We start from the raw sequence: 144,179 nt of genomic DNA, 5'->3' as shown, positions 1-144,179 counted from the left end.
GAATAAAACTACACAACCACCAGAATGTCTCACAATAGAATAACACTACACAACCACCAGAATGTCTAAAATTCAAAGTGGCAGAACACATTGAGGTTTTAATGAAGATATGGATCATATGTTGCTGTGAAGAGTGTAAATTGATATAATCACTTTGGAAAATGGTAGTCTTCACTAAAGCTGAAAAGAAACACGACTCCTAGATATATACACCTAACAGAAATGCATGCAAATATTCACCAAAAGATATACAAAAGAGTGTTCATAGCAGCACTACTCACAATAGCTAAAATACAAATCAACACAAACTTCTATCAACAGTAGAATAGATAAATAGGTTATGGCGTATCATACAATGGAATACTGTACTATATAGTGATGAGAATGAACAAAGAATAGTGGTTATCACTACAGAGGGGTTAATGATTAGAATGGTGCACGAGCGGCTTATGGGTGCCTTTGGTAGTTTCTTGATGTAGTTAATGGGTCCATTCAAAAACTTTGTGAAAAAGCAAAGTTTACAGATATACACCTATAATTTGTGCACTTTATTATAGTTCAATAAACATTTTACTTTTTTAAAAAGTTTGTGGGATAGCTATATGGGAAGAGTCAACAAATTTCTGGGACTGACCCAGTGCTTTCTGGTTCCAAAGATCCTAAAACACCTCAGTAAATTAAATTATATTAAATTATAAGATTGTTTTAACTCTTTACTTGGGGAATGGACACCACTCGACTAGATGAGGAAAGGCTGGATTTTCTAGATTAGAACTTTCATCCTGGAAAGTCATTGCAGAATGAGGCTGCACCTAAACTATCTGGTCAGCTGACTCACAAAGCATTACACAAGATATCAACTGGGTTATAAGTGAGTTAAGTGCTTTGGGCAAGACAAAACTGAAGGGGCAGGAGACACACTGGGAAATTTGAGTTTATGACCTAGAATGGGAGAGGATATGTAGATTTTGCTGGGTTTCTTGACATGTGTGTTCTTGTGTGTTGTAGAATCCTACCGGCTCTTTCCTGAGTAAAGTTACTCCTTAGGTGGAAATTAGAAAATAAAGATAGCTTTTAAATGTTTTAAATAGAAAAACTACATTTTGTTAAACATTATCCTTAAAAGTCCTTTAAAATGGTGAAACATTGGAGACCCATGTGCCTTCTCTAAATCTAACAAAGTCTTTTTTTTTTCTAGTATTGGAACATATTGTTCTTTCTTTGACTGAGAACCTGATGAATGCACTGGCTATTATGTAGGGGATTATGGTATCTAAAAATTCATAACTTTAAATATTAGAATAATACTATCAAGGCAAGAGGCCCGGAGAAACTGTGTTAGAAGGAAGGAACAGGAGATTAATGGTTCACATAAGACACTCACTCTGGAATAATCTCCAGCTCATTGTATATGGTTTAACTCATATTAACTGAATGTGCATAATATGAGATTCTACAATATTTGAACACGGAGTAAAATCCTCTTCTCAAGAACATCCTGAGAGTTTTTCAAGCTAGGTGGGAATACATTATTATTGGAAAAATTATCTGTTCTTTCTCTTAAGCACAATTATTCTAATTCTCTATAATGTTTTTTCATTTGGTTTGGGAGATACTAGTGCTAAGTGTGACCTTGGCAAGATACTTTACTTCATAACCTGTATAGTACAGATAACAGTCCTGTTTCAGAGGATTGCTATAGCTTAAAAGGGCACCTAGCAAAGAGTAAGTTCAATGTAAGTATTTATTACATAAATAAGTAAATAAAACTGCTGATCCCTCTGCTAAGAATACTTTAAACATGTAACTTGAGAATAGGACATTCACAGTAAAAATTTAAAAACTTTTTACCTCCTCTATATTAATGTCTCCTTACTACTTTATGTCATAATAAATCCAATACAATAAGATTTCTTTCCTACCACTCTACTCTTCATCCACATTTGAGCAAATGTCTTAAGCTGCTTTAGCATTCCCCTCTGAAGAACAGGCCTTAGCACAGCTCTAAGAAATTCATCTGGTCCAAGCCCTCAGGCTTGGGACAAAGGCCTTTTCCCAGATTCACCACAATGGAGTGTCCTGCTGAATTAATTGTCCCTGTGAGTCATCTCTGCATGGAACCATGAGACAATAGTCACCTTATTTGTAAAGCACCACCTACCAGGCCCTTCAAAGTACTGAGAAAAATCCATAATAAATAATAAAACACACAGAGTAGGCCAAAATTAGCTCTCAACAATATACATTTCCTGCTGATCTGAATAACAAAGGAGGGAAGAAAGCATCTTATAGTATATACCAATACCACATTATTATAGAAATTTCATTAAAAAATTGTATGTACTAAGTTTCACCAAAATTGATGACTTACATTTTATAAATGCAAAGCAAATAGAATTATTCTAAAATAATTTAATGGCTAGATGGTATTCTATAGGTGCTTATGACTGTTTTCTTTTCCCTTTTATTTTGTTTATTCTGTGTTTGTGCTTTGGACTGAATTGTGTCCCCACATACATACACAAATTCATATGTTGAATCCCTAACTCCCAATGTGATAGTATTAGGAATGGGGCCTTTGGGAATTAGGTTTAGATAGAGTCATGAGGGTGTGGCTCTTATGATGGGATTAGTGCCGTTATAAGAAGAGACACCAAAGAGCTTTCACTCCCTCTCTCTCTCTCTCTCCCCCATGTGAAGAGAAGATTCAAGGCAGCCATTTGCAAACCAGGAAGAGAATCCTCACCAGAACGTGACAGTGATGGCACTCTAATCTTGGATTTCTAGCCTCCAGAACTGTGATAAAATACACGTCTGTTATTTAAGCCCCCCAGTCTATGGTATTTTGTATGGCAGCCAGAGCTGACTACGACACCATGTATTTCTATATTATAGTGTTTCAAAACATTCCCCTTTGAGTCTCAACTCTTTTGTTTCGTGGTTTTAGGACCATGAACAAGTCATCTTAACTTCCTTTAAATTCAATTTTTTTATCTGTTTAACACTGAGAATGTTTGTTCTGCCTTCCCCACAGACTTTTCAGAAGGAAATGAAGTATAAGAAAATGCTTATGAAAACTGAATAGAATGTTTTCTAAAGCTATTTCCAACTCAGAACTAATGCAAATAGGAATAATGTTAAAATAATTTGACTTTAAAAATTTCATTGACATTTGTAGCATTTATTAAATTATGTATTTATATAATTTTAATTGGTATTTTATATGTAATCCAAATAACCCTAGAGTACATCCATTGCAGATCCTGAGAAGGGTCACTTTCACAATTTACCTCCAAGCTGTTGGACCATTTGTTCAATCTGCCATGTGGCAGGACCATAGCTCTCCCTCCTGCATGTTTCTAGGAGAGCTGAAAGGGAGTCCTCATCAACTCTTCCTGCCACAGTTTTACTCTGTTTGTACTGCCTGTCTAAACCTCTGGCAACGTAATATGGTTGCGGATGTCATACCAAGGTCACTGTCATGTGCTGAATTGCATTCCTCCCAAATTCATGTTGAAGTCCTAACCCTTGGTATCTCAGAATGTGACTGTTTGAAGAGAGGGCCTTTAAAGAGCTAATTAAGCTAAAATGAAGTCATATGGGTGGGCCCTAATCCAATATGACTGGTGTCCTTATAAGAAGTAGAGAGTAGGACACAGACACTGCATACAGATAGAAGAAAGACCATGTAAAGACACAAGGAGAAGACGGTCATCTGCAAGCCAAGGAGAAAACAAACCTACCCACACCTTGATCATGGACATCCATGAGAAATAAACTTTGGCTGTTTAAGCCAACCAGTCTGTGTTTTTGTTGTTGTTGTTGTATGGCAGTCCTAGCAGACTAACATGGTCACCCTCAGTGTGGTCCTGACCCAAGCTTGGTCTCAAGTGTTTTTCTGCAATTTTCCTTCCCCACTTCTGCTGATCTAAACCCCCACCTTCTGTAGCACACTGTCTGATCTCTCTCCAACCCTCTGTTCCTAATGCCTAGCTCTTGCAGAGGGCCTCTAAGAACACAATTCCCTCTTTTCAACACCTAGCACACTCCATAGGATACATAAAGGCTTTCAATAGGCAGTCACAGGGGATTGGAGTCAGTGACCTCACAAAGAGCAGCTTCACAATTTATCCTGAATTACAGCTGCTTCTTAACCCTCAGAGGCTGTAAAGCTTGATCAGGCTCCTTAGACCCAGGTGTAAGATTTTTCTTTCGGAGTTTCCTTTGCCCTCCCTTGCAATCGGTTTTCTGTCTACTCAGTCTCTTTCACTGGACATGTCTGTAGACAGCTGGATCTCTTTCATGGCCAGGATCCAAGTTTGTTCACATAAATCTCCTGAACCCCCATGAAAATCAGGGATAAGACTGGGTATCTATTTCAGGGTCTTCAAACATTCTGATATTTAAGATTGTTTGTCCAGACAATCCTGAAAACCTCTGGGGTAGATTCCTCATAAGGCTCTAGGAGAGACCCAGCTCTGTCTCAGCTAAGAAACCCTATCAGATAAATATTCCATACAAGAATTTTATTGTCACAAGAATTTTACACAGAGAGAGAATAAATATGAGAGAGAGAGAGAGAGAGAGAGAATAAATATATCTAGAAAATATCTCTACTAGGAGAGCTTAAAATTTCATAGAATTATATTTTTATGTCTTTTGTGTTTGTGTGCATGAAGGTCTGGTCATAGGAAAGATTATGAAAAGAATATATTGGTGCTTAATGTTATTTGAAGAGAACTAACCTTGTGAAAACAGAAAATTCACCTCACAAGTTCTAATTTACACTGTTACAGCAGCACCTTATAAACCTTTTAAAATGTATCTAACATCTCCCAATAAAAATCTCACAGGGAACAAACATACTGTTCAAAAAAACTATATTTTTAAAATAATTCAAAACATTCTTTGTAATAAGAGCTCATTCCACAGTTTCATGTTAAAATTCTAAGCACCCACAGAATTTAAGGGAAGAGCAGACTTAAGACCTGAACTCCACAGAGATGCACCCAGAGCAGCGATGGTTTTACAGCTGCTATAATAGGATCCAGTCTTCTGGGGATGCAGGATCCATAGCCGTCTGCTCATCAGAAGGGAGTCTTGTGCACAGAGGTTAACTTCTCTACCCCAGTCTTTATGAATTAATTCTACATCAGCATAAAACTTCCTTTTTCATTTCTTTTATTGGCAGCATCACTCTAATGCATAGTCGGCTGAGGATGGCAAGAAGCCAAAATATTAGTGAAAAGAAAGAAAACTGAGGCCGCCAGGTTCTTTATATTCACAAACACAAAATTTTCCTTACAAACAATGATACAGAAGAAAAATTGCCAATATGCACATGAATGAGATTGGGATGGAGGGAAGGAAAGGAGAGGAAAAGGAAGAGGAGAGGAGACTTTCCCTATGAATGTCTGACCCAATTTCTTGGGGAAATTTTAATGTAGTCAGTACAATATACCCCACTGTTACCAGAGGCTATATATATATACCAACTGCCTTGAGGGGTATTATCAGACCATGCAAATGTCCAAAGTCAGCTCTTCCTCTAGCCTTTCTCTTCCTCCTTAACATATCCTGTTTCTAGAAGTTAGATTATAAATTCACACATGAAAGTTCACATGCTTCAAAAAGTAATATGTACTCTTCTAGTTTTTTACCCTTAGCATGTCAATTAATAGTGCATTTAGGGCTTCCCTGGTGGCGCAGTGGTTGAGAGTCCGCCTGCCGATGCAGGGGACACTGGTTCGTGCCCCGGTCCGGGAAGATCCCATATGCTGCAGAGCGGCTAGGCCCATGAGCCATGGCCGCTGAGCCTGCGCATCCGGAGCCTGTGCTCCACAACGGGAGAGGCCACAACAGTGAGAGGCTCGCGTACCACACAAAAAAATTAAATTAAATTAAAAAATAAAAATGCATTTAGGAGATCAACTAATTGTCATTGGACAAGGTGACAGCACTTACTCTGACATCCAAGCTACAATATAGATCTATTATTAAAGTATGTGTTAACCAAAACACAGAGCTACAGAGAAAGGGAGCTGATACACATAAGGCTTGAGTTGTCAGAAGCTTATCACCGACCTGTATGGGTTGTTAGTGGCAGGTCCCAGTCCAGAAAGTACCTAAAAAAAAAAAAAGATTAAGGACCAATAAACCCAAAATAAGAAGGGGGAAAGGGATAGAGAAGGAGAGTGTGGGTGCACATAAGCATACACATGTGTGTGAGGCATGGAGAGACAGAGCGGGGAAATCCATGTCTGTGCCTACAACAAAGGCAATGAACATAAAATGAGGAGCTGGATGTGAAAGACAAATGTCTGTTTTGCAGAGGGGTAGCCCTGATTCTTACTTTCAAAAATAATTTATTATGTGCATCTGTCACAGATATTCCGGGAAAAAGCCCTAAGCCATAATTTTCACAGAGTAATATTCCAATGGTAGGAGATCTTCATGAAAACTAAAAGAGCATCAGGTTAATCAATGAGAGGAATAAGGAATTTTACATATTTTTTAAAAAGATGGTTCCTCTCGTTAAATTTTCTGTACTCGAAGCTGCAGCATGAATTTGTCCTTGTTATTAGAATACATTACAGCTCATCTCTTCCTAGGAGAACTGTATTGCTGTCCACTGTGCTTAGCGGGGGTAAACTGGGAACAGCTTATCAGATTATATAGTATTACAAACTGCACTCTGCTCTCATCTGATTGCTTTTCAATCAGAACCTCGCATCTTTTGCCAGATATAAATTATCTTATATAAAAGAGCTTTGGAATACAAAGCCAATGAGATTTTTCTTTTCTGGAGGTAATGCAATCCCTGTTTGATTATGAAACCCAAACTTGCTCACTGTAGTCTGCATGGAAAAGTGTATGCCATGTTTCTGTAATACAAATGACACAAGTACAAAATATATGACCCTCCTACTAAACAGCAAAATAATCTAATGTAGTTCCACCCTAAATTGGAAAAATATGCCATAGTGTACTTTTTAACTATTCCAAATCATAGTGTAATTACAAACATAGTTTCTAACTCAATTCCCAAGAGTGATGGAGAAAATATAATATTGGTGTGTGTATGGGTACATGGAAGGGGAATTGTGCTGGGGAGAGAAAGGAAGAGGGAATGGACAATGGACAACAGAAAATAAAACTTTGCTTCCCTAATCTCCAAGCTGTGGCTGGGAAATATCTCCAAGAGTTTTGAAACTGATTCAGTAGTCAAGTAGCCTGGGTTCAAAATCAGCTCTAGGACTAATTTACTCTGAGGTCTCTGGAAAAATAACTTCACATCTTTAAGACTCAAGATTCTCAGCCATAAAAAATAATAAATGGCTGGATTTTGTTATATCCAGGAATTTTATTATTATTTTCAGATAAACTGAGTATATTGTGTACAAGGCACAATTGTGATCTCTACTTGTTTGCCATATTTTTAAACACTGGCTAAAATGTAAATTTAAATAGAAAGGACAAATTTAATAAAATCAGATGCCTCAAATCATTTTTGAGAAGCATCAGTTTCCTTATTCAACAACTACTCATTGAGTGCCTACCATGTGCCAAGCACAGTACAGGACACTAAATTGTAAATAAATGAGTAAACGGGTGGTCAGATAAACAGCAAGTGGGAAAGAAGGGAGGCAGGCAGGCAGCTAGTTGCTTAATTGAATTCTCAGGCCTATAACAAATCACAGCACGGAGAGAAAGTGAGCACTGCATTCATTAGAACAGAGCTTCCCCAAATAAGTATAGCACTGATCAAATATGCTGTAATATGATTTTAGGTGATATACAAAGGAATCATTTTATATTAATAATTATAATATTTATAATAGCCATTAAAATAAAAGGTATTTTATATATTATTGATTATATTATTATATAATCTATTATATACATTATTGATTAAGATAAGGTAACATAAAATAAGTGAGTTGAATTAAGGTCAATTTTAAAAATTACTACATAATACTATAACTGTTAGGTGTAGAAAGCAAAAATCATGAAGATGGCATTAAAATGACTGAACATGAAAAAATATGAGGACAAGATAAACCTCTGATATTTTTCTGCCATTCTCTTGAATTCATAGTCCCTCTTATGATTCTATGATATTTTAATTATCAGACTAGAGAAGAGCAGCTCATCTCTGGACAAAGGGATTAAAAATCACACACACACACACACACACACACACACACACACACACACACACACACACACACCATAGGCCAGTGTCCTCTCAACAGATGGACTCTCAAACAGTTATCAAAGTGTGGACAGCGGAGAACCCTAAGAACTTCGTGGGGGCAAAATGGTGCTAAAATAAGGGATATAATAAAGACCACCCCCATTTATTGAACATCTTCTCTGCGCTATGCTTTGTACTTAACATTATTTCTAATCTTTATAATGACGCTGAGAGCTACGGTTTGGGTTTTCTTGTTTTCCAACTTTACCTATAAGAAAACTGAGAGTGATAGATTTTAAGATGTTTTCTTTATTTTTAAATTTTTTTTGTGGTATGCGGGCCTCTCACTGTCGTGGCCTCTCCCATTGCGGAGCACAGGCTGCGGACGCACAGGCTCAGCGGCCATGGTTCAAGGGCCCAGCTGCTCCGCGGCATGTGGGATCCTCCCGGACCGGGGCACGAACCCGTGTCTCCTGCATCGGTAGGCGGATTCTCAACCACTGCGCCACCAGGGAAGCCCTTAAGATGTTTTCTTAAGATAGCATTGAGGACACAGGCATAAATGAATTGAGCTCTTATAACATTGTTAATAAAATAACTTTTAGTTTCTATAGGTGGTATACTTTACTACTTTAAATCAACTGTTTATAAAGAACAACATTTCTGTCTAAAATTTGTGTCTATGAAATAAAGCCAACTTATCAGAGGATATAGAAACATAAGAGCATTTGGCGTTTACAAATGTGAATGGAAGAATGCATGTTCTACTAAAGAGAATATTCTCCCCAGAAATATTTGAGAGGAAAACAGGAAGCTGGAGCAATGAGGCACTGATTTTAGATAACTGGGAAAAGTCCAAGCTCCTGCTTGATCTATCAGGCTCTAGACCATGAAGGACATCTATTCACTAGGGTGCCTCAAGCTCAGAAATGACTCCTGAGAGCTCTGTTTTGGATTTCAGGCTGCTTGTCTATTTTACTTATACTTCTAAAATTACTTGGAACACATGTACTTAATCTAGCAAAAATAATCCTTTAAGCATAACACAAATAGAATTATTGATAATCTGGTCTATAATACCAGATGATCTTAACCTTAGTAATAGCAGGTAGGAGAGAAAATAGGACAGAAAAAGTGGTTAAGATTTTCTTTAGATTAATTTTAGACTTTGTTAGAAAACAAAGCTTATGCATTGTCTTATGTGTGTGAAAAAAATTTAGGGTAACTTCCATAAGACAAATGGAGCATGTAACTTTCAAATAGCTGAAGGAAGTTTTTCTAAAAGGTGTAAATAAAACACAATTAATCCACAAAAGGCAGACAGAGAAATAAGAAGGAAAAAAGAAAACAGAAACATAAAATAAGATGACATTAATAAGTCCAAGATGAAAGGACTCAATTCCTTAGATAAAGGGACAGAGACCACATGGGGAAGCCCACGTAGACTGGAACTGAGTCTCCACCAGCCTTTAATCAACATCAACTGGCAGACACGTGAGTGAACAGCCCTGCATATGTTTCTAGCATTTAGCCTTTGAGTCTTCCAGACACCATGAGCAGACACAACCATGTCCACTGTGCCCTATCCAAATTCCTGACCCATTTGTATAATAAATGATGTTTAATGCCCCTAAATTTGGGGGGAAAATGTATCATGTAGCCATAGTAATGAAATACACACACACATACATAAAGAGAAAGTACTAATGATAAAGCAAATGGGTTCAAATATAAAGTATTAATGAAGCCTGGTAAAGGGCATATGGGAGTGATTTTTACTGTTTTTGTGACTTTCTAGAAATCTGAATTTATATCAAAATTTAAAGATACTGAGAGAGAAAAAGAGACAGAGAAAGAGAGACAAGAGAGACATACAGAGAAGTAGAAGGTATAGATAATAGAAAGAAAAGATGTAGCCTGTGTCTGGAATTTTTTTTTAATGTAGAAGATACAGGTGCAGGAAGGACAACATAGGCAAGATAAATAAAAGGAAATCCGCTTGACATATTAGAGTGAAACAGCAGAATACTAAAGACAAAAAAAAAAAAAAAAAATCTTAAAAGCCAGAAAGAAAAGCAATTACACAGAAAGGAATGACAATTAAACTGACAGGAGGTTTCTAAACAGAAGCAGTGGAAGTAAGAGATAATGAAATTGTATCTTCAAAGTGTTGTGGGGGAAAAAGACAAAATACTTAGCTAGACATTTGTACCCAGTTTAAGAATGAGGGAGAGAACTTCCCTGGTTGCATGGTGGTTAAGAATCCGCCTGCCAGTGCAGGGGACACGGGTTCGATCCCTGGTCTGGGAAGATCCCACATGCTGCGGAGCAACTGGGCCTGGGAGCCACAACTACAGAGCCGCGCCACACAGCTACTGAAGCCTGCATGCTCTAGGGCCCGCGTGCCACAAATACTGAGCCCGCGTGCTGCAACTACGGAAGCCCATGCGCCTGGAGCCCATGCTCTCAACAAGAGAAGCCACCACGAGAAGCCTGCACACCGCAACAGAGAGTAGCTCCTGCTCACCGCAACTAGAGAAAGCCCGCACGCAGCAACGAAGACCCAATGCAGCCATAAATAAATAAATAAATAAATAAATAAATAACATTTGGGTTCCCTGTGTTTATTAAAAAAAAAAGAATGAGAGAGAAATTAAGTATACCCTTACTAAAGAAAATTCTAAAAGATGTACTTCCAGAAGAAAAATGTCCCCAGAAGAAGGTATGAAAGGAATGGTGAACAGAGAAAGTGCTGAGCATGTAGAAGACTGTGGCGGCCATGGTGAAGAACTATACAGCATCCCTTTCAGAAAAGGGCTGGTTGCTCCAACAGCTGGATAGCTGTCAGCAGACATCCTTCATCTATCAGTCCCTCCAGGGAGGGCCACAATCAGAGAGAAGCACCTTACTCAAGGACAAAGGGCAGCCCACATCTGATGGTTGGTCAAGGCAGGGATATAGAGGCTTAGCCATTTTGGACAAACTTGGGACAATCCTGGCAGGTTGTTTAACTCCCAGTGGGGTCATCCAGAGCTGTCTTTAGAGCTGCACTGTGGCTCAACTGCCCCCTCTTGTCCTTCCTGCTTCCTTTCCCTCCTGCTCCTGCAGGTGTTGATCCTGAGGGCACTCGCTAATAAGGACCCTTCACTCTAAGGGAAGAAGGAGGAAAGGAGGGGTGAAAGAAAGGGAGGGAGGGGGAGAGAGAGAGAGAAAGAGAGGAAAAGAAAGAAAGGAAGGAAGAAAGGAAGGGAGGGAGGGGAAGGAAGGAAGGGAGGGAGGGAGGGAGGGAGGAAGAAAGGGAGAAAGGGAGGGTGGGAGGGAGGGAGGAAGAAAGAAAGAAACAGAGAGGAAGGAAGAAAGAAATAGAGAGGAAGAAAGGAAGGGAGGGAGGGAAAGAAGAAGGAAGGAAGGAAACAGAAATCATATTTAGAAGTGAATGAAAAATAAGAGCACTGCATATCAAAATCTGTGAGATGTAAGCCAAAGTAATAATATGAGGAAGATACTTAGCCTCACTTGTACTTTTTGGAAATCAAGAAAATGTGGACATATATACACTACCAAATGTAAAATAGATAGCTAGTGGGAAGCAGCCCGCATAGCACAGGGACATCAGCTCGGTGCTTTGTAACCACCTAGAGGGGTGGGGTAGGGAGGGTGGGAGGGAGACGTAAGAGGGAGGAGATATGGGGATATATGTATATGTATAGCTGATTCTCTTTGTTATAAAGCAGAAACTAACACACCATTGTAAAGCAATTATACTCCAATAAAGATGTTTAAAAAAAATAAGAAAAATGTGAATTAAGATTAAAACTCCAATAGCTACTAACAAGAAGTTCCAACAAAAGTAAAAAATGAATTAATAAAGATAAAAATAGAAATAAAAATAATACTTTCACCATTATAACCAAAAGCCACCTTTTTAAAAAGGTGAATAAAATAAAATTTTAAAATCTTTGTAGTTATGATCAAAATAATGGCATAAATGCAAAAGGAAATATAACTACAGATATAGAAAATATACTTAAAATAGTAATAAAATACTTTGTAAATACTTTGTAAAATACTTTGTACCATCACTTTATTGTAATCAGTTTGATCTATGCTTGAATAATTGTTTGAATGAATACACATTGTGAAAATTATTCCAACCCAATGAAGAAATTCTGAATAGGCTAATAATCCTAGAATAAAGTATAAAAGTGGTCAAATGTCTCACTTAAGAAGGATAACATTCAGATAGTTTTACCAAATCTTCAATAAATAATTACTATATATAAGTTTCCCTTTCCAGAGCATAAAATAAATAGATTTTTAAAGCACTTTTTGAGACATTCTACAAAGGAATCATTACTGTGATGCTAAGATTGAACAAGATCAAAAATGGAAAGCTAACTTAAGGACCTCGGTGCAATGTGATAAATTATTAGGAAATTAAATCCAAAAGTGTAGATTAAAATAAAATCTATCTTGACCATTTGGGTTTTATCCCAGAAATGCTAGGGTGGTTCAACTTAACAAGTCTATTGTTATAATTCATTATATTATCATATTATAGGGTCCAAAATGTAATCATGAATCATGTAATCATGTCAAGAAAAGGTCTAATAAAATTTCTTGTAAAAACTCTTAGTAAAATGTAAATTGAAAGTCCTTAACAAGGTGAAGTGTATATAATATATACATACATATATATGAAACTGGAAATGGAAATGTAATTATAATCATTACAAGCATTCTAATTAAAGTCAAGAATAAAGCAAGAATGTCATCTAGCAATCCTGCTTTATAGACTGTACTGGAAACTGTCAATGCAATAGTTTAAAACAAAAAAAGACACTGTGAAAAAGAGACAAACATCGTTATTTATGGAGGAAATAACTGATTCTCAGAAGGTCAACTGAGAAATAATTAGCACTAATAAGAGTTCTGTAGGGGGCCAATACAAGATCAAAATACAAACACTAATAATAGATCTCTAATATACCAGCAATGATCAATTATAAAATAACACAGAAAAGTTGATTCTACTAACAAGACAAAATAAGATACCTAAAAAGATTCTAATAAGAAATATAAAGACATATCACATCACTTCTATATTTACCTCTTTATTCCATCTAAAATTTATTTTTTAGTATGATATGAAGTTAACATCTAACTTTTCTTTACAATTGGATATCCAGTTGCATCAAAAACATAAATGGATTGATATGTGCAAAATTGTTAAATGGAAAGACTCATGATGTCTTAAATGTGTAATGTCTCGCCAAATCAATGTAACAATTGACACAATAGCAATTGACCCAAAGAGAAAGATTAACATATTTGAATATAAAAATATGTAACCTCTGTCCAAAACAGGACACAAAAATTTTTTACATAAAGAAAATAAAGTATTTACTATAAATAAAATGCAAAATTAAAATCTAAGTATTCCTACAAATCAATTCAGATTCCTACAAATCAAATCAAAAAGAATTCCTACAAATCAATAAGTAAAAGACAAAAATACTCAATATATAAAGGGACAAAGAGAGGACCAAGCAATTCTTAGAGGAAAAAACATAAAAGATAAATAGAAATTAAGTTTCTGAATCTCACCAGTAATCAGAAAAATATAAATTAAAACAATACAGAAATAAAAATTTTCACCCAACCAATTGACATAAAATAAAATATTAATATGATTTGGCTTTGAGAAGAGTGTTGGGAATAGACATGCTTTGTCAAAATACAAACATGTAACGGCTTTTTGGAGGTGATGTTAGCTGCATCTATCAATGCTAAATACATGCATACCTTCTGATACAGTGATTCAAATTTTAGGCATCTATTCTAGAAAAAATAGCCATGAATGTGCTCTATTCCTGTATCAGTTGTAACAGTGAAAAACAAGAAACGTCCTAAAGGGTCACCAATAATGCAAAAATTAAATCATAGTAATACCATGAATTGCTTCGCAGCAATTAAAAAGAACGAAGGAAGATCTATACACACTTGTATTTGTGATCTTCAAAATACTTTTAAGTGAAAAAAGCAGTCAACAGAATACTTACAAATGGATCCTACACATAACTTCCCAAAACAATATATTTGTCCATATGCATGCAAATATGTGTAAATGAATAGAAAATAGAATGAAAAAATGTATACCACACTGTTAACAGTGTTTACTTCTGGGGAAGAAAATGGGATTTGAGCAGGGGGAAAAAATCCTTAACCCCTTAATTCCTTTTCTCATATTGTTGAAAAATTCAACTATGGGAATTTATTTATTCATTGTTCAAGTTTATTTTTAAAAAAAGCTTTTTAACTATGTAATACTTGATTTGTGTCTTATTTAGCATATTTAATAGGTACATTTCCCTTTGAGTAACTTCTTCAGCTCAAATGATTTCTTTGAACCATAAAATGTACTTCCAAGTAAAGAATACAAGCAAACCCATCTGATTTTTTTTTCTTTTTTTGGCATTCTTTCACAATGCTAACCCACAAATTAAATTTACTGACTTGAATATCAATCTAATGCTGTGTTTCATAAAGCAAAGAGATAAGTATAGAATATGGAGCTATTAAATTACAACAGAACCTCAGTTTGATTAAAGATTTGAAAATACTAGTTCTACAATTTCAGTAGTGTGACTGCTATACTGAATTTCCTCGCCCCCCCCCCCCCACTGCTGCATTGGGTCTTCGTTGCTGGCTTTCCCTAGTTGGGGCGAGCAGGAGCTACTCTTCGTATCGGTGTGTAGGCTTCTCACTGCGGTGGCTCCTGTTGTTGCAGAGCACTGGCTCTAGGAGTGTGGGCTTCAGTACTTGTGGTGTACAGGCTCAGTAGTTATGGGTCGTGGGCTCTAGAGCGCAGGCTCAGTCGTTGTGGCACACAGGCTTGGTTGCTCCATGGCATGTGGGATCTTCCCGGACCAGGGCTCGAACCCGTGTGTCCCCTGCATTGGCATGCACGTTCTTAACCACTGTGCCACCAGGGAAGCCCCTATACTGACTTTTGAACATCTTAGTAATCAGTACTTTATAATAGAAGAGGCTCAGCATTTAAGGTCAGAAGATCTTAATTGTAAGAGTTTGATTACATTAGCTTTCTTTATGTTCTTACCAACTGTACTTCCTAATTGTATTAATTTGGGTAAGTTATTCAATATTTCTTATGTTCATTCATTTTATTCTATAAAGTGGGAAGAATAACACTAATATCTCTCGTAACACACTTGATTTGAGGACTAAATGAGGTCCCATGGTCATCTGTAAAGCACTACTACAAATCTATTACTATATAGTAGTATTTCTTCCAGGTGAAATGGTGTGCAAAGACCAAAACAAAAACACAAAGACCTTTCACTACAGATAGATTATAATCTTTCTAAAATGCAACACTTGTGCTGCTCCTTGTAATACTAGATAAAAGAAAGAGTCATCCTGTCTGGTTTTGCTTCTATTACTACTTGCTAATGTGTAAAAAAGTGTTATACACAACGCACATTATTTAGTATTCTTTCTAAATGAGATCTGTTATACTTAAAGAGAATTCAGAGAATTTACAAGATCTCCTTAAAATTACCCTTTCAGTAGTGTACCACATCACAACACAAGGGGGCAGTATTTCTTTTTTAAAAATCCCTTTGTCAAATGCATAATGTATGTAATTCACTGAGGTGGTGCCACGGAACATCTTTTAATAATATGTCAAGATTAAAACAATTTAGCATCCATGTCAACTGTAACTCACAGCCACTGGGAAAAAAAATCATAGTACTGGGACTTCCCTGGTGGTGCAGTGGTTAAGAATCCACCTGCCAATGCAGGGGGACACTGGTTTGAGCTCTGGTCCAAGAAGATCCCACATGCCACGGAGCAACTAAGCTCGTGCACCACAACTACTGAGCCTGCGCTCTAGAGCCCGAGAGCCACAACTACTGAGCCCATGTGCCACAACTACTGAAGCCCACGTGCCTAGAGCTCGTGGTCCGCAACAAGAGAAGCCACCGCAATGAGAAGCCTGCACACTGCAATGAAGAGTAGCCCCTGCTCGCCGCAACTAGAGAAAGTCTGCGCGCAGCAACAGACCCAGCATAGCCCAAAATAAATAAATAAATTTATTTTTAAAAGAAATCATAGTACTACATTTACGGAAATACTTGAATAATTCCTAAAACAAAAAGTTCGTGGGTTAACACAGATGTAGACATGAAGTGTCTGCCAACCAGAGTAGGAAGAACAGATGTGTAGTTCTAGTCCCAGCCACTCAAGCTGCCTTTATTCTAAAAGCAGATCAGGGAGCACATTGCTATTTTAGCAGCAGCAGCAATTAGTAAGTGCAAAAGAAACAAAATCAAGTGTTACTTATCACCCTAATATGGTCCATTTGGGAAATATCAAGTAAACTAAATGGCTTTTTCCCTGGAAACACATAGCAAGAATTATTCCAAAGAATTCTCTACCCCATGCTTAAAGAATTGACTGATATGAACTTCAGTTTAATATATACAAGTAGCAAAGATATATAGTCCAGGGCTTCTTTTTATGGTGGGGTCTAATGGCTTTTTATTCATGGGTCAAGTCATAGGTCAATAGGAATAACATTCCTAATGTGTTGAAAAAGTAAAACATAACACTACAGCATGGGCTGAAATGATTCTAAATATAGGTCAAATGGCAGAGGAGACCAGCCTCCTCAAGGCCAGTGGTGTTATTAACATCTGTGGAGTACTCACAGGCCAGGCTATCTTAAACTTCATTTAGTTCATTTAATCTTCTCATCAAGACTGTAAGATAGGTAATGGTACTTAGGTTAAATAAATAGCAAGGGGTGGGCTGGAGCAAAAATTAAACCTAGAAGGTCTAACTCCAGAGCCTGTGCACTTAATCTGCATAATACACTGCTTTGCACAAGGCTGAGTTCTGAACTAGCATTCAGGCTGCCTGAATTTCAGTCTTCCACTGACACCACACCTGTGATCTGGGCCTCCACCACTAACCACCACCACTAACCACCCGCTACCTGTCACCTCCATAAATAAAGGAACTAGACTAGGTAATGTACAAGGCTTTTCTTTGGCTCATAATTCATGACAACATTATGAAAGCAGCTATTAAGTTGATGCAAAATGTAGGATCTTGTATTTTTGGTGCCTGCCTTCTGGGATCACTGATAGCAGCAAAGAAAATTTGTTTTTCTAATTCCTCAGTCAAAGGCATATGATGTTACCAGTTTACTTGTTTAAATAAACTTATGGCTATCTCTTATCTACTCTTTATCTGTAAACAGGTTTTGACACAGAGGGCTATATATGAACACTGTATATCTATAATTAAATGAGGACTGGGGGGTACTCACATCAAGAATGTAAAAAGGGCACCAAATATAGAACTTCTGGGCAGTAAATATGAACTTCACCTACTATACTTCACAACTCTGACCTTACCTGGCTCCAGTCCTTCCACTGGGATTTAAACAACGTGACAGCTTTGAGAAGCTAAGCATAACATAACAGAAATCACATGAGCTTTAAAGATTTTCTGACTACAATTGCTGAACTTTTCATTAAAATTCCCAGAAATGTAATGCAAAACACGGAGATCCTATTAGGTAACCTTAAAATCATTTTAAGAGGTCTCTAGATATTCTAATAGAATATCAATTCAGCATTCAATTATACTGTTTCACAATCATCATAAATATTAAAATTGTTTCTTAAAAGCATAATTTCAAACTGGTCATTTTTATAAATTGAAGGAAATACGTCTTTTAAAGCATTTTTCAACTGTGAGTATCTTAAGTCCTTTGAGATTTTCAAATATGAAGTCAATTTATTTCTGCTATATTCTTGTTCAGGCTGATGTTGCCAGAGGCTTATTGGAAAAAAATATTATTTTCAAATATAAAAAATTTAGAGCTCAAGTGAATATCAAAACTGCTAAATTTTCAGATTTGAAAAAAAATGCCAAAAGCTAAAAAATCCAGAGAGTAGTTTTCTAATAAAATTTAAAATCTTTAGTATTCAGTACTTTATTTATTAAACAGCAATATCATCCTTGGAGACTTTATGATTCCTGATTCATGAATTAATTTTGTCTTTTTCCCCCATGATGTGCATGCTGTGGAGACAACTATAAATTTGGGGGAATAAGCATCATTAAAGCTGAATAATACTCCTTTTCTATCTTCTTAATAATTCATTTGTTCGGACTTCCCTGGTGGTGCAGTGGTTAAGAATCCGCCTGCCAATGCAGGGGACACGGGTTCGAGCCCTGGCCTGGGAAGATTCCACATGCCGCAGAGCAACTAAGCCTGCGCACCACAACTACTGAGCCTGTGCTCTAGAGACTGCAAGCCACAACTACTGAGCCCATGTGCCACAACTACTGAGGCCTGTGTGCCTAGAGCCTGTGCTCCACAACAAGAAAAGCCACAACAATGAGAAGCCTGCCCACCGCAACAAAGAGTAGCCCCTGCTCACCACAACTATAGAAAACCTGCACAGCAACGAAGACCCAAAGCAGCCAAAAATTAATTAATTCTTTTTAAAAATTCATTTCTTGTTGTCTGGTACCCACACAAATCAGGAACTCAGTTCCTGACAGTTCTAAGGACTAAAAACATTCTTTCAGAGGCTTTGCATTGCTGATAGAAATTTTGCCATTCAGCTTACGTTGTATTTTCCTACCTGGAAGTAAAGAAGTTGGCATGGTATCTATAACATAAAAACTGAAGGAACTTTGTATCATTACCATTATAATCTTGTGATAATCCTACAAATGTTAGGGATAGTGAACATAATTCTAAGTATCTTAAAGACTTACATATGAATCAATGTATTTTTAAGAGTAATAGAGAACAAAAATAATAGTCAAAACTTTCATAGAATTCTTCTTTGAAATCCACTCAAGTCTAATAATTCTCAAAAGGCACATTAGATCAGACCAAAAAGCTTCTTCCAGAGTTGTAAACTAAACTAAAAAACAGGATTTCAGACAGTAATAACATAATGAGCAAACCAGCTCTATTTGTGCCAGAATTAATTGAAAAAGTTGTTTGGATTGATTCTTGATTTAAGCTACATTTAAACAAAGAAAGCAAAACTATATCTAGTCAAGAGTACTCAACTTTAACAAACTTCAAAAGCCATTTTGAATTTTATTACCTTATTCTCAATCTGTAGATTATTGCTATATTTTTTCTTAAGCTGCCATGTTTAAGAGGAGAAGAGGAAACTACCATTTATTATGTTCCAGTAAAGTGTCTTTAGAAACTGAATTATCTTATTTAACCCTTGTAATTTCTCTGGAAAGAATACATTATTTTCCAGAGAGTGCAGCCAAGGACCTTCAGATTTGAAAATAATGATGCTATGCTATTTATCAATATGCTCAAAAGACTGACCTGGGAGCAACAATCTTTCCACAGCATAATTCTAATCTCTTTATGTAGAAAAATGGTTGAACTAAGTGATTAATTTGGACTTTAGAAGCCACAGGATTGGCCCTCAAGAGTTGGCCGTTCAACAAATGTGTATTGAGGACTCACAGAGGCCTTGGCTGGGAACTGAGTCCCTGATTTTAAAGGGCTGAAAACTTAGGACTTGTATAGAGAGTTACTTAAGAGCTAAGCACTAACTTAGGTTTCCATAAAAATCTGCTCTCGTTCTCTTTCTAACCCAAACTTCTCCCGAGTGCCTTGTTAATATAGGTAACTAGAACAAATCCCAGCGATGCTTCTGGTCTTCGATGACATCTACTAGATCTCTTACATACCAATATGAAGGGCCCTCTTTTTGAGCATGGTGCTATGCTTTAATGATTGCAGCAGCTCTTGGACCTCTTCCCCAGTTACAGGATAGCAGGATCCAGTTATATGAAACCTAGCCTAGCCTTTCTGGACTAACTGCAAGAAGGCATAAGAAGGCTTATGCTGCTGCTGGTACTACACAATGTGGAGATTACATGTAATGGTGACTCTACGGTACCATTTGAGGGATACCAGAATAGGTCCCTTTCCAGTTCCCAAAGAACTCCTTGATTTGCTTTTAACAGTGCTTGCAACTGCAGTCAGTCATTCCTTCACCAGATCGGGAACAGAGAGACCCAATACATGGAAGATGTGTGCCTACTCGTTTCCCCTGTGTAAGAGCAGGCATCAATTGTTAATCACAACATCTCTTCAGCACCTTGGGGTGCTTCCCAAAACAGCATTATGATCCATCTCACGGGCTCACGGGCACATCCTTCTTTTAGACACTGTTTCTAGGTGCCACCTACCTAGCAGTACGGGCTGAAAAAGCCCTCTTAAAATCCAAATATCTAAATTCAAAAGGGAATTGCCATGGAAGATTCCAATAGATTCTGTTGCCAATTAGAGTAAGAGGTCTTTGTTCCAGCTGACCCTGGACCAGCACATACAATAAGCAGAGACCTGAAATGCACTCCCAGACCAGGTCTACTGCCTTCCTCAGGCATCTAGAACTCCAATCTAACTTACTCCTAATTCAGGAGCTTGATGTGAAGACTGGTCCTGGGGCAACTGGGGGTGGGGGGCGACAGTCAACCTGAGAACAAATTCCAGTGAGCACAATGGAAGTCAGCACAAGGAGCATCAGACCCCACTTGTAAAAGGCAAAGAAAGAAATCTCCTTTGCTACAGAAATTAGGCAATGAATTATAAACAGTCCCCACTCCCATTCCACCCTATCCTCTAGGCAAGAAAACCTTTAATCCATCAATATAAAAATGTTAAAATTGTAAAATTTCTTCTTTACTTTGTTTAGGACCAAAATTTTGATTAGAAAGCCATGAGACTTTTGCAGAACCACTTGCAATTCCCCCTAATAGAAATCTCCACATAAGGAAAGGCAAACAAAAATTAGCATATGAAAATCTGCAGTAAATGAAAATCCAAATTTGCCATTTTGATCACCTCTCCTAATCTTTCCTCCATATTCTCTGCTCCAGCAACATTGTACTCCTTGTTGTGCTTTGAAAATAACAGGACTTCCCTGGTGCAGTGGTTAAGAATCCGCCTGCCAATGCAGAGGACATGGGTTCAAGCCCTGGTCCGGGAAGATCCCACATGCAGTGGAGCAACTAAGCCCATGCGCCACAACTACTAAGCCTGCTTTCTAGAGCCTGCGAGCCACAACTACTGAGCCTGCATGCTACAACTACTGAAGCCCGCGCACATAGAGCCCATGCTCCGCAACAAGAGAATCCACTGCAATGAGAAGCCTGCGCACTGAAACAAAAAGTAGCCCCTGCTCGCTGCAACTAGAGAGAGCCCGTGCAAAGCAACGAAAACCCAACACAGCCAAAGATAAATAAATAAATAAATGTATCAAAAAAAAAAAAGAAAGAAAGAAAAGAACAGAAACCCTCCTGCTAGGGGCCTTTGCACTCTGGGTGTTCCTCTGCAAGCCAGCTCTCTCTCCAGATATCCACATGGCCCACTGCCTCACCTCCTTTCTGCCTTTGCTCAAATATATCACCTTCTCAAAGAAGCTATTTAAAATTGTAATCTATTTGCCAATTGCATCCCCACCTGGCACCCACAATTTCCCCTTACCCTGCTCTATTTTTTCATGGTATTTATCATGTTATATTAAACTATAAGATTTATTTGTTTACAATTGTGCAGGAAATTGTTCACATAGAACATCTGATGTTGGTCTTTAAAAGGGCCTGCTTAGGGGGCTGGTCTTTGGCTGGGCCTGGGAAGTTGGATTTTAGAATGTTCCTTATTTTACTTACTGATAAGTTTGGTTGCCTAGGCTACAGGCAAACCTCAGAGACATTTCGAGTTCAGTTCCAGACCACAGCAATAAAGTAAGTATCACAAAAAATTGAGTCATAAGAATATTTTGGTTTCCCAGTGCATGTAAAAGTTATATGTACACTATATTGTAGTCTACTAAGTGTGCAATAGCATTATGTCTAAAGAAAAGTACATACTTTAAAAATTTCTTATTGTTAAAAATGCTAACTAACCATTATCTAAGTCTTCAGCAAGTTATAATCTTTTTGCAATAAAAGCATCAAAGATTACTGACCACAGATCTCCATAATAAATATAATAATGAAAAAGTCTGAAATAGTGGATGATTACCAAAATGCAACACAGAGACATGAACTGAACAAATACTGTTGGGAAAATGAGGCTAATAGACTTGTTCCACACAAGGTTGCCACAAACCTTCAATTTGTAAAACACAATATCTGCAAAGAGCAATAAAGTGAAGCACAATGAAACAAGGTCTGCCTATATTTGTGAAAACAGCATGATTTACAATGAAACACCTTCTTTCCTTCTGGGAGTCTGGAATTTTGGCAACATGCAGCTGGTTTCATAGGCAGAGAATGCCTACGTGACTGGCCCCTAATAAAAACTCTGGACTCTAAGTCTCAAGCAGGCTTCCTGGGCAGAAACAATGTCATTGCACATGTGTTGTTTCATTTGATCACTGGAAGAAGAAGCAAGTTTTCTGTGACATACCAACCCCCGGGTGAGAGAATTTTGGAAGGCTGTGCCTGGATCCCTCCAGACTTTGCCTGATGAGTCTTTCCCCCTACAGAGGGGGGAAAGAGCTGTGAGCACAACTACCTCTGAGTCCAGTGAGTCTTCCCAGCAAGTCACCAATCATGTGAATGATCATGTGACCTTCAAAAAACTATGTTCACTGTTGATCATATTTCCTCTCCCACTAGAATATAAGCTCCCCAAGGCCAGGGATTTAAAAATCCCTTCAGCTCATTGATATGTCGTATATCAATATAAGACCTCTTTAGCCCACTAATACATTCCCAGTGCCTAGAACAATGTCTGCCACATAATGGGCATTCAGTAAGTACTTGTTGAATGAATGAGGGATAAAGCAAATGTGGTCCTATGAAACAGATTTTTAAAATAACTAAAATATCAATTTATATTGTCAAAGATCTTTAAGAGAATATCGCATCTATAAAGAGAGAACACTCTGCTTGCTATCAGGAAAAACTGCTTTTCTACGAAAGTAGAGAGCTGAATTACAAACATTATGTGGACAGCAAACAGCAGACCGCATACTGCAGAAATATCACAATGTGAATAACAGCTCAAGAAATTTTCCTCAAACTCAGAAGAAAAGGATACGGAGGTAAACATAGTAAGTGAAAATGAATTTAAATGTCAACAGTCAAAATTATAAACACTCAAGGAGGAGAAATCAAGTTACCTACACTACACACAGGAGGCTTGCAATAAGTAATTGTTGAATGAATTGAATGAAATAGAAATCATATTGGTATCAATATAACCTCTTCAAATATAAAAATAATTGAAGCATTTTAGGAAAAAGATAGTGACATAATAATTCAACAGACAGTGAGAGATCATATTTAAGGGCAACAAAAAGACATTCCCAGATATCCCTTAATACAGAAAATATAACAAATATGAACTTTTCCTAAAACGTTCACTCAAGGAAATAATCCTGGTGACTAAAATCAAACAAATAACAAATTCAAGCAGCAAAATAACCAGCACCATATGAAATCATAAAATTTAAAAATAAGCCTTTCTATTAAATTAAGAATCAAGATAGGGATTTAGCTATCACAACTTTATTTAATAGAGTTTTGGTCAGGCTTTCCTTTAACTTTGTGGGTTCTGGGACAAGAGACAAAATGAGGCCCATGTACCATATGACTTAAATAATTAGAAGTTAAAAATCAAGCTATTAATGGACATATATACAGTACCAAATGTAAAATAGATAGCTAGTGGGAAGCACCTGCATAGCACAGGGAGATCAGCTCGGTGCTTTATGACCACCTAGAGGGGTGGGATAAGGGAGGGTGGAGGGAGATGCAAGAGGGAGGAGATATGGGGATATATGTTTATGTATAGCTGATTCACTTTGTTATAAAGCAGAAACTAACGCACCATTGTAAAGCATTTATACTCCAATAAAGATGTTTTTTAAAAAATCAAGCTATTAGAACATGAAGTCAGTATATAAAAACCTGTTGCTTTCCCATAATCATAACAAACTACCAGAAAGAGAAATTAAGAAAACAATCCCATTTACAATTGCATCAAAAAGAATAAAATACCTAGGAATAAATTTAACCAAGGAGGTGAAAGAGCTATACTCTGAAAACTATGAGACATTGTTGCAAGAAACTGAAGGAAGCAAATAAATGGAAAGACATATCATGCTCATGGATTGCAAGAATATTGTTAAGATGCACATACTACCCAAAGCAATATACAGATTCAATGCAATCCCTATCAAAATTCTAATTCTAATTCTATTTCACAGAAATAGAACAAATAATCCTAAAATTTGTATGAAACCACACAAGATCCCAAATAGCCAAAGCAATCTTGAGAAAGAAAAACAAATCAAAAGCATCACACTCCCTGATTTCAAACTGTATTAGAAAGCTGAAGTAATCAAAACAGCAAGGTATAAGCATAAAAACAGACACATACATCAATGGAACAGAATAGAGAACCCAGAAATAAACCCACCCATATATAATCAATTAATTCATGACAATAAAGAAGCCAAGCATATACAATGGAGAAAGGACAGTCTCTTCACTAATGGTGTTAGGAAAAACTGGACAGCCAAATGCAAAAGAATGAAACTGGACCACTATCCTATACCATACACGAAAATTAACTCAAAATGGATTAAAGACTTGAATGTTAAGGACCTGAAATCATAAACTTCTAGAAGAAAATACAGGCTGTAAGCTCCTTGACATCAGTCTTGGCAATGATTTTTTTGGATTTGACACCAAAAGCAAAGGCAAAAATGTAAACTAGTGGGACTACATCAAACTAAAATGCCTTCTTCATGTTAAGGAAACCGTTAACAAAATGAAAAGGCAATCTACTGAATAGGAGAAAAAAATTGCAAATCATGTATCTTATAAGGGGTTAATATCTAAAATATATAAAGAATTCCTAAAAACTGAATAGCAAAAACAAACAATGCCATTAAAAAGTGGGCAGAGAGATCTTAATAGACATTTTCCCAAAGAAGACCTATAGATGGTCAACAGGTACATGAAAACATGCTCAGCATCGCTAATCATCAGAGAAATGCAAATCAAAACCACAATGATATAGCACCTCACACCTGTTAGAATAGCTATTATCAAACAGACAAGAAATAACAAGCGTTGGCAAGGATGTGGAGATATGGGCACACTTGTACACTGTTGGTGGGAATGTAAATTGGTGCAGCCACCATGGAAAACAGTATGGAGGTTCCTCAAAAAATTAAAAATGGAACTACCATATGATCCAGCAATTCTACTTCTGAGTATTTATCTGAAGAAAATTAAAACACTAACTTGAAAAGATATATGCACCTCCATGTTCATTGCAGCATTGTTTACAATAGCCAAGATATGGAAACAACTTAAGTGTCCATCGGTGGATGAATGGATACAGAAAATGCATTGTATATATGTGTATATATATATATATATATATATATATATATATATATATATATATATATATATACAATGGTGTATATACATTCAGCCTTAAAAAAGAAATCTTGCCATCTGTGACAGCATGGATAGACCTTCAGGGCATTATGCTAAGTGAAATAAGTCAGACAGAAAAAAGACAAATACCATATGATCTCACTTATATATGGAATCAAAAAAAAGCAAAAAAAAAAAAACCAAGCTCATACATACAGAGAACAGACTGGTGGTTGCCAGAGGCAGGGGGTGGGACAAATGAGAAAAGAGGGTCAAAAGGCACAAAATTCCATTTATAAAATAAATAAGTCACAGATATGTAATGGACAGCATGGTGACTATAGTTAAGAATACTGTATTGCATATTTCAAAGTTACTAAGAGAGTAGATCTTAAAACTTATCACAAACAAACAATTTTTTTGTAACTATTGTGAACTAAGAATGCTGCCTGCCATATCAGTAAACAAAGGCAGACATCCAGCCACCACATTACAGCTGCCCTCACCTCCAGCGGTGAGCCCTGAGGGAACTCAGGACAGAAACAAAGAATGTCGCCATCTAGCAGTCAACTGCTGCAGCCACCGCTCCCCCTTATCCTGAGGAGACTCTGGATAAGAAAACATAGGATACGGCCCCAGGTAGCTAAGGTGCATATCAAAGGAATGATTTCAGTGAACCTAGATTCTCACATCTTCCCATACACGGAAAAGCGCTAAATTCCCTAACTTCAGATATCAGATTTTCTTTTATTAACAGTAATCTTTTGAGGTCCCAGCTACCTGTTTGGTGTTTTTTTTTGGCAAAAACTCCTATATCCTGGCTTCTCCCCCACCCCTTCCTCTTCAAAGCAGTCTCTCAGAATTATCTGAGATGCCGTGTCCCGGGCTTAACTTCTCAGTTTTGTCCACTGAATAACAAACGTAACTCTCAACTTTTAGGTTGTGCCTTTTTTTTTTCTGTCAACACTATATATGGTGACAATGATAACTAGACCTATTGTGGTGATCATTTCCCAATGTATAAAAATATAAAATAGGGCTTCCCTGGTGGCGCAGTGGTTGAGAGTCCACCTGCCGATGCAGGGGACACGGGTTTGTGCCCCGGTCCGGGAAGATCCCACATGCGTGCAGAGCGGCTGGGCCCATGAGCCATGGCCGCTGAGCCTGCGCTTCCAGAGCCTGTGCTCCGCAACGGAGAGGCCACAACAGTGAAAGGCCCGCGTACCGCAGAAAAAAAATTTAAAAAAATATATATATATAAAATCATTATGTCATACATCTGAAACTAATATGTTATACGTCAATGATATCTCAATAAAAACATTTTTAATTAAAAAATAAAAATCAGGCTAAAAAATTGTTAATTAAAATTTGTTCTATCCCGTAACTTGACACAGGTGTGTGAGGTTACTGTCTTAGGGTGCTTCTGATAGGGACAGAGTAAAGGGACAAAGTAGGTGATTAAATAGTTAATCCCACTAAGGGATCATAAGTAAAGAAAAAAGTATTGGAGACCCCTGTAAGTTAATGACCACTCAAGAAAGCAGTTTTGCTTAACCACAAAACCAAGAAGGCTTGCTTAGCAATAAAATCATGCAACAGAAACATGAGACATGTGCCAAAACAATAAAACAATGGTGGAATAAGACCTACATCCTGCACAGTGAGCTAAGTAAGTTAATGATTCCTAGGACATGCTCCTCTATGCACACTAAAAACAAAAATATAAGGAAAAGGTGACTTTATACTGAAACCTAATATGATTTACCGTACTTTAGTATATGTTACTGCCTTTTTCCTCATTTCCATTGTGCCATGACAGTCCCAGTTTGACCATGCACGGACAAGAAAACTCCCCTGCCCAATGTGGAGGAGGAACTGATGATGGAAGCTTGACATCTACCCAAGAATGAGGAAGAAGGTGGTCTTCTCCTACTCCCCACTTTTCCTTTGATTATAAAACTGTAGTCCACTATGTTCTTGGGGCAGCACCCTCTTGCCTTCCCTCTTGTAAACCTCACAAGCATCTTTTTCTAATAAATCACTTCTTATCTATCACTCTGCCTCTCACTGAATTCTTTCTGTGCTGAGACATAAAGAACCAGAGCTCCTCAGAGCCCTCCTAGATGCACTTCTGCGGTTTCACTTCCCACACAGCATTAGAGTCCATGTATTGAAGGAGACACACAGGTGCATCCATAATCTAGAATCTGTTTCTTGGTTCCACCCATCCACTTACCAGCCCTGATTTCAAAAAAATTTTAAACTAGGTAAAGCAATGATTTTATATGACTTAAAAGTCATCAAAATATCAAAGACAGCTAGATTTTTATATTAGTGCACCTATCTTCGTATTCTGTTGATGGGATGGAGACATATGAGTAGAAAATAAAAATGTACACAATTTATAAATCATTATAGATTTATTCCATAAATCCTTTCTCTTAGTCCATTTCAAAGAAATCACAAATTATATTGTTATGGTCAAGACTTTCACATAATTTGTATTCTATTGATAGTAACACAAAGTGGACAACCTTCCTTGACTCACTGTAAATTTCAGATAATGTTTTTTACAATTTCAATTTTGAGAAACTTCATTTTTCCATGACAGTAGCAACTGGAAATGTAAATAAAAATCTTAAACCAATGTTTGGATTCAGAAATGTCCATACAGTCCCTATATTATGTTCAAATATTATAATGGGTTGCATATTATAAATTATCATTACAGAAAATATTACAAAATATTTATTTTCATGTCAGTTTATGATACTTATATTGCAATTTTCACCATCATTAAAACACCAGATCCATAGAGTAATGTAAAGAATTGTATTGGTTTTCACATATTATATTCATATTTACATATATACAAAATTTAGAATAATAAGAATTGTTTAATACTGCAAAATATTCCTCAGCTGCCAAGTGTATCTGTGGCAAAGGTTGTGCTAATCTATAAGCACCTCCAGAACTGTGAGTTAGAACATGAAGAAAAGCAAGAAAACAGATGCTTACAAAATCCTATTCTAGCCATGCTATATGACAGAAAGGATTTTTTTGAGTTAGTGAATATGTCTTTTCTATGACCCAAGCACTTACATGGTTCAAAGACTCCTTGCATTTCAAAACAGAGCCCATCACCAATGTCGGCAGAGGCACAATCCACAAACATTCACACTGGCACAATCTCCAAAATATTTTATTGGTTTTTGTTTCAAGGACATTGGGCAAGAGTTGGGGAGAAGCATTTCTTTTGGATCCTGAACAGTGTTAGTCAGAAAAATGGATGTTTAAGGTTACAGGCTGTACTATATCAGGATTGAGTATACAATCTCAAATGGCAGTGACACTCATAAGCTCTTTAATAAATTTATTTTTGTATTTTCCTGAGATATGTGGAGCCCTATAAAGTATGAATTTCAATCAGAGGGCATCCTTGTCAGTGCTAACCAATGTATCCAGTCTTAAAAACATATAAGTTGTAAATATTGGAAAGAAGAAAGTGTAACTCTGAATGTCTTCACCTGACTGTCTATAAAATACAATTGTACTGGTGAAAAGGCTATGGGAACTAATTATATCAATAACCTGTCCAGTTATAAACATGTTTTGAAAAGCACTACATAAATACTAACATCAACAAAAAATAAGAAAAAGACATGCCACTAAGACAATGAAAAGCTGTTAAGACAATGAAACCTCCCTAAACACATGTGAATAATATGAAGAGACTTATGTGAACAAAACTATAAAACACCACTAAAAGAGGATCTAAATAAATGGAGAGATAAACCATGATCTTAAATAGTGTATTAGATCATTATATTTTCAACTTGGTTAAGCTAGAGCTATGTTCCCAGATGCCTCATCTCTGTACGGTCCTGAGTTAGAATTGGCCAAAGGAAATACCTGAATGGGAATTGGGAGGTAGAAGTGAAGCAGCAGCTATTGCTAATAATGGTTATTTGCAGTGACAGATACAGAGGTTTAATGAGTTCCAGCTTGTCCTCCCTCTCTTTTGTTCCATGTCCAGCACTTCTTTCTGACTGCTGTCCATGCTAACCAACATCGGTTCCAGCCCATTACCAGACACCATCAAATTCTCCCCTCCCTGGACGTACATGTTGCCCCTTCCACCAAGAGGTGGAATTTGTTTCTCCTCCCCTTGAAACTAGGCTAGACTTCTGACTTGACTTGACTAATAGAATGCAGTGGAAGTGAAACTGTGCAGTGCTGAGCCCAGATTTTAAGACACCTGTGGCTTCCACCTTTGTACTCTTAGAAGCATGCTACCATGCTGGAAGGAAGTCCAAGCTATCTACCTGGAGAAAAGTGACCTGGAGAAGACCTGAAGCATCCAAGCAACAGTGAGCACTAAGTTTCCAAACATGTGAGAGACCTTCTCAGACTTTCTAGCCCAGTTGCAGCAGATCTCCTAGTTGAATAGGACAACATAAGCAACCTCAACCTATACTACATGGTGCAGAAGAACTGCCCAACTCAACCTAATTGACCTACCAAATTGTGAGAAATAACTTATTGTTCCTGGTTCAAAGCACTAAGTTTTATGGTGGCTTGTTGCACAGCAATAGGTAACTGAGACAGAGGGGGAAACTTACACTGCAAAGATGACAGTGTTATTCTTTTCTCCTCACCTCCTTTGGGCCTTAATAAAAGCATCTTAAGGTCATCTTTATGAATATTCAGTGATAATAGCCAATAATTTTTTTAAAACTAAAATAATGAGGGAACACTTGCCCTACCAAACATTGAAGCATCCCTAAACTTTAGTAATCAGAAAAGAATAGCAGCTATCATTTACTGAAGGTTTCCACTGTCTTAGGCATTGTTCAAAGTATTGTCATGACAAATAAATAATGCTATTATACTTCATGCTTCCAGATGAAAATCTGAAAGTAATTTTCTAAGCTTTTATAGTAATATTTATAGGGCATTAATGCTAAACCAGAATAACAGGAAAGATACACAATAAAGCTACACATGTATTAAGTTAGGCCAGGTCAGACTGTCGAGGTCATTAAGATGAATTACGTATATAAAAACTTTAGGCCTGTCCATGCGTTGTATTGAATAAATAATCATTGGAATTGAAAAGCCTTCAGCCTTCTGAAAATTCTCCTAAGGGATCTGAGACAACCATGACTCTCACCTAAGGGAAAAAGGTCAGGAGAAAAGAACGTATACTCCATGATTTCAGGCACTCTGTCGTCTTGCTCTGTACAACCGTGTGTAGCAGGGAAAGAATCATCAGGGGAGGGTCAAGTAAGGTCTCTGCTTAGCACATAAACTTTGCTTTGGGAGGAAAACCCATTACTTGGGGCAAAGAGCAGATCTCCTTCATTTACAAATTAAAGCTCAAAAAAAACAAACAAACCTTTGAGATCAAAGAGTAATACCTTCATTTCACAGATGAAGGAACTGACACCCAGTGGCAAATATGATTTGCTCAGGGTCATGTATTGGTGCCAGAGCTGTTTTCCAGACCCTAAGTCCTACTCTACTCCAGAGTAATTCTTTCCCTGTATCCTTTCCACACCAAACCCACTTGAGAAGCACCCTCTTCAGCTCCAATCCCTTCACTTTGATGAACTGATAGCAACTCAAAGAAGGAAGAGAGCCAAGGCAGTGTCTGTCTTGTTCCCCTGTGTCTCAGCAGCTGGCACCATCCCTCACCACAGAGCACACTCAAGGAGCATTGATCAAGGGAAGAAAGGGAAATGCATACTAGCCAACAGTTATCTCCACTTCTCCTTGGCAAAGGCAAGCTACAGTATTTATAAAAGTAATTTTGTTGAATATATCAATCATCTAGCAGCATACAAGTAGTGATTTTTACCTACGTTTATGAGCTCTAAGACAAAATAATCTTATCCTTTGAAACCAAAGATTTATTTTTCCAGCATAATTGTGTTTTGCTTTCATAATGAATATAGTCATTAAATAGGAAGAGTTGATTCTTTTCATTTATCACCAAGAGGGCAAGATGTTTACTTATAATTAATGATCAGGATGCTCTAAGGTGGGCAGCCTGCACTTTGCCTGAAGTACCATTTCATCCGCAGGAATGCGACCCTCAGTTCATGAAGCCACAATAAAACCACATGTTTTTTAATTTAAAGACAATTGTTCACCAAAGGCTATGCCAGGATAAAATTGAAAGTCAGAAGAGATCAGAATGTATGACTGATGAAAGAGTGCTTCAGGATCATGGGTTTTTACAACATCCTAAACAAAGAAAATTCTCCCTGAAGCCTTCAGACTGGTTGAAATACATACAATGTCATAATATTTTCTTCTTCAAATAACTCTTAAACTAAAGAATTCATTGTATGCTGCTCATGTTTTTAGAAATTGTTCTGTCCTCATCATCCTAGTGTCCTTCCAGTAGAGAGTCATGGATATTCCCTCACCTCCTCAGCATTCTTGGCAGAGATCATCCACCAGTATTTCTCCTCAGTGGCATTTGTACAAATTGTCTGGGAAGATTCTTTGTTATTCAGGAATTTCCCATCAACTGCTGTCCATTAGATACCTACAGCATCTCCAGTCATAGAAACAACTAAAAACATACTTATTTTTCTCAATTTAGTCCACCAGGTTACACCTGGGTTTCCCCTGCCAGCACACCACGGTCTGGGGGCTCTCTCAATGCAGTCAGTTGGGGCCAACATAGGGCTCACCTCATTTATTCCTGTTTCTCAGGGATTAGTGTCCTGCATCATCTGATGTCTTGAAAACCATTGTTTCATATATTTTGTCCAGATTTTTATTTGTTTCAGGCAAAGCAAAAGTCAGCACTCAGTTTTTTTTAAGCTTAATGTGGAGGTGAATATGATTCTAAATCATATTGGAGCTTTTTAAGCTTAATGTGGAGGTGAATATGATACTTTTTTTTTTTTAACAAGATCCAAATTTTGATGCGGATAAGAAAGAAAGGCGACCTGAGGGAGTGTCTGAGGGGAAGACAGCACTGGTGGAAACCAAGAACAGGAAGGCATCAGACATTAATCTACTCTACCTTTCAATGTTTCCTAGGGATGGCCTGGGGAAAAGATTTCAAGGAACTCTAGACTCTAGGGCTATGTCTAGGCTTATATTTATGGTTCAGCATTTATAACAATAAAAAGGCAACTCCTCACTCTGGCCTATGATAACACAACCTGGCCTATGATACACAAATAAGAAGCTTACATAAAGTCACTTTCCTTATGACTGGTGTTCTGTAAGCTGTCCCTAGGTCTACACTTGCTGATGGGCAGCTCTTTGCAAGGCATGTGTACTCCAACACAGTTAAGGCCATCAGCTCCCACAATAGACAGAATCTTATAGGCACCCCTGTGTTCTACATCCTGATCCTTACCATCCCCTCCACCAATCCTCCTCAGTCTCATTCAGGTCACAGAGCACATAATAGCTATCTGACTGACCAAAATCAATCCCTGAAGGATGTCTGTCATTCTAACCTACACAGTCTTTTACATCTCTTGAAGAATGATGCAGCCACGTTGATGAGTTTGGGCAAACCTAACAATTTTTAAAAAGATATTCTTTTGCAGTGAGCAGAGAAGACACTTACTGAAAGTTTTTAATTCTTGAGAGCAATTTCCCAGTAATGAGAAACATAGTATTATTTGCATGTCCAGTGATGTTTTCTTTATAAAGGTACCAGGACCCTGACCTAAACACGTGGTACATTAGATGGTAAACCTTTGGTAAAATAATAGTCACCAGTTCATTCCAATGAGATGTGAGTCTTCTCCAGTGCCTGCCCATGGTTAAAATGAACCAATCCTTATCTCTTTATTTGAATAAGAACTAGATTTCTGTCATCTGAATGTTAATCCATGCAAACCTCACAGATGTTATTTGAATGAATGGAAACCATCAGTGTGGCTCCGTTTAAACAGCATGTTGCTTGTACAGAGCAGGACTGAAATGTGGCAGGTGTGGATATGCCAGATGACACACTGAGTCCGACTGTGCTCAGAGGGATGAGTCTGATGATGCAAAGCATTTAGAGGGAGAAAAAAATACCAAAGAATAATAGATATGTTCTCCTAAAAGCACAGCCTCAATTACTGACTTAGAAGAGAAAAAATAAAGTTATGGTTAAGAACTGGGTTGATACGGAAAGTCCGCTAGGAAACAACATAATATAATGAGATCTAATCTGCTGTTCACCCAAGGAGAATGTCAGTGCTTAAGATATCATTTCTATACGAAGGGGCTTTCTGTGTGGTCTTGCATATAAACGGTTAATGCTACTGCCATACCGTCTACATACTTCAGTCCAAGTTCATGTCCAGAATAAAATGTACAGGCACAGTTAACTCTTCACATTCTTAGCCATGCCCAACTACAGTCTCTGATAGTGTTTACCCACAAATTTGAGTTCAGAAATTCCTAAAACAGTTATAACCAGGGCATGAAGTACATAAAGAATCTCCTTGATGATTGTAAATTTAGTTTGATGCTAAAGGTATGGTGTTTGGCAAACCACAGGACCCTCCAAGTAGCATATACTCTCCAAATCCCTACTGGGTTAGCTAGTCCAAGCTACAAGATGTGCCGCAATTTCTCACTCAGTACTCTACTCTGCTATTAGGGCTGTTTTGTTTAATAAGGATTGTGATCCTGGTTATTTGAAACTGCTCATTTATGGAGACATTGAGCCCTGTCCCCTGTAGTCTCAGCTGCAATCTGGAGTCTGATTTGGAATAATGTGATGTTCTGGAGAATTTGTTATGATGCCTCCCTAGCTTTGCATGTCAGCATTGCCTAAATTCTCTTACTTCTATCTACCATCTTCCAGACTGGGCCACCTTCGGGCCAAAGTTGACTCTGGGCATTATTGCTGATAATCCAACTTGAAGGCAAACCTGAGAGAAAAGATCCCTATCACTATGTCCACAGAACTCTGGATAACACATGGATGAGTTTCTGACAATCTATGAACCCTCAACATTAATTTTATTACAGATAGTTTTGGATATATGCAAATGAATTTTCTTCCAAGTTTCAAAGGATCCATAGCCCAGAAGAAGCTTAAGATCCACCATCCAGAAAAGAGGTCCATTCTTCCTGTTCTGGTCCCTCATAGTTTTAGTTTCTTGCTTCTCCCTACCGATAAGCACCACTGAAATCCTGAAAAGTACAATGAATGAGCCAGACAGAATTATAACTACTTCAGAGCAGGTTTTACAGGTCAACTATGGCATTCCAAAATGTCCTCTTTACTCCAATTTTTTATTCACATTTCCCAGTTGTGATTAAGAAAAATTAGCAACTTCTATTACTTAATGATACAATATTCTAAGACAGCTCCTTAATGGATATTTAACTGATTTTCATCCAATCAAAATATTCATTCAAATTGCACAGGATGCCAGTGGAGGGTATCAGTTTCCAAGAATATTCTCTGCCACAAGTTTTATGTTTCTTTTCTTTCGCTTTACTGTTCCTACTGTTTTGATTAAGCTATGATAGTTTAAAGGGGTAAAATCCAAACAATCACAGCTGACATTGAAGAACTTAAACGCATGCTAATTAGCTTCTTTATTTGAATAGCCATTCTCATACTGAGTTTGTGATATTCCGAAATAAAAGCTCTCCTATCAAATCACAATTCATGGCTTGTCTCATTTTTTACTGATTTCTTTTTTTTTCCTGCCACGTTTTTTATTACAGTAAAATACACATAACTAAAATTAACTATCTTGACCATTTTTCAGTTCTTACTGGTTTCTATAGGATATCATTCACAGGTACAAAAAAAACACACTATTTTCCATTAGATTTCATTTTCACCTCAAATAATAAAGCTGTTGATTTATTTTTATCTGACATTTTTCTTCAGTCTGTGTCCAGCTCTCCCCCACTCCTCCCTGGAGATGAAGTTAACACAGTTCCCTGCTTGGTTGATTCTGCAGGGAAATTACCAAGAAAGAAGAAAAATTCTTCTTTTTAACCCCTTCTAAGTTCTTTTTTTTTCCTTTCAGTTTTTGATTCTTTATAGCCAGAGAGTCAAAGTATCCACAGAATCTACCAGTAAAATCCAGCAGCAAAATAAAACAGACTGCACTGCTAGTAATGAGGCTGAGGTTTAAAATTCCTTACAATAATACTTTTCTGTTTCATCAAAAATTATAGGCAATGCATTAAGGTAAGACATATGTATTTGAAATCCTAATTAATAAACATTGCCTTTTCATTTAAATTAAATTTAAAACTACAACTTTCAACAAATGAATTTCTTCTCAATTGAGCTATTTTTGCTAGAGAAAAAAAATACAAAGGTCAGGGGTATGTGGTTGCGTGTATCAGAATGTTGCTCTCTATTTTGTTATTAGTGATTTTTCAAAAGAATAATAAATATATACACATACATTTATACTCCTGTATACTCCTGTTCAGCATTTTGGCATGAACACTGTCAGTACAGAGCAAAACGGAGGCTTCTGTGTGAGACAAGGTAAACAGTGGTGGGGAATGCAAGTCTATGGGGCTAGCTTTAGAAATGAAGCTTTAAAAAAATTAAAAACAAAACAAATAAAACACAGAGCTTCACAGCAACCCCTTCCCCTTCTCCCCAAGATCTGGCCATAAAAGACCTCACCCTAAAAAAAAAAAAAAAAAAAAAAAAAAAAAATACCTCACCCTACATAAGTCCTGGGAAGAAGTAAGAACATACCTCCCCATACTCCATTTCCAGCTACGGAATTGTAATCAGGATCGTAAATGTCTTCAAGATTGGGCAACTACGTAAATAACTGAAGCTGTTGTGTATTTAGTAACGGAGTGGTGGAAACAGAGGCACACTAAAGACTCCACACCTGAAAGCCTTCAAATTTAAGGAAAAAAAGTGAAACACCATGTTGGTCAACGAAAATACATCAACAGAGTAAACTCAGCTGTGGTTCCATCAGTTGTTTCCCTAAGGTTTCTCTTCACAACTGCCAAATCCCAGTTTCTGATGCAGCTCTCATGGCCTGGGGAGGGGCTCCAACAGAATATAGCCTGATGGGGATTTGGGGAACTGGAGTCAGGGGTTCCTGGGAGTGAGGATAAATAAGGCCACCATCTTGGCCAACGCCCAGTGAACAAAGAGTATCACCTGCCATATCAGTAAACAAAGGATGTTGCAGCCATCAAGCCATTAGTCATTGCAGCCACCCTGACTATGTATGCACCCGGAGGGGATTCAGGATGGAGAAAAACAGGATACTGGCCCTACAAAGGGTACGTATCAAAGGAATGAATTCAATGAGCCCAGACTCCTGCATCTTCCCATATATAGATAGAAAAGCACTAAATTCATTAACTTGAGAGGTCTCTTTTCCTTTAAGTAACAGTAATCTTTTGATGTTCCCACTAACTGGGTTTTTTTGCAAAAACTCCTATATATGGCTCCTCCCTTACCTCTTCAGAGCAGTCCCTCAGAGCTATCTGAGAGGCACAGGGCCTAAGTCCTCAGCAAGTCTGACAAATGAAACATAATTCTCAACTTTTAGGTTGTGCTTTTTTTTTTTCCAGTCAACAGCCTTGTCACCACCTTCCTTACCTCCTAAAAGCCTCAAGAATCAGCCAAGCTACTTCTATTTTATTACCACATCTTTTATGTCTGTCTAGGGCTCTTCTCTGGACAGATGAGAAACATAGTGATTTTACAGCATTTACCCTATTCTCTTGGCCTTAAGCAAGTATGGACCTATTTTTGTGGTTTTTCTCACAGTTCTACTTTAAAGACAAAATGTTATTTAAAGATAAAATGTGACTTTCACAATGTATATCAAATCACCCTGAGGTACACTTTAAATGTCCTACAATTTTAGCATTTATACATCAATAAAACTGAAAAAAAATGAATGAATAAAAATGTGACTTAAAAGACTGATTACTGGGCTTTCCTGGCGGCGCAGTGGTTGAGAATCCGCCTGCCGATTCAGGGAACACGGGTTTGTGCCCCGGTCCGGGAAGATCCCACATGCCGCGGAGCAGCTGGGCCCGTGAGCCATGGCCGCTGAGCCTGCGCGTCCGGAGCCTGTGCTCCCCAACGGGAGAGGCCACAACAGTGAGAGGCCCGCGTACCGCAAAAAAAAAAAAAAAAAAAAAAAAAAAATTGATTACTATGTATCTAGTTTTTTAATTAATCCTTCTGCTTCAATTCTGGTAGAAAAGATAGGTACCACCTCACACGGGTCAGAATGGCCATCATTAAAAAGTCTAAAAATAACAAATGCTGGAGAGGGTGTGGTGAAAAGGGTACCCTCCTACACTGTTGGTGGGAATGTAAATTGGTGCAGCCACTACAGAAAACAGTATGGAGGTTCCTCAAAAAAATAAAAATAGAGTTGCCACATGATCCAGCAATCCCACTCCTGGGCATATGTCCAGACAAAACTCTAATTTGAAAAGATGCATGCACCCCGATGTTCACTGCAGCACTATTCACAGTAGCCAAGATATGGAAGCAACCTAGATGTCCATCGACAGATGAATGGATAAAGAAGATGTGCCATATATATATGTGTGTGTATATATATCATATATATAATATGTATATATTATATATATTTTTATATTATATATATATGAAATGGAATCTACTCAGCCATAAAAAAGAATGAAATAGTGCCATTTGTGGCAACATGGATGGACCTAGAGATTATCATACTAAGTGAAGTAAATCAGAAAGAGAAAGAAAATACCATATGATGTCACTTATATGTGGAATCGAAAATATGACACAAATGAACTTATCTACAAAACAGAAACAGATTCACAGACATAGAGAACAGACTTGTTGTTGCCAAGGGGTGGGAGGCAGGAGATGGACTGGGAGTTTAGGACTCGCAGATGCAAACTATTATATATAGAATGGATAAACAAGGTCCTACTGTATAGCACAGGGAACTATATTCAATATCCTGTGATAAACCATAATGGAAAAGAATATGAAAAAGAATGTGTGTGTGTATGTATATATATCTGAATCACTTTGCTGTACAGTAAAAATTAACACAACACTGTAAAGCAACTATACTTCAATAAAATACATTTTAAAAAGAAAAGATAAAGATGACATAAGTGATACGGCAGGTTTATGTAGTAAAATTTGCCTTGTGTTCAGAAGAATCCTGAAGCATTTCATAAGAGTACATGGGGCACATTCTCTTAGTAGGAAGCTGAACAGGGAAAGGGGTATGTTTGGGGAAATGGTGGAAAATATTCAAACAATCTGAGATTAGCTCTGAGGCTGAGAGAGGACAAGGGTAGAAAAGAGAACAGCAGCTGCCTCCGTGGCTTATAGCCTTATTCTCCCCACCTCTCTTCAACCTTTACCCTCCTGTTTCTGTAGAATCTATATTAAAAGATAGTGAGAGAATAAGCAGTGGATGAGACAGTTTTGAGGAAAGAAGAGGAAAAGAAACACACAAGGGTGAGAAGATCCTAGGCTGAAGTAGATAGAAGGAAGGGTGCAGCCTGAGGCCGGGGAACTACGTTTGTGTGGCCATTCTGATGAATGGGAGATCCATCATCTGTTTGGGCCAAATGTCAGCCAAGCAAGTCTTTCATGGTCTCTCACCTGTATTCATGGTTGGTGCTCTGTAAACATCATAGCAGTGATGTGAACTAAGCATTTCCAAAGAAATATCAATGGGTAGCCACTATTAAACCGACAGTTTCATCCTACTTCCTGCCTTAATAGCATAATTTCAGTGTAATATGATACTAAACTCAAACAACTGAGAAAAATATTTTAAATATTCACTTGGTTTCAAATACAAGGCTGTGTGTGTGTGTGATTTCTGGCTGGTTTATGTTACTGAAGTCAAGAAGAAAACTTTTCTATATTCTTCAAAAAAAACCAATTAAATAATGAAATTAACTGAAAGGCAAAAACTCTGTTAACCAATGAACAAATGAATCCAGAAAAAAGAAGAGAAAGGGAGGGCAGAAGTTGGTCTCTAGTATTCATTTTTGTAAAACTAACCAAAACATATTAACTGGAACCTGTGACTTTCACTGTTTCAATAGGGAAAAAAGAAGTCAACATCTCAAATTGACAATTTTGTTTGGAAGCCTCTCTTAGCAATTTTTAACTTGGTTGGTACAAATGTTTTCTGCCGATTAAAATTGTGCAATATTCTCACAGATTAAAATATTCTCAGCAATTACATCTTCTTGGAAAAAAAATTTTTTTTCTGTTGGGAAATGTTCCCAAGATTTCTTTCTTTTAACCGGAATCAGACTAACTTCATAAATTATGGTAGGGAAATTCCCTTAGCCACAACCTTTTAAGAGAATAAATAAAGCATAAAATAATAAACTGTTAAGTAGTCGCCATGGTGTAGTGGAAAGAGAACTAGTCCAGTCAGGAAGGCTGAGCTCTGCCATTTTTGAGACCTCAGGCAAGTCTCTTAACCTGGCTGAGACTCAATTTTCTCAAATGTAACATAAGACTACTACGATTTGCTGAAATCATAATATGGGGAAAATATATCACCCCCAAATTGCTGTTTCAACTTCTGAAACAACTTTCTCCTCTCAGTTTCTATGGCAATAGAGATATGGCCTTGCAGAGGCCTCCCTTGATGTCTTCTAAGTCTAAGAAGGGGAAGACCTTCTCTGGATCAGTGCTAAAACCAGATCCTCCAGTATTCAATATTGTCATCATTGTGGGGAAGGGCTGGGAGGGAAGAGAGGGTTGAGAGAGGGAAAAGGGTATGATTTTTAAAGGGAATCAAAGTTCTTTCTCTCCATTTGATCTTTACAAGGAGAAACAAAGGGATTACAAATCAAGCCAGAGGAATCATGTCTCTACTCCTCCTGGAAGAACAAAATCAAGAGAGACAATAGGAAGCTTGGGAGTGGGAGATGGAGGAAAGCTCAGGCCTAAATCCATCCTTCACCTTAATCTAGCATAAAAATAAGCCCTCAGATCTTGCATATGGGGAAACAGGAATGAAGTACGAGGAGGTGCAGGGGTTGAAGATTTGCCATGACTTGTTCTTGATGTTCTAAGCATGGTCCCAAGTGACTCAAAGGGCATTTGAGATTTTGAGATTGAAGCTTTGGCTCTAATTTGCTCAGTAAAAAGGTTCAAGCTTTGAAGTCACGCAAGATCTGGAATTGGCTCCCTTCTTTCTTCCTTCCTTCCTCACTTCTTCTTCCAAAACATACACACACATAATACTATATTTCCACATACACTTCCTGTGATAATCTTGAACTCCTTCAGTCTTAATGTAAGTTAGGACTTCGGGGGCAATGCCCAGGAGCCTGGTCTTTCATTCCTTGGGGCCTCTAGATGCGGGACAACCTGATCTAACAAGAGTTTGGGGCTTTAGGAATACAGCTCTAAGGATTATTTTTACCTCCATGATCAATACCACCTCTTTTTACCTCCATGATCAATACCACCTCTTTACCTCCATGATCAAAACAACCCCAAAAGGATACCCTTCTAGAATTGTTGCTTCAGTTGGGGCACTAAAAGTGTTTGTAAAAAATTATTAAGTTTCTAAAGGCTTATTTCTCAAACCAAGGAGTCCTGTGAGGGTTCCATAGAATCTCTGCATTCCCAAGCACTGATTCTGAATAACTCTGGGAATTGTATGGGAGGTACAGGGAGTGCTCATTTGGATCATTAAAAGTGATAAATGCCCACCATTACTTGCTGTAATGGGTTGATGCAATCTGAGAAAGTAATCCCAAAATAATAAATGGTGTTATTTAAAAATTAATTAGCTAATACATAACATTTTGAAAGTTTTCTTTGGCACCCTCCAAATATCATTTACTCTGCACTCTGTCTCTTTATGAAGCCCCCTCAGCACTCAAATTCCCCTTAGTGTCTCCCGGTGGGCTGGGTACTTCCATGTGGTATACTCCTCTGACTGGCCCATCCCACGCAGGACTTCATTAACTAGGTCCTTACTTCATACTAGCTTCTAATCAAAACTTAACTTGTCATATAGTCTACTCGTACTATACTCTTCTTTTTTTAGCTTTAAAAACTGTTTATTACCAAGAAGTTAAAGTCCATTAGGCATTATTAGTCATTGGTTCTATTACATTATTAAATATTAATATATTAGGAATAAGTTCATAAGATCCACAGTAATTTTTCCACAAAACCTTTTGCCATAATTAGTGACAAAGCAATCTTCAGCAATATCCCCACTTCGAATGGCTCGAAGCTTTTGGCTTCATGGCACAATGCCTTGGTAAGGGCACACAGTAAGGCCACCATGGAATGATGCCTTGAATTCACCCTTTTTTCCCAGTATAAGCAGATGGAACATTTTATGGATGGAAATAAAGGATCACAGAAATATAATATTACATTCTGCATTTTTTCTTCTCTTTTCGAAAACTTCTGGTGATCCAGACTTTTGTTTCAGGATACCTCTGACTATAGTTATCTAAGGAGACCAGAGTTCTACCCTAAAGACAGAGAAGACTAATCTGGATGCCCAGACTTGGGTCTTGTAGTAATTTTAAAGGATTCTCATAAAAGAGATATCTATATCTAATTCATCTGGGGAGAAAAGTGGGAAAAGATTCAGGATGGAAGCCCTGTCTAGGAATAAAGGGTGCATTCAACCAGGATTGTTTTCATTATTGTATCTCTTGAGAATCTCATTACAGCAATAGTGACTAGAAGGTATGTGGGTTTGATGGAAGCAAAAAAGTTTTTGAGTGAAGTACCCAGTTTTTTTTTCCCCTAACTATAAATTACATTGTTCTGTAACTGTTTCTTTCTCCTTTCTTATTTTGTTGCTTCCACACACAATACCTAAGCAAGAAATTAGTCTCTCTTTTTACCACAGTTCACAAATTGAATTTCTCCTAGTTTTAGTTTAGCTAAAAAAACCTTTCTACTTCTCTTCTTTTTGCAACCAGAATTCTGCCCCCCAAACCTGTTTGACCACGGGAAATAAGATCACTGGAAATCCAGAGGTTTCAGTACCAAATAATCTTCACAAAATAAATTTATAACTGTTGAAACATCCAGACCTTGTCAGTGGAGACCTTTCAGCTTGTGCCATTTCACATAATGGTAAAAGACTAGACCCTTGCCCCTAAGATCAGGAATTAGACAAAAATGGCCTCTTTCAGTACATTTGAGATTGTAGTAGAGGTTCAAGTCTGGACAATTAGGCAAGAAAAAGAAGTAAAAGACATCCAAATTGAAAAGGAAGAAGTAAAACTATCTCTATTCACAGATGACATGATACTGTATACAGGAAGTCCTAAGGAATCCACTAAAAAACTATTAGAACTGAAGAATAAATTCAGCAAGATTGCAGGATACAAGGTCAATATATTAAAATCAATTGTATTTCTATACACTAGCAATAAACAGTCTGAAAATAAAAATAAGAAAACTACTCCATTCACAATAGCATTAAAAAGAATAAAATACTTAGGAATAAATTTAATAAAATAAGTGCAAAACTTACATTTTTTTTTGAAACCTACAAAACATTATTGAAAGAAATTAAAGAAGATCTAAATAAATGGAAAAATATCCATGATCATGGATTAGAAGACTTCATATTGTTACGAGGCAGTGTTCCCCCAATAGATCTACAGATTCAACACAATGCCTATAAGAATCTCAACTGACTTTATTGTGGAAATTGACAGACTGATTCTAATATTTATATGGAATTGCATGGGGCCCAGAATAGACAAAACAGTCTTGAAAAAAATAAAGTAAGAGGAATTATACTTCCTATTTTGAAACTTACTACAAAGCAGAAGTAATCAAGATTGTGTGGTACTGACTCTCAAGTCAAGAAATAAAATCACATGTTTATGGCTAACTGCTTTTGCATAAGGGTGCCAAGATCATTTAATGGGGAGTGTTTCAACAGATGGTGCTGAAATTACTGGATAGACAAATGCAAAAGATTGAGGCTGAACTCTTTCTCCACACCATATTAAAAGCTTAACTCAAAATAAATCAAAGACGTAATTATAGGAGCTAAAACTATAAAACTCTTAGAAGAAACCAAAGGGTAGGTCTCATGACCTTGGATTTGACAAAAAATTCTCAGATATGATAATAAAAGCACAAGAAGCAAAAGGAAAAATAGATAAATTGAAATTCAACAGAATCAGAAACATTTGTGCTTCAAAGGATACCACTGAGAAAATAAAAAGACAAGCCACAAAATGGGGAAAAATATTTGCAAATCATATATCTGATAAGGGACTTGTATCCCAAATACAAAAAGAAATTTTACAACTCAATAATAAAAAGGAAAGTACCCAATTTTTTAAAATAGGCAAAAGATTTGTATAGATATTTCTCCAAGGAAGATATACAGATGTCCAATAAACACATAAAAAGATGCTCAACACCATTAGTCATCAGAGAAATGTAAATTAAAACCACAATGAGATACCACTTCATACCTACTAAGAGGTTAAAATCAAAAGTCAGATAATAACAAGTGTTGACAAGGATGTGGAGAAATTAGAACACTCATACACTTCTGGTAAGGATGCAAAATGGTGCAGCTACTTTGGCAAAGAGTCTAGCAGTTCCTCAAACATTTAAACACAGAGTTACCATATGACCCAGCAATTCCACTCCTTGTATATACCCAAAAGAATTGAAAATAGGTATTCAGATAAATAGTTATATACAAATATTTAAGCAACAATGTTCACAATAGGCAAAAGGCAGAAATAATCCACATGTCCATCAACGGATGAATATAGAAAGACAAAATGTGATATATCCATACAGTTGATGTATTATTCAACCACAACAACTGATGAACTACAGATACATAGTACAATATGGATGACCTTGAATACATTATGCTAAGTAACATCTAGCACTCCAACTTTTAAAACTCCCAGCTGAGGGACGAGCCCCTAAAACACCTAGCTCTGAAAGGCAATAGGGCTTGCATCCATGAGAACCACAAGACTATAGCAAACAAAGAAGCAGTTCATAACTAGCTATTCCCCAGGGATCAGCACAGAGGAAGCAGGCAAAAAATGCCCATCTCCCATTCTTTCCCTGGAAGGGGTTTATCTGCATAAACAGCCTGGCTGTTACCTGACAGCCAGGCTTCTAATTTATCATGAATCTAGGGGCTGGCTGTGATCATCTCCAGAGACTGCGAAAGCTGGCAGACAGCTCTCCCACCTTCTCTCTCCAGTCTGCTCCAAGTCACCAGTATCTCCCTGGAAGAAGCTTGTACATATGTCTGCATTCCAGCTTTTACAGATGCCACTTGAGGGATGGGTTCCCAGATCACCTGGGAACTCATAGCCAATGGGGCTTCCATTCACAAGTTCCACAGAACTGTAGCAAACAAAGAAGAGTTTTTAACCAGCTATCCCCCTAGAGCTCATCTCATCTCCCAGTCTTTCCCTGAAAGGGATTTACATACCTAATTTAAAAGCAGTTGCCTGAGGGTCAGACTTCTAACTTTAGTATAGATCTTAGGCCTGGCTGATCTTAGGCCTTCCCTCAGAGACTGGGAAAGCTGGCAGACATCTCCTGCCTTCTCCCTACATCCTGCTCCAACAATAAAACCAAGTTGCTATTATCTCCCTGGAAAGAGCTTATACACACATATGGCACCCAAGCTTTTTCATCTGCTGCCAGGGAGATGGGTCTCCAGATTGTTTGGCTCTGATAGCCAATGGGGTTAGCATTCACTAGTCCCACAGTAGCAAACAAAGAAATAGTTCTTAATGGGTAGAGGACCACTCTGTCTCCTTGACTATACAACCAGTCCCAGCACAAACAGAGCAGACAAAAACACCTATTTCCCAGTTTCTCCCTGGAAGGGACATAAGTACATACTTTCCCAGCTGCTGCCTGAGGGTCCGTGTTCTAATCTGCCTATATCTAGGTGCCAACTGTGATCCTCCCCTTTGGGACATTGATAGGTCTTGGCACATTTTCAACTACGGGGAGGCAACAAGAATAAAGAAGGCAGCTTGGATAATCAAAATGGTCTGAGAGAAAAACAAGAGCTTGGCTGGACTGATTAATAAGGTTGATCTCCTATACAAGGCCACTACATCAAGACTGGAAGAAAAAGCTATTTTATCTAGTGTACAGAAACCAACACAGAGAGTCAAGGAAAATGAAGAAACAGAGGAATATGTTCCAAACAAAAGAACATGATAAAACTCTAGAAACAGATCTTAATAAAATGGAGATAAGTGATTAACCAGATAAAGAGTTCAAAACACTGGTCATAAAGCTGCTCCCTAAGGTCAGAAGAACAATTCAGTGAGAATTCAGTAAGTAGATAAAAAATATAATATAGTACCAATAAGAAATCACAGAGCTGAAGAATATAATAATTGAATTGAAAATTTCAATAGAGAAGTTCAGTGGCAGACTAGATGAAGCAGAAGAAAGGATCAGCAAAGTCAAAGACAGGGCAGTGGAATTCATCCAATTAGAGGAGCAAACAGATAAAAGAATGTAAAAAAGTGACAATAGATTAAGGGACTTATGTGACTCCATCAAGTAGACCAATATTCACATTATAGTGGTCACAGAAGGAGAAGAGGGAGAGATAAAGGGGCAGCTTATTCAAGGAAATAATGGCCAAAAACTTCCCTAATCTGGGGAAAGAAACAGACATTCAGATCCAAGAAGCTCAGAGTTCAAAATAAGAAGAATCCAAAGAGATCCACACTGAGACACATTAGAATTAAAATGTCAAAAGTTAAACAGAAGGAGAGAATCTTAAAAGCAGCAAGAGAAAAGTAAATTGTTATGAACAGGGACCCCCCCACTCCCACACCATAAGATGATTGGCAGATTTTTCAGCAGAAACTTTGCAGGTCAGAACAGAGTGAGATGATATATTCAAAGTATTGGAAAAGAAAAAAAACTGTCAACCAAGAACACTCTACCTGGCAAAGTTGTCCTGTAGAATTGAAGGAGAGATAATGAGTTCCCCAGACTAACAAAAGATGACAGAGTTTATCACCACTAGACCAGCCTTACAAGAAATGCTAAAGTGACTTCCTCAAGCTGAAACAAACAGATGCTAATTAGTTACATGAAAACATGAAAGATTAAACTCAATGGTAAGGATACTATTTAGTTATTACAATATTCTAATATTGTAATAGGTAGGTAAATCATTTATAACTCTAGTATGAAGGTTACAGGACAAAAGTATTTAAAAATGACTGCAACTACAATAATTTGTTAATGGATACAGAATATAAAAAGATCAAAAACATAAAATGAGTGGGTGTAAAAATGTAGAGCTTTCATATGCATTCAAAGCTAAGTTGTTATCAGCTTAAAATAGACTGTTACAAATATAATATTTTAATATAAGCCTTATGGTAACCACAGAGCAAATTCAGAGTAAATACACAAAAGAGAAAGAGAAAGAAATCAAAGCGTACCTTTAGAGAAAATCATCAAGTCACAAAGGAAGAGAGGAAGAAAAAAACAAAGGATTTACAAAACAACCAAAAAACAACAACATGGCAATAGTAAGCCCATACCTGTCAACAATTACTTTAAATAAAAATGGACTAACATGGCTTCCCTGGTGGCGCAGTGGTTGAGAATCCGCCTGCCAATGCAAGGGACACGGGTTCATGCCCCGGTCTGGGAAGATCCCACATGCCACGAAGCGGCTAGGCCCATGAGCCATGGCCGCTGAGCCCGCGCGTCCCAAGCCTGTGCTCTGCAACAGGAGAGGCCAAAACAGTGAGAGGCCCTTGTACCGCAAAAAAAAAAAAGGACTAACTTTCTCCAAGAAAAATATATAGAGTGGCTGAATGAATTGAAAAAAAATTAAATAAGATCCAACTATACGCTGCCTACAAGGTTTAAGGACATTCAGAGCCTGAAACTGAAAGGATGGAAAAAGACATTTCAAAAGAAAGCAGGGGTAGCTATTCTCATATCAGACAAACTAGACTTTAAGCCAAAGACTGCAACAAGAGACAAAGAAGGTCATCATAAACAGATAAAAGGGTCAATTCATTAGTAAGTATTTATGTACCTAACATAGAAGCATCTAAATATATTAAGCATATATTAACAGATATTAAGGGAGAAATAGACAGTAATACAGTAATACCAAGGGTCATCAATACTCCACTTTCAACAAGTAAACATTAGAGTTAAACTACACATTAGATCAGATGAACCTAACACACATACACAGAACATTCCAACCACTAAACAGTACAATATACCTTCTCTCAAGCACATTTTGGAATATTACCCAGGATGGATCATAGGTTAGGCCTATCTAACAGGTAGACTTACCAAGAAAAAAAGAAAGAGGATTCAAATACATACAATTAGAAATGAAAAAGAACAAATCACAACCAACAACCACAGAAATACAAAGTATCAGAGGAGTATCAGAAGAGATTACTATGAAAAATTATACACCAACAAATTAGACAACACATTGGAAATGGATTAACTCCAGAATTTACAACCTACCAAAGACTGAATCATGAATAAATAGAAAATCTGAATAAACTGATTACCAGGAAGAAGATTGGATCAGTAATTAAAAACCTCCCAACAAAGACAAATCCAGCACCAGGTGGCTTCACTGGGTGAATTCGACCACATATTTAAAGAACAGCAACGAAGACCCAATATAGCCAAAAATGAATTAAAAAAAAAATATATATATATATATATAAAGGAAACAAAAGAGACATGACAACTGAAAGCAATGTGTGTTCTAGGATTTCCTTTTGCCACTGAGGACTCGTAAATTGGCAAAATTTGCCTAAGGTCTGTAGATTAGGTCATAGTATTCCATCAGTGTTAATTTCCTGATTTTAACTGTGTTGTGGTTATGTAAGAGAATGTCTTTGCTTTTAGAAAATAAATGCTAAAGTATTTAAAGGTAAGAAGACATTTTTACAGCTTCCTTAAAATCTCATATGTGTGCATATATATATATATATATATATATATATATATATATATATATATATATATATATATATATACACACACACACACTCATGTGTGAGAGTGGATATGTGGGGGGGATTGAGGGGGAGGAAGAGAGACAGAGGCAGAGAAAGCGAGAGAAAGAGAATGATAAAGCAGATATGGTTAAACTGTTAAATTCAGGAAATCTTGCTTAAGGGTATAAGAATTCATTGTGTATTCTTATAATTTTCCTGTAAGCCTGAAAGTATATTTACTTAAAATTAAACTAAAATAAAATAAAATTTCAAAATCCATAAATAGCAGCAATAATGAAGATGTTTCTATCAAAATATTCAATTTGCTTAAAATGCATATGTCAGTTTTTGGCTACTGCTTCAAGGTTTAATTATTATTTTTGGAATGCATGATTTGATACCTTATAAATATGTGCATGTAAGAAGAACATCAACTATTTAAAATACAAATGCTCTTTTATTTTCTCAGGAAGCCAGAAAAACAGATACATAGACAGTCCTAGAGTGTGAAAAGTGAAAATTTTGTGCTCAATTCATGAAATCTGAGGTTTTTAAAAATCCCACCCATACTTTCAGAAAATCAACTGAAAGCTTTTTAGAGATAATGTTGACAATTTTAAGAAACCAATCCATTAAAAAAATGCAAATGTCCTAGGACCTAGGGCCCTGCAAATGTGCAAGAGTCTCACCCAGAGTATATTTCCTGGAGGAAATAGAAAGTATAGGGGGGAAAAAAAAACAAAAAACTTTAGACATCATTTCACATTCAGGAGAAAAGAATCTCTTTTGTTGAACAGAAAAAAGGAATATTTGTTTAGTAATTTTCCTGATACAGTGTCCTAATTTTGCAACTAGTTGGCCATCTTTAGTTAGCACTGGAATGGAATGGTGCCAGCTACTGTTTTAGGTGGTTGTAGTGAACACTGCTGATAACTTGACCATATCCCTTAGTCTCTGCAGAGGTTACCTGCAGTTTGATGGACACTTCCCCTATTGGCTCTCTAGCACAAGGATTCTTTGCCTGAAAACTTTATCTGGCTGCAGGAGCAAGCTTGGCTGGAATGCCAGGCTGTCCAGAAGAAGTCAACTCCCCCAGGAGCAGCCGCCAGTCAACGAAGGACCACTGTCCTGTTAGGGGCAATTCCTAGGTATGCTCTCCATGCTGTACAATATGGCTACTAGCAAATGTAACTATTGAGCACCTGAAAGTAGCTGGTCCAAACAGATATGCACCTTAAGTGAAAAATACACATTGCACTTCAAATACATAGTATGAAAAAAAGGATAAACTATCTCATTAATATTTTTATTGATTATATACTGAAATTATATTTTAGACATATTTTGTTAAGTAAAATATAAAATCAAAATTAATTTTACTTAATTTTTAAATTTTTACTTATCAGAAAGTTTAAAATTATATATGTGGCTTGTACTACATTTCTGTGGGACATTGTATATAGTTTATTAAAGGATCTCCAGCAGAAATGAGCTGCAATTGCCCACACGAACAGCCTGATCATTTTGATTCAATATTTTCCTCACTTTTCTCCATCCTAAAAACATTAATTTAGGAATTGTGAGAGAGATTCTAAAGAGGTTTTTTTGGATGGAATTTGGTGAAGGTAAAGTCAGATTGAAATTTGTGCCCGTTGTTCTAGGGGTGGCAGAAAATTTATATTTGGGAAAAGGCAGCTCTTTGGTAAAATACATTTTTATGGACCTTTGTGTTGTACAAAGCAAAGGAGAAAGCGGAAACGGAGATACTTGAGACAACGAGAAAGGAAGTGCTCTGTTTTCTTTGTGGGCATGTTGTTCTCTCTGCAGAGATTATGATGTGTTGGCTGGTTTTTGCTTTCTCTTGAGAAAGTTAGAGATAGAGTGGGTATAGGCCCTGGACCCTGAGAAGAAGGGCAGGATTGAGGGGATGTCCACCTGGAGAAAATGAGTCAAGCCCCAGATCATGGTAGCAAGGCAGAGTAAAGGACAGAGTCAGCTTGCCAAGGAGCCCCTTTGGAAGGGCATGACTAACAGATTCCAGGAGAAATGGCACTCAATGCTTCGTCTTAGGTTTTCATTTTCTAATTGTATTATCTACCCATATATGCGTTGGTGAAGTTGTACAAAATGCCACAGCTGTGCTTTGCAACAATTAAGGATTAGCAGCCATGTCTGTCTTTGGGGCATAACTAGAATGGGAAGAAAATAGCAACTATATGAAGTGTTTATAAGATGGCAATAGCCAGTGAGCAGAAAAGCCTGAAGCAGTCATTTCATGGAGAAAAGTGAACAACAACCACCTAGTAAGAATACGCTCATGTTTATTGAGCCAGACACACTTGGACTAACACGTTCTAAGTATTTTCGCAGATTATCTCATTTTGTTCTCACGATAACCATATGACATGAGTCACATTATTACTGCTTTATAGGTAGGAAAAATGAGGTACAGAGATGTTTAAGTAACTTGATTGAGATCAAACAGCTACCAAGTAGAAGAGCCAAGGTACAAATTCTGGCAGTCACCTTTGCTTCAGGGCCAGTCACCTTAACCACTATGATATCCTGTCTCTTGTGACAGGTTTATGGAACACGGACCTATTCTCTGGGGATTTCCGAAAGTCAGATGGGAAACCTGATAAAAGACACTGTATGTCAGGCCTTTTGCAGAGGTTCTCAACTAGATTTTTAAAAGTCAGCTTTGACAAAAGCTCTCAACTAGACAGAAAATTTAAAAGTAGAGAAAATATTTCACAAACTTCATATTTCTCACAGTACCTCTTACTGTAACCTGTGCTTGGTAATAATTCCTATTTATTGATCATACATACCAATATGAGAAATGTCCTTTATTTCTTTTTAATCCCTAAATGTCTCAATATATTGAACACTGACTTTTCAGCCATCCAGACAGTCAGCATTTTTCTTAGCACAGGTTTGACTGTATGATAGAATATTTATAGTATTCAAAAATAGTGTCAACTAATTTGCTGACTACAGATATGCAACTTTAAAAATACTGCCAAGTGGTATGAAACACTAACTCATTCTAAACCTAAACTCCAGGAAGTGAAATCCCCATTATTGCTTTTTCAGGGTACTGTCATTTTATTTAATCCAAGGACTACAGAACACATGCTGCAGGATTCAATAAGATTGTAGAGACCTTCCCTCTGCATAATATAGTCTGGTCATTTTCCTTCACTGAATTGCTTATTCAAATGTCCATAATTTTCACCAGCTTGCTTATTCAAAGAATTAGATAACAAAGACCTTTCTATTGATAACATGTGATGCCTGGTTGAAGAAAGAGAAAGCTCAGCACTCGCTCCACTCTTTCTTCCCCGGACCTGCTCTTTCCCTAATGATTTTCCCAGTTATTTGGTCTCCATCCCAAACTTTCTGTTTCCATAAGGTTCTAGGCTTTTGGAAGCCAAATTGGGAAGACCAGCAGGCCTCAGCTTCCCATGTGGCCGTATCTCCCTCTGGAGGAATGAGCAAAGGAAACCAATTACTTGCATGGGAGAAAGGAAAAGGAAATCCCTAGGAGGAAAGATGGTCACTATTTCAAAATTAAGTGTGTAAGGCACCACATTTGGCATTTTACGTACATTATCTTAGTCCATTCTCAAACAACGTAGGCCAAAAAAATGTTCTTTATTGTATTGTTTAATGCTGTAAACGCTATTATTCATCCTCATTTTAGAGTGAAGGAAACTGAAGGTAGGTTGGGTTACTTAGCGGTATGATAAACCAGCCTCTCAGATGACCTCCTGGTCTTCATGTCCTTGGGTCATCCCCTCCCCCTGAGTGTGGAATGACCCTAGTGACTTGGTTCTAACAAAAGGAATAGACAAAATGATTAGATGTCACTTTCAAGATTAGACTGTGCCCTCTCTGATGCCTTCTCACTTGTTCGCTCTGATGGAAGCCAGGTGCCATGTTGTGAGCTGCCCTATGGAGAGGTCCACATCAGTGGCAAGGAACTGATGTCTCCAGCCAATGGACAGCAAGGACATGAGGCCACCAACAGTCATGTGAGTGAGCATGGAAGTGGATCCTCTCCCAGCTGGCCTCTGAGATGACTGAAGCCCTGACCAGCACCTTGACTGAAACCTTGTGAGGGACTCTGAACCCCAGGACTAGGCTAACCTGCCCTTGATTCCTAAATCCCAGAAAATGTGAGATAATAAGTGTACTTTTTAAGCACTAAGCTTTAGAGTAATTTGTTACGTGACAATAAATAATACATCTGGTAAGTTTAAACTTGGACGATCTGGCTCTGGACATCATGTTTTAGCCAGGATACTCTACTGCTCCCTGGTACTTGGGATTGGTTCTCTCAGCTTCCCTCTCAGAGGCCAACATTTGCAGCCAGGCTCAGTGTGCTTCTTCTTCCTTCCCAATGGCCCCCAGGTAGTGCTGAGATTCCAGCACAGAGCACAGGCCATAATCAACTCCTTCTCTTACACTAAAGAAGAGTCTGTGTCCTCTCACTTGCACCACAAGGTCATTATCAATCAGTCCTGTTGGATTATGACTCAAAAATACCCACTCATTACCATTTCATGTATTTCTCTACCTTCTCTTTTTTCACTGCTTCTATGCTTCTTTTTGTTCTTCTTTACTCTTAAAACCAATTTTCCTCTGCATCTCCACTTTCTCCTGTAAACAGTTTTCTCCTGCCTCTGCTTTCACTTACAGAAAAAGGCACTATTTGCCTTCTTGAAACTTTAACATTTGTCTAAAAAGGCAGTTTTCTGGAAACATCATCAGAAAGAAAAACACAGGTGGGGGGCTGTGGGCAAGGGAACCCTCTTCTCTAGTGGATTTTTGTTCCCACCCACTTCCCATATCAAAACATCCCCTGTGGCAGTTAAAAGCTGTTGGTCACCCCAATTAAAGTGTTTTTGTAGAAACTGTCAGAAATAGTTCCAAGAGCACTTTTAAGTTATTACATGTGGGTTACATAAGCACAAGAGACTTGTTAAAACTTTCAGAATATGATATGAATTGAGTCACACAACAGTGGTTCAAAGCTTTGGCTTTTTAGTGTGACTAACTTGATCATCTGAGAATGAGGCACTCTGGACAAAAACATATCTTAAAGAAAATCAATTAAGGAATATATTTTGTTCCTTCCATGAATCTATACTCCCACCTTTTAAAAATATGGCTATAATTACTTTGCATTTGGACTAACTCTGTTTTAAGTAGAGCTGTAACAGGACCAATCACATTACAAATATGGGAAGGAAAAGTAATTCTTTATTTGCTTCAAACTAATCCTACCTTCCTCAAGAGCCCTCCCCACTAGATTGTGTGAAGAAACCAAACCAAACCAAACTGTTAAGCCACTCTTCTAAACCCAAACGGATAGTATGATTTAAACAACCCCTCTCTGTGTTTCTCATGATAACTCAAGTGGTATGTTGGGGAAACAGTTCTTCCTAGAGCTCTGCAGACATTTAGCATCCCTGCCCCTCCTCATCCTTACTTCATCCTTCTACAAAATGCCAAAGCAGCCTTACCTGGCATGATGACAAACTTCACCACCCTTACACATTTGCAAACAGCCCCTTGCAGGTAAGTATGGCCCACATCCCTAAAAAAAAAAAACCTAAGTAATGCTCCTGTATTTAGGTAAATCTTTTAGCATGCCAGATCCATCCCTCCCCCACCTCCTCTCCAAGGTGGCATCTGGTCTTTATAGGAAAAAGGATTAGTGAGGATCCTTAGATTAGTGCAATGTTCCCAGGTCCTCTGGTCTCCAAGGCAATGGTCATTACTCAGCTGGCTGGCCTTCACAGCTAAAGTCAACAGCTGGTGTCATTCATGAGCTGATCTTGACATATAAAGTTAACCCTGGCTGATACACAATTAAATGAGAATTATTCTCAATTGTGACACTTCAGGTGTGACTTTTGCACCACTGATTTGTCCAATTACACCCTGGTAAAAAGGAGAAAATATTCTTATTGAAAAAAAGTCGTGAAAGTAAGGAGACTCAGTGAAAATATCTGTTTCTCAATGTTTATGTATCAGTAAGAATCAGATCCCAAAGGCAGAGTTTATTAAGTTGAAGATTTGAAATAGCTTCAGAAGAAAAGGAAAAGGCTCTTGCATATATCTACAAAAAATAGAACATTAAAATAATACCAAAAATATTCTGAATAAATTACCACATTAAAATTTCCCTTAATAGTTTCTTAAGTCCACTGAAATTAATTCGTATTTCATTGGGCTTTGGATCAAGTAGTTAGTTTTGTTGAAGTATGTCTGCTTTTGGACCGAAAAGAGTCCTGGGAATCCTGACTTGGTACACTGTACAGTCTAAAAGTTTCCTAAGCAATTTTACCTTGGAAGATTGTACCCAAGACTCTGTTCTTTGGAATAACCATAGTTCAGAGTACCTAGTGCAATCTTGAGGGCTCTGAGACAGTTTTTTTTTTTGTTAATGACACAATCACTAGCCTGTTGCCTAAACTAGAGTCTCAGGCAAGCTTCAGAAAGAAGCAGAAACCTGTTTAATAATGAGACTGAATTGCTGTGGTCAATTTAGTATAGTACCAATAATATCAAAATGAAGGAGAGTAAAATTCTCTATTAGCTATTTTGTAAGGATTTAGTCAATGTTTCCCATGAACTAAGAACCTATTATGGACAGTGTGGGCTACTTTCCAGGTCTTTCCCTTAAAACCTACAATCTCTGAAATTCTTACAGGAACTTAACTCAGGGAAGGCTGAGATCTCTTCTGATTTGTCAGTTCCTCCAATGCAATTCTTATAATAGCAGTGAGCTAATTAAGAAATACAGAATACACCAAACAAACCTAATTATTTCTACTGCTAGTACCTATTGTGGCAGATACAGAAATGCAACCTTCAGATGTTCAGATCCTTCTTCAAGAAAGGACTTGTGGCCTCCAGCTATTAACTCCTTCAGATTTGGCCTCAGCTTCTGAGTCCAGGTCATGCTCTTCTCGGGGTGGCCTCAGCCAAAGACCAAGCAAGATGTGCTACAAGGGTCTAGACTTTCATCCAATGCAAGACTCTTCTAAGAGCTAATCCTCACTCTGGGCCTCTCTGTTGGGCTTTCAGGTACTTTGTCAGATCTGAATTATGGTCTGTTGACTCTTCCTGCTCAATCTTTTTTTCTGCCCTTTCCTTTCACAGGTGTTATTCCCCAACAAACATTTATTCTCCTGTCTCCATCTCAAAGGCCACTTCTCAGAGGACCCAACTGACACATTGGTTCCAGGAAAGACCCAAAAAAGCAAGTGATAAGTTGGGAGCTTGAAACTGGATCCCTCACTTCCTGACTGGCAAAGAAAAGCCCATCTCAGGTGGTATATGGGGAACAATTAGTACGTGGCACAATATGGGAGTGTGACTGCTAAAACTTTTCACTGATAGAGAGCACTGGCATATAATACTAGATAGGTAGAGTTTATTGACTTTGGGGCACTCTCTTGGAATACAGAATTAAACACTCTGGAAAGAATCTGAGTGGGTAGAGCGAATGTGCTGGTAGGGTGATTCTCAGACATCTGGAGAAAGTAATGGCTCATGGCGAGAACAATTAAATGCCTGAATTGCCATAGCTGACCCTGGAGAAAAGACACAAAAAAGCTCAGGAAAGTGGACATGCTGGAGTAAATATATTATGTGAGGCCAGAAAACCCACCGCAAATGTATTTTGCACAGGAGGAAGCAGAGGACATATCATTCCTCAAGGCCAACAGGAATGTGCTAGTAAGAGGGCCACTAGCATCACAAAGACATCCAATGCTGACTCCTCAAGGGCTGACTACAGGACAGCCTGCCATGGAGCTTGGTTTATTAGTAGCAGTGAGGATAATGGGGCCCTGAAGCAATAGAGGATGAGCAACACTTAACCCCCAGAAGCTAGGAGGTCATAATTATGGTGACAAGAATATAGGAGCAGCAGCCAAGAGGGAGTTGTGAAGATGCCTGACAGAATGGGGTGTCACTAGAGGCAAAATATATGGGCAGTCAATGAGACCGTTGCTCACTATACATGATTAAAAGGAGAAGGGATGGATGAGCAGGAGGCTGAAGGTGGTTGCCCCAATAAAAAGTCACAATCTCTTGCCCAGTGCCTGAACCTGTACCAGTTTTCAAACCATTGGCTGAAGACTTAGCTGGGTCTCAGGAAGACCCACCCTGCAACACCATATAAACATACATTGTAGATATTCCCCTGACCTTTTCCCAAAGAGACCCACTTGTACTTATTTGAATGACTGTACACAGGGAAAGGGGAGTATCCACATATTTGAGCACTATTAGATGCAAGTCAGAGTTGACACTGATACCTGAAGATCTGAAGCAACATCATGCCTCTGCTATTGGAACAGAGGTATATGGAGGCCAGGTAATAAATGGAGTTATGGCCAGAGTCTGGCCCACAGTGGTCCCCTGGATTCACTGATTAACTTGGTAGTCCTTCACCCAGTCCCAAGTGTATAATTGGGATTGACAAAATTCACAGTTGGAGCCATTTCCATATATTGTCCTTGGCCTGTGGAGTGAGAGGTATCATAGTGGGGGAAAGTCAAGCAGAAGTCTTTGAACCTGTCTCTCCCAGACAAGAGAGCAAATCTAAAGCATGAAATCACAATGCCTGGGGTATGGTGGAGCTAAAGGATACAGAAGTAATAGTTCCCATCATATCTCCATTTAATTTGATAGCCTGGCACCTGCAGAAACCAGATGAATTAGCAGAATGACTGTAGACTACTGCAAGTTCAAACAAGAAGCAGCCCCAGTTGCAGCTGCCATGCCAAGCATAGTATCATGGCTAAAGCAGGTTAATAGGACCTCAGGTACATGGTATGTAGCCATTGATTTGGAGTAAGCATTCTTTTCTATCCCAGTCAAGAAAGACAATTAGAAATAGTTAATGTCCACATGAAATAAACTGACAACAACATGCACTGACACTCTAGCCCCAGGGCTATGTTAACTCTCCTCTTTCAAAATACAGTCCAGAGACATCTAGATCATCTGGAAATTTTGTCGAAGGTCATATAGATCCATTATAACAATGACATCATGCTGATCAAACAGGTTGAGCAAGAGGTGGATAGCATGCTGGCGGAAATGAACCCTATGAAAGATCAGGGACCTATCCCTTCATTAAAGGTTTTAGAGTGCAGTGTTCTGGGAACTGATAGAACATCCTCTTCAAAGTAAAAGACAAATTGCTGCCTCTTGCATCCCCTACAAAAAGGAAGAAAGCACACGGCCAAGAGGATGCTTTGGGTTCTGTAAACAACGTACTCCAGACCTAGGAATATATTTCTAGCCTATAATACCAGGTGCAACCTGGCACAAGAAAGGGCTCTGCACCAGGTATGAGCTATAGTGCAAGCAGCATTCATACTTGGGCTAAAGGAACTGGCAGATCCTATGGTGTTAGAGTTGTCAGTTTTGGGAAAAGATGCAGTATGGAGTTTATGGAAATCTTAGTAGGAGAATCACAGTTCAGGTTCCTAGAGTTCTGGATCAAGGTTGTACAACTTTTGAAAAATAGCTCTGGCATGCTACTGCTAAAAACGGAATGCTCGATCACGAGACACTTAGTGGTACAAAGTGAAACGTGTCTTACTGAACCCACCATGTCAGAAATTTTGGGGGCCCAGTCACAAGATGAAAGCATTATATTTGGGATAAAGCATGAAGACCAGACATAGTGCAGACCTTGACATCACCCATCACAGTTGTATCAATACTCTTCTCTCAGCTCATATGGATGGCCATGTGGGGTAGGAGGTAGGGTCTTGAACAGCAAGCTGAAGGAAGAAAAAAATGGCCAAACGTAGTTCACAGGTGGGTTGGCTAAGTATGTGGATGAAGGCTTAAAATGGACAACAGCTACATTAAAGCCTTAGTCAGGAAGAGCCTTGAAGACAGAGGAGAGGGAAAATCTTCCCAATGGGCAGAGCTTTGGGTGGTACACATGGTATGGAGGGAAAAGTGGCCTGACTTTCAAATATTATCTCATAGGCAATGGCAAATAGCCTGGCTGGCTGGTCAGATGTCTGAAAAGAAAAGAGATTTAGAAGGTTGCAGACAAGGAGGTCTCAGAGACTTAGAGATATGTGGATATAAATACTGATGTGGGCAAAAAGTGTGAAGATCTTCTTGTCGCATATCAATGTCCACCAGAAAGTATACATTATAGAAGAAGAACTAAACAGCCAAGTAGACAAAATTACTCAGCTAGTTGATGTTAGCCTGTCTTTGTTAGCGGCCACCCCAGGGCTGGCATAATGGACACATGAATGAAATGGCCATGGTGACAAGAATGGAGTCTATGAAGTGGGCCTATCAGCACGGAGCCCACTTACCAGAACTGACCTGCCTACTGCCTCATCTGAAAATTCAACCTGCCAGCAGGAGAGACCAATGTTGAGCTCCTAATATGTCATCACCCCTACAGGAGATCAAGTAGCCCTTGGCCGCAAGTTGACTACATTGAGATCATTCCATCCTGGAAGATGCAGCATAGGAATAGATTACTTATTTTGGGTATGCATTTGCAGCCCACCAATCTTCACCTAGCACAACCATCTGGGGACTTACACAATGCCCGATCCACAGGCATTGACGGAATACAATACAATATAGCATCCAACCAGGGAAATCAGTTTACAGGAACTGATTTACAGTTTTCAGGTGAAGGAAGGTGCCTGTGGCCATGGGTTCCACTGATTGCACCACATGCTGCACCTCCCAGAATCTGGTGGCCTAGTATAGCACTGGAATGGTCTGCTCAGGGTGAAGTTCAAGTACTTTCTAAGAGACAATACTCTGCAAGAATGAGGTACTGTTCCCCAGGATGCAGTAGACCTTGATATGGCTCAGGATCCCAGATAGAAACAATAGGTGGGGCCATAAACAATGGCTTAAAACAGGAAATAGCCCCATTTACCATCATTCCCAATGACCCACTAAGGGACATAGTACTTCCCATTCCTGCAACTCTGAACTTTGTGGAATTAGAGGTTCTAGTCCCCAAAGGTGGTATATTCTTGCTAGGGGACACAGCATGGGTTCCACTGAACTAAGCTTCATCTGCTGCCTAGGAACTTTGGAATTCTTGAGTTCAGGGACAAGTAGGCAAGGAGTCAACACGCTGTCAGGGAAGCTAACTCTGATCATCAGGAGGAGGCAGGCTTGATGTTATTCGACGGAGGCAAGTAGGAATACATGTGGTACTCAGGTGACCCACTTGTACACCTCTACCTTCTCCAATAGTGATTGTAAATGGACAAGTGCAGCAACACCTGCCTGAGAAGGGGATTGTTACCAGGGGCTCAAATTTCTCAGGAATCAGGGTTTTCACACCACAAGTTTAATTATTGAGACCAGCAGAAGTGGTAGCTGAGAGAGAGAGGAAAATTTAGGATGAATAGTGGAGGAGAGAGTCAATGAGTTCAGTTGTGGCTCAAGACCAACTGCAAAGATGGGGACTCTAGTTTGTCCCACTAACTTCTATCTTTGAAGTTTCTCTTCAGGAAGACAAGAGTTCCCTAAATGTGTATGGAGAGTGAATCTACATGGTGCAATGGGTGGACTGTGATAAACACAGAGATGTGCTGCTCAGATACAACTTCAATAAATGGCTTTTTGCCTGGTTACAAGGGGTGTGGTTAGGTGACAGCCTTTAACTGTTACTATTTTCAAGTTCACCTCAGGTTTGTTTTTTTTTTTTTTTTTTTTTTTTTCCGGTACGCGGGCCTCTCACTGTTGTGGCCTCTCCCGTTGCGGAGCACAGGCTCCGGACGCGCAGGCTCAGCGGCCATGGCTCACGGGCCCAGCCGCTCCGCGGCATGCGGGATCTTCCCAGACCAGGGCGCGAACCCGTGTTCCCTGCATCGGCAGGCGGACTCTCAACCACTGCGCCACCAGGGAAGCCCCTCACCTCAGGTTTTGAGTTGAGGCCACACGCTTCTCAGGGAGGCTCTGGCCAATGACTGAGCAAGACAGTGTTGTAAAGACCTCGCCATTGTATCCCAGGCAGGGACTCTTCATCTTTGCTCTGGAGCTACCCCTACCCCATCTAGTTTTCTCCCTTTTCCTTTCATCTTTTTTACATTCTTAATTTTATCACTGTTTACTTCCTTGAGGACCCAAATGACAAACCTAGTCTCTCCCAGTTCCACCCCAGCCCCCCTAGGTTCAACTCCAACTTTCCTATTTCTGTTGATAATTGTAGAGGTGGTATTGTGCTTTTTTCAGGTTTGGATACAAAGGCTTACCAGATTCATCTCCTATTATTACAACTAAAATCTATCCACTTAAATATTTTAAGACACCAAAATGCACCTTAAGCTATGGCCAAATATCTTACATATAAAAAAGGATAGATAATACTATCATATGGTAGGAATTATAACAAATGTATCAAGCGTATCAAAACTAATTCAGTCTTGGGCTTCCCTGGTGGCGCAGTGGTTGAGAGTCCGCCTGCCGATGCAGGAGACACGGGTTCGTGCCCTGGTCCGGGAGGATCCCACGTGCCGCGGAGTGGCTGGGCCCGTGAGCCATGGCCGCTGAGCCTGTGCGTCCGGAGCCTGTGCTCCGCAATGGGAGAGGCCACAACAGTGAGAGGCCCGCATACCGCAAAAAAAAAAAAAAAAAAAAAAAAAAAAAAAACTAATTCAGTCTTAAAACTATTCTGTGGGGTGGGTACTATTATCAGTCCTATCTAACGTATCAGGAAATGGGCACACAGTGTGAAGTAACCTGCCTAAGGTCAATCGTCCATGAGTATATCAATAGATTCATAATTTAAACATAAGTTGTGCCCCAGTGTCTTTACCCATAATCACTTTACTCTTCTGCCTCTAGGAAGGGTTTAGCAGTACTCTAACATTGTAATAAATCAGTGTTTGGAGAAACAAGGACTGGTTTATACACTTGTTTTGAGGAACATAAAGATACAGTTGTTTTAGGAAAAGATAGTTTCCAAAACAGTAACAAGCAGTTAACTTTTAGGTTTTGCTACTGTTGAAAAGTAATGTTTAAGAAAATACTTCGACTGATTACCTCTGATTTGCGTACAGACTGCTATTTCCAAGTCGGTCAGGCAATCTCCTTCTCCTCAGCATATCTCGCCAGCTGGTAACTTAACCTAAAATAGAGGTACCATCTTCTCTACAGAATTAGTTTCTTCTCATTATTTCACTCTGTAGTCCAATATTCTCCCATTCACTTGGGCTGGAAATCTTGGAATTTAGTTGGCACTTAACCTTTGGTAACATTTTTGCTTTTTTTGGTTCCTGGTTTAACTATTGTAAAAAGTCTGAAGAAGGTGTCTGCTCTCATTAAGACTTTCACGGAAAAGTGACTACACTAAGGCCTACTTTTTTGCCAACTGCAGAGAAATAATTATAGATTAAAGTAAATTTTAAAATCTCTTAAACACAACCAAGTTTCCGGCAGGCCTCCAGCACGCTCTCTCTGGCGCTTATCCAGAAGAACTACAATTCCCGTCGTGCGTTGCTGCCTTCTCAGCCTACCATTGTGCGCGTTATTTCCGTCCTCAGTGGCGGTGGGTTCTGGATTTTGTAGTTTATGTCAACTTCTCTTTTGTCGGCATCTTGGGAAGGGAAAAATGTGGCCGGATCGACGGCTTTGTATCTGGTACTACAAGATTGTATTTTAAATAAATTAATAGGATAACGTAGCAAAGTCAGTTTAGCGTCAGGTTTTTATGTATTTCACGTTCCGCCTTCCTCTTACCGCCGGGCCGGGAAGGGGAAGTGACGTACGTCCGGTGTAATGGCGGCGCGGTGGAGTGCCAGGTAATTACCGAACTCCGTAGACTCGCTACAGGTAGCGAACTGAAGTGGGGGTGGTGGGTTGCCAGACCGGGTGGGAAGTGAAGGGGAACCAGGAGTGGGTGCGGGTTCGCTGGTACGGCCGTGGGCGACTCTGGGGTGCGCTTGGGTTTCCCGACGCGCGCTGGCGCGTGAGGTTGGGCTGTGAGTGTCGGTCGGGCCGAGGAGTCCCAGCGGGTGGGGTGGGGAGGGGGCAGCGGTGAACTCCCGCCCCGCCTGCGCGGACAGAGTAGCTTCCTCGAGAGGTTCCTGGGCCTGTTCTCCGCGTGGCTTTACTGTGGAATCCAGCACCAGTGTTGGTACTCTCGCCTTTCGTGTGCGTGTGTTTTGGGCGCGGATCACTTAGAGCTTCCCGAGTCGTTTGGGTTTCCTAAGGCCCTTTTCTTAGTGCCCCGGCCCCGGGCCACGGTTGTGGGATCCATGAATGGTAGTTAATCTAAAAATAGTGAAAGTTTCACTCTCATTCCTCTTTGCGGCGTAATGTGACTGATTCTTTAAAATTTCATTGGTTTCTTTTTCATTCATTTGCCACGTAATTTCTGACGCTTACTAGTGTTTATTAGTGGGGACTGTTCGTCCCTCATTACATGTGTTCTTCCTCTGTCATCTTTATCCTTCCATAACCTGAACTACCACCAATAAGGTGATAACTCCCAAACATGGGTCTTCAGCCTCCACATCTTTATCGAGCTGTAATCCTACAGTTCATTTGCACGTAACGGTAATATAATAGCATATTTAATTTTACTGACTCCAAGCAATCATCAGTTTACCGATTTTCGCTTAATTCTTAAAACAATTCTTTGAGATAAATGGAGAATGAAAAAAAATGGGGAAGTTCTATTCCAGATGCAAGAATTAAGTGATTGAAAGTGTGGTAAGAGTTTGCTTTTTTAGGTTTCCACAGACTAGGAATAGCAGATAGAGAAACAAGCAAACTTGGACTTAAGAAAACCAGTTAACTGGCCTCCTCCTTATCTGTATTTAAACTTGTTTTAGGATTGCCAGTTCACCTCAGTTAACATCTTACTGTGGAAAAGTGGATTTAGGATTGTCATTAAAAGTGTGGTCTTGATTACAAGAAGCGTTTAGTATCTGTAGGAGGAGGAGGCCTACTTGAATTGGTACTGGATGAAGGACTAGTAAACCAAAGATTCCAGTCTTGTTTCAGAACTTATTAGGTCTGTCACTTGGGGCAGATTACCTAACATCTCTAGTCTCGGCTTCCTCGTCTAAAAATTACAGGTTGTTTTGAAGTTGAAGAACAATAATGCATGTAAGGCACTGAGACTTCAGAGGCCAAGAACCTTTAATATCCTGCCTGACCCAGTGGTTCTGAAAATGTGGTGTCCTGAATCAGTAGCATCAGTATCTCCATGGAACTTGTTAGAAATGTAAATTACTGAGCTTCAGCCCAATCCTGTTGAATCAAAAGCTGGGGAATGAGGGACCCTTCACTCTCTTTTTTGCCAGAGCACTCCCAAGATTCTCATGCCAGTTCGTTTGAGAGCCACCGTTCTAGCCCATCTCCTAGGTATCGGCTGTGGTTCACCCCTACCCCCAGAATCAGGTTTGCTGCCTTCTTTGCTCCAAAGTGTTTGATCGGTGGCCAGCCAGTATTTTCCTTATTATGCCGCCACATCCTTCCTCAGGTTGCATAGCTTAGTTCCAATCGCTTCTGGAGTTCTGACACTTCCTAGATTGCTTAACTGGCTTTCCTAAACCAGTCTTCTTAGCTCTGTCCTTTTCCCCAGCTGCTGAATTGTTAGAGGTTAAGTCTCCTCCCTGATGATTGTGCATTGCCAAGAGTTCTGCAGTGGCTTCTTGTATCTGAGACCACCTAAGAGAGTATACAGTGATACATTGTGTATTTATAATGCCCATGCCTTAACTTGAACATTATTTTCTGTTTATGGTTCACTTGTATTTGGACTGAATCTTGTACTACCTGGTGTATCCTTAACTTGATATAAGTCATGGCTGGCCTAGAGCTAGTTCAAGAAAGAAGTGGCTATTGGTAATATAGCTGATCCCAATAATGAGTTGGAGGGCTTCCTTGCTGCAGTTCTCTACTTCTCTGTTTAAATCTGAGAATCCTAGCGTGGGAGGATAATGGAACAAAAAGGCCTCTGGCATATTAGCTTCAGCAAACTTCCAGACGTACTAAACCTGTAGCCTGATTATTTTATCTCAGTATATACATTTCCCAAGTGGATATTGGAAGAGACATTTCAAGGCCTACAACAAAGTACAAACTTTCAAAGCATTTTCTTCAGAAATAATATATCTGGAGAGGAAGCAATGATAAAGCAAGCCTTTGCTATTTGTAGCTAAGTTAATAAATCTTTCCCAGTGAATAGATACCAAAAGATGGTGTGGGCTGCCTTGGTCTGGGGACATAAGGGCTCCTGGAATTATTAAATAATTTGGCTAATGGGAGGGAGAGACCCAGTGGAGGTTCATGTTTAACTTGACTTTGATCCTAACTCATAAATGGATCAGACTAGAATTCAGTACTTCCATCTCAAAAGCTACTCTATAAATCCTTTCCTGAATTAGTTTACCAGGACAGCTTTATTCTAAACCTGGGGACAGGAGCCTCTGGAGTAGAATGTAGTGCTGTGTGTCTAGGGGATAGTTCATAAACTTCTCTGTGGAGGACACAGCATCCAAGTTTTCTTTAAAACTTAGAATGTGATTTGCTAAATGGTGCTTTCATTAAATCTTCAGCAAGCCCACTTTCAAAGCTGTGCTGTGAGAGTTGGTGGAACATATCCAGCCCATATACATAATTAGGCAAGCTGATGAACAGACTTGGGGTGAGGGGAGACGGAGTGGTATGAATGTTTGAAAGCATGCAGCATCCTCAATAATTAGACTTGTTTGGTAAGTTGAAGTAACTGCATCTCCAGGATCAGATTTCCTCTTGCAATGCCTTCAAAGGAACTGTTTTGTTTTGTTTTGTTTTTTTGTTTTTGTTCTTGTTTCTTTTCTTCATGGCAATAGGGAGGTATATTCAAGCTGCTCTCCAGGTTAATGTGGGATGAAGACAGATAAGGAATGGCACCTGATAGGACTGCGACTCCTAAAAATAGGGGTTGATATGTGGGACAAGCCTGCTGTGGTATTCCTTGGTAAAGAAGTTGTCAAAATATTATTATAGAGAGTTAAGAAATAGGAGCAATAATCAAAAGTCTACACACCTCTTTTTATATTTGATTTTAGAATTGGAACCTATTAAGTAGCAGGCACTGGCCTAAGTTCTGGATATATAACAGTGACCAAGAACTTCAAGGATCCAGTGTTCTGGTCTTTCATCTCTCTGAGTCCTTACTGATGCTGTCTCATTGCTGGAATGACCTTTTCCCCCTTTCCTACTTGTCCTTCAAAATTCAGCTTCTAAACCCATTTCTTTCTATATGCCCCAGACCCACCTAGTTGCACTTCCTTTTTTCCAGTGGTATTGAGTTTATAACCTTGCTATAGCACTTGAACTTCTCTGCTCTGCCTGATGATAGGAACTCTCATCTCTCAGACCTCAATGCCTCCTGTGCAGCTTTACGTATATCTCCCCTCACTATACAACAGACACTGCCTTTAACCCTCTATTCTTAATTTGTTTCTGAAGAATGGGGGGTAAGGTAAGAAAGTAGATAAAGACCATCTGGCTTTTTCTCTTAACCTTATACTTCCTCATTTTCTCTGCAAGTGCTTTTCTGAACCACTTTTTTTTTTTTTAGGAGTTTGTAAGCCTTTTTTCTTTTTAAACTTTTATTGGAGTATAGTTGATTTACAGTGTTGTGTTAGTTTCTGCTGTACAGCAAAGTGAATCAGTTATACATATATCCATTCTTTTTTAGATTCTGTTCCCATATAGGTCATTACAGAGTGAACCACTTTTTAATATAATTATCAATTATGGCACCAGCCTTGTTATTATTATTTTTTTAGTTCTGTTTTCTCATTTGTTCTATACAAAATTTTTCAGTTTTTATGACCTCACAAAGGAGACTCCCCTGCACAAATACAAACTTCAAGACAAAATGAAAAAGGAGCTATTCAGTGGGTGACTAGAAGCACTAGAGCTACTTCTTTGCCATAAGATATATATTAAGTAAAGTGGTGAGGGTTGTGGTATAGGTGTGAAATGTAAGGTTTTGTCTCTTTGTTATCTTGAAAATGGGTATAAATTTAGCTTAATTGCAGACCACTAAACCCATAATGGTAATATTTGTCCAGTGAATGAGATGCTGGGGTTAATGAGGAAAGTTAAATTCTGTTGCCAGCCAGCTGAGCTGTGAACCAAGTGAAGTGTGGGGAAACTGAAGCGAGACGAGGTGGGCTTGTGGGGGTGTGGTTAAGTACAAGTGATTGAGGGTACAGTATCAGTAACGATGTCCCTTAGGGTTTAATTTATTCAACAGTTAGAGGGACTGCTACCCCAAGAACTCTTTTCTATCAAAGACTAATATAAGGATATAGATTGTTGATATGTTGAGACAGAATTTTCATTTTTGAAATTTAGAAGGAAATTTAGAAAATGTGGAATGATTGACTATATCATAGTGAGATCTTTTTCTTTTTTTTTTAACATCTTGATTAGGTATAATTGCTTTTCGGTGTTTTATTAGTTTCTGCTGTATAACAGAGTGAGTCAGCTATATGCATACATATATCGCCATGTCCCCTCCCTCTTGTATCTCCCTCCCACCCTCCCTATCCCACCCCTCTAGGTGGTCAAAAAGCACCAAACTGATCTCCCTGTGCTATGCAGCTGCTTCACACTAGCTATCTATTTGACCTTTGGTAGTGTATATATGTCAGTGCTACTCTCTTACTTCATCCCAGCTTACCCTTCCCCCTCCCTATGTCCTCAAGTCCATTCTCTATGTCTGTGTCTTTATTCCTGTCCTGCCCCAGGTTCATCAGATGCTTTTTTTTTTTTTTTTTTAAGATTCCATATATATGTGTTACCCTACAGTATTTGTTTTTCTCTTTCTGACTTACTTCACTCTGTATGACAGACTCTAGGTCCATCCACCTCACTACAAATAACTCAGTTTCGTTTCTTTTGATGGCTGAGTAATATTCCATTGTATATATGTGCCACAACTTCTTTATCCATTCATCTGTTGATGGACACTTAGGTTGCTTCCATGTCCTGACTATTGTAAAGAGAGCTGCAGTGAACATTGTGGTACATGATTCTCTTTGCATTATGGTTTTCTCAAGGTATATGCCCAGTACTGGGATTGCTGGGTCATATGGTAGTTCTGTTTTTAGTTTTTTAAGGAACCTCCATACTGTTCTCCATAGTGGCTGTATCCATTTACATTCCCAACAACAGAGCAAGAGGGTTCCCTTTTCTCCACACCCTCTCCAGCATTTATTGTTTGTAGATTTTTTGATCATGGTCATTCTGACCAGTGTGAGGTGATACCTCATTGTTGTTTGATTTGCATTTCTATAATGATTGGTGATGTTGAGCATCTTTTCGTGTGTTTGTTGGCAATCTGTATATCTTCTTTGGAGAAATGTCTATTTAGGTCTTCCAGCCATTTTTGGATTGGGTTGTTTGGTTTTTGATATTGAGCTGCATGAGCTGCTTGTATATTTTGGAGATTAATCCCTTGTCCATTGCTTCGTTTGCAAATATTTTCTCCCATTCTGAGGGTTGTCTTTTCAACTTGTTTATGGTTTCCTTTACTGTGCAAAAACTTTTAAGTTTCATTAGGTCCCATTTGTTTATTTTTGTTTTTATTTCCATTTCTCTAGGAGGTGGGTCAAAAAGGATCTTGCTGTGATTTATGTCATAGAGTGTTCTGCCTATGGTTTCCTCTAAGAGTTTTATACTGTCTGGCCTTACATTTAGGTCTTTAATCCACTTTGAGTTTATATTTGTGTACAGTGTTAGGGAGTGTTCTAATTTCATTCTTTTACATTTAGCTGTCCAGTTCTCCCAGCACCACTTATTGAAGAGGCTGTCTTTTCTCCATTGTATACTTTTGCCTCATTTGTCAAAGATAAGGTGACCATATGTGCGTGGGTTTATTTCTGGGCTTTCTATCCTGTTCCATTGATCTATATTTCTGTTTTTGTGCCAGTACCATACTGTCTTGATTACTGTAGCTTTGTAGTATAGTCTGATGTCTGGGAGCCTGATTCCTACAGTTCGGTTTTCTTTCTCAAGATTGCTTTGGCTATTTGGGGTCTATTGTGTTTTTATACAAATTGTGCAATTTTTTTGTTCTAGTTCTATGAAAAATGCCATCGGTAATTCGATAGGGATTGCACTGAATCTGTAGATTGCTTTGGGTAGTATAGTCATTTTCACAAAGTTGATTCTTCCAGTCCAAGAACATAGTATATCTCTCCATCTGTTTCTATCATCTTTAATTTCTTTCATCAGAATCTTATAATTTTCTGCATACAGCTCTTTTGTTTCCTTAGGTAGGTTTATTCCTAGGTATTTTATTCTTTTTGTTGCAGTGGTAAATGGGAGTGTTTCCTTAATTTCTTTCAGATTTTTCATCATTAGAGTATAGGAATGCAAGAGATTTCTGTACATTAATTTTGTATCCTTCTACTTTACCAAATTCATTGATTAGCTCTAGTAGTTTTCTTTTTCTTTTTTTTTCCGGTATGCGGGCCTCTCACTGTTGTGGCCTCTCCCATTGCGGAGCACAGGCTCCGGACGCGCAGGCTCAGCGGCCATGGCTCACGGGCCCAGCCGCTCTGCGGCATGTGGGATCTTCCCGGACCGGGGCACAAACCCGTGTCCCTTGCATCGGCAGGCAGATTCTCAACCACTGCGCCACCAGGGAAGCCCTCTAGTAGTTTTCTGATAGCATCTTTAGGGTTCTCTATGTATGGTATCATGTCATCTACAAACAGTGACAGTTTTACTTTGTCTTTTCTGATTTGGATTCCTTTTATTTCTTTTTCTTCTCTGATTGCCATGGCTAAAACTTACAAAACTATGTTGAATAATAGTGGTGAGAGTGGGCAACCTTGTTCATGTTCTTAGGGGAAATGGTTTCGTTTTTTCACCATTGAGAATGATGTTGGCTGTGGGTTTTTCATATTATGTTGAGGTAGGTTCCCTCTATGCCAACCTTCTGAGAGAGTTTTTATTATAAATGGGTGTTGAACTTTGTCAAAAGCTTTTTCTGCATCTGTTGAGATTATCATATGGTTTTTCTCCTTCCATTTGTTAATATGGTGTATCACATTTATTGATTTGCATATATTGAAGAATCCTTGCATTCCTGGGATAAATGCCACTTTGTCATGGTGTATGATCCTTTTAATGTGCTGTTGGATCCTGTTTGCCAGTATTTTGTTGAGGATTTTTGCATCTCTGTTCGTCAGAGATATTGGCCTATAGTTTTCTTTTTTTGTGACATCTTTGTCTCATTCTGGTATTGAGGTGATGGTGTCCTTGTAGAATGAGTTAGGGAGTGTTCCTCCTTCTGCTATATTTTGGAAGAGTTTGAGAAGGATAGGGGTTAACTCTTCTCTAAATGTTTGATAGAATTTGCCTGTGAAGCCATCTGGTCCTGGGCTTTTGTTTGATGGAAGATTTTTAATCCAGTTTCAATTTCAGTGAATGTTTATATTTTCTGTTTCTCCTGGTTCAGTCTCAGGAGGTTGTGCTTTTCTAAGAATTTGTCCATTTCTTCCAGGTTGTCCATGTTATTGGCATATAGTTGTTTGTAGTAATCTCTCATGTTCCTTTGTATTTCTGCAGTGTCAGTTGTTACTGCACCTTTTTCATTTCTAATTCTGTTGATTTGAGTCTTCTCCCTTTTTTTCTTGATGAGTGTGACTAATGTTTTATCAATTTTGCTTATCTTCTCAAAAAAACAGCTTTTAGTTTTATTGATCTTTGCTATTGTTTCTTTCATTTCTTTTTCATTTATTTCTGATCTGATCTTTATGATTTCATTCCTTCTGCTAACTTTGGGTTTTTTTTGTTCTTTCTCTAATTGCTTTAGGTATAAGGTTAGATTGTTTATTTGAGATGTTTCTTGTTTCTTGAGGTAGGATTGTATTGCTATAAACTTACCTCTTAGAACTGCTTTTGCTACATCCCATAGGTTTTGGGTCATCATGTTTTCCTTGTCATTTGTTTCTGGGTATTTTTTGATTTCTTCAGTGAGCTCTTGGTTATTTAGTAGTGTATTGTTTAGCCCTCATGTGTTTGTATTTTTTACAGTTTTTATCATAGTGGGATGTGCTTTTAATTTAAGGCCTGGTTTCTCTGTGGGTAGCTTTGCAGATACTTAAAGGATCTTTTTACCCTGCATGGGTAGAATGCAGTGGGACCCTACAGGTTAGTAGTATGCATATATTTTTTAGAGGCAAGTTGGACAAGTTCTTATAGCCAAGAGTTGAAGACTTTGTGAGAAATCTTGTTAGACAGGTCAAAACCAACTTGCCTTCTTCTAAAATGAAATGAGGATTATCTTATTATGGGATCTTCCCTAAATTGAGCCTTTCCCCTACTTTCTCTTGTATACTATGGCAGAGAGAACGGGCAGATTTGATTTTATCTCCTATTAACTGAGAAAGCAAAATCAGTGGGATTTGATGACTGACTGGGAGTGAGGAAAAGGAAACTGTCACTTGGCTAGCTTTACAGGTAATATCTTAGAGGAAGTGCTGGTTTGAGAAGAGGAGGAAATGAGTTCCAATTTGGACTCCCCTAGTTCAGAGGGCCTTTGGGACATCCACATGGAGGTTTCTATAGGCATTTGGCGATAAAGGTTTGGAACACTGTAGAAAAGATTGGGCTGGAATAAAGTCATTCTTATGAATATGAGTTGAAGATGTGAGGGTGGAGATGGTCTTCCAGAGAGAATATGGAGAAAGAAAAGATAAGCACTATTCATTTCTTCTTTTAACAAATATTGAGACTTCTATTTTGGGATTACAGCAATGAACAAAACAGATAAAAATCCATGAGCAAAGATTAAACTCTATGGGATAGTGAAATGTTAGAGGGGTGGACAGAAGAAGAGACAAGAGCAACACCAGGTGAACTTGGCACCCGCCATAAGATGAGAAGTGAGAACTTCAAGAAAGGGGTTAGCAGTACCAAGTGCTAGAAACAACCTCATAAAATAAGGAAGTGGCCCCTGGATTTAGCAACAAGGAGATCATTATGTAACCTTGACAAGTACTATGTAATAGTGGGAGTGGAAAACCAAATTGTGGTGCCTAAGAGGGCTTAATGGGAGATTAAGAATTAGAGGCAGCCAGTGTGGACTCATCTACCAAAAAAAAACCTGGTTGTGTAGAGAAAGAGACTGGAAGTAGAAAGGGGGTAGGATCCAGGGAATTTGCCCCATAAATGACATAATTTATATTTAAATGAATCGTAAAGAAGTTCAACATATGGAATTTTTCTTTAAAACCAACTCATGTGGAAATCAATACTATAAATCAAGAAATAGCTGAGAGAAATTTGGAAACAAACAAAAATTGACAACTTCCCTGCTCTCATAGAGCCTGCATTCTGGTGAAAAGGAGCACATTACAGGATGGATCTTCCTATGTACCAACAAAAGAATGCTACTTAAAAAATGTTTAAGTAGCATATCCAAATGATCATATCACTTTAATTTCTTTGGTAACTTAAAACACAGACTAATTTGGACTGGTTTCATCATGTAGGAAATGAATGGGGGGGGGGTAATACCTCCTCCCAATTTATAATGAGTGATTTTCAGTATGAATATTGGTGTCACTGATTCCTTAAAACGATAAGAACTTTTAGATTTTTGTCATTTTTTTACTCATCTGAGTCTCACTGTCTTAAGATGCCCCCAAGTTGGTCCTGTCTCCCCTACATAGGGTCAGAGACCAGTCAAAGGTTTTTATATTGTTTATTCCTCATTACTTAAAAACCCAAACAATATCCAATACTATCTGCACAGTTTTTAACCCTGTACTTCAACATGGTAACCTTCAGTTATTCAAATGGTTATGCATCAGAGCGCACACCTGATGTACAATGGTGTACCAGGAAGCAAACAGGAAGAACAGGTCTGCAGTTCTTTATTTGTAATTCTGATTTGACATTCAGAATTTTGTTCAGATTTTAGAGAAGAAATACAGTGCAGATATATTTATTAAGTAGTTCCCCTTAGGGGATCCAGGGCAACATCCTCTAATCAAATACATGTAATATTTCCACAGTGCATCAAGTGAAGAATCACATTAAGTCTCAAGTTAGTACATGTCAAATTTTGCTGCCAAATGAGTTTGGCACAAGCTAAAGAAAAATCTGAATTTCAAGGCTTTTCAGATTTCAGAATTGCAGATAAGGGATTGTCACCCTGGTGATTTTTCCTAAAAAGTTTTGGCACTTTTATTTTCTTGAAATTGTGAACCTGTGCTGAATTCAAATTACAATATCATTTTTTTCTTATGTGGCATATCATGGGGCAAATTTCTCACTAATATGTATATATCAAAAAAAACAGCAAGAAAAAATAAGGAAGCAGTTTTCTTAAACAATGGAGTTTTCCTTCAGTACAGGTAGGGAAAAGCCATAGCAATTTTGTCATTAATGCTTAAGAACTGTGGCCAGGGAATTTCTTGGCGGTCCAGTGGTTAAGGACTCTGCACTTTCACTGTGGAGGGCATGGGTTCAATCCCTGGTTGGGAAACTAATATCCCACAAGCCATGCTATGTGACCAAAAACAAAAACAAAAACAAAGAACTGTGGCCCATCTGTTACTCCTATCTGTTCCCTGAACAGGAAAATCACTATTTGGAAGGGTCAGGGGCTTGGGTCCTATTTGTAGATTTTCCCGAGCATACCATCACCTTTTTGTATTAAGAACAGATTTAAACTAGCTTTTATTTTGAATACTATTTAATATTCCATTTTCCCCACGGGGCAACTAAAGTTTGTTTTTAACTCTGTTATAATGTTTGGAGTTTGCCACACCTACTGTTACTATTTAGAATGCAGAAGAGCAAACTAAAGGAAATCCACTTCTTTGACTGTTTTTTTGTTGGTTTTTTTTTTGTTTTGTTTTGTTTTTTTTTTTCAGTACGCGGGCCTCTCACTGCTGCGGCCTCTCCCGTTGCGGAGCACAGGCTCCGGACGTGCAGGCTCAGCAACCATGGCTCACGGGCCTAGCCGCTCCGCGGCACATGGGATCTTCCCGGACCGGGGTACGAACCCGCGTCCCCTGTATCGGCAGGTGGACTCTCAACCACTGCGCCACCAGGGAAGCCCTGACCGTTTTTTTTAAAATTTATTTTTGGCTGCAGTAGGTCTTCGTTACTGCGCGCAAGTTTTCTCTAGTTATGGCGAGTGGGGGCTACTCTTTGTTGTGGTGCGTGGGCTTCTCATTGCAGTGGCTTCTCTTGTTGCGGAACACAGGCTCTAGGTGCACAGGCTTCAGTAGGTGTGGCTCATGGGCTCTAGAGCGCAGGCTCAGTAGTTGTGACACACGGGTTTAGTTGCTACGAGGCATGTGGCATCTTCCTGGACCAGGGCTCAAACCCGTGTCCCCTGCACTGGCAGGCAGATTGTTAACCACTACGCCACCAGGGAAGTCCTTCTTTGACTTCTTTTAACAATTTCAGGACAGTATGCTTCCACAAGTTCCTCCAACATGGATTGAGGACACCTAAGGGACAATGATAGATGTGTTATATTGAAATGATTGAGAAAGCATTGCATTTCAGCCAGTAGTTGAATATTTTCTCATTTTCTGTATTTTTGAGATAACTGTGGAATTTATAATTTCATAGATTCCAGTTAACAGTCTAAAGCACGTCTTACAAATCTTATTGAATATTTTGCTCTCTGATGCTTGCTGAAACTACATCTCCTTATTATAAAATATCCTCCTTGCTCAGGAGAGCAGGTGTGGTTTTGCTGAGTTGCTTACTTGTGACAAGGAGAGAGAAATTTAATAATTCATCATAAAATCCACACAGTGATGCTAAGAAGAGCAGTGAGAGCTATAAACTCTAGATAAATTGCTCTCATTGCAGGAATTCCCAATTAATCTAAGTATCAAGCATGCATATGTTGAACTCTCATTATTTCCCAACAGGCATATTCTATATAAATCTGGATGATGATAGTACTTCATGCATTTTTTGTTAGAACTGCAGTAGCAGTCTGCAGTATTGTCAATTTCACACTTAGTTTTGGGAGGTAGAAATGGAACAGGTTGTACTTGATTGCCAGAAAAATGTTTGATGATGATGGTTAAAGGGTAGAAAGGTGAAAGATGACACGGATCAGAAAGAAAAGTCATTAAATTTAAATGGATGAGATAATTTGAAATAAAAGGCATTAAAAATTGCCCTGTGTCTGTGTGTAGGTAGGTTGAGAAGAGAAACCACGTTTAAGACCCAAGAGGGATAGTCAAGGAAAATACTAGGTCTTGCACAATAGAGTCAAGAGATTTATTTTTTCGTATTGTACCTGGTCACAGTGAATTCTAGGTATGCAAATTAAATAAGGGAATCCTTAAAATTATTCATGTTTAAAAAGAAGTAGTGCCTCATTATATTAACATCAAAACCTTTACTATCTGGATCTTTAGAAGAATGGATCAGTTTAGAATAGAAAAATTTTCTGGATAATAGAGATCATATCTGTTTACATTTTATACTTTACCAATTTGGCATCAATTTATTAATGTTGGCATTTTCATTGGGTTGCAATATCAGATGGTTTTAGCATCAGGTAAACTTTTTTGAATTTTAATGCTGTTTACTAGCTGTGATTTACTTGTACACATTGCTTCAACTGTGTACCTCAATTCTCTTACTGAAAAATAAGACTTAAAAAATCACGAAAGCAGGGTAATCATGAAGGTTGAATTAATATATAAATGAAGTGCCTGGCATAGTGTCTTTGTGGCTATAATAATGTATCATTATTTGTTATTGATGCTATTGTTACCTTACTCTAAATTACATGTTTCTGACTTCTAACAGAAAATGTAATTAGTTCATCTCTGGATATCTCAGAAACATCATTGTAATGTGCTACAGAATCTGTTAGTGTGGACGGCAAATTAGTTTGTTGGGAGCTACTGTGTACATTGGCATTTCTTCCATTGGCTGGTTTTGAATGGTGTTGGGCCGCCTGCATACACCATTGCACCATTCCTATCAGCTTTGGGACACTGATCATCATATTATTTTAAATATTTATTTATTTTATTTATTTGTCTGCACCAGGTCTTAGTTGCAGCAGGCAGGATCTTCATTGTGGCATGCGAGATCTTTTTTCAGTTGTGGCATGCGGGCTCTTAGTTGTGGCATGTGGGCTCTTAGTTGTGGCACGTGGGATCTAGTTCCCCAACCAGGGATTGAACCCAGGCCCTCTGCATTGGGAACACAGAGTCTTAACCACTGGACCACCAGGGCAGTCCCATCCATCATCGTGTTATTTTAAAATGACTTGTCTCATTGGAGAACTGTAATATAGTTGAGGAAAATGCTATTTTAAAGTTTGTATGTTATTGGCACTAAAGCTTAAACTATCTCCTTTATTATCAATTTGGTATATATTGGTAACAGCTGATTTTGAAATGAGTCTTATTTCGGGTACATGCTAAGATAAGTTCTCTTGGGTAGAAAATATGTATCTAAGGATTTAAGTAATTCTGAGAGTCCAGATCCCACCCTCTTCTCATTCTTCTACGCAGAAAACCATGATGTGAATATAATAATTGTCAGCAAGTTCACAGTCTTACTGGACTAGAAAGTGTTCTCTTCCATTATTTTGTCTCCCATGAAGAGAAAAGACCTTCAGTCCATCTCCTCTTTTAGAAGAAAGGCTCCATAGAGGAATTAGTGCTGAATTCAAGTTAGCATGAGTCCTGCTATATAAACACATCCCATTTTAGAGTAGGGCAAATTGTTCAACTTCGGATCTAAGCAAGGTCTACATATTACATATGTTAAGTCTGTTAGGCCTCTTTTATTCTGTAACAGCTGTGCCATTCGTTTCTTTTTTTGTCCCCCATGCTATTGAATTGTTGGAGAAAGTGCTTCAGTTGTCTTGTATGTTAAAGCGCATCAATGAAATATCCCCAGTAACATACCTAGTAGTCATCAGATGGTCTTGGCAGGAATTTGTAGACTAAAGAAAATTTGTAAACTAAAGAGTTGCTGGAACAGTAAGTGGTCGTATCTTTAGAACACGTAAGTCCGTGCAGACACCATTTTGTGTGGGTCAGATGGGTCTGGACTAACTAGAAATAAGAATTTGTGCCTAAATAATCCATGTTGTATATCATGACTTAGATTGGTTTAATTTTTCTCTTTTGCAAATTAGTGGAAATCCATTTTACAAATTGTGGTTTCTGTGTCAGTTGTCAATTCTTGACTGTCATCAAGGCTGTTTTTTTGTTTTGTTTTGTTTTGTTTTGTTTCATTTTATTAATACCCCTTCTGCTTACCCAGTCTAAGCTGAAGGATAGACCATTGTCTTCTGGAGATGTGATCAATCCCTATCTGCACTGTCATGATTGTATATCAAGTTTGTGATGGTAGTAGTATCTCTAGTACCAGGTTTTTCTTGTTGTTTATGTAAAATGATCATTTGGCATCATAGTAGCTGCAGAGCAGCATTTAAGACTCTGGAGATCACACATTGATGATTGCAACATAGACAAACTCTAGGATGAGCATTATTTTATTATCCCTTATTTTCCATAATCTGAATCTGCCATTGAAAATACCATACAACTCTTCCCATTAATTTGGATATGAGGTTTTTTAAACATTGCCAGTATCTGAAGAATTAATTAGTATCATATCTGGAGATTGTCAAAAACAAGTATCTTGGGAGTACCATGACTAAAAGGCCCCAGTGTCTGCTAATCATTTAGAATTGTGTTGTTCAGTATGGTAACCAGTAGCCACATGTGGCTATTCATGTTTAAATATAAACTTAATTAAAATCAAATAAAATTAATTTTCTCAGTCCCACTAGGTACATTTGAAGTGCTCAGTAGCCACACGTGGGCAGTGACTATTGTATTGGTATGGTGGCTACTGACAGGGCAGAATATGAACCTTTCCATCAGTGCAGAAAGTTCTATTATACAGTGCTGATTTAGAAGTGTCAGCCAGCAGAGAGGGAAAAAAATAACCAAGAGGATCAAGGACAAAAATATGCAAAGAAGTACATGACAGTCACTGCTGTCTAGCATCAGGGGAAGGAGGCCCTTGTTCTGTCGTCAGTGTTTTCTCCTTCAGTATCAGAAAAGTCCTAGAAATCAGTCATAGGTGATGATGGCTGCAGTATCCATCAGTATATTCCCTGAAAAAAGTAAAGAGTACTAGGTAGAGGCTTTTACTTGGATTCTTTTGAGGTTCCTTCTGGACGATTCAATTCCTGAGGCTCATTCATAGAGGAGTGAATGTAAGGAACGAGCAAAAACTATTAATTTATATAACAACATTATTAGAAGAGAGTGGAATCCTTTACTGAGGTGTAATACAGTATCATCCTGGGAGCAAGAACAAATTATGGATAGTAAGGACATTGACAGTTCTCTAGGCTTTTAATTTTTACATAAAGTATGTTCCAGATCTCACCAGTTAATAAGCATATTTAAGCCTACAGGCAAGATAAAATTTATAGAATTTATTTCAGTCTATGTATATGAATTTTTTTAACTTGATAAGTACATAATCATTGAAACATTTATTGTTATCAGATACATATCTCGTTTATATAGGAAGGCTGAACTCAATGCAGGTTTTTTTCCTCTCTCAATTTTTCATGTTTTGTTTTCATTTTAAGGATAATAAAAGTATTTTATGAACATATTTTATCATCTGGACGACTGCATTTCAGTGCTTAAATTTGTGTTTGTGATCATGTTATAGTAGATAGTGTTACTTTAATTATCATGGCTTGTTTTTTTTTGCGGGGGCGGGGCTGCATTGGGTCTTCGTTGGTGTACACCCGCTTTCTCTAGTTGTGGCGAGTGGGGGCTACTCTTCATTGAGGTGCACGGGCTTCTTATTGTGGTGGCTTCTCTTGTTGTGGAGCACAGGCTCTAGGTACGCAGGCTCAGTAGTTGCAGCTCACGGGCTCTAGAGCGCAGGCTCAGTAGTTGTGGCACACGGGCTTAGTTGCTCCAAGGCATGTGGGATCTTCCCAGAATAGGGATCGAACCCATGTCCCCTGTGTTGGCAGGCAGATTCTTAACCACTGCGCCACCAGGAAAGTCCCATGGCTGATATCTTAAGCTCCAGAAAACCTGCGCTGTGGCCATCAGTGCATTACGAGTGAGAATTTTCTCCCTATAAATTGTGCCTAGAATTTCTCAGATTTAAAAAGCCCTGATACTTATTTTTTTTTGCACGCATGTATGTACTTCTTACCAGTGAGTTAAGGATTAATATTTGGAATTTATATTTCCCTTTCCAAATGATTTACAACTAAGTTCTTCATTATAAAGTAGGTAAGCTATGGAGTCTCTATATTTTACCTTAAGTGGCTCACGGTTTAAGACAAATTGAGAACCAGTTTCTCATCCAGAATTGGAAAGCTGAGCAGTCTTGAGGAAGAGTTGAATGTTGGAATTACCTTAGGGATGCTTTCATAAAACCAGCGTGCCTAGGTATTCCCCCCACCCCCACATACGTATCTTCTGTTGTAGTAAGTCAGGTGGGCCCCAGTAGATGTACACGTAATTTTCTGATCATGCAAGTTTTCTTATTTCAAATTATGTTTAACATAGTGACTTAGGGATCTGTTTTTACAATATTAAGTAATGATCTGAAGCTGGTGTGTGTGAAAAAAGCCCAGCCAGCCACTTTGCTTTATTAGTAGCTTAGTGCTTTGCTTATCATTATAGATTTACTTTTTATAAGCAGAACATAAGCTCCATGTAGGCAGGGGATTTTGTTATGGTTGTTCATTGCTGTCTACCCAGTTCCTAGAAAAATGCCTGGCAAAATAATACAAGTGCAATAAATATTCGTTGTTGTTGAACAAGTGTATGTATAAATAATACTAGGTGATAAGGGTATGCTAGACCATAACAATTATGCTAGTAGAAGTAAAAAACAAAAATACCATTGCCTTTGAGCAAAAGTTAGTTGAGTAAAATTTTGAGATTTATAGCCATAAAAACAGGATCTTTGAAAAGAATCATGTGATTTGTGTATGGCACATACACATTGTATAAGTCATCTTGAGGCAACTGGGACATAAAATCCATCCAAGACAAAGTTGTACCTTCAGGGTTGTATCACCTGAGGTGAGGGAGGAGTAGCTTCTGTTTTTTAATTAGAAATGTTTGTGCTTTAATATTTGATATAATTAATAGAGTTAGATTTAGTTTTGCCATCTTATTTTATTTCATTTTGTCCCCTTTGTTTTTTGTTCCTTCTCTCCTGCCTTTATAAGTTAAATATTTTTTTAAATTCCATTTTAATTTGTCTGTAGCGTTTTTAGCTGTATTTATTTATGTTATTTTTTTGGTCATTGCTCTAGAGAACACACTATATAGCTTTAACTTTTCACAGGCCTCTTAGAGTTCATATTGTTCTGCTTCAGAAAAAATAAAAAACCAGAAACCTTGCCTCATGTAGGTCCATTTTAGTCCATATATATCCCATCTGCATACACTATGCCCTCTCAAGACATTGTAGTTTATGCTTTAAAACAAACCTGTGTATTTTAGATAAAGGAAGAAGTTGTCATTTATATTTCTCGAGAAAGTTACCATTTCCAGTGTTATTCATTCCTTTTTGAAAATCCAGACTTCCATCTCATATCATTTACGATAAGCCTGAGTAGCTTCTTTTAGCATTTCTTGTAGTGCAGTTCTGCTGGTGATACATTCTCTTAGTTTCTCTTCGTTGTTTTTGTTTGCTTTGTTCAATCAGTAAATGTCTTTATTTCTTCTTCATTCTTAAGATTATTTTTGCTGGAATTCTAGGTTAATTCAGTTTCTTACTCTTTCAGCACTTTAAAAATTATTCTGCTGTCTTTTGGTCTCCTTAGTTCCTGATAAAAAGTCATCAGTAATTTGAATTATTTCCTCTTACATAATGTGTTGTTTTTTTTCCTCTTGCTGCTTTCAGGATTTTCTCTTTATCTTTGATTTTCAGCAACATTGTTTCACACATACATCAAACAGGCCAAAAAAAAAAAAAATAGCAACTTCATAGATGGAAAAAAGGAAAAAAAAAGAAATCTTTTATCTTTGGCCTTTTTAACCTTCTCATACAAACCAACTTCCTACAGTACAGCTAAGTACATACACAAAAAGGTTACTGGAATGCTCGGAATAAGATTTTTTGTTGTGGTGGTTTTTGGGTTTTTTTACAAGATTTTTTTTTTCTCCAAGTACTTTAATTAAAAAGTCAGGGCCTTTTAAGTTTTGGTATTCTCCAAGCTTTGTGAATCTGTAAGTTTGTGCCTTTCATCAAATTTGGGGAAATTTTGGCTGTAATTTCTTGAAATATTTTTTCTATCCCATTCTTTCTGTCTTTCCTTCTTGGACTTTAATTACACATGCACTAGGCCTTTTGATAATTGTCCCACATGTCCCTGATACTGTTCATTAAAATTTTTTATCTGTTCTTTAGATTGGATAATTTCTAATGATCTTACATCAAGCTTACTGGCTTTCCTTTATCTCCATTTTGAATTTTTTGCTTCATATATTTTTCAGTTCTAGGATTTCAGTTTTGTTCATTTTTTGTTTTGGGTTTGTTGTGGGGTTTTTTCCCTGAAATTTTCTATATTTTTATTCCTTGCAAGCATGTTTTCCTTTGCACTTTTGAGTATGCTTTAAAAACCTCATATACTAGTTTCAGCATTTGGGTTGGTGTCTCAGTGTTGGTTTCCTTTGATTGTCTTTTTTCTTAAGATTGGGCCATAGTTTTCTGATAAGTTGAGTTATTTTTTAATTGTATCCTGGACATTTTACTATTATGTTAAGGATTTGGATTCTGGTGCATTCCTCTGAGGAATGGTGACCCTTCAGGCAATTAATTTGATTAGGCTTAAATTGCAAATTCTGTCTCTTAAGCAGTTGTTCACATCTCAGTTCAGTCCTGTGATCCTGAGTAGGACACTATTTAGTACATGTATTGATTCAATGGTGGTCAGAGATTTGGGAGCGTATATCTAGCCTGTGGGGCTTCCTTTCTTTGGCTCTCTCCACTTTGGGAGTCGCTGAGCAATGATGTGCTTTAGATTGCAGTTATATTTTATAGATTGACAAATTAATCTGGTGTATATTATTTTTACTAACCTAGATAGCATGCTAACCGTTGTAATGGAAACTTTTCTTGACAGTAATTTGTGTACATCTCCATCTGTGTTAAATGATGGCAACTCTGTATCACTTAATAGTATCTAGATTATTTGTGTTTGTGGTCCAGTGAAAAGAATACTTAATTGGGTGTCCTTAAGCTAGGTTTCTAGTCCACCACTAGCTTGTTTTATAGCTTAGGACATTGAAATGATTTATCTGACCATCAGTGTTCTTATCCTTTAAAAGAAGGAATTGGACCAGATAATCTGTAACATCCTTTCTCACATTCAAATTAGAAATTTTCTGAATTGTATTCGGTTATTTTGGTACTGAGCACAGTTTTTTCTCTATATTCTCTACTTCTTTTGATTTTTAAATTTTTTTCTATTTCATTTTACTTTTGTGATTTCATTACCTTACACCATACCATAAATTATAAACTATTTAGATATGCAATTCCAATAAAATACTTGAATGGCAGTTGTGTGTGAACATAACTGTGAGTTCATCAATTTTCAAAATTACTAAATTTTACTTAATAGATGGCTACTGAAAGACATTTTATTGTAGCATTTAACATTGATGACTAGGTTTATTGTGACCAAATATTAGTTCTCATATGTGCATGTATTTAAGGCCCTGTGCCTTTGATAGATCATTATTAAGACTTGATTATTCTGGTTTAGCACCCTATATTTCCATGTGGTATATATTTCTGAATGATCATTACTACAGGAACACTGGCTATTTCATTCTTAGTTTAAATAGAAACATTGGATGTTTTGTATTAGAATACTTTTTGGTGTTTAATAAGCCTTTGTTATTATTTCTCTTTTGTTCAGAGTCTTTTCTACTAATACATGTTTTTTATACATTGTTATATGGAACTTTAAAGAGTTTTTGAACTTACATTTAATTATTGATTATATCTTTGCCTATTAAGAAAAATAAGGTGGTCAAATGTCCATTATGTGGAAATAATATGTTGTTATTTTACACACATTTTATAAGTGTTAACAGGTTTCTTTGGCATATTTTATAGGTGTCATTTGCAGACAGTAAAACTAAACTGTCAAGGAATTCATACCGTTCAGTACTTGTTATTTGGACCAGCTTAAGGAGTCTTTGACATATCAGATCAACTGGCAACAGAAAATGAAAAGTAGCGTGGCACAAATAAAGGTAAATGTTTGAAACTTATAATAAAGAACATAAACTTGTAGTCAGTTATCTACCCTTTAAACAAAAATGCATTTATATAATTAGGACATTAGAACCAGACAGTAGAATTGCATCATACGCACATTTAACTTAACACAATTTCAAATGTAAATAATTGGCCAGATGTGCAAATGGGCAGTTGAGAGAACATACAGGGTGTGTGTGTGAATCAAGAAAGTGCATGTGAGTGAGCACATGCAAAAGAGAAATAAACAGCGGGAAATTCCACCATTCTTCTCAAAGAGCATTATTTCCTGCATGTGCATGAAATGGAAGATGAGTATCTTCTTCCTCAGTTGGTCACAGTTCCTACATGTCTGTCTACAAGTGAACCTCCTACTGCATATTGCATATGCATAAATGAGCTCCTTATTCTGTGTTGTACTTTACTTTAGACATTATACATTCATTTTATGCAGCAGATATTCACTAAATTCTTACTATGTCCCAGTGATTATTCTAAGCACTTTGGGTAAAATGGTGAATAAAACAGGAATCCTTGGTCTTGCGGGGTTTGAATTCTAGTGGGGGAGCAAGAAAAATCATAAACTTAATACGTAAGTGAATTATATAGTATATTAGAGTGTTGAATGCTAGACTTGTGCTGTGGAGAAAAGAAGTAGGGTAAGGTTGATGAGTAGCGTTGTAATGATGTAATTTTTCATAGGGAGGGCCCAGTGAAAAGGGGCCTTTTTGAGAACACACTTGAAGGAGATGAGGGAGTTAGCCACACAGATGTCTGGGAGAAGAGTGTGCCAAGCAGAGGGAACAACAGAGGCAACAGTGAAGAGTCTAGTGTGGCTGGAGCAGGTTCTGAGAAAAGTAGGATAGTAGAGGAGGTCAGAGCAGTCACAGGAACCAGTAACTCCATCTGCTTCAGAACTGTTCCTCTGCCTGTGAGTGGACTTAGCAGGAGAGCAAACCACTCTACTTCCTTTTCTTTTCAGCTGCACAGATCTGCTAGCCAGTCTGTAGTCCACAGATCTGTTGATAGAAGCAGGCACATCACTTCCTGGGTCTTGGAGTCACTAAAGGGAAAGGTGGATTTTTATTTGATTGTAAAGACCGGCACTTGACCCTTGCCCTCCTCCACCACCTCTGCACCCCTAAACCTACTTTAAAGAGTGTGAGTAGATGGGCGCTCCTTAACAGCAGGCACCAGGTACCAGGCCTGGGGTGTGGTAAATGCTTAATAAACTGAATTGAAGTGCTTACAGGCTGAGGGAGGCTCTGCTGCCATCCCTTTGAACTTCTTTTGAGTGTGAGAAGACACTCTCCAGCCTCCCTCCTAGGTAGACATCCAGGCTGTGCTTGCATAGTTCCTTTGGCAGGGGGCTCACTGTCCCTGAAGCTGGCCCCATCTGTCAGTAGAGACTTTCATATAGTGTTCTGAAATTTGCCTCTTTGGGACTTGTACTGATTGGTCCAATGACAGTTAATTAAACAATTAATTGTGGGCCGAGTAGGTGGCAGACTCTGTATTAGGAGCTGGGGACATAAGGAGAAAGGAGACCTTGTGCGGAACTGGCTCTTGACTGAGCTGTGTTATGCAAGAGCACAGAGATTTAGACTCTGTACCATTTACACGGAAGGAGAAGTGTTTAGTCTTTCTCAGAATCCTTATCCTGTTTCTCTTAGACTGTGCTTCTCTACGTTTCCCTCTTGTGGTCCTCTGGGGCATTCCCCCAGCTTAGGAAGAGATGTCCTCAATCAGCAAGCCCTTCACAGTGGCTCAGCCCTCCAGCCAGTTCTCAGTTTAGTTTGTCTCCTTCTCTCCATCTTGTTGGCTATAAGCAGGTCCACTAGCTGGTTTGGGCCCATTCTTACCTCAGGTGAAGCTCAGATCCTCTCTTGATATTCTGAGACCTCATCTGTAAGGTTCAGGAGGCTTTAGCTGAGGATCCCTTATTTTTCTATTGAGCCTTCCCGTAGCTTCCTTAGCCAGCTGGAAGCAAGCTCCCTAACTCTTCCAGCCCCTCCTCCCTCTGGCTCTTGAAGACTTGTTCCCTGAGTCTAATGGATGCTCAGAGCCTTTGAGCAGTCTGTCTGCTCCACTCACGTCCTCATATTGCTCTCTGTACATTGTCAGAGACTACAGGTGACTGCACTGTGGACCATATTTGCTTCACTTACTGAACAGTTCAGAGAATTTTTAAAGGTAATTTCAACAATATGTTACTTTCAACTACTGCTCTTAGAATCTAAACTCTATGATGAGGGAAATAGGGAAATTAGGTTATTATTATTTGGATCACATTTCGAAATTATTTTGCACTTAGTAAAACCTACCGAAGCCCAGTTCAGGTTCCCCTTTACTCACTGTCACCCTCAGTACTCTGTACCACAGTGCTTGTTCCTACTCAAGATCTCCTGTTAGCACTCACTAGTGTGCCAGTCATTTGTTAACTTAATCATATTTACAAAATCCTGATTCACGATCTCAGTGTTTTTGGTTTCTTCCTCTTACCCACAACAGGTACTGCACAGACATGTTAAAAATCATTAGCACAGGGCTTCCCTGGTGGTGCAGTGGTTGAGAATCCACCTGCCGATGCAGGGGATATGGGTTCGTGCCCTGGTCTGGGAAGATCCCACATGCCGTGGAGCGGCTGGGCCCGTGAGCCATGGCCGCTGAGCCTGCGTGTCCGGAGCCTGTGCTCCGCAACGGGAGAGGCCACAACAGTGAGAGGCCCGCGTACCGCAAAAAAAAAAAAAATCATTAGCACAGAATTGAGGCCTGCTCCCTAATGTAGTCAAAATAATTGTCATGCCTTGTAAAAGAAAAAGTAGACAGTGCAATTTTATTGTTCTTTCTCTCTACCCTCCCTTCCCTCCTTCCCCTTCTCCTCCCCCTTTTCTGTCTCTCGTATACAATCTGATGTGTTTAATTGTAGAAATCTTTATAACCATCTCTCTCCCATAAGATCTTAAGTTCCTTGAAGGTTTTTCCTATCTTTTGTATCCCCCAGAGTATCTAGACAGGAAGGGCTGTGTCTTACAATAAATAAGTAAATATTGTGTTTAATGTTACCATGAATTGAATGAATCTTGTGCTCTATATTTGGTTTAGGATCTAGATATCAAGTGTTATGGAAACCTATATCATATATATTGAACAGTTCTATTTAATTTAATGCTGCCCAGTGAAATACTTTTTAAAAGTTATACACATTGGAAACAGGATTTTAGAATGTTTGCATTCAGTGTGAAATACAGCCAGACTGACTACTTTAAATTATAAATTTGACCACATGTTTATTCACCAACATGCATTAGTCTAATTAGTGTAAGCTATTCAAAAAATTCAATACATAAGAAGATTGTATTGGCAATTTACTTGTGATAATGTTATACTCACACTGCTGGTAATTAGATAGTCATAACATAAGAGGAAGTTGGAGCTTGTTTACATTTCTTTGCAGTATAATTTTCCATTTTTAAATGTATTTTTTCCCCATTAAGGAGGGAAGCATGTAAGTATATGGAACAAGTTACTCATTATTTGAATTATTTTTTCTTAGATTTCAAGATTAAGATACTTTGAAAACATACTGTTTTTCCTTTCTTACATTTCAGTTAATTAAAATTACTTTAATTCTTAAAAATAAGCTTGTCAATATGAATGTTTTTATACCAGTGGTTTAAAAAATTTACCTATTTATAGAGATAAATATTTTGGCCTTTTTTTTTTTTTTTTTTTTTTTTTTTTTGCATATGCGGGCCTCTCACTGTTGTGGCCTCTTCCCTTGCGGAGCACAGGCTCAGCGGCCTCCACGGCATGTGGGATCTTCCTGGACCGGGACACGAACCTGTGTCCCCTGCATCAGCAGGCAGACTCTCAACCACTGCGCCACCAGGAAAGCCCTTGGCTTCTTAACTATATTTGGACTTTTAAATTAAGATATGTTCTTAAACTGGATGGTTCATATCTCTGTCTCAGTGTGACATATCTTCAATCTCATGTTACATTGAAGTTACTTATTTGTATGTCTGTTATTTTTCAAAGGATTTGGCTTAGGAGCTATATTTTACAAGTCATATTTTTAAAATCCTTACAGCCTACCATATTGCCATACATGCCATATCAGACACTCAAATATTGTTTGCTGAAAACAAAAATGAATTTTCATAAATACATTAGAGTCAGTTTCTTCTAGCTATTTTATCCAGATTTAGTAACCTGGACTAATGATGTGGTTTCTATGAGCTAATGGAGATAAGAAAGTAAGTGCAGTGTTATAAAAGACTTGGGCATAACTACAGAAGTGAGCTCTTGCTGGAAAATCTCTGGCCCTTGGTCATGTTTTTCACCAAAGGAAAGCTTTGGTCTTGTTTTTCGCCAGGAAAGGCCTTTATAAAAATGATGTTCTAGGGGCTTCCCTGGTGGCGCAGTGGTTAACAATCCGCCTGCCAATGCAGGGGACACGGGTTCGAGCCCTGGTCCGTGAAGATCCCACATGCCATGGAGCAACTAAGCCCATGTGCCACAACTACTGAGCCTGCAGTCTAGAGCCTGTGAACCACAACTACTGAAGCCCGCGCACCTAGAGCCCGTGCTCCGCAGCAAGAGAAGCCACCACAGTGAGAAGCCTGCGCGCCGCGACAGAGTAGCCCCCGCTCACCGCAACTAGAGAAAAGCCCACGCATAGCAACGAGACCCAATGCAGCCAAAAATAAATAAATTAAATAAATTAATAAAAAAATGTTCTGTAAATTTATGTCTTATTACATAGGAATAAAATATTAACTAAGTGGCATCAAAAATTGGAGAATTTTCTTCTACCTTGAGTTTTTTTGTTAAAAACAGTATTTGATCTATAGTGAAAACCACAAACATTTACATCTTGGATGACCTGAAAATTTTGTTTTATCTTATATACTATTTAGGTAATACAAATTATTCTTATGGTTAAAAAAATATTTTGAAATAATTTTTTAAAGCACTTCCAACTTTCCAAGATACATTTGTCATGGTCTATATGTTTTTTAACAGAATTTTTAAATGCCCCTTCCTCCTCTTTTGTTCCTTTGAAAGCATTCTTCTAGTCATGACAGAAGGGAAAACTATAATTCATATCAGAGGACCTCCTCTCCAGAAGACAGGTAAACAGTTTTATGTGTTCCAAATACCATTTAAATTTTTTATAATGAGTTTAAGAAACTATCTAGCTCTTAGATTTCTAATTTTAGGGTAAACAACTTCTTTTTGATGGTTTTACAGCTTGAGAACAGATCATCCTTGAATGGCTGTTCTAGGAATTTCTAGTAAATAATTCTAGATTTTTTGAAATTTTTTAGGTGAAAGGGAATAATTTTAATATCTCAGATACTAAATAGAATGAAAGTTTATAAAATGGAAAGGTGAGTTGAAATCACATTATTTTGAAGTGCTTTTACTGTTAATACTATCCTTTATATTTACATAGCTCTTTATACAAATTTTCAAAATGTTTTTATATATATCTTACCATAATTGTGTTAAGATCAAAGATCCAGAAATATTACCATTAATGTTCATCATGCATTCATAGTAGGACTTTAGTTATTTCACTTAGTAAGCTATAACCATTAAAAATAACTTATGAAAGGAGAAGCATCCTCTAAACTTTGTTTCATTTGTCTAATTTCTTATTCCCTATGTACTTTGTTCATATTCCACTCTGCTGTCTCTACAGACCTTTGCTTTATGGGCATCACATTAATCACTGTAGTATGCATCTCTGATCACCTCCTCCCTATATATATATATTTTTAAATCTCTCTACAGACATACACACATGTATGTGTGTGTATAAATTAATTGTAGATATGTATATAAAACATGGATTATGTTACTGTGTCTATTGTGTGTATGTATTTAACTTCTCTTAGGGTTCTCTGATTTTATTCTCAGATTCAAATAGCAGATTTATACTGTCTGTCCCTGTTTGCTAATAATTTCAATCCATTCTCACAGATATCTAATAATATAATTTCAAGAATAGCAGCTGGTAAAAATAGTGTTTTGGAGTAAACTGGTCTTCATGGAGGCCAACCAATGACACTAATGTCATTTGTTCAGTACTTTGGTAAAATGAGCCGACTCAGCAAAAGGAGTCATTTGGAGGATAGCGTTTTTCATGTTAAACTATATATGATATGCAGATATATATCTTTTACTAAGGACAGTATGAATCAGGGTGTCAAGTTTGGTTAAATGAATTCCAGGAGTTTTGTTGCACACCAGCTGCAAGCTTTTATAATCATGACTAAATGAATAGGTGTCAACAAAATAAGCTGTTTGTTAAAATCCACTTGAGAAGACTTTGTTCAGTCATAGAGTTATGTTGCCATTACCAGTATATGACTTCCCTAAGTATAACATCATTATTTTCAACTTAAAACTTTGGTTTTCTTCTTTTATGCGTTAGATACATGGAACAAGAAAGATCCCCTCGGGATAGAGATTACTTTGATTACAGCAGGTCAGACTACGAGCATTCAAGAAGAGGACGTTCTTATGATGATAGCATGGAGTCACGGTTAGTATTGGGTATTTTAACTATAGAAATATATATTTGTTTAAATTTTCTTTATGCTTAATAATAATCACAGCTAGCATTAAATGGATGTTTTTAGGTGCCAGGCTTTCTAACAAGGACTTAATGTGAATTAACTCCTAATTGCAGTAAATATATGTCTCTTATAGATGAAGAAAATGACACTTAGAGAAGTTATGAAGAAAATGACACTTAGAGAAGTCAGGTCATTTGTGTTTTAGAAGTATATCAGTGGCAAGTCCTGGTCTATCTGACTAGAGCCCAAGCTTTTATTCATTATACTGTACTACATGAGGAATTGGCTCATGTGAGTTTTTGAGATTGTTTACTGAATGCAAGCCATTTATATTATATGACATAGAGTGATCTTAATTTACTTTCCTAATGGCGGACAGACATTGAGAATGAAGTTACCAGTCTGCAGTTTTTATCTAAGTGTAAATTATTCACTTGAGTCTTGAAGAACTTGATTTCTCACCTTATTAGTCATCCAGTTTCAAAAACTTGCCTACCATGTTTTATTGTTCACCTAGTTCTATATCCTTTTTAATGTCTCTTTCACATTATCCACTCCATGACTACTGAGACTATAACCCACCAGAATTTTTTTTTTTTTTTTTTTTTTTTTTTTTGCGGTATGCGGGCCTCTCACCGTTGTGGCCTCTCCCATTGCGGAGCACAGGCTGCAGACGCGCAGGCTCAGCGGCCATGGCAAACGGGCCCAGCCGCTCCGCGGCATGTGGGATCCCCCCGGACCAGGGCACGAACCCGTGTCTCCTGCATCGGCAGGCGGACTCTCAACCACTGCGCCACCAGGGAAGCCCCCCACTAGAATTTTGATCAAATTTCTCCGCAGTTTGGAGTAGAGAAATAATATCTCCAGTTTGGAGATATCAAACAGATTATTTGATATCTGCAGCCAAAATTTCCTTCTCTCTACTTACTTTCTAATATGTAACCAATCCTTAAATGTCAGATTAACCTCAAAAGCCAGGTTCATCTGCTGTTACCCTAATGACACCTTAATAAGAGCAGGTACTACCACCATAATTGGTGAGCTAGGCATTCCTGTACCTTCTCAAATACTTTTAAAACTCTTACACACTAGGTACTATATCTCACAATTTAACGTGTAAGGGTTTGGGGTCTGAACTGATTAACTAACATGAGGTTGCCATTACCCATCTAGTAGATGATGAAACAGATTTGAGCTCGATTCTGGCTCCAAAGCTCATGTTTATTTCCATATGCCCTAACTGTATTACTTCACTCTACCTCTGTATTTGGTCTACTGTATGTATATAAAGTCTCATTTGATCCACACAGTCACACTGTGAAGTAAGCAGGTTGTGTATTATGTAGAATATAAAGGCTGTAGTACAAAAACACTTGAAGAGAAATACTTCTGTTTAGACTCAGAAAAATATTACTTCTGCACTCTAAAGGAACAAACACTCTAATCATGTAAGGACATGATTTTACCAGCCAGTGAGCAGTCTTACCTGGCGTTTCTCAGAAGAATCATAACCACTGTCAGTAAATCCCTTCTGTTCCTATTCTCTTGGAACATTTTACATCTACAGTAAGAAGCAACTCAGTTACAAATTTCTGGTTAGATTTCAGAGCACCTGCCTTTGACTAATTGAGGTTTCTGTTTGGAACCACTTTTTTCCCCCACTGTTCACATTGTCTTAGTAGGTACAGACTCTGTCTTCATGGAGCAATCACTCAGGTTTCTTTATACTTCGGTTTTAAAGGGTTCCTCCACAGCTGCCTGGGTAGGTGACTGCTTCTGTCTCTCCATTTATTAAGACATATTATCTCAAATATACCCTCTAGATTTAGCTAAAATCTATTGAGTGGTTATGAAACTTGTTTTTATTTATTGTATTCATATAACTTATGGTTGCACAAAGCATGAGCAGAATAATCTGAGTTTCTAGGCAGTATAAATAAAAACCAGCCAAGTGGACAAACTCTTCTCTGGGGAGAGATAGCAAAGAGCAAGGCAAAGCATTATTTCTTGCTCATTCTTGATAGTTTGGGAACATTAAATACCCTAATCATTTTAAAAGTGCTAACTTAAAAAAAGGATAGTCACCTGCATTAGTAGGGAAAAGTTATTGTGTTAGAAAATGGTTTATTTTTTCACATTGTCTCAACCAATATTTTGAGATTTATAATAAATTATGAGTTTTATCAAGAAACAATTTCAAATGTTAGTTTATTATAACATTCTTACTCCTAAATTGCCATTATTGGAGGTAAACTCTGGTTTCTCCTTTATACAACTTATCATGTACATCACAGGCCAATTTGTTATCTTAAAAACACTATTTTCACGTCACTCTTCCACTCAGAAACTAATATTAAAGATTCCTCATCAGTTCCAGGATAAACAACTTAAAGTCTTTGCTTGTCTTTTAAGATTCCATAGTCTGACTTGAACTTACCTTTCCAACTTCTGTTATATATGATTCGTTATTGTTTCTACTTATTCTGGCCCAAATACCCTTGCTCAGCTTTTCAGTATTCTGTCTTCTTCTCGTTGCAGAATGCCATCCTCCATTCCCCCTCCCACTTTCCTACCTTGCCCCCAATGTAAATCCTGTTAAGCCTTGATGTTACAAGGCTTAAATGTAAAGTTTGTTACATTTTCTCTGTGAGGCACTTCCTTAACCACTTTTCCTTGTCTGAATTTGTGGCGCCCAAATGGTCTCATTCATTTGGTATGCAGTTCATTTAAGAATGTAATTTGTATTCGCTTTTCTCCATTTAAAAAATATATTACAGAAGTAGAGACCGAGAAAAACACAGAGAACGAGATGTGGGTCGGAAAAGGTCCCGGAAATCTCCATCTCCTGGGAGAAGAAGCCCAGAACCATTGGTAACCCAGAGTTCCTCTGCTCAGGATGAACCTACTGCAAAGAAGAAGAAAGAGGAGCTGGATCCTCTTCTTACTCGTACTGGTGGAGCATATATTCCTCCTGCAAAGCTCAGAATGATGCAAGAACAGATTACAGACAAAAACAGGCATGTCAATATCACTAAGTATACAAGGCAGTGATACCCTCATTTAAAAAAACCATCTGTGCCCTAATTAACCTTGACTGCTGAGAATTTGCATGAGTACACAATGATAGAGACCTCAAATTAGACTTCTTTCTTTCCTACCTTCAGAAGCTCCACTGGAGCTCTGCTTACTATTTTCCCTGACATTAGCTCATAAGCTCTTTATTTTTTACATGAATGAATGGAAAAGTTTGAGGAAAGATCGCTTATCTTTTTTTTTTTTCCTGTTTTCAAGCTATCCCTTTTGTAGTTGCATGCACGCCTATTAGTAGTGTCCATTTTTCGTCGATAATCAAGAGTAATATTGATATTTCAGAACTAAAATGGGTCTTTCCAGTTGTACCAAACCAGGAGTCAGCCAACTTTTCCATAAAAGGCCAGATAATATCAATAAGTATTTTAGACTTTGTGTATAAGGCCAGATAGTAAATATTTTAGGCTTTGTGCATTATTCTGTCTGTTATAGCTACTCTCCTTCACCGTTGTAGTGAATACAGTCATAGATAAAATATGTAAACAAATGAGAATGGCTTTGTTCTAATAAAGCTTTATTTGCAAAAAAAACAGGCTGTAGGCTAAATTTGGCTCATGGGTGTAGTTTGTCAACCCCTGTACTAACCTCTGAAACAGTTGACAGTTTTCTCTTTTCCCTCCTTTTCTTAGACCATAACATCATAGACTATAGTTTTTTGCTACACCAAGGCAAACCATCAAAATTCATCTATGACCATTCACCCTTTAAGTACCTTTTCTTCCCTTTACAAAATAATCGGGATGAAGAGGAACTATGTAGGAAAGTGCAGCTAAGTTTTCAAGGTCTTTTTCTCTAGTGGAATGAGATAACCAGGAAAACTGTGGTCCAAGATTGAAGTGATCACTCAATTGCCAGGTAGTCAGGAAAAAGATTGGGATAGAAGATAGCTATGCTTTAAGAAAAACCAATTCCAGGTGAGTCAAGAAAGTCTTCCCACATCTTTCCTGGGTATTTTCATGGCAACTTGAAAGTACTTGAGAACCTTATATATATGAAATCTAAATTTGTTGCAAGAATTAGCTTGAAGTAGAAATGTCATTTATATTAAAAAAGTATAAATATTTGAAATAAATTAAAGTTTAAAAAATTTATGAGCTAGAAGGGGGACATTTAAATGACATTAAATTTAAAACTAATAAGTTTTTCTTTATGCATCATATTCTGGCACTTGGTAGTGATGCTTGGAGTGGTATATTGAGAAGGGATTGGGAAATGCCTTCTGTGGTTTGTGTGAGCTTCATGATCATGTTGGAATTCTGCTCTTACTGGAGGCAGTAGTGGCAGCATTGGTGAGAAGTGTTTACTGTCTCCAATCAAGTCCAAGGCAATCCTAATTGTAAAAGACCAGATACATTGTTGTTAATCCCCAAGTCTGGCTTCTTTATAAAGTGGGCAGAGAAGAGTCCACAGTATATGCAATTTTAAACAGATTCTTGGAAGATAATTTTATATGCAGTTGAACTCTGCTTATAGGCTATAAAAGGGACAGGAGAAGTAGAAGTGTAGTCTTTGCTTTCAGTAGATACTAAATCAGGTTAAGTGTAGGTTTCCTAATTAAGAAATACAAGTGTATTTGATTATCATCTGTTGACCAAAGTTTAATAGGAAAGTTTGTGATTATGTATCAGTAATATCTCATTGATCAGGCTAATTGTTAAGCCATAGATCTTATTACTGTAGACAGTAGCATACTAAAGGGTTGGGGTTAGGGAGCCAGAGGAGTCTTCCACCTTGGATGCAGGCAGTAAGGGAGTCTGTAATCTATAGAGAATTTAGAAACAGTAATGAAATTAATGGCAAGTCAGGCTGCTTTTTATCTTCATTGTTTGCTGAGGACAGTGTCAGTGATAAAATACTCTTCCTCACCACCCCTCCTTGGTATAGCTTTTATACCACTCCAGAACAGGGATTCTTTTTTTTTTTTCCATTGAAGTATGGGTGTTAGTTTCAGGTATACAGCAAAGTGATTCAGTTATATATTTTTCAGATTCTTCTCCATTATGTATTACAAGTTACTGAATATAGTTCCCTGTGCTATACAGTAAATCCTTGTTGTTTATCTATTTAGTATGCAGTAGTGTGTATCTGTTAATCCCATAATCCTAATTTATCCTTTTCCTGCCTTCCCCTCGGTAACCATAAGTGTGTTTTCTATGTCTGTGAATCTGTTTTGTAGATAAGTTTATTTGCATTGTTTAGATTCCACATATAAGTGATATCATAATATTATGATAATATCTTGTTTGTCTTTCTCAGTCTGACATACTTCACTTAGTATAATAATCTCTAGGTCCATCCATGTTGCTGCAAATGGCAATGTTTCATTCTTTTTTATGGCTGAGTAATATTCCATGGTACAGATATACTACATCTTTTTTATACATTCATCTGTGGATGGACACTTAGGTTGCTTCCATGTCTTGACTACTGTAAGTAGTGCTGCTATGAACATTGGGGTGCATTATCTTTTTGAATTAGAGTTTTCATCTTTTCTGTATATATGTCCAGGAGTGGGATTGCTGGATCATATAGTAACTCCATTTTTAGTTTTTTAAGGAACCTCCATACTGTTCTCCATAGTGGCTGTACCAGTTTACATTCCCATCAACAGTGTAGGAGGGTTCAGAACAGGGATTCTTAACCTACAAACTTTCAAGAGGTCCATGGATAGAATTCAGACAGTCCATGAATGTGAATGGGAAGAAAATTGCATCTTTTAAAATTGGTCTAATTTAGCATTTCTTTCTATCAGGAATGTAGGCAACAGACCATAGTATTAATAAACTGTTGCAAATACCTCAAAATACTGTTTATGCTACTTGCAAATTAAAGAAGTTATCATGCCTACCACCACTTCTTGTTATTAATGTGTTAAGAAGCACATAGAATACTATATCAAACTTTTGTTCTTTTCATGGTTTGAAAACTGTTTCAATATGATTGGTATCCTTTGTAATCCTATGTATTTATATATATTATTCTAAGAAGTTCATTACTTTCACCAGACTGCCAGAGAAGTATAAGGAAAAAGAAAAGTTAAGACTTTCTTCAGTTGAAATCATATTCCACAGAGAAATAATCATAAAAACCAGAGAATCTTAGAGCTTTGAAAAACCTTAGATATTACCAAGTTCATTGTAAATAAACCCAGTTAGACTAAATAATTTACCTAAGCTCTAAGTTAAAAAACAGTGTAGCCATCTAAGATTCAGCTGATAAACCTGTGGGTACTGCCTAAATATAGAGATGTTCTTTAAGATACTTTGAACAGTCTTTCAGCCCCATTATTTCATATGGCTCTCCCTTTTCCTGTAATTAATACTATTTCTTTATGGTTTAAAACACTTAATTTTGTTTTCTTGTCATGCTTTTGAGAAGGGACATAATAATTTCTTTTTCATGGCTTATATTCAGGTATTTCATATTTAATTTAAAATAAAAAATAGTTGCTTTTATTTTAAAACAATTTCCTTTGAAGACAAGTTTAAGTAAATTGTTATAATGTAAAATAAGCATGTACTGAATCTAATAAATATTATAAACTCCAATATTCATGTACATAAGAACAAAATGTTATCCTTACATATCCTTGTATTACTTTATTATGTTATTAAAAGGAATTAGTCTGTACCTGAGTATCACATGTACAGAGAGTGAAATATGGTTTAGGATATAATCTCTGAATCCACATGGTCATATATTTTACTGCACTTTGGGGTCACTTTGTGAAAATGTTGAAAGTAAAGGAACACTAAGTATTTTTTATGTTATTATAACCTCTTGTTATTGTAATTTGTTGAGTAAGTTTTCCTCTTTATCAATTCTTTTTAGCTTAGCATACCAGAGGATGAGCTGGGAAGCCCTAAAGAAGTCCATCAATGGTCTGATCAACAAAGTCAACATTTCCAATATTGGTATTATTATTCAAGAACTTCTTCAAGAAAATATAGTTAGAGGAAGGTAAGCATCAGCTGTTTTATTTGTAGTGTTTCATAGAACTTTTTCAAAGGAACATAATATCTACATGAATAATCATTGATTTATTATGTTACTTCATTTCAAAGGAAGTTTCAAGGAATATTTAAAATGCGGTTCCTGCAGAAATGTAAGCCACTAACAAATAACTTATACTCCACTGTTAGAGATTATGTGGAATTTTTACTTTTTGAGAAGCTTTGATGTCACATAATGATTTTTACACATATATTTGTTTACTGAATACTTCCAATAATTTTAAACTCATGAGGAATAGTAAACATTTAATTTATATATATATATGTAAAGTGCTACCTCAGACCAGTTTAATTTCTAATGAAAGCAAAGTGGGAATGTGAATGAAATGAGAAAGATTAGTAATAAATTTTAGAAAAGCAGAAGGGAATAACACCCATTTTCTGTGTGTTTTTTAAGTAGTTGTGATAGTTTAAGGGTCAGGAAATAGACATATTCTATATTCTATTTATTATTTTAAAATCTGAGGGCTGTTTTCCCATGTCACTTCATATGACTTTGATTCATCATCTCAAAATATTGGGGATATAAAGTAAGGTGTAGCAGGTTGTGGGAGTTAGTAAGATGACCAGGAGGCAGCCACTGTCCTCCAAGGTAGGGAAGAGCTCTCACATTTTACTCAGAAAGAACAGACTGAGAGAAGGGTAGATTAAGATCTTACAGTTTATAAGCTGAATTCTCTTTTCTCATTTTCTACTCTAGTGATTCAGATGTCATACCTAAACCTGATAACTATAAAGACATTGTTTTTGTGCCTTTTGACAATCCAATAATTAATTGTCATTACATTTCTAAAAATGACTCCTCATTTAGCCCACTTTGTATCTCTCCTCTTATCAAATATATGTAGAAACATGCCCATTTCAAAATGAGTTAGAAGGTAGAACCTTTTATTTTCCTGTCCTTGTTTTAGCGTTATTTTTGCAGTGCTTTGATTATGTCTTTATCTCTCTTAGGAGAATTCCATATTTCCACTTTTATTTTCAAGAACAATAGACTTACACCTATCTTTAAAGATGGAAACCGCCCAGATTTGTCTTTAATCCCAGAATTAACTTATATGAATGATGGGCCCATAATGGAAATTTTAATTTAAGTTCAGTACTTTTGAAGCAGGTTTTTTTCTCACTTCATTTTTTTGATAAAGTTAAGCAAATTAATACAAGAAGTTAAAAACGCAAATTCATGATTAGATGTAATGAACAGGAGCTGGAAAAGAGAAATTATACTTAGAAAAATTTTTGAAAAAAATACTATATTAAATCTATTTTATATATGTACAAGTTGAAAATTGTTTCCTCAAAACCAGTTTTTATTTATTAGTAAGACAAACTCTTCCCCTAGATAAGAGAGGAGAAAATTTAGTCCTGATTTAGCTTTTATGATGATTTACAGAGGAGTAGTATAGCTGTTTCGGGGGATTTTTTTGGGGGGGTGGTGTGTGTTTGTTTGTTTGCGGTACGCGGGCCTCTCACTGTTGCGGCCTCTCCCGTTGCAAAGCACAGGCTACGGACGCGCAGGCTCAGCGGCCATGGCGCGCAGGCTCAGCGGCCATGACTCAAAGGCCTAGCCGCTCTGCGGCATGTGGGATCTTCCCGGACCTGGGCATGAACCCGTGTCCCCTGCATCGGCAGGCGGACTCTCACCCCCTGCGCCACCAGGGAAGCCCGTATAGCTGGATTTTAACAGTTTTTTATTCCTTCTAATTAAACTGGTGACTATTATTGACTCCCTTTCTTTTCTCTTTTAATCAGAGGCCTGCTATCCAGATCTGTTTTGCAAGCACAGAGTGCTTCTCCAATCTTCACCCATGTTTATGCAGCATTAGTGGCAATTATCAACTCAAAATTTCCACAAGTTGGAGAATTAATCCTCAAAAGGTTAATTCTTAATTTTCGAAAAGGCTATCGGAGAAATGATAAGGTATATATAATGGACTTGTAAGTAGACTACTACACATGGCAGACTAATAAACCAGTATCAACTGTAGTGAGCAATGTTGATTTCTGTGTAGGAATTCTTTTTAAAATTTGCGTGTTTCATGAGAATTTTTTTCTACTAAATATTCCTGGCCTCTGATAATGAGCAGCAAAAGTGATGGCTGTTAACTGTTGAATTATAACTGTTGATCCAGAAATGGCACTTTTTCATACATATTAGTTTTTATTTTATAACTTTCTTACAAGTTAAAATTACCTTGCGTGTTGCATATTTTAAGGAGACTATGTAAGTGAACTGTAGACTCTGTAGATAAATGAAAATTGGTTTTAGTTTATAGATGAACTTTGTCCCTAATTTCTCTTTTCAGCCACTTTGTCTGACAGCTTCAAAATTTGTGGCACATCTTATTAACCAAAATGTGGTAAGTAATTAGTTTCAAAATTTGGTTGCATTCAGTGGCATTAGACCACAGGCTTGATGCCACTTCAGTGACATCTTTGTTTTGATTTATAGTCCTTAGGAAAAGTATGTTGAATATTTTAATTTTAGAACTATGATAAGTGCATTTTTTAATATAAAGAGGAACCCAGAACAAGTGTTTTATCATATTTATCTAACTCTTAATACTGTACATGGTTACTTTACTACACATTTTTCCTTCAAAGAGTGTAATGTTTTTGTTTTTTTTTTAAATCTTTATTTATTTACTTATTTACTTATTTATTTTTGGCTGCATTGGGTCTTTGTTGCAGCATATGGACTTTCTTTAGTTGCAGCAAGTGTGGGCTACTCCTCGTTTCAGTGTGCGGGCTTCTCACTGCAGTGTCTTTTCTTGTTGCAGAGCACGGGCTCTAGGTGCGTGGGCTTCAGTAGTTGTGGCTTGCAGGCTCTAGAGCACAGGCTCAGTAGTTGTGGCACACGGGCTTAGTTGCTCCGTGGCATGTGGGATCTTCCCGGACCAGGGATTGAACCTCTGTCCCCTGCATTGGCAGGCAGATTCTTGTCCACTGTGCGACCAGGGAAGCCCGTGTAATGTGTTTTTATTTAAAAAGTTGCTATTTCTTCTTTTCTCTGTACCTAAGTGTTCATGAAAACCTAATAGCTGATATTCTTTAAAAAGATTGCTATTCCCCACAACTGCATAGTATATGTGTATATTCATATATATAACTACATAGTATATGCATATATTCATATATTCTTAGAATCAGTTTATAAAATATTGTAGATTAAATAATTTTAATCTGTTTTAAATGCAGAAATTTATCATTTTATTATTTAGTTTTTGTGTTTATTTTGTATTCTTCCACTGTTTGAGAGTTTTGATTTAGCTTCATTTTAAACGTGAAAATAGTAAAATTGCTCTTGTTCATACTCACAGTTTTCCTTCAGATATATACTGTTGTTTTTTAAATTATATCTATACATAAGGAAGAATTTTGAAGTCACACTTAATCTTATTTCTCTAACATTTACTAATACTTTAATTTTTTCCTATATGAAATTCTTTCCACTATTCACTTAAAGAAACCTTTTAGATTTTAACCTAGTCATATTATTACAGTGACAATTTTCTACATAAGACCATGGAACTTAATTTCACTCTGTAAACCTAATTTCGTAATCTATAACAGCACAAATATGTTTCAGTTTTTGAATGTATATTACACTTATATTGGAGTTATTTTTGGCATTGACATAAACCAGTTAAAATGATAAATATTTTACATCTTCCAGACTGTGGTACTGGGCAGTGTTTTCTTGTCCCTAATGTAAGACTTCAGCCTCACTTGCCTTCCCAAAATAAAAGCAGTATGTATTTTTGATGTTGTCCTAAATGTAAGAGGATATTTTCCTGAGTTGAGATTTGGACTTTGTCTCTCTCCATCTCAAATAAGAGTCTGGTTTTAAAAAGGCATATATATGGTCTTTTGAACATGCTTTCTAAGTCCATTTTCTTTTATAGCAAAGCTTGTCAGTAGAACTTTATTCCCTCTCTACCTGGCATTGTTTATAAAATTCTAAATTTTGACCATGGCCAGTGTAGCATTTGATTTAATTAAAAATAGAAGTGTTCAAAACTGTTGTTGTATGCTATAAATTACTGGAAAGATATTTTCCGAGAAAATTAGTATTCATGTAACTTAAGAACTATTTGCTAACAGAGTTGCTGAGAGAATGAATTGGGAAATGGATATAGAGTTGTGGTCATGGAGAAGGATATAAAAAGAATCATGTTACTGTCCTTCATATAGTAATTATGAAAATCTCAGATTAAAAATTAGTAAATGACTTTTTAACTTATATTTTGAGGTTAATTATGGCATTTCCTATAGCTAATATATATTTCCTATATAGAGAGTATAAGAAGAATATTTCTTTTGGAGATAAATCATATAATTGTATTCAGTGTAGTAAATTAAGACTTGGAAAAATCATCAGAAAATTCTTAACAGATGCATAATGGAAGTGAAAGAAAAATCGTATCCCATATTTGGACTATTTTTATGTACATTATAAATCTTTGCTCATCATATGTACAGTATTACCACTGCAAAAGCTAGATTTACTAATTTTTAAAATGACCATCAGTAGTAGATTAATATATGTAAAAGTGTTTTCTCTATTCTATGTGTCTTCATTCTGTTCAAGGCTCATGAAGTTTTATGCTTAGAAATGCTCACTTTGCTCCTGGAAAGACCAACAGATGATAGTGTTGAAGTAGCTATTGGTTTTCTTAAGGAATGTGGTCTCAAATTAACACAAGTGTCACCAAGAGGAATCAATGGTAAGTATATATCCTTGGTTTGATATTGAGCTTTTATTTGAGTATTATAATATGTATTGCTTATTTTATTTTCTTTCGGCTTAACTTTAGCTATATTTGAACGCCTTCGAAACATTCTCCATGAGTCTGAAATTGACAAAAGAGTTCAGTATATGATTGAAGTGATGTTTGCTGTAAGGAAGGATGGATTCAAGGACCACCCTGTTGTCCTAGAAGGACTTGACTTAGTGGAAGAAGATGATCAGTTCACCCATATGCTCCCTCTGGAAGATGACTATAATCCAGAAGATGTTCTTAGTAAGTCAGGGGTGGGCGTTGGGAAGTGGAATACAAACAATTGTAAATATAGAAAATAAACACTAACTTAACTTTTAATTTTTTTTTTTGAGATGTTTTCAAGATGGATCCTAATTTTATGGAGAATGAAGAGAAGTACAAAGCTATTAAGAAGGGTATGTAGAATTTTACAAAATAATTTCCTTTGGATAAGTAGAAGCAATTTATGTAATTATATAGTACTGATAGAATGGTGTAGATCACTAACTGCCACCTATTGAAATCTTTGCTCTGTGAAGCCATTCTCTTCACTGTTTGCCCATGCATTATTTTTCCTCTCTAGTGCTTATCCATGGTATTAGTTCATTCTAAATTATTTAACTAATTTTCCCTCCCTCTTTATATTTAATTATGCAGCTCTTAAGCTTCATCCCTCTTAAGAAATATTCATGTATTACCAATGGCCTCTATTTAACTTAAATTGCCACCCAATTTAATTAATATTCAATTCAGTGCTGTACTTTATTACAAAGTTCTATACTTCATTATTTGTTGAGGGCAGGTTGATATTTTTCTGATAAAATCAGTCACAATGCTAGATATGGTATTGGTATTTAATATACTTAATAAATGGATAAATTGATTATTTTATCATTTGTACATCATTAGTATATTATAAGCACTAACTTTGTACAGATACTGGTTTGTATTTTATTTTTGCCATTACTAGCTTAGTCATCTAGAACAAATTACTTGTTTGATGTAAGAGTAAATGTTACTTGTTTGCGTAAGGATAAATAAAACACTGTTTTATATTGCCACAGAGCATGTATTTAGACACTGATACTGGGGGGTTTTTTGGTTTTTTTTCATGTGTGTCATTATTTTTCTTCTAAAGCTAATATCCAGAGCTACTTATATCATTCTATTATATTCTGTTACATAATTATATATATTATTTATATATTTTAATTATATAATAATTTCATGGGTTTATTTCCCTTGAGTTGTGATTTTACCTGACAAATACTTGCAGCTCTGAAAGCTCCTAGGAAGAGAGAGCAGAGATGTAGAACTCTGTCATTGCTGCGTTCTACGCTTTAGTCATGCTTAGAAGTGAAATGTTGAAGGGTAAAGGTGTAAGAAGCTTCCAATTTTATACGTTATCCTAAAAATCTGGTACAGCAAATATGTTTCTCTCTTTAGTTGCTGTTTTCCTAGGGGGGTTTCACTGCAACAGCCAGATTTCTTTTTCTCTAATAAATGTAGTTTCCAAACATGGAGAAACCCCTTAAACCCATTTTCTTCTTTTCTTATGAACTTCTTTTTCTACTGTCTCCCTAAAAGACGGCAAATGATTTTGTGGAATTCTTATTATACCTGGTATGGTTTTGTTTATTTATTTTTTTTGAACTTGGGAATTCCCCATCCATTTCTTTAGGTTCTTGGCAGTTGGCCAAGAAAGTTGTACTTTTCTTTATTACAACATTTCTTAAACTCTGTGGTCTCAAGATCCCTTTACTCTTAAAAATTATTGAGGACTCCAAAGAGCTTTAGTTTATGTGAGTTGTATCTATGGACATTTACTTATTAGAAATTAAAACTGATAATATAAAAAATATTAGATCATTTCAAAATAATAAACCTAGTACATATTTGCATGTTACATGTTTTTATGAAAATAACTACAAAAGGAAATTTTAAAAGAATGGCATGTTTTATATATTTTGTACAGTTTAATGTCTGGCCTAATAGGAAACAGTTGGATTCTCATATAGTTTCTGATTTTAGTCTGTTGCAGTAGGTTATTTTGATTGAAATCTATGAGGGAAATTTAGCCTAACCACAGATACGTCGTTGGAAAGGGAGGAGTATTTTAATAGCCTTTTCAGAATTATAGTTGTATATATTTCTGTTTAATACTATTCCAATTAATATTTAATAGCTAGTAGCTTCTTAATGATTTAATTGCATTGTGAAACCTGAAACAATATCCACAAATTTTCTTACTTTGTTAACATTAAAATCCATTGGGCTGTCACTTTGAATGGATCTTTTACTCATGCATGATTTCATAACATGCTGCATTGGTCATTTGGAAAATACTGATTCACTGAATTATTCACATCTTCCAAGTATTAACATGTTAACATTTTCAAAATTAAATTGACACATTAATACAATGTCAAGAAATCACATTTAGTCATATTACCACCTATCTTATCAGAAAAGTCTAAGTGTTGGGAAGCTGTCAAGCTCACAGGGATGGATACAAGTTTTCCAAAATTCTAATTTCCTCTTGAAAACTCTTAATTTGATCATGATGGCAAATACCTGAAAATACCTGTGTTCATTTTCCTTGAAATGATAGTCTCACTTTGTTTATATTTGAGAAAATGTCTTGTAAATGCCTAAAAACTCTAGTTTGTCTGCCATTCTTTCAAGTAAAAATGAAAAACATGGCTAATTCATCTTGCATCTCAGTCACACAAGTGCTTTTCCTTGAGATAGCCACCACCATTGTACATTTGTCTTTAACAGAAGTGCTATATATGAACTCCATATTTTCTTACTCAGACTATTATAAATGCCAATACTCAAGGGCTAAGATTTAACAAAATTAATAATTTTATATTTTTTCTTCAAGGGCATTCTTAAGTGAAACTGTGTGTGTGTGTGTGTGTGTGTGTGTGTGTGTGTGTGTGTTTCCCCTACTACAATAGTGTGGCAGTAAAGAGTACAATGACTGCTAGTGCAGTTCAATACCTTGATTTTGCTCAGGATGCAGCAAGTTTTAACCCCTCTTGCTTTTGCATCATCATTTCAGATGTCAGTACAGTGGAAAGGCAGATAATATCTTGTTATTATTATGAAAATAGTTTGACCTCACAGACTGCCTGACAGGTCTCAGTGATTCCCCCCAGGACTCACAGACCACACTTGGAAACCACTGCTTTATTCAGTTAATAAAATCCAGTTGTCATGGTCTAAGTGATTTCAGTAAGTAGATCTTAAAGTGAAGAGATAAGGAGAGGATGATGTAAATGACTAGACAATCCATTTGACCTTAATTCTTTCAGAAAATGTTCTAGAGTTGGCATTAAAAAATGGCTGCAGCAGGAAGTGGGCACAGCTTTAGTAATTAGCACCTTAGAGTGACCCAGGTGTACTTGTGTTTTAGGTCTTACAGCATTTGGGAAAACAGCAAGAGTGCCTGTCTTCCTACTATTGAATACTAAACAGTTTCCTCTTTTAAAGGTCTGTCTAAGCCACATTATGTCATAATAAATTAGACACTTCAGATCATTTCTTGAAGTCACAATTTGTTAGAAATATTCTCAAGGAGACTTGTGTGCCAGCTAAGGGCTGAATGACAACTCTTCCATTTTTGTAAAATGATTTGTTTCTCACTGTAGGAAGTTATCTGCTAACATTAAGTATTACATGTGGCTCCTGATGTATACTACTTGGTTAAATATAAGGAAATTAGAATTTTCCTAAAACTTAGTTGACCCCAAAACTATATTAAGTCCTGTCTAATTATAATAAAAATGCAAAAGTGAATTGTTGTCTAGGTTTGTAAAATCTTTGTCAGATAGAGCACATACCATTGGGCAAAATATGGTTCTAGTTTTTGTCATTTATTACTATTAACATGATGACTGGCCTTATGTAGTCTCTTATTTACATCACTGTTTTCGCCCAGTTCTTAATGTGACATGTATTTTAAGAAATGATATTCCAATGAAGTGCTTATCTTACCAGTTTTTCTTAAAGGCCTTTAAACTTCCGTTTCTGTTGTACATATGGAAAGTCTATGGATTGATTGTAATGTTCTATTTAATAAGTATACATTTTAATAAAAATCTCACCACTATTTATGTAAAGTGAATGCTAAATTACACAATTTTTTCTTCTCCCTTCTTTGTCTTTCAAAAAACATTCTTTGCCTAAATTCTTGTTTTCTATAGCTAGCCTTAGCTTCTTATGATAAATTATCTTCTTTCTGATGATGAACTAATAATATTTTGACTCCAGTATGCTCACTTCTCCTCCTAATTTATTGTTCTGGTGCTCTTGCTCTTTTGGAAAACCTTCATCTGCTTCTTCTTTGTTCTTCTCATCCCTTGCTTGTTTCATGGCCACTTTCTATCTGGCAGAAGATATGGTTTTCTCTAGTCAAATTAGTTACAATGCTCTCTGAATACTCAGGCAATAACATGAGGCCTGCGTGATCATCTTCACTGGTTGATAAAACTGTTACACCACTGTGGGTTGCAGTGAACTGAGAATTATCTTCTTGGAATGAGATGCATTTATATCCCTTGCTCATTCATATTTTCCTAAACATACTTTGTTCTTTTAGAAATTCTTGATGAAGGAGATAGTGACTCAAACACAGACCAAGATGCTGGGAGCAGTGAAGAGGAGGAGGAAGAAGAGGAGGAAGAGGGAGAAGAAGATGAAGAAGGTAAAAGTATAGCTTATTCAAATAAAACTGTAAAATACTCCCCAGGTAATCTATTGTAATCCTCTAAAACAGTGGCTCTTAAACTGTGGAGGGTTGCAAGCGATGCTGCTGGCATCTAATGGGTGAAGGCTGGAGATGCTGTGAAACACCTTGTGAGTCATAAGACTGCCCTCCACAGCAAAGTATCAGTATTGGCAAGGTTGGAAGACCCTCCTACTCGGAAAGTATTAAACAAGGAAATTCATTTTTTAATATCAGCATAATTTTAACTTGACATTTTATGACTTTGATTATAAACTCTGAAGAGGGTACATTCATGTTGAGGGCATGTGATTTATGTTACCCTGGCATGAATGTAACAGATGAGAGTGACTAGATATTTGTACTTTATGTTGGAAAAATAGAGTGGAGAGGCCCAAAGCTATATTTGAACAGAAGCAAGCATGATGTTCTTCCTCTTCAGCTTTGATTATATTATTTCACAGGAAAATAAGCTCAGAACTTTACTTTGGTTAAGTCTCAGTTAAAACATCAGAACATACACTGGTCAATATTTACTTATGTTACATATTTGAAAATATTAGAAGTATATCTTTCCCTTTTAGGGCATAATGTTCTGTCTTAAGAGTATAGTAGCTCTTCTACAACATAGTTTATAAAAATGAGTTTGATTTTTTCCAATGTCTTCCTCATTTAAAACATCTCCTAACCATGTACTACATTTAACGTTAGCATTTCTTTGTTTTAATATGAAAATACGATTCAAATAAAAACTATTAAATGTTTATAAGGAAAGTTTTCATGCATTAGGTAAGAGAAAATTTTAACAAATATTCATATTTCTGTTGGACCCTTTAAACCTGTCATGATGATCCAGTGTTCTCTGAAACTGAATTTCTACCCATAAGTTACAGTTCTTTCAAATTATCAAGATAATAGTTTATAAATATGGAAATAATGTTTTACCAAATAACAGCATGAGTGCAGCCTTTTATAATGTCTAAATGAGCAGGTGACACAGAAACAAAAATAGTTTTCCTGGCTTGGTTCTGGACTTCTTTGAGCTGAATAAACTTATTAAAATACTCTAAGATATGGCAAAAGACTAGAAATAGTTACTTTGAATTCTGTAAATACTAACTTATACTGTAGAAGAGTGTTATTATTATTAAACTCATAGATTTTAAATAGATTTTGAAAATATACAGGGATACATTTTCAGTTCACATTTATTTGTGTAGTTTTATAATTTTGTTATGTTTAATTTTAGGACAAACGGTGACTATTCATGACAAAACAGAAATTAATCTAGTCTCATTTCGTCGTACAATTTATCTTGCTATTCAGTCAAGGTAAGATACTGTAGATCAGTTGATCCTTATTTTTGACAGGGGATGGGCAAGCAGATGGGATTTTTAGAATCTGATAACAGAAAACTAGATACTGTTGCAGGGATTCTCAAACTACTTGCCTCTACCCCCATCCCAAGCCCCAGTTAATAGATTCCTACTGTTGGTTCTTCACTCCAAGAGCAAATTGTCTTTACTTATCTGTTACATAATTAAATGTTTTTCTTTTTAAAGCTTTGTCATTTCTTATATTTAAATATCACTAATAACCTGAAAACAATTCTACATTACAGAGTTAGCACAGTATTTAATTGTGTAGTGGAAGTTTAATGATTTTTTTTTTTTTAATTTGGTTTCTAACTCTGGCTCTAAGCAGAGAAACACTGTTATGATGACATTTAGACACTGATTTGTTGTGCAGATGGAAATGAATATGAATGGAAGTAGAAATTAGGAAGGTTTTAAGGACCCTTTGAAGTAATGTTAAGCAAGAACTACTATGATGTCATGAAAACAACCTATTCCCTTTGAAGGCAGTGACTTTGGTTTTAAAGAGAAATAAATGAAAATATTAAATGCATAGTACATCTGTTGTTTCGAATGGTCATCAGCCTATTGATTTAGTGGGCGCCGTGTATACTTTACAGTGGAGAAGGAATATTTTCTCTGTTTTGTTTTGTTACTAGGTTTTGTATATTTCCATTTAGTATGATGTAATAGCAAAAATGATTCATAAGTAGGAGTCGTCTTGTTTTCAGTCTGTCTGAAAATTTTTGGCTTAGATTCGTCTTCAAAAAGAGAAATGTTAAACAGCAAAACATTGCTAAGAAATTTTTTGGTTTACCTTTGCCTTTCACATGAAAGGAAAAACTATTAAATTTTTTTTATACAAACTTAAAAGTGAGAAATTTTTGTTTTAAGTAACTGTTCTTAGAGTTTCACCTTTTATTTGTTTGTCCTTTTTTTTAAGAAATTCAATAGTAATCAGTTGTAAAGAGCAGATTCACTGCTTTAATATTGCTATTAACACTAACTTTGAAGAGTCACAGTGGAGCTCTTTGAATTATTATTTAAAAGAAACTTTGTTTTTTAAGCAGTCTAACCTTGATAACCTCTGAATCACACAAAAAGATTTGAAAAACTAAAACATTAGACAAGTGACAGCCACTATTATATAGCAGCACCAATTCTAGTAACAGTACAATAAGTACTGTCTTTTGTGTTATTTGTTAAGAGTCTCAGCCCCTAAATACCTAGTAAAAATAATTTTAGGAAGTAAACACAACTTTGATAAAAAGGTGTTTAAAGGACTTGGTTGGGAGACTCATGTAATGGGATTATAAAATGTAAAAACGTTACCAAAACAAATATTATTCTAGATGAATAAGTAATGTTGGTCATTAAAATAGCTAAAGTGGTTTACTTTATCTTTTTAAAGCAACAGTACTCAGTAGTAATGATGAGTTCAGTTAGATACACGGAAAGATTACTGGTGGAAATTTAAATGGGTGCATTCTTTATGGAAGGCCTTTTGGTAGCATGAATCAGTGGCTTAGTTTGATTGCCATTTGACCCTTCTTTTTCATTGTATTTCTTAAGGAAATACATATTGACAGAGAATTATACACAGAATTGTTCAAAGCAAAAAGAGAGGGGGAGAGAGAGAGAGAGAGAGAATCTTATTGCCCAGTATGAATAATCAAAATGTTCAATTTATGCCACCATTGAAAATTAGGTTAATGGAGCATTGGTACTGATGTGGGCAAGTGGTCTGATTTATTGTTAGGTGGGGATAAAAACTAATAATGTAGACTATATAATAGCAGTATCTTAAGTATTCAAATAGGTGGGCAGATTCTAGAAATAATACATTAACATAACACCAGTGATTATCTTGAGAGGAGGTTGGATTATTTATATAAACTGTTCACTTTTGGAAATCTTCTGAACAAAACCAAGTTCTGGCAACTGAACTATTTGGGGATTTTATTTTTTTACTTTCTTTCCTTTTAGACTTGTTGACTGACCTCAACAGTACTCTGATCTTCTTCTTAATGTTCTGGCTCCTTAAACAGTCTTCTTTTATTTATGGAAACATAAAACAGCACAACTAGCTTTGCTATTAAAAATTAGACTTTCCTGGTTGTTCTTGCTTTTAAGTGATGTTGAAGCTGTAGCATCAGAGGGAGGTGGGACTTTAATGTCCTCAACAATTTGAAGTTTCTTAGATTGGAGACATCAACAAATCATTTGTAAGCACGGCTTGAAAACTGGCATCGTGTAAAGTCTTTTTTCTTTCCCCTTCCCTCAGTCACTATTAATTTGTGTTAAACCTGGAATTCATTTGGTTTAAAATATCAAGCAAATTTAATTCATTTAATATTTACATTTAGTGCAACTTCAAAACAGTCATGGTAAGGAGTCACCAAATACTTTTAAAGTAAAACAGGAACAAGGGAAATAGACTGTCATACCTTCTCCCTTATTCTTCACTTACTAGATAAAAGGAAAGTTGTAAAATTTTTCCATGACCTTCTTGACTTGTTTTTCAAAAATTACAGGATTTTCTTCCTGAGTACTAAATTCTGTTTTTAAAAAAATAAAAACTAGAAAATATCACATCTTTTAAAATACTTTTTGGTATTGCTATATTATTGAAGTTTATCAACTACAGTCAACTATTTTAATCTTGGAGCTAGATATTGTTTAATATTATCTGTTATGAAAGCTCTTTCTTGATAGATTTCTTTTTTTCTTTTTAGTTTTTTTGAAATTCCATTCTACCATGTTGAATTATTACCCCTTTTGTATTTATGAAACCCAATAAGTAACAGAAGCTGAGGAATAGAGATGAACTATAAAACTAAATTCATAATCATTATATTTCAGTGGGTGATTATTTTATACTGCTGTTATCAAAAGATATTGGCATTATTCCTGAATCAAGTTCACACTGAGTTTGATAATTCTAAGTGAAGCATATTGAAGATATTTTTCATGTAATTTATGTGTTATATAAAAGCAAATTTTTTTCTTTGTAAGTGATTTTGGTTATTTACTATTTTTATACTTAGTTTTTATATAATGTACAGTAGAAGCCCTGTGTTTGGGTATAAATCAAGATAACTTGTAAAGGTGGTGATTAAGCACTGGATGTCATGCTGGGCTCCTGGAACATCTTTTACCTCTTCCTGACTTGGATCAGGAGAAGTGGAAATATTTAGCAGTGTAATAAAAATTTGCTTGCTTTCTGTGTCTATGGATTTGCACATTCTGGACATTGTATATAAATGGAATTATACTTTATGTGGTCTTTATGTCTGACTTCTTTCACTTAGCATAAGTCAAAGTCCATCATTTTATACTGTAGTATGTATCAGTACTACTTCATTCTTTGCAGAGTTAAGAACTATGTCTTTTTTATATATACAATACAGTAATATGAAATTATAGTAAAAAATTACTTAAAACAATTATTAAGGTAAGATTTTTATATATGAAAGAGTGCTACAGTTTAAATATGCTGCAGGTTTTTAACCTAACTATTGTGACCCATTTTATCACTACAGTTTAGATTTTGAAGAGTGTGCTCACAAATTGCTGAAAATGGAGTTTCCTGAGGGTCAAACAGTAAGTTAATACTTTTTCTTCTATTAGGAAATATATACTGGTTATAAAAATGGTTAAGACAGTTAATAGGTTTCATGAATTGAAACAGTAACTCAGTACTGAATACTCATTTTTTTTAATGTAGGTTTTCTAAAATTTTAAAGTAACTCAAAACTTAGGAGTTCCAAGGTGCTTCATATATGCTACTCATTCCAGTGACTTAAATTGGCTGTTTGATTTGGCTTTGGGAAAAGGAGGAAGTCTCACTGAACCACCACACTTTACACAAATTTCTGAGTGGTTGCCTATAAATCAAATGGTGGCTTAAATACAATAGGAAGTTTGTTCTCTAATGAATTACCTGGTCCATCTACTTTATGCACTAAAACATTCTTTTGTTATAGAAGTTGTGACAATCACCATACATGTTGTTACATTGCTTTAATTGCATACAGAAGAATCTGTACCATTTTTTTTCATGCATTAATTCATTTAACAAAATGTATTCAGCATATACTGTATGTCAGGCACTCTGCAAGGTGTCAGGGATTCAGCTGGCCATAAAGTACATTTTAGCCCCCTCCTAGCCCATTAGTCTTATAGCTAGTTAGTCTTATAACTCAGTATACTTCACTATTCAAAGTATCATGGAACCCTAATACCAAGGATAATGAAGACTAGATGGGTGTTTTTTTCTAGTTGTATTCTTATGTATATTATTCCCTGTCCATCTGGATTTTAGATCCTTGGAACCTGAGCCAAGGCTTTCAGGGTTTTGTTTTTCACACCTTCCTTTACATGTAGTAGACAGGTGCAGAGTGAATGTATCAGCTCTACTAGGCTGTTTGGTTTCTAGTTCTTCTAAAAGATCTTGACTCCCTGAGCTAAGTTAACGTTAAGTGGAAGTCCTTTGTCTTAAGGCTTTAAATATGTTCTATTACAGGGATGGGCACACTGTGGCCCAGGCTCACTGCCCATTTTTGTAAATAAAGTTTTATTGGAGTACAGCTGTGCCCATTGGTTGATGTATTGTCTGTGGCTGCTTTTGCCCTATAGCAGCAGAATTGACTAGTTGTAACAGTATGGCCACTAAAGCCTAAAATATTTACTTTCTGGCTTTTTACAGAAAAAGTTTCCCAGCCTTTGTTCAAGAATATAGATTAGTTCTTGAAATGCCATGGTATGGAATTTTGAGAATAGATTATTCTTTTCAAATTTAAAAAATTATTTTTCCCTCTTAAAAGTTTATTTATTTGTATATTAATAATAGTGTACCTATTTGTATTATGGTTCACTTGATGTGTTGTCATTGGAAGGGAATAAATTAGTGAATTAACCTTTAAAATTATGATTGAAACTGAAGTTATAGTATGACCTTGTCACATTATTTGAGGAATACAATTAAGTCATTATAAATTTTATTAATATTAATCCAGAGGATAGTTGTTCTAGAACTTAACTTCAACATATTTTGATAACATTTGGAAGAGTGTCTTAGTGCATCTGTTTTCATGCACTCAAAAGACTCTCCTAAAATCACTATGATATTTAATTAAAATGTTAAAATATTATTTTATGCCACAGGGAATAATTCTTGTAATTGCACTTAGTCTAGGGAAGAAAGTAATTTGTTTTTCAGGTAGTGCTGACTTTATTAGCAATGCTATCAGCATATTACCATGTTATATTGTTTCAAACCTGATTTCCTGTTACGTTATTGTAAAATACAGTGTTGGTAGAAGAAGTTGAAAATGCATTTTAATATATCAAATTAACATTATATGGCAGAACTCAGAAAAGCCTCATTTAAGTTTTTAGTACTATATTAAATTTTGACAAAGTACATCTCTTCAGAACTTAGACATTTATAAACATTTTAATTGAGGCAACTCGTGACTAATCTTTAGAAAATAATAATCTAGCTATATAATTACATCTAAAAATAATCTTATATTGTGAAGGGAGGCCTTTGAGTAGATAGTTTTATAAGTAAATTATCAGCTTCTAGAACAGCACTGTCCAATAGAACTTTCTGCAGTGATTAAAATATTCATATTCTGCACATCTGCATTTAGTACAGTGGCCACTATACTCGTCACATGTCGCTTTTGAGTACTTAAAATGTGACTAGTGTGACTGATAAACTAAAATTTGAATTTTATGTAATTTTAAGCAATTTAAATTTAAATAGCTATGTGTTGCTAGGGCCTGCCGTACTGGACAGCACAGTTCTAGAGTGTCTGTTCTGTGCTTCTTCAGGGTCCCCTTGCTTCTTCCTCTTGCACATAGATATTTGCAGTAAATGCGTACTGACCTCATTTTTTAAATTATTTATAATAGTTGCTTAGGTTGTATCTTAGTAATTATTATATCAAGTGACAAAATGTTACAAAATGTTATCAAGTGACAAAAGTGTCAAAATTCTTAATTGAAGATACAAAGGTAAAATTAAATAAAAATAAAAATGAACTGAAATGTATACATTATATTTTACAGGCTTGCTTTCTGTTTATAGAAAGCAAATACATTGCAGTTACTGTATTTGAAAAAACTAATTTTAAACTTTCTGATAAGAAATGTTTTGTTAAGAAATATATTTAGTTAATTCTACAGCAGTGCTCAGGGGTAGGGGTAGGGTTATGCCTTTTTTCATTTTGTCTCCATTGATTTGTCGATATTTCCTGAGTTTCTTCATTTATGAAATTTCTATAATCAACACATTTCATTAAGGTTATTTCAGGAATTAGTAAATAATATTTATTTGTTATAAGTCATTTGTGATGATGGTACTTCCTGATCCTGGATTTATTCTTACATTTCTTAGTTCAACAGAATTTTCACAAAGGAGTTTTCAAGGCTCATAAATAACTCATTGGACAGTGTGTTATTATAGCAGTTATGAAATGATTCCATCTATTTATAGAGAGTCATCTATTGACAGATCTATATGTATAACATTTATTTTGAGGCTAAAAAACTTAGCCACAGAGGTCTTTTTTTGTTGTTGCTTTTTAAAATATATTTTCTTCTTTATCAGCCAGAGGGTCATTTACATTAACATTGAAGCTGTGCCCATGTATGCTTCTATAAAGACTCACCATGTTCTGCCTTTTCCATACTAACAAAATATATTCCTTGATAATTGGGTTTAAATCTTTGGAAGATGTATAACTGAATTGTTATATGTCATATTGATGATCTATATTTTAAAGACTTCTGTGTAGAATCTTTTTAGAATACAGTATATTCAGTCTCTTTTTGATGTATCTGTTTCCTATACTAGGTTTTCATGAAGTGGTTCATACTTATATGAATTCAGAATTTTATAATCAATCTAATTAGCATAAATGACTAGAATTTCTGTCAGGCAAACAGAAGACTTTAAAAAACTATAGGCTTGAATAGATTGAATTTTTTGTTTTGTCTTCACAACTAAAGTTCAGAGTTTTGTGTTTTTAAAACCTTATTTAAAAATTCAGGCTGTCTCTATCATATTGATAAATTATCATATAGCATGGATTCACTGTGTTTTGAGTCATTAATGTAATTGTTTTCCAAATAGAAAGAACTCTGCAACATGATACTTGACTGCTGTGCCCAACAAAGGACATATGAGAAATTTTTTGGCTTATTAGCTGGGGTGAGTTCCAACATCATTTTTCTTGTTGGATTTTGATGAAATCACAAGGGTAATTCTTTTTTTTTTTTTTTTTTTTTCACAAGGGTAATTCTTAACATGAGTATTGTGAATTAATGTGTCTGCTTTGTTGCCTGGTCTAATATAATAACATATCTTTTCTGAAAGCAAATTGTTCTTCCCTTCCACAGGTTTCCCACTCTCTGCAGCTTCCTCCTTTCCCACTTCATTTTTGTAGTGCCTTAACGTTACGTATTACTCTTCCAGAACTTTGAGAAATTCCACATGCTTTGTAAAAATTTCCCAAAGAGGACAGTTAAATGCTGTCTTTTCAAAATTTCACAGCAGTTTCTGAAGTCAAGTACATGCTCAGGCAGCACAAATAAAGCATGAGCTAAAATAATTTTTTGAGTCCAAACTCAACCCACAGAAAAGTATATTTATCTTATACAAATGTGTGTGTCTGTGGTCAGCTACATGTATAACTTTGTTTTAGCATATAAATCCCAGGTAGATGGGGTGATATATATTAACTTCTTTTTTGAGCATCCCATTATACAGCACAAGAAGATTGAGTGATAATATACAAATATTTATTAACTTTTGATTGAATAGTTAGTATTTAATATGCTCATAATGATATTGACATTTTTATTTTAAATTTATTAGCGATTTTGCATGCTAAAAAAAGAATACATGGAATCCTTTGAAAGTATTTTCAAAGAACAATATGATACCATTCATCGCTTGGAAACAAACAAATTGAGAAATGTTGCTAAGATGTTTGCTCACCTCTTATACACCGATTCACTTCCATGGAGCGTAAGTAGATGGGTCAATATTTGTACTTCTTTCCTAATCCCCTGTTATTATGAAATAGATATTAAGTATAGCATAGCCATACTTTTCCTATGTAGGAAATGTACTTTAAAATGAAATGTGTTGCTTCCCTGGTGGCGCAGTGGTTGAGAATCTGCCTGCCAATGCAGGGAACACGGGTTCGAGCCCTGGTCTGGGAAGATGCCACATGCCGCGGAGCAACTGGGCCCGTGACCCACAACTACTGAGCCTGCGCATCTGGAGCCTGTGCTCCGCAACAAGAGAGGCCGTGACAGTGAGAGGCCCGTGCAATGCGATGAAGAGTGGCCCCCGCTCGCCACAACTAGAGAAAGCCCGTGCACAGAAACGAAGACCCAACACAGCAAAAAATAAAAATAAATAAATATGTTTTAAAAAAATAAAATGTGGAGCAAACTTTTACTATAATGGCAAGTCTTTGAGGTTGTGTTCAGATAACATGGGATCAAAAAACTAAGTAGGGATTCCCCTCGTGCTTCAGTGGTTAAGAATCCTCCTGCCAATGCAGGGGACACAGGTTCGATCCCTGGTCCAGGAAGGTCCCACATGCCGCTGAGCAATCAAGCCTGTGCTCCACAACTACTGAGCCCGCACGCTACAACTAGTGAAGCCCGCACTCCTAGAGTCCATGCTCTGCAACAAGAAAAGTCACCGCAATGAGAAGTCCGTGCACCGCAACGAAGAGTAGCCCATGCTCGCCGCAACTAGAGAAAGCCCACACACAAGAACAAAGACCCAATGCAGCCAAAAATAAATAAATTGATTAATTAATTAATTATTTTTTAAAAAGAAAAGCTAAGTAAATAATGTGTGAGTGTAAGAAATACCATCCTGGATGATATTAATAGTCCAAACATTACAGTGCTTTTTTTTTTTTTTTTTTTTTAATTTTTTTTTTTTTGCGGTATGTGGGCCTCTCACTGTTGTGGCCTCTCCTGTTGCGGAGCACAGGCTCCGGACGCGCAGGCCTAGCAGCCATGGCTCACGGGCTTAGTTGCTCCGCGGCATGTGGGATCTTCCCGGACCAGGGCACGAACCCGTGTCTCCTGCATCGGCAGGCGGATTCTCAACCACTGCGCCACCAGGGAAGCCCTACAGTGCTTTTTGATAGTGATGGCTAGGAGTGTTTTCAGAGAAAATAATAGATTTTCATCTTCTCTGTATACACACGTGTGCACACTCATATTCACGTACACCGATAGTTTGGTGGCACATGAGCCTCTGAGTTACTGCCTGTTTCCTGACGGAGTAACTGTCAGTATTTCCTCTGGTAAGGACATGAGATAAATGACTGTTCTGGCAAGATGTATTTTTCTTAGCAGGCATTGAAGTTGGGTAAGTGATAGTGAGGAGCTTCTATAGTCATAGTTAGAACAAGGAAACATATTCTCGATGGGGAAATGTACACTGGGTTGGAATTTGAACTGCATTCATTAAGCTGGCACTTAATTGTACAGTTACTATTCATTCAACAGCCATTTGTTTAGTCACCAACTCTGTGCCCAGAAAGAGACACTGGGCATCCAAAGTGAATTGTATATGGTTCCTGCTTTCAAGAAGCTTAGTACCATATAACAGAAGAGGTAAGATGCCCAAGGTAATAATGCAAAATACAAAGTAGTAGGTTAGGCTGAAGGAACTGAAAAATCAAAGAAATTATATCCAAGAAGGAAGAAAAAAGAGGATCATATTGTAGAATACCACAGCCCGATGGTAGAATGAAGCAGCATCATTGAGCTTATAAATGTTGGATAGATTTTTATAATATTTTAAGTACTAAGTGTGTCCAGCTACTTTAATAGGCATTTATAAGCTAACCCAACAGGCTAGTCATAACTTTTACTTTGTTTTTACTCCCTTCTCTGGGAAAATGAAGTCAAAGTTTTAAACAATTGAAATAAGTGAGCTCCTGGAACACATCCATAAAAAACTGGAGGTTGCTTTTATTTTTATTTACCCTAAAATTTCTCTCTGTGAGCTTCAGTAAGCCCAGTCTTAACTATTCAGAACAAGCCATCACTCTTCATCTTTACTCGTCTTGTGTACTCTAATGCTGGACAAAACTGTAGCTTGATGCTTTAAGTGGCATTTTGCCCCAAACCCTCATACACCCATGTTTTGATGAGTGCGTTTTAGGAGCTAGTAATCTTAGCATTATATGCTCAAGACAATATCCTCCCTGCTATAAAAAGCACATTACTCAGGAAAGAGAATGAACTCTATTTCTGTAGCATCTTAACATTTTGGAAATTTGTATAGAGAAGGAGTCTTAAACTTTCCCAAGTAATAATGTGTATCAGTATAAGGGAAGATATTTAGAGATAATTCTAACTGCAGATGAGAACAAATCGTTGATTTCAAGGGACACTAAAAGTTACAGATATTGGTCACTTTGTCTCATCTTTTGAACACCAAGATAAAATTACTGTTTTCTAATTTTAATTTTCAGGTTCTTGAATGCATAAAACTGAGTGAAGAAACCACTACGTCATCTAGTAGAATTTTTGTGAAAATATTTTTCCAAGAACTGTGTGAATACATGGGTCTTCCTAAACTTAATGGAAGATTAAAGGATGAGTAAGTTTATTATTAAGCACTCTTATTCTTACTGCCCTTGGAGGTTTTCCCCTACTTTAGCAGCCATAAGTTCACCCTTAGTTGTAAAAATACAAGTTAAGTCCTTAGGACATTCTTTGTCCACTACACTGCTCTGGCTCTGATGTTCTGTGTGGCACAGGACAACATGAAACTTTTAACGATCGTTTAGTTCAAGTAGAGAAAATACAGAGTTAACGCCTCTTTTAGTTTAGTTAGAACATACAAAAGTTTTTCTGCATGCTCACTGGAGTTTCCCAGTAATGAGTATTTGTAGTTTTATTTTCATTTTTACCCTAATATTGAGCCAAAGAATGATAATTTTTTTTATTATCAGTGGATGATTGTGAACATATACCAGTGAATATCAGTCCTGTAACTGTTGAAATTGTTACGCTGAACTAGGGCTTTGTTTCAGGACTATTATGGAATCCCTGTCCCAGCTTCCTTACTTCCTTTGTATTCAGATCGCCTATTGCCACGCACATTGGCTTCTACTCCATTCACACTCCTGAAATCCTTTCAGATTTTTTTCAGTGACCACCTGCCAAGTCCCGTGGTCTCACTTACACCGTTGACCACTTGCTCATGAGCTCACTTCTCATTCTGCCTTGCTCCTCCCAGCCTCTCTCTCCTCTTCAGCCTGCCTCTCCGGTGTTCACTAAAGGTCTATCCTGGATTCTGCATGCTCTGGGCGGATGCATCCGCTTCTCTTAGCTTGTATACTTACTTATTGGTCCCTATCTACTTTGCCAGGCTCACGTACTCCCTCCCCAGCAAGCCACTCTGCGGCTGCACTGCACCAACGCTGCCCAGCTTGTTAAGCAAGTCTGCCTCATTCATGCCTCCTTACCTCTGTTTCCAGAGCTGGGAATTCCTTCTCTTGTTCTGTCCAGCAAACTCATATTAATCGTTCCTCTTACATTAAGTTACCTTTTTCTATGAAGAATGGTTTTTCCTAACTCTGCAGCTTAGTGCATTGAATGTAGCACTCCAAACCACATGTCCAAAACCACATTATATTGTTAATGTTTCTCTATTTTTCCCCCTCCCTAGTAACAGTGATTCCTACAGTCTTCATCCTTGATTTCTCTTTTGTTGACTGCTCTTCCCCTCCTCCAGTACCTTCCACAGTGTTGTGTATACATGCGTGTTTGCATGTACAACAGAGGAGGCTTGTTATGTTTTTTTACTTTTCTGTACATACACTCACATAAATATACATATGTATATGTAGGTTTATATGTGTTATATACGTATATCTATTCTGTGTGTGTATAAGAAAGTTTTTTAAAAACCTCCTCTTGTATAATTCTAGAAATCAATTTAATTTTTTTTTTTTTGACCTCTCCTCGCAGCTTGTGGGATCTTAGTTCCCCGACCAGGGCCTATGGCAGTGAAAGCGCTGAGTCTTGCCACTGGACTGCCAGGGAAATCCCTAAAAATAAATTTTAGTAAATTTTGACTTGACCCTACTCATTTAGATAGCATGCAGCCTGACCAGATAAATGATTTTTAAATCACTTACTTGTATTTCATTTACTAATTTAATATATAGAAAGTCTGAAAAATGACTATATAAGGATTTTGCCTTTTTATATTTAAGCAATCTGTCCTCTTTTGTTCATTTTATTTTTCTTTTTTAGAACTCTACAGCCATTCTTTGAAGGATTATTACCCCGAGATAACCCAAGGAACACTCGGTTTGCCATCAACTTCTTTACTTCCATAGGTCTTGGAGGTTTAACGTAAGAATTATTATCAGAATTTTATTCCACTTACAGAATTATCTCACAGTTGCCTTCAAGGCAGAATCTAACAGAGATTATGTTTCTAATTAGGGATGAATTGCGTGAGCATCTCAAAAGTATACCAAAGGTCATCGTGGCACAAAAACCAGATGTTGAGCCAAATAAATCCTCCCCCTCCTCTTCCTCCTCCTCCTCCTCAGAGTCTGACTCCTCTGCCTCTGATTCGGACAGCAGCGACAGCAGTTCAGAGTCTTCTAGTGAAGAAAGCGATTCTTCATCCGCCAGTAGTCAGAGCTCAGCCTCAGGTATTGAAAACTCATTTATAGTTGACTGTGCTCTTTTCTAACAAGTATATTGCTGGTGGTGTTTACAAGGGAAGAGAATCATTTGATTGCTTATTTATTTTAGAGTTCAGTTGTTTAAAAGCCAGAGTTAATAATATAAATGATCATCTATCACTGTTGCAGTCTATACTGAATTCAGCATTTATAATGCTAAGATTATCTTTTGGAATTCTCTTCAAAGAAATGAAGATATTCCACTGGCAAATATTTATTTAAGTGCTGACTGAAATGCCGTTCATAATGTCTGTAATCTAGTTTACAGGAGCTTTCCTGGTGGTTATATTTTAAAGAAATTTTAATTGTTTACTTTTAATAGTGAAGCTTTATATTAGTAATTGACGGATACCACCCATTCAGTGCACACATTTTAAGTGAATAGCTGTATAAATTTTCATAAACAGACCACATCCATGTAGCCAGGACCCAGAACGAGAACGACCAGTACACCAGAAATCTTCTTTTTTGCCTCTTGTACTTACTACCACTCCTCCCATCCACTGCCTCATGGCAGCTCCTGTTCTGGTTTGTAATTCTATAAATTAGTATCGCCTGCTTTTAACTTTAGAATGATATATTATGAACTTCTTTATGTTTGGTTTATCTTTCAACTTTATGTTTGTGAGATATGTCCACACTATTGCATTTAGTTATAGTTCATTCATTCTCGTTGCTGTATAGTTTTTCACTATGTGTATATTCCACAGTATATTTAACATTTATCCTTTTTACTCAGTGGAAATTTAAGTTTATAAATAGTGTTGCCATGAATGCTCTTGTACATATCTTTTGGCTACATACATGTATATATATGCACATTTCTGTTGGATATGTACCTAGAGGTGGAATCACTGGGTTGTAGGGTGTGTGTAGATACTGCCAAACAGCTTTCCAAGTAGTTATTCTAGTTTACACTTCCATCAGCCATGTATGAGAGTTCCCGTAGCTCCCATCTTCACTAACTTTAACTGACTGTCTTTTTCATTTTAGCCATTTTGGTGGGTGTGTAATGGTACTGCAGTGTGGCTTTAATTTGCATTTCCTTGATCAGTAGTGAAGTTGAGCATCGTTTTGTGTATTATTGGCCATTTGGATATTTTCTTTTTTTTAAGTGGCTGTTCAGATTTTTTGCCTCCTCCCCCTCTTTTCATTAAGTTGGCTTTTCTGTTGATTTGTAAGTGCCTTTATGTATTTCAGATATGTATCTTTTGTCACATGTATGTATTGCAAGTAACTAGTCCTGTTCTTATCTCTTGAGCCCTGCAAGGCTGCCAGAGCTCTGCTGGTCTATGTCCCTCAGCAGCAGCCCTGAATCAGCAGATACTCACAGGGAGAAAGTGACATTACCTTACCTCTCTGTAGTTCTGCCTTCTCTTGAGTCTTGGCCCTTCTAGTCCTCTTTTTTTTTTTCTTTTTTTTTCTTTGCCAGGTCTCTGGTGTCTTTATTTTTTACTTTTTATCTTGAACTAATTTTTGACTTATAAGAAAGTTGCAAAAATAGTACAGAGAATTTCCATATAATCTTCACCCAACTTCCCCTAATGTTAGCATCTTCCATAACTGCAGTTCACTTATCAAAACCAGGAGATTAACATCGGGAAAATACTATTCACCAAACAACAGGTCTTATTTGAATTTCACCAGTTTTCCCACTAATGTTCTTTTTCTTTTTCCAGGGTCCTCCTTGCATTTAATTGTATTTCTCTTTAATCTTCTACAACCTGTGGTAGTTCTTCTCAGGCTTTCTTTGTTTTGAATGGCTTTGACCCTTTTTAAGTCCTCTGGTCACTTATTCTGCAGAATGTCCTACAGTATGGAGATCTGTCTGATGTTTTCTCATGATTAGAATGAGGTTATTCACTTTTGGCCAGAATACCATAGAAACGATGTGTTGTTCTTACTGTGCCTTATTGAGGAGTTGATAATATTGATATTGGTGACATTAAGTTTGATCACTTGGTTAAGGTGGTATCTATTGGGTTTTTTCATGGAAACCGTTTTTCTTTATAAATCAATATCTTGTAGGGAGATAATTCAGTACTATGCAGATCTCCTCTTTCTCCTCTAACTTTCAGTCTTCTATTTTCACATCCATCTTTGGATCTTATCTGCAACACTTACTACTGTAGTGTTTGCCAAATGGTGGTTTTCCTGTTTGTCTTCTTTTTTTCCACATTTGGTAATTGAATTTCTCCTGTAAGAAAGAGTTGTGCCCTCCTCCATTTATTTATTAATTCAACTATATATTTATATCAGTGTGGACTCATGGATATTTATCTCATTCTATGGGTTAAAGTCCAATGCTATCATTCATTTTCTCGTTCAGATCATTTCAACTTTGGCAATTAGGAGTTCCTTCAAGTTGACTCCTGTGTTCTTTTGACATACTCCCATCCCTGTTTTTGAGCACTTCCTTCCTTATAGCATCTTAAGTTGCTCCAGATCTTTAGTGCCTTTCAACAGAAGATGTTAAAATTTTATCTGGCATTTCTAGTTGTTTTCAGCAGCATTACTAGTCTTTCACAATTTTCTCCGTCCTCCTGGGGAAAGGGAAATGCTGTAGTAAAGGATTTTTTCAAATATGCCATTTTCTGAAAAGGTCTATGTTGTTTTCCCCAGGGCCAATTCTGCTTTCTTTCATCATAGTATCTTAGTTTGAATAAGAGATAGTCTGATTGTCCAAAATGCATGTCATTTCTTGTATCTTTTAATGCGTATTTCAGAGAGGCAGCACTTTACCCCACAGCCTTATTAGTAGGTTGGAAGGCTAGTCTTTACACGCTTGTTTCACTTCAAAGTGTTTTACATACTAAGTGGCATGCAGAATTAAGGGACTTTCAGTGTTTTATATTATTAGAGCAAGATTCCATTTGCTCACAGGAAATTTTATTCTTGAATTGAAATACACTAACATTGTTCATTTACCATTCACTTCTAAAGAATTTGTTATTTCATGGTATCTGTTTTGAGAACAGATGATAACACAGCATGAACTGCTGCAATAAGGAAGCTTGCTGATTCAAAATTAATTTGCCTCATCATACTGTTTCAGTAGAGACCTTTCAGTTTTATCAGTAAAATATTAAATAGCATAAAAGCAATATGAACTTACCCCAAATTAGAAATTTTTAAAGCAAACACCAAAGAGAGAGAAGAGTGCATATTATTACAGGGCTCAGGTTTTAGTGTCAAGAAGCACCAAGAGTGGCATACACCAGGGTCAGAGAGATGTCGATTCTGCACAGAGCCAGGTGGTTTCTGCTTGGGTAGCTGCAGCTCAGCTGAGCTGCTTGATAGGAACCAGAGAAATAGGTCCTTAGTGGCAAACCAACTGACTGTGCCAGGGGTAGGCATTTGGCAGGAGAAACAGAGGCTGGTACACTGAGGTTTGGGTGGAGGTGGGACAAGGGTAGGCAACTTTCCACCATATTTTCTTCTTTTTGTATTCATATGAATTTGACAGAAATTGTGGTCATCTCAGTACCCTTGATTATGTACCCAAACTAAATAACACAGATATAGTGATTGAATGCGTTTTATAGCTTAAAATGGTAAGATATTTCATTGTAATTTATATTTGTGATCATATCAATAAAATTAAAAGTTTCAAGGCTTTCTTAGAAGAGTTTTCTCAGAAATCAAGCCTTTGTGGCTCTCATAAAGCCTATGATTATATCTCAATATAGCTTCTCTTTGCTAGTACAGTTAGTACTTCTCTGATAGCAGAACTATCATTTCTGTAGGCAGAGGTTTTCATTTGAAAAATACATATTCATATCATTACACAAACCCAGTCATCCCGCTCAACTCACCTTTTAGGAAGTGATGTTGCTGGCATGTATGATCGTTGCATTTTAATTATGTACAAGATCTGACATAATATTTCATATGACATAATGCATGTGGGCTGGAATTCATGTTTTGGATAAAATTTGTGAGTGGAAAGGTACCACTTTAGTCCTTCATTAAAACTTTTACATTTGCTATAGTTTTTTTAAAGTTCTTGTTTACTCTTTTGAGTTAAGGATCAAAGCAGTACTTCGGTTAATATATTGTATATTCTTAAAAATTACACTATTTGTATAATGTTCTGTCATCAGACTTTGCATTCAATTGATTTGGCTCTGCATCCAGTTTGTCTGAAGTAGTAAACCTATAATGCATCAATAAGTGTGATTTTTCAGTTGTAAAATTAAGACTAAAATGAAAGCTAACTATATTTCATTTTACACATGCAGATAAAGATGTAAGAAAGAAGGGGCAAGGGAACCACAGAAGGAAAGAAGTAAATAAATTGATCAGGAAACAACACACGAATGATAGGAAACAAGAAGAAAGGAGACCAGAGCAACGGCACCAGGAAACGAGGACCGAGAGAGAAAGGAGGTCAGGGAAACCCAGAGACAGAGATTCAAGAGATCCCGTAACAAAGTACACTTCAGACAGAGGGCTTCCTTCTGAGCGAAACAGCAGAGCCATGAAGGACAGAGACCAAGAAATGTACATGGATTTGGAACATAATCTTGGGGATCCCAGAAAGAAAAGAGGAGAGAGAAGAAATTCTTTCTCTGAAAATGAGCACAAATACCGAAATAAGGACAGTGAGAATTTTAGAAGAAAGGATAGGTCCAAGTCAAGAGAAAAGGATAAAAAACACTCAGCCTCTAGAAGTGATGAAGATAGGTATCAGAATGGTGCTGAGAGGCGATGGGAAAAATCTAGCCGATACTCTGAACAATCCAGAGAATCAAAGAAAACTCAGGACCGGCGAAGAGAAAAGTCTCCAACAAAGCAAAAAAAATAATTCTGCAAAATTACAGAAACTGAACATGCCTTATATTCAGTTGAAACAAATTATTTTTTACATTGATTGACAAGCTTTGTAGCTTGTATAAAGTACTGGTTTGTATTTGTACATTTAAAAAATGTTTTCATTTTAAAAAATGTTTTGTAATTGATACATCTCAAGGCTCTCCACATAAAATTATTTGAAAAGTTTCACCAGAGAGGGATGTAATTCTTGCCAATATTTTGTTAATAAAACGATCAAATACTCATTGAATCAGTGATTTTTTTCCATTGACAAAATATTTTTCTGATAATAATGTTTCCAATTGTTTATAGAATTATTATAATAAATTGTTAGTGACTTTTTATTTGTAACTGAAGACCAAAATAGATGAACCATTTCAGGTTAACATTTTTGCTTTGTTAATGAGATGCTATGAACCTTTCTTAGGAGTCATGCTTTTTTTAAAGTAGAGGAATTATTTTAAGTTTCATATTATGTCTTGAACAAAATAGGTATGTGTAGTTTTTTTCAGAAGTGTTTTGGTGAAGCTGGGTGTATGTTAGTTTTTAAACAGATACACAGCTATCTGATTTATAATTAGGATTTCTCTCGATAACATCTCTTTCTGGACTGTTAGATGAACGTTTAATTGAAATTCTTTGTGATTAGTGCTTTTTCTCAGCCTTGAAGTTTTATCACTGTTGATAAGTTAATATGTATTTAATTTTTAATTTGGATTTAATAGATCACCAGAAAACATAGTCATGAGAAATGTGGGCAAGACTAACTGAAATAATTCTAGTTTTTTTTATAAGAATTTTAAGGGTTTCTATCATTGTAACTGTCACCAGTTAATATGTGACCGTATTATTTATTACTTTTGAAATAAAATATTGCCTCTGAAATTTTAGATCTGCTGACAGACATTTAACCTTATTTACTAAATAGACTACTTGTACTTGTTCACCTTAAAAGTACATAAAATCCATTTTAGCCAGTATCCAGGTTCAAGAGTAATGGGACCACCATTTTAATGTTTAGCTTTGAGACATACTCTGATTCAAAATGTCTTCTATTTTTGTTATTTAAAAACTTGAGTATAAATAACAGTAAAGTCCATGTCAGTAAAGAAATATTATGCTCTCCTCCTCTCCCTCTGTCCCCCAAAGTATTAAATCGAATATGGCAGCTTGGAAAAATTCTTTTCAACACTTTCTCCATCTGTGGTGGTTAGAAGGTGGTGAGTTGTGATTACAATGGACCATCGCAGACATAGTACATTTCACAGAACTGTGAAGCTCAGCAAATTTGATTTAAGCAACACATAGGCTATAAGCCCTAAAGGAAATAAGCGTTAATTTTTTTTTTAACTAAACATTGATCTTTAGAGGTGGTAACAAGGAAAAAACAGTGGACTAGAAATTTTATTTTCTTTAACCTTAGTTCATAATTTTTCTAAATGTAAAAATGGGAAACCATTCTTTTTATTGAGTACTTAAGACCTTAAAGAGTTATTAAAGTAGATTTTTTTTAGTGTAACTTTTATGAGCTTCTATGTGCCCAAGTCTGTTCTAAGAATTAGAGGTAAAACAATGAAAGAAACTAAGTCTCAACTCTTATAGTTGGGAGAGAGAATGGTGAAAGACAGTGAACAAAGAAATGTAAGTGTACCCAGTGGTAATAAATGATGTGAAGAAGAGAGAGTGTGTGATAATGGAGGGAGGGTGGGGGGGTGATGATTTTACGGAGGAAGGACAGAGAAGATATCTCATAAGGTGGTGTTTGCTGTGGGAAGAACCAAGGCAGAAGGAACTGCTGAGGCATAGATATTTATTTATAATAAATATTGCCTGGAAAGTTTTGTTAACATTTCCTGTTGTACTTTCTTTTTTAATTGTTAAAATTACTTATTTTTTTCTCTATAAGTATAGTTAAGTCTCCCTAATTGGAATCCCAATAAACTGATAACAGATAATCATTATCAACAGATGATAATAGAGATCATTCAACATGTATTGGATATGTTCCTGTATTTTAAAACAGGAAAGGAACTGCTAAGTGAATTAATAATATAAAGTTGTAAGGAGGATGCTTAATATTCTTAAAATGACATACCATTGTTGCATACTGTTAACTGTTTCCTGTTGTACTTAGTTCAGCTTTTTTTACTCTCCACGATTTTATTTACTCTTACAAAAGCAGTTAACGGAACACTTAAGTACCTTCAAGCAGAAGTATTTAAGGTGTAAGGGAGTCATATCAGGACATAGTACATAAGAGCCTGGGTGGGGAATTGCACTATTTGCCTTCCCGATGCATTTCTATAGCGTCAAATATGTGTTCCTGTCCACTGCCTGCCACTGAGTCAGGTTTCTCACTTTCATCCTTTTTAATATACAGACAAGAAATATGTTTGCTCTGTCTAATTTTTTACTTTTCAGGATTAGCATTTTGTAAGGATCACCTGAGTTCTAGATACTTTGCATGCATTGCTCATTGTTTTTCAGTTTCCCAACTTCCTTGCCTCCAAGGTTCTCTTCCCCCATCCCCTACCTTTCACATCCTTAGCCACCCACTCCTGTGGTCATCTCCTCCATGATAACATAAAAATCCATACAACCTCTGAAAACTCTCCTTCAAGCACTATACTTTGACCCCTGCCCATCCAGCTCATCTGCTTTAATGCTGCTATTCTAGCAATCTTTTTTACTTCATCACAACTTTAGAGCTATTGACTTTGTTCTAATGTTACCCCTTCCCTCATTTCTTCAGTTCCTTGTTCTGTGGTCCATCATTTGATAGATGAACAAATGAATAAAATAATTTCCACAAAATAACCCTTTGAGAAGTGGTTTTGTCTTCCTGTATTGCAGAAGAAAAGAGTGAAATCCAGAGAGGTTAATTAGGTTCAGGCCACAAAGCTGGTATGTAGCAAGAAAGACCAGATTTTAACCCAGATAAGCTTTATTCCAGCTTGAGAGAAGTAATATTTGAGTACCAGCTCTGCCACCTACCAGCTATGTGGACTTGGGCAAATTATTTCGTCTCTCCAACCTTCACATTCATCTTTAAAATGTTTGTTGTGCCCACAGGGAACTATATTCAATATCCTGGGATAAACCATAATGAAAAAATATAAAAAAGAATGTATATATGTGTAAAACTGAGTCACTTTGCTGTACAGCAGAGATAACACAACATTGTAAATCAACTATGCCTCAGAAAAAAATTTTTTTAAGTTTATTGTGCCCACCTTACACAGTTGTAGTGATGATTAAATGAAATAAAGCAGTCAAAGACCTGTAGTAATACATAGCACAAAGTGGGCATTTAACAAATACTGGTTTTTCTTTTTCCCCAGCATCTAGCAAAGACTTAGGAGAAAATTGAGGTTCATTGACTGACTCATGATTGCTCTGTTATATGTCATCTGTGATACAGTGTTAAAAAAGGATCGTGTTAAAATAGCTACACAGAAAATTAATGGATTTTTCTAGAGTCAATGTGTGACAGAGTAATTCTCTATCATTTCTCTCCTATTATAGTGCTTCTTTGCCAGATGTATATATTCTTTTTTGTGTGTGGTAACGCGGGCCTCTCACTGTTGTGGCCTCTCCCGTTGCGGAGCACAGGCTCCGGACACACAGGCCCAGCCGCTCCGCGGCATGTGGGATCTTCCCGGACCGGGGCACGAACCCGTGTCCCCTGCATCGGCAGGCGGACTCTCAACCACTGCGCCACCAGGGAAACCCAGATGTATATATTCTTTTAATTTAAGTGACCAGCTTCTTATACCCCTGATTTCACATTTCCCAAACGTGTTGTCAGAAAGGAGAAAAAAAGTTTTCATTATCTCTGATAGTTATGAGGGAATTTTTTTTTATGAGGGAATTTTTTGTTCTTGATTTTAATACTTTGGTTATTCCACTGTCATTTTGACTCAGCTGGTGTGGTTTTTTCCCCCTAATTCATGTCTACTTTATAATTATATGCTTTCATTCATCAAGATCTTTTAGAACCCTGATCCTTTTTTTCCTAATCCTTTTCTCACTTTTTTCAATGTAGTCAGATGTCCTTTCTGACCTTTCAAATTCTTTCATTCTGTTCCATGTTTGTTCCACTGGATAAACGTTTCTTCAGTCAAGCAAACTTTAATGTCCGCTGATATTTTAGGAGAGAACCCAGAGTGCCTCGTGTGACCTTTAGGAAACCTGTTGCCTTCATGTGGACATCTTTGTGTGTACACTTCCAAACCCTAACTGAAACACTTCCAAGTGGTTTCCCTGGCTCTCCTTATTCTGATCTCTTGTGTCCCCTCAGCCTTTCAGCCTTGGATATGTTCTACAACTTCTATTTATACCCACCCACATGTTTCTTTTTAAATGTCCTTAAAAGCTTCTGAGCATGTTACATATCTCCAGTTAGAACATATGTTTCTTGAAGTTCGTCCTATCTGCATTGTATGTTTTCTAGAGATACATGTGTGGACATCTCCTTACCACTCACTATAACTCACCCTCCTCACCACACGAGACCATGCTTTGTGGGGTGGGATGAAACTGTTGAGTTCACCTTAGGCCAACTTTGCACAGGTAGAAGAAGAAAGGAGATACTCAGCCAAAGTCAGATAGAGTGTGCATGTCTGTGTGTACGTACAGAAGAGCACAGGCTTTCTTTTAGAAAAAGACTCAGGTTCATATAGAGTAATTTATGACCATTTAAATTGAATACTGTTTGGCTAACTGCACATGTAAGTCTGACTTTTTACCACTTGCTGGTTGTTGACCTGCATTCAGGCAGTCCTTTTTTTTTTTCTTTTTAACTTTTCAGACAGGTCCTTTAACTTCTATGTCTCAGTTTTCTCATCTGTAATATGGTTTAATAATTGTAACTCCCTCAAATAGTAAATGATCTCTGTGGCATGCTTAAAACAGTGCCTGGCACTACGTGCTCATCGTTACAGTTTGTACTATCAGTGTACTGATATGGTACCACTAGACCAAGAACTGCAAACTCAAATACCTACAGGGGCCAGGTGGATCACACAGCTGAAGCAATCAAATGCAGCGGTAAACTGGAGTCATTTAAAGGCAGCAATAGGTGCCCAGCTCCACCCAATTGTGCCGTACGCTGAGATTGACAAATCTGCCTGGTTTTCAAGAGGATTAAAGAATAAGAATTTGTATGTAGCTTTTGATTGTTTAATGTTGACAATGACTTTGAGTAAGTTTAAAACAGCCCAAAGTTTATTGAAGGTCCAAAGAAAGCAGTCTCTACAGGTAAATTAGCTTTCGGAGTAGCTGGTTTGTGATTCCACTCTAAACCCTCAAAAATGATCTTTCACTTAATTTTGAAATAACACTTTTATTATGCAAAGAAGATCTTAGCTTTAGTTTCTGCTCTCATAATAGTGGGAGAATAGGCCCTTCATCTTTCTTGAGAAACCTCATTGACTTTGCTAATCTCAGCAATCCCCTCTAGCTAAATTACTCCAAAACTTGTGTCAAGTTTCAGTTCTGCATTTCACTGGCCTATTCCCCATGTCATGGATCCAAAATACAATTCATTTTTCCTCAGATCTGCATCTTTTCCAACTCAACTGTGATGATTCCACCAATCTCCTGTCACTTTTGCATTTTCAGAGCTGTTCCCCTATCCTCAAATTGCCAAATTCTATCAATATTGCTTTTGGAAGTCTTTGCGAATGTCCCTATCTTCCCACTCTGACACCACCATAGTCTTGAGCCTTTTTACTTATGGCTGGACTGGACAATTGCTTATTGGTCATCTACTGTGTGTCAGATACTGTTCTGAGGATATAGCAAAGAGGACACACAAACAGGGGACCTGTTTTCAATTGAGCCTAAACCAGATCAAGTTTAAAAACTAAAAACTTATACTTTGAAAAATGTTAGCTATCCAGAAAAATCAGTGCAGTGACCACTTATATACTATCTACCTAGATTCAGGTTAATCTAAAGCATTATTTTCGTCCAGTCCTCACCTTATCCACTGAAGTCCAGTGACTGCTCTAGCATTTCTTTAAAGTTCAAGTTCCATTTGCCTTTCTTTTTCTTTTTTTTTTTTTTTTTTTTTTTTTTTTTTTTTTTTTTTTTTTGCGGTACGCGGGCCTCTCATTGTTGCGGCCTCTCCCGTTGCGGAGCACAGGCTCCGGACGCGCAGGCTCAGCGGCCATGGCTCACGGGCCCAGCCGCTCTGTGGCACGTGGGATCTTCCTGGACCGGGGCACAAACCCGTGTCCCCTGCATGGACAGGCGGACTCTCAACCACCCCCACCAGGGAAGCCCCATCTGTCTGTCTTAATGTTGTTTCTAGCAGCTGACCGACCATCCTTTGAGCACTACTATGTGGCCGACATTTTAGAGTGCCTAATTTTTACATCGACAACTAAAAGGTAAGCGCTATCCCAATTTTACAGTTCACATGCTCCTCTCTTCCCAGCTAAGACATGGCAAAGCCAGAACTCTATCCACCACATGATCACACATGACAGGTGAAATCAGTTTTTTCTTAAGGTTACCCTGTCGCACAAACACCGCTATAGCTGAGCTGGTTATTTACTGCCCTGGAAAAATACTACCCTTTCTCCTCTCTGGATTTCTGCCTCCCTCCTACCCTCCTCCTAAAATATCCTTTTCTGTTTGCCCATCCAAATCTTTCAAGATTCAACACACATCCGCCTTGCTACTAACTTGAAGGTTGCTCTGCTGTAGAACCCAACAATGCCTTTTCCTTCTATAGTGCTTGATGCAATTCAAGGCACACAGAGTAAACAACTTGTAATTAGCACCTGTATATCATACAATGAGGTCGTTTTTATTTTTTGTCTTACCCCACCTAAGTAGATTATACATTTGTCAGTGGCAGGAGTTTTGTCTTAAACATTGCCTTTCTGTCTGTACCTTGCTATAGACCAGGGTTTCTCAACCCCAGCACTATTGATATTTTGGGTTAATTAATTCTTTGGTTTGGGGGGTCTGTCCTGTACATCGTAGAATGTTTAGCAGCATCCCTGGCCTTACCTATTAGATGCCAGTAGTACCAGCCTCCCAGTCCTGAAAATGAAAAAGGTCTCCAGACATTGCCAAATAGACCCTTGGAGGCAAAATCATCTCTAATTGATGACCACGGCCATAGATGTAGCACTTAGGAAATACTCTTCAGTGGATCACAATGATAGTGTTTATTGTGGGAACTTCTCTGTCTTCCACTCATATAAAGCTGTGTCTACTTATACAGCCCTCTTGTTTTTGTGAGGGTGAGATTTGTTTTAAATGAACTCACCATTTAATAGAGAACAGAACACATTCTGGTTGACATTTTAAAAGGTGGATTTTCTGCAAATGGAAGCATGATTAGCCTGTTAAAATGATTGTCTCATATAGGTTCTGGTTTCTTGTCACAGCTGTTTATTATAACCAACACATTTTAGGAATGGAAAACAACCAGCTGTGACTATTGTATTATTTTTTAATCCCATATTAGAGAATTAGATTATCCAATATCCAAATACCTTAATTTTTGATCAAACACTCAGTGACAGTCAAATGGTTGTTAAAGTGAATTAACTAGTCATTTAATCAGTAATTTCGTGCATTACAAGACCTAAATGATTGGGCAAATGGGATTGAATCTCCTGTGAGTCGGTTTCCCTCCTAGAAAAAAATCCTGGAACAGTATCTGGTATGAATTAGGAGTCCTTATGAGTCCCATACTTTATATAGCACCCATTTTGCTTAATCAGAGAGCTACCCTTCTCTAACACTTTTTTAAAATATAAATTTAATTTATTTTATTTTATTTTTTATTTTATTTTTGGCTGTGTTGGGTCTTCGTTGCTGTGCGTGGGCTTTCTCTAGTTGTGGTGAGCGGGGGCTACTCTTCGTTGCAGTGTGCAGGCTTCTCATTGCAGTGGCTTCTCTTATTGTGGAACACGGGCTCTAGGCTCACAGGCTTCAGTAGTTGTGGCACGTGGGCTCAGTAGTTGTGGATCGTGGGCTGTAGAGCGCAGGCTCAGTAGTTGTGGCGCATGGGCTTAGTTGCTCCGCAGCATGTGGGATCTTCCCGGACCAGGGCTCAAACCCACGTCCCCTGCATTGGCAGGCAGATTCGTAATCACTGCGCCACCAGGGAAGGCCCTCTAACACTGTTTTTACGACCGATATATGGTCATAAAAGCCTTATGAAGGCTGTACTGAACATTCACTGTTTTTGTATGAGGATTATTCCTTCTCTCTGATCAGATAATTCTGGTAAACCTGCCAAAGAAACAACTCCCTGGCCTAACCATACAAAGTACCTGATCCCCCTGGGCAATGCCATTGGTTCATGAGTGAGCATGTGACCTAAGCTGGGCCAATCAGAGCTTCTACAGTAGCTTTTCAGTTTGGAACATGAAACACAGGGCCGTATCTAAGGGTACACAGGGCCGTATCTAAGGGCACACAGAGCAAGGAAGTTGTTTATTGAAGCTAGAGCATCCACTGCACCATGGAAAAAGCCAATCTGCAGTACAGAGGATGAGTACAACTCAAAAGCAAGCAGTGCCCAGATAGAGGAGGAGTCCTAACAATTTTGAGTCCCTAAATAAATTTAAGTGTGGCTGGCGCTAGACTTCCAAGTTATATGAGCCAATGAATTCGCTTTTCTATTTAAGCTACTTTGATTTGGATTTGTACCACTTGCACTAAAAGCATCTGTATTAATTCAGGGTGTTTCCTGTTGTTCGGCAGTTTTGGGTGACAAGGACAGCTCTTCCCACCACACTATACTTTTGTTTACATGCTTCTGCATGTAGCCTTTCCTTTTGAGTATAGATGAAAATAAATATATAGTCCATAAAGATAACCTGTGAAAAATATTAAAAAGGACCTTTGGGTGGCTCTTAATACTTCAGGGAAATATCTAAATGAGTGATTTTAAATGAGGTTAATTTTATTACTAGTGCTCTATTTTTAGAACAGAACCTCACTTTTCCTACAGCACTCTTCCTGGGCTTTGAAATGTTCTGCACAGATGTAACAATTCAGTTCACAAACAAAAATTGGTTTCATATTACCAGTGAAAAGGACTAACTGCAGCTATTTGGGGAGCTGTAATGCCTCCTTTAAACCACAAAGATACTTGAGCTCATTACCTTTACAACTAATGTATTCTCCTGATCATTTTACAGTATGAAATACTGAACAGTAAGAAGACTTCGAACATTTGCAATCTTCTTACAGAATATAAATGCTGCCTGAAAACCCCATGATACACAGAGATGCTTCCTCAAAATATAGAAAAAACGCAGAAAGTAAATATTGCCATTTCTCAAGTTTTGAGAACAGTTTTCCTTATGTCCTTAATATTATTTTCTGTCCAAAAAGGAAGAAACAAAGTTATTTTTTTTGTGGTACGCGGGCTTCACTGTTGTGGCCTCTCCCGTTGTGGAGCACAGGCTCCAGACGCGCAGGCTCAGCGGCCATGGCTCACGGGCCCAGCCACTCCGCGGCATGTGGGATCTTCCCGGACCGAGGCACGAACCCGTGTCCCCTGCATCGACAGGCGGACTCTCCACCACTGCACCACCACGGAAGCCCCAAATCTATCCCTTATAGGTAGTCAATAAGCATTTGATGAGTGAATGGGCAAACAGATTATTTTGGTTTATTGCTAGGTAGAATGATTTGATACACTTTGGGATCCTCTGGGTTTTAGGAAATTTTAAATGCAGGATCAATTATTGTTAACCTAATTGGAGTCCAGATGTAAATATTTTGTAGTAAAGCAAGAGACAATAGAAGGTAAGAATGCATTAGCTTCAAACCTAGGACACCAAAATGAAGATAAAGATGTATGCATAAAAGTGTGTTAAAGGGAAAAAAAGTGCCGAAGTGATGGGAGTGTAAATGAGTAAAGTCAGTTTTGAAAATTGTTTGACAATATCAGCTAAATTTGAACATACATGTTCCCTATGAGCCAGTAATTTCACTTCTAAGTGCTCAACAGGGCAGTGGAATACTGCATGTTGAATAGGGGGAGGGTGGTAAAAGGGTACAAACTTTCAATTATAAGATGAATAAGGTCTAAGAACCTAATGTATAACATGGTGACTATAGTCGATAACATTGTATTATATAAATACAATTTGCTAAGAGAACAGAAAAATGTTCTCACCAAAACAAACAAACAAACAAACAAAAATGATAAATATGTGAGGTAAGAGATAACTCCATGGGGGGATATTCTTACACAGTGTAAATGTGTATCAAATCATCACTTTGTACACTTTAAATGTCTTACAATTTTGTCAGTATTACCTCAGTAAAGCTGTTAAAAAAAACCCCCAAACACTACATGTTACGTACTTAGGTACTTGAACAGTAAGAACACTACAAACATTTCAATCTCCTTTCTTCTCAACAGAAGTGTGTACAAATATGCACCAAAAGATGAGTACAAGAATATTCAGAATATCATTATTCATAATAGCCCAAAATTGGAACAACCCAACATTCATCAACAGTAGAATGGATAAATAAACTTGTGGTGTATTCATGCAGTGGAATGCTATACAGAAATGAAAATGATAAAACCACAGCTGTGTTCAACAACATGGATAAATGTAAAGAACATAAATGTTGACCAAAGAACTCAGAGGAACACATGCTATATGATCCCAACTACATGAAATAGGAAAACAGTAAAACTGACCTAATCAGGATAGTGGTTACCTTTGCGGAGGAGAGTGGGACGATGTTGGGAGAAGAGACAAATGGGACTATTGGGTACTGGTATTGTTCTATTTCCAGACATTAGTTATTAGTTACAAAACTAATTCTGTAACTAGTTACTAAAACTAATACATTCCAGGGCTTCCCTGGTGGCGCAGTGGTGGAGAGTCCGCCTGACGATGCAGAGGATGAGGGTTCGTGTCCCGGTCCGGGAAGATCCCACGTGCCGCGGAGCGGCTGAGCCCGTGAGCCATGGCCGCTGGGCCTGCGCGTCGGGAGCCTGTGCTCCGCGAAGGGAGGGGCCACAACAGTGAGAGGCCCACATACCGCAAAAAAAAAAAAAAAAACTAATACATTCCAGGTATTAGTTACAAAATTGTCTTCGTTTTGAGCTAATGCATTGACTCATAAATGCTTTGGATTTGTACACTTTCTGTTCAGTAGCAAAGCAAAAAAACGATACAGAGGTGTAAAATCTATAGGTGCTTTTGACCTTCTTTCCAACTCAAATACAGCTGGAAGTATTGCCTCATGATAACTATTTTAAAAGATGCACGGGGCTTCCCTGGTGGCGCAGTGGTTGGGAGTCCGCCTGCCGATGCAGGGGGCGCGGGTTCGTGCCCCGGTCTGGGAGGATCCCACGTGCCGCGGAGCGGCTGGGCCCGTGAGCCATGGCCGCTGAGCCTGTGCTCCGCAATGGGAGAGGCCACAACAGTAAGAGGCCCGCATACTGCAAAAAAAAAAAAAAAAAAGATGCACGATGAAGGGGATTCATGGCCACAATTTATCTAATCTCTCTCTGCACAGCCCTTATCACTGAGTTATACTCTATCACTCCACTGTTGGGAGCCAAAGAGGTACCCAATACTGAATCTGAGTATTTATCTGAACCCTAGTTAGAATTTCAGCCTTTTTAAAACAAGAATATATAATTTACACCTCTGTGAGAGGTTTAAATCTAGGTATGTGACTGGCTTTGGCCAACGGACTATTAGCAAACATGCACAGGGAGGCTTGAGTAGTCTTGTCATTGGGGCATGGCATATCGTGATGCTGGAAATCCTTTTCCCACCAAGTGTATGAGCCCAGGCTAGCTTGCTGGGTGATGAGAGGCTGGGGCCACCCCCCTAGCCTGCATTGAGACAACTGCCACACATATAAATGAGGCTCCCAGACCAACCAGCCTGCCAAGCACCAAACATGAATGAGCCGTGACCTGGCTGTCACAGACTAGAAGAACCACCCAATCAACCCTCAGAACTTTAAGAACTAATAAATGCTTGCTCTTTTAAACCACTGATTTAAGAGTATTTTGCTATACAACAAAACCTAACAGATACATACAACAATGATCTCTGAACTTTTTGCACAGCAACTAGTATAATACCTTTCACATACTATTACACAGTTAGCAAATGTTTTAATAATGATGGCGGTTTCTCCTTGTTCTTCTAGTCTTTTCTCCTAAGTGGTCAGTTTTACAACATAAACCTCCAATATTTAGCTTTACAAATATTAAAATATTTAAAATATCTATTGCATTGTTTTTATCATTATTTTATTTTACTATGCCAGCCTCTTTGAAAACTCTAGGAATGACATACAGATATATTAAGGTTTTCCCACAAACCATGCTGATCACTGTTTCCTATCTGTTTCGAAAATAATGGTCAAAACTGTTCTTTAGCAACTACATGATTGTTTTTTTTAAAGGAAAATGTTTCCTGTCAGAGAAATGTTGAACAAATTTGCCATGGAGGGTTGTGGAATCTACGTTAAGCTTTTGAAAGAAAGACTTCTCTCCTTTTGGGACATATCTAAAAGTAATCTTTTGATCCCTACCAAACCCATGATTTTAGTTTATGCCACAAATGCAACATAAAGAAGCAAGCTCAGGAAAAGTTGGCATTCATCTCTTTGCAGTGTAGTAGGACAGCCAGTAATTTTTATAATTTTCCTCACTCTGAGAGACTTGTGGCTTGTAATTTGAGTTTTTAGGAGACTTCTATATAATGAATCAGTTCTCTTAGCTGCGCATGCTAGTCCCTATCTCTTAGCCACTGTCTTTCTGATGTATATTACTAATCAGAGGTGCAGGATGAGGGAGACTGGTGAATAATTAACACAACTGTGTGGCCACAATAAGAAAAACCTCCCCAAGTATATGCTGTACTGATAGAGGCTCAATAACACCATCATTATACGACTGTTGAGGAGTATCACAGTGAATGCTATTTCTATTCTTGTTATTTCTACTTTCTATTACCCTTTTCAGCATTTAAATCATCAGGCAGGCGACTTATTGTCCTCAATGGGAGTTGCCCCAGTAGAATCAGAGAACAAAGATGCCTTCGCTTTTGAGTTTCAAAAGAGTAAGGCAGAGATATTTGGAAGAATATGTGATGCAGAGGACTTCGTTTTTTATCCTCTGAATCCTAAGGGAGAACAAATGACCTGGTATAAATTTGAAATTCGCAGTTAAAGAGTCCTGTAGGGCTTCCCTGGTGGCGCAGTGGTTGAGAATCCGCCTGCCGATGCAGGAGACACGGGTTCGTGCCCTGGTCCGGGAAGATCCCACATGCCGTGGAGCAACTAAGCCCGTGAGCCATGGCCACTAGGCCTGCGCGTCCAGAGCCTGTGCTCCGCAATGGGAGAGGCCACAACAGTGAGAGGCCCGCATACCGCAAAAAAAAAAAAAAAAAGAGTCCTGTAACCTGCTGCCCTTTTGGGTTTCCTGAGAAGGTGACAAGCCCTGAAGAATTCTTTATATCATCATAGCACCGGAGAATACCTTAGAAATGTCTAAATACAATAAATAGACAAAAGAATCTTAGGGAGACTTATAGATTCCTCAAAAAACTCAACTAGGAGAGGGCACTAGCCAAAAGACTTTCCTGTGAATATGACACTGAGAACCTGTGGATTTGTGGTTTGGGGCATCGTAGGAAGGAGAAGGCACAGCAGCAGATACACTGTGAAACCCACAACTGTTTCACACTGTGGGTTCATGAGCACTCAGACATCACAGGATTTGCCAGTGTAGAAGAGTGGTGATAACTACGATGTTCCAAGATGGACCCAAACACTAAAGAATGAGAGGCCCAATCTAGGGGAGAAAAGAGGGAACAAGAAAACCATGGCATCACTGGATTTACCCCAGGCTGGCTAGATTAACTTTACTGTCACTAAATAGAGTTCAAAACAGAAGGTTGTTGGATGAAACTAAAACCACATATCTTGTGATCTAAAAATAAGGGTCTGTAGATTTGATACAGGGCCAGATCATAAGGAACATTGTAATCTGTGCTGTGGGGAACCATTGAAGGGCTTCAAAACTGGCTACAGGACCACATCTGTGTTTTAGGAATTATCTCTCAGCAGTGTACAGAGTGCACCTGAGAACAGGCAAGATTAGAGGAGGGAAACTTGGTGACAAAGAAGGATGGGGGAGAGGCACCAATGAGAGGAGACTCCATAGTTGAGGGACTTGCTTAGGGTAAGATTCACTTATATTAAATATAATCTCTGTGATGGTACATGACACTTCTATTATATTGAAAGTAACATCATCAAGAAAAGATTGAGGACCCCTGCAATCAAGTCTAGGTTAATGTAATCATGGTCCTGCTTGGGGAAAGGAGAAGTAACAAACTAATCTGAAGAACTTAATAGTTGTATAGGATTTAAGAGAGAGAGCCTTATGTTATTTAAATGCTTATGTTGGCCCTTTTGCATCCAGTTATGGTGTAGGCTATAGAAAGTCACAAGAGAGCATTGTTCCTACCTAAACAACAAGAACAATCTGGATAATGTACCAATTCATAGTTTTGTTTTGTTTTGGGGGGAGCACAGAAGAGAGCTGAGGATGCAAAGAAACCTAATAAACTGCAATTCAGAAAGTGAGAGAGGAGATCCACAGATGCTCCATTCTTGGTGGAACAGCTGGAGGAAGAGGAAGATGCCACAAAAGTGAGTAAGAAGAAAATGGCTGGGCTTTTTAAACACATTTTGAAAATCTGAGTAAAGGCCAGTGTGATGTTTCAGAAATCCTAAGATCCTCATACTCAAAGACAATTTGCTCTCATTCATCAGAGTGAGACTCTAAAATATCAGACTCGGGCTTCCCTGGTGGCGCAGTGGTTAAGAGTCCGCCTGCCTATGCAGGGGATGTGGGTTCGTGCCCCGGTCCGGGAAGATCCCACATGCCGCGGAGCGGCTGGGCCCGTGAGCCATGGCCGCTGAGCCTGCGCGTCCGGAGCCTGTGCTCCGCAACGGGAGAGGCCACAACAGTGAGAGGCACGTGTACCGCAAAAGCAAAAAAATAAAAAAATAAAAATATATATATCAGACTCTTCAAGACAAAGAATATTCATAGATGGAAGAGAGACATTTCATAATAATAAAACAGAAAACACTATGTATGCATCTACTAAAGCTCTTAAATGCTTGAAGTTATTAGTATGAAATAGACAAACCTAGTGGGAGATTTTAGCACCTCAGTAAATGATAGAGCAAGTAGACAATAAAAATCAGTAAGGATATAGAAGACTGGAAAAACTGGATCAACTAACGAGCTAATTGTCCCTTTCAAAACAGTACAGCCCAAAACAAGAGAATATAAATTCTTCTCAATTACACATGAAAAATTTATCAAGGTAGACTGTATATTGGGCCATAAAACAAGTCTCAATAAATTCCAAAGGTTGAAATCTTTGGATTATGTTTTCTGATCGCAATAGTATTTTTCTTAATTGAATTATAGTTGATTTACAATATTGTATTAGTTTCAGGTGTACAATATAGTGATTCAATATTTTTATAGATTATACTCCATTTAAAGTTATTAGAAAATAATAGCTATATTTCCCTGTACTGTATAATATGTCATTTTTGCTCATTTATTTTACACATAGTAGTTTGCATCTCTTAATCTCCTACCCTATCTTGCCCTTCTCCCTGTCCCTCTCCCCACTGGTAACCACTAGTTTGTTTGCTATATCTGTAAATTTGTTTACCTTTTGTTATATTCATTTGTTGGTTCATTGTTTAGATTCCACATATTAGTGATAAGATACAGTATTTGACTTTCTCTTTCTGACTTATTTCACTTAGCATAACACCCTCTAGATCCATACATGTTGTTTCAAATGGCCGAATATAACTTTTTATGGCTGGGTAATATTCCATTGTGTATATATACCACATATTCTTTATCCATTCATCTGTTGTTGGACACTTAGTTGCTTCCATAATTTGGCTATTGTAAATAATGCTGCTATGAACATTGGGGTGCATGTATCTTTTTGAATTAGTGTTTTCATTTTTTTCAGATATATACCCAGAAGTGGAATTGCTGGATTATATGGTAGTTCTATTGTTAGTTTTTTGAGGAACCTCCATACTAATTTCCATAGTGGCTACACAAATTTATATTTCCATCAATATTTCAAGAGTTCCCTTTTCTCCATATCCTCACCAACATTTGTTATTTCACACTAGAATTAAATTAGAAATTAATAACATTAAGATGTCTAGAAAATCCCCAAATGTTTGGAACATAAACAACACATTTCTAAACAACTCATGAACCAAGGAAGAAATCCCAAGAGAAATTAAAAATATTTAGAACTGAATAACAATTAAAACACAGCATTTCAAAATGTGTGGCATGCAGCTTAAGCTGTGCCTAGAGGTAAATTTATATTTCAAATATAAATGCTTATACTAGAAAAAAATATAAACTTGTAAAATATATTTTTTATATTATAAGCTTACATTTTTTCTTAATTTTTTATATTTTATTTTTATAAGCTTCAATATAAGCTTATATTAGGAAAAAAAGATGATGTAGATTAAATGACTTAGGTTTCTAACTTATGAAGCTTGAAAATCAGAGCAAATTAAGCCAAATATAAGTAAAAGAAATGATCTAATAAAACAGGAGTTGAAATCAGTGAAATGGAAAATGGACAAAAACCAAAAAATGAATGATGTCAAAATTTGGTTCTTTGAAAAGATTAATAAAATTTTAAATATCTAACAGAACTGATCAAGAAAGAGATAAAGCACAAATAGCCAATACTAGGAATGATAGATGGAATATCATTACAAATTCTGCAGATATTAAAGGGATATTATAAAATCTTACACCAATAAGTTAAAACTTAGATGAAATAGGCAAATTCAATGTAGATACAAATTACAAAAACTAACATGACAATTTGAAGAAAATCTTGATCGACTTATATCTAATAAAGAACTCAAAACCATCATATAGAGCTTCCCAAAGTTTCAGAAAATACAGCAAGAGGAAACGCTTCCCAGCTTGTTTTATGAGGCCAGATTTCCCTGATATCAATCAAGATCAGACAAGAATATTCAAGAAGAGAACATTATAGTCCACTACACACCTACTAGAATGGCTAAAATGAAGGTGGCTGACCATATCAAAGTTGGCAATGAATGGATCAACCAAAACTCTCATATATTCATGGTGGGAGTATAGTGTGGAATAACTACTTTGGAGAATGCTTTGGCAGTTAAAGAAAAAAGCAACATATATTTACTGTATAATCCAGCAGTCCCACACCTAAGTATTTAATCCAAAAGAATTTAAAACATACTGTTCACCAATGCCTTATACAAAAATATTCATAGCAGCTTTATTTGTAATAGCTAAAATCTGGAAACAACCCAGGTGGCCATCAACAGGAAAGTGGATAAACAGATCGTGGTATACAATAGAACAAAAAGCATGAAACAATTTTTAAAACATTATGCTGAACAAAAGAAGCCAGACACAAAAGAGTGAATACTACATGATTCTTGAAAAATCAAATCCAATCAATGGTAATAGATATCAGGGAAGTGGTTGCATGGGGTTCTAAGTTAATAGACTATAGGCACAAGGGAAGGTTCTGGGGTGATGGTAGCAGTCTATATCTTTATAGGTGTTTGGGTTACTCAGGTGTATTCATTTGTTAAATTGGATTGAACTACACATTTAATATCTGTGCATTTCACTGTATATGATTATACCTCAATAAATATGGCTGGAAATTAAAAGAGAACTAAAAACAATTCAGGCCATTTAAAATAAAAACTGCAGGCAAAGCTATACTTTTCAAATAGTAAACAGTATTCACCCTTAAGCATAAGTTAGCTTTTTTTTTTAATGTTAGAAAAACTGAAGCAGCTTCCAATGAGATTTTTAAAATCTCATTGTCTCCCTTACATGATTTTGCAAACTGTAATTTCTATAGTAAGTTGAATTCAGCACATTAAAAAAAGTCTTTTTCTCTTTAGGATTTGATTATTCAACTAGTTATTAAAAATGCTTTGAAGCCTAAGCAAATTCTCTATCTAAAAACCTATCAGTGTCAGTGCTTCTCTTACCAATGGGCCTTATTCTAACATTTTCTTTCTATAAACACATTAAGTCAAAATTAAATCAATCTTATCTTTGTCACAGACTGTTTGAAACAAGTTTAATTCTCAGCAGTCATAATTTTATCAGTCCCAGATCTCTAATTAATTTCTCATTAAATATAATCAAGAAACTGAAGTAATTCAGTTTAAAAACCTTCATAAGTTCCAAAGAGTAATAAAGCTTCCTTAATTCATTGGAAACTTGATATTATGTTTTTACTCAGAAAAAATAGAACCCATAGGAGCCTTCCCACTCTATAGTATTTTAGAAATTTGTCTATCTATAAATAAAAGACAAGATTCTAGATAATAGGATTATCTGAGCTTGGTATTGTATGCAAAGAGATTTATCATGTTGTGAAACCATATGCTTCTTATTTTGTATTAAGTGTGTTCATCATTACATTTTTATTATCAATTTAATACAGTTGCAAGAAAAAAAAAATGAAAGTATCAGAAAAGGTGGGAAAATAAAAATACCCATAGTTGCATGATTCAAATGCAATTATAGTTAACAACATGGGGTATTTCCTTTTAGGCTATTTTAAAATAGCTTAATATAATATTTGTACTAAATATTGACAACATTAAAAAGAGCACTTATAATGTATTTTAAGGCATAAAGATTAACAATAAAAAGGAACACCTGTGTATCCACTGCTAATCTTAAGAAATAGAATGTTGCTAGTACAATTAACCCTTGAACAATGTGGATTTGAACTGTATGGGGTCCACTTATACAAAAATATTTTTCAGTAGTAAATACTACAGTACTACACAGTTGGTGGTTGGTTGACCCTTGATGTAGAGGAACCCTGGATATGGAGGGCAGACTATAATTTATATGTGAATTAACCCCCTGTTGTTCAAGGGTCAATTGTATTTTTAAAGCC

The 144,179-nt window shown here is 37.1% G+C and overlaps 1 protein-coding gene across 3 annotated transcripts; it reads left to right on the top strand.

The window, feature by feature from the left end:
* Positions 1–62,300: 62,300 nt before the first annotated feature.
* On the top strand, positions 62,301–125,392 carry CWC22 (CWC22 spliceosome associated protein homolog). 3 transcript variants are annotated; one of them, XM_059053597.2, is made up of 20 exons: positions 62,301–62,520; positions 82,880–83,019; positions 88,094–88,161; positions 89,469–89,579; positions 92,391–92,630; positions 96,535–96,663; positions 98,469–98,637; positions 99,023–99,076; positions 101,308–101,443; positions 101,534–101,740; positions 101,833–101,895; positions 106,086–106,190; positions 107,461–107,542; positions 111,109–111,169; positions 114,711–114,788; positions 115,455–115,607; positions 118,093–118,220; positions 119,885–119,986; positions 120,080–120,294; positions 124,569–125,392. In XM_059053597.2, the coding sequence occupies exons 2-20, from the start codon at positions 82,993–82,995 to the stop codon at positions 125,132–125,134; spliced, it is 2,694 nt and encodes an 897-aa protein (XP_058909580.1). In that variant the 5' UTR covers positions 62,301–62,520; positions 82,880–82,992; the 3' UTR covers positions 125,135–125,392. The 3 variants fall into 3 exon arrangements, with proteins under 3 accessions (XP_058909580.1, XP_066882513.1, XP_066882512.1); XM_067026411.1 differs by having other exon boundaries at positions 62,481–62,551; XM_067026412.1 differs by lacking the exon at positions 88,094–88,161 and having other exon boundaries at positions 62,468–62,520.
* Positions 125,393–144,179: the final 18,787 nt, after the last annotated feature.

Source organism: Kogia breviceps, chromosome 2 (genome assembly GCF_026419965.1).
Source record: "Kogia breviceps isolate mKogBre1 chromosome 2, mKogBre1 haplotype 1, whole genome shotgun sequence".
NCBI lineage: Eukaryota > Metazoa > Chordata > Mammalia > Artiodactyla > Physeteridae > Kogia > Kogia breviceps.
Note: the sequence above shows the minus strand (reverse complement) of the source record. Positions and strands in the feature narration are given on the sequence as shown.

Coding starts and splice junctions, on each gene's coding strand:
- CWC22 (XM_059053597.2), top strand. CDS start 82,993: ATGAAAAGTAGCGTGGCACAAATAAAG. Junction 114,789..115,454: donor TTTTTGGCTTATTAGCTGGG/GTGAGTTCCAAC, acceptor TAAATTTATTAG/CGATTTTGCATGCTAAAAAA. Junction 119,987..120,079: donor ATAGGTCTTGGAGGTTTAAC/GTAAGAATTATT, acceptor GTTTCTAATTAG/GGATGAATTGCGTGAGCATC.